The 144,179-nt window shown below is 43.8% G+C and overlaps 3 protein-coding genes and 1 long non-coding RNA gene across 8 annotated transcripts in view; 2 read left to right on the forward strand and 2 right to left on the reverse strand.

Annotated features, from left to right (window-relative positions):
- Positions 1 to 16,148: 16,148 nt before the first annotated feature.
- On the forward strand, positions 16,149 to 119,023 carry LOC146171734 (uncharacterized). 4 transcript variants are annotated; one of them, XR_014702788.1, is made up of 5 exons: positions 16,149 to 16,197; positions 16,319 to 16,592; positions 102,321 to 102,372; positions 108,544 to 108,621; positions 109,056 to 109,350. XR_014702788.1 is itself a non-coding variant. In XM_084586365.1 (2 exons), exon 2 carries the CDS (start codon positions 16,693 to 16,695, stop codon positions 17,593 to 17,595), a length of 903 nt encoding a protein of 300 aa, XP_084442491.1. In that variant the 5' UTR covers positions 16,149 to 16,197; positions 16,319 to 16,692; the 3' UTR covers positions 17,596 to 19,915. The 4 variants fall into 4 exon arrangements, 1 of the variants encoding a protein (XP_084442491.1); XR_014702787.1 differs by having other exon boundaries at positions 108,547 to 108,621; XR_014702789.1 differs by lacking the exons at positions 102,321 to 102,372; positions 108,544 to 108,621; positions 109,056 to 109,350 and adding exons at positions 118,130 to 118,237; positions 118,941 to 119,023.
- LOC146171735 (uncharacterized) lies at positions 37,869 to 74,583 on the reverse strand. 2 transcript variants are annotated; one of them, XR_014702752.1, is made up of 3 exons: positions 74,377 to 74,583; positions 73,924 to 74,033; positions 37,869 to 38,077 (listed from the first exon to the last, which is right to left on the reverse strand). It is a non-coding gene; the product is annotated as an uncharacterized LOC146171735 (long non-coding RNA). The 2 variants fall into 2 exon arrangements; XR_014702753.1 differs by lacking the exon at positions 37,869 to 38,077 and adding an exon at positions 67,060 to 67,171.
- An 18,162-nt stretch (positions 119,024 to 137,185) lies between the features above and the next one.
- LOC146171736 (uncharacterized) lies at positions 137,186 to 139,704 on the reverse strand. The gene is made up of 3 exons (XM_084586332.1): positions 139,569 to 139,704; positions 137,683 to 139,332; positions 137,186 to 137,226 (listed from the first exon to the last, which is right to left on the reverse strand). The coding sequence occupies exons 1-3, from the start codon at positions 139,702 to 139,704 to the stop codon at positions 137,186 to 137,188; spliced, it is 1,827 nt and encodes a 608-aa protein (XP_084442458.1).
- A 3,279-nt stretch (positions 139,705 to 142,983) lies between these two features.
- The window catches only part of LOC146171737 (uncharacterized), a 3,280-nt gene continuing 2,084 nt past the window's right edge, over positions 142,984 to 144,179 (forward strand). The window contains exon 1 of the mRNA XM_084586316.1: positions 142,984 to 143,488. Within this exon, the coding sequence (XP_084442442.1) occupies positions 143,076 to 143,488 (413 nt within the window). The 5' untranslated portion in view covers positions 142,984 to 143,075. The remainder of the gene's footprint in view (positions 143,489 to 144,179) is intronic.

Below are 144,179 nucleotides of genomic sequence, written 5' to 3' on the forward strand. Positions count from 1 at the left end.
CAGGGAATTCGCGAAATTTATGGAATTCTTCAGGAACTGCGGCTGGCCGAGAAAGTGATCCTCATTACTGTGTAATCTATAACTCTTCTGTAATCGTACAGATACTTAAATTATGATTAGTTTTCAGTAAAACACGCAGGTACACAATCATCGTTCCGTCTGTAGCCGTCGTCGACGCGGGCTCAGACCGTTGCTGGGCTGGACGTATCCACGGCTGGCTGTACATGCTTTGTGCCATTTGAACATTCGCAGTAAACACATCGCATCATTGCCTTGATCACAACAGTAATTAGTGTCTTGATAGGCAGCCAGTTCCTCCCTGCAGGTGCCCTGTCGTCTGCTCGAAAATGCACACCGAAGACGTACCAGACCTCGAGACATGCGCGCCGTGGCGCCCCACGCCAGCCGCGCCGGACTGTAGAAGCGGCTGTTTTTTGACGCGCCCGTCGTAGCCGACGTACCGTAGCCGACGTCGCCGGCTCTGCCAGTCGCGTCGAAAACGCCGGACTATATTGGGGCCTTTAGGATTCGCATGCTGTATCTGCCCCTTGCAAGGTTTCACATGACATGCAGTGATGAGGAGGCACCGAAAAAAACAAAGAAAGCTTTATTTCGAGAGAAGGCCTACAGAATTTCTCTAGATAAGTCCTAGAGCATATTCCATTATGTCCTCAGGCAGTAAATAATTGGCGTTATTAAAAATAATTCTCTGCGCGGCGAAGCGCCGTGCTTTCTTAGTCGCCCAGCAGTATAAATTACCGCTAAAAACACAGCATTATTTCGCGCACATAATAATAATCAGCGCAATTACACTGTTGTCTTGTAAACTGCGTACCTTAAAGAATGGGGAACAGCGAGCCCGTGAAAAGAGAGATGTGACATGGTCACTTGTAAAGACGCCTCACTTTAATTTCTTCCATTTACTTCCAGCTTGGCCTCAAGAAGCTGAACAACTCTAGCTATACACACACCCTGAACCCACAGTTGCTCTGCCTTTCCTACTTTTCGTTTCAAGTGACAGCTTTGATGCAATACTTGAAGCGCCAGTGCAAGCGGTCGCACACCAGGTGCACTGTAAAAAAATCCGTAAATCATACGTAGGAACCCTGGATAAAAGAGCATACAGCTGCTCTGTTCTACCTAAAACGGACAAAACGGCAATAATGCATCCGTGAAGGTGGTTGCTATGATGTCGACAAAATTCTCTTGAGACCAAAACGCTACAAACAAAGTGCTGGGTTATGTTGTGCTATCGTTTGCATTCACAAAATAATGTAGATCTGCTTTTCATAAGGCCCCAAATTCACAAATGCGATGCGTACGGGTCGTGGCGGCTCTGCCTACCTCCCTTAAGCGCTTATACGCAGCCGTATCGCGACATTCCGTTCCCAGCCCAGATGAGAGCAGACACTATCATCATCGTCGCCATCGCCAAGACGTCACAAAACTAGGGGTGTGCGAATATTCGAAATTTTCGAATATCGAATCAAATATCATAATATTCGATTCGTTAAACGAATCAAATAGTGGAAATTGAAAATTATTCGAAACTGATCGAATATCTTCGCAAATTTTCGAATAATTTTCGAATACTTTTCGAATAACTGGCATAAATTAACGTCTCGGTTACCTCCGACCATTCTCGCGAAGGCAGCGTCAGCTTCGCGCAGGCACAGCTTGCTGCCGCAATAAACCTACGCGAGAAGCAGAGATCACCGTTTTAGGGAGCCTATACATGCTTCAGCGTGGCCGCGAGACGGTCCATTCGCATGGAAACATTCTTAAAGATTGGACATATCACAAATCGCGGAGGCAACTTCTCGTAGTCGTGTCATAGTTCACACGTCTCTAATCTGCCGAGAAGTAACGCTACATGTTTATTCCCTGAAAATTTAATTCACTTTCATCATCAATAGTTGAGGTTAAGTTTATTATGCGAGTGGCGCATGACATGAGAGTTGCATGAATGTTGTCAGCTCATGCTCATACATCTCTCCACTATATATCTCAGGTCGCCTAGCGCCAGTTGTAATCGCCTAGCGCCAGCTAGAGGGGAGCACGCGAGCTAATTGAGAAAGAACGAAAGCAACGAAAGTCACTGAAAAGAAGAGGACGATGAGGAGATCGCGTGCTCGGCGATAACTAGTTTGAAGAGCCAACAGCAGGGGAAGCGCAACTCTATGGCCTCGGTATGGCGGGTTACGCGGACGCAAGTCGGACGAAAGCGTCGCTCAGCCATTCGTAATCTCTGATATATTGTATCATGCAATCTAGTTCACTAAATAAACTCGTTGAAACGTAATTGTTGCAGATAAAAACAACCAGCAACTGACAATGTGCGTAGAGATTAATAGTTGCGCCCCCTAGAGGAGATCAGCGTTTTCCCGTCAGATCTATTACTCCACGAGTTATAGCGCTCTACCGCAGCGCCGCCGCTACCACCACTACCGCTCCGCTGCTCCTGCGCGCACGCCACAAGTAAAACGGAACTATACTGCTGGTCTGTTTCTGCCTGCTGCTTTCTGCGCGCCGATTGACGCCGCTGCTCCGACGCCTCTTGCTGCCTCGTCATGAATGAAGGTGAAACAGCGACTTCGGCATGCCGAAAGAAACGCAGTGGTGTTTGGGCTTTTTACGAACGTGTAGAGGCAGGCTCGTCCAAGTGCGTCTTGTGCGGAGCGGTTCTCAAAACGCCAGCTAACACAACGACGCCTTTGATCAACCACCTCAGACGGCATCCGGGAGCCCGCAAAGAGTATGAGAGCGGAGCATCTGCTGCTCAGCAGCGTTCTACATCAAAGACAAGACAGGCAAGTGCTAGTTCGTTTTTCAAGCCACTGCTGAACCCTCAGGGCCCCCGCGCCAAGGCACTTACGGTGAAAATTGCTTCTTTCATTGTAAGTGGCCTGCATAGCTACTCTATTGTCGAAGAGCCAGGGTTTCAAGACCTGATGCGGTACACGGTCCCCGAATACAAGGTCCCCTGTCGCACGACATTCTCGAGGACCGTCGTGCCTGAAATGTACAACGCTGTCAAACGCTCCGTCCATGAGAAGCTGCACAGCGTCATCAGCACGGATGTAGGCTCTGTCGCCATCACAACTGACGGCTGGACGTCGCGAGCTGGATACAGTTACGTGTCTGTGACGTGCCACGTGTTGAGTGACGACTTCGTGCCGCACAGTTTTGTTCTTGCGTGCCGTCATCTGTGTGCAAACCATACTGCAGAGAACCTGCGTTCTTTACTCATGGACGTTTTGAAATAGTGGGACGTACCTGAGGACCTTCCTTGCTATGTAGTGACTGACAATGCTCGGAACTTTGTGTCCGCGATTGGGCCAACTCCCTGGGTGCACGTTGCTTGTTTCGCGCACACTGTGCAACTTTGTGTTCAGGACGCGAAGAAAGAAAGCAACGGATTCGCAAGCGTGTGTGGAAAAGCACGGGCTATCGTTGGGCTGTACAAACGAAGCAGCAGCGCGAGAACAAGGCTGCAAGAAATACAAAGGAGAATGGGCATAGAGGAGCCACTGGAGGTGATACAAGATGTTCCTACAAGATGGAATAGTGAATACGCCATGCTAGCGCGCTTGCATAAGCTGAAGTCAGCTGTGACAGTAGACTTGGCAGAAATATAGATTCTGTTCACAACCTGACCTCTCTTGAATGGCGTCAAGTAGCAGCGTTCGTGTCAGTGCTGCAACCGATTGAAGAAGCCACTACCTCTGCTTGTTCCCCCCAACATTGTCTCTTGTTATTCCCCTTGTTCACTGCATTCAGGTGCTGCTTTCTAAAGAGGCAAGTGGAGCTGAGGAGCTAGAGTTTTCAAAGAACCTCCTGAGGTCTGTGAAAGCAAGATTTCAAGGTATAAGCACACAGATGCCTCATGCTGTTGCCACTCTGCTTGACCCTCATTTCAAGGATGTCTGCAGCGACCAGCAAGAAAAGGGGCACATGCGGTCCCTCTTGTATTCAGTACTTCAGGAACAGGAAGAGTCAAGGCTGTCACAGTTGGGCTCGCAAGAAACTTCTGCACAGGAGCAGATGGATTGGAGAGGAGAGCAGTCATCCGTTTGGGGAGTGTTTAATACTTTGGTATCATCAAAACACAATGAAAAACCTTGCTCTTTGATGCAAGAAATGTCCAACTATCTTCAGGCCCCTGTGTTGCCTCGTGATAGCAGTCCATTTCAGTGGTGGCAAACAGAAGGAAAAATCAAGTATGGAGCTCTTGCAACCATTGCCAGAAAGTACCTTGCCATTCCGGCTATCAGGTGGCAAGCGAGAGACTCTTCTCAACTTGCTCCAACACAGTAACTTGTCGGCGGGAATCACTTTCATCGGACAGTGTGGAGCACCTTGTTTTCTTGCACGGCAACTCAGTGCGGTCGAAGCTTCCATAACATTTCCCAACAGACCTGTTGTGCAATTTTACAGTCCAGAACCATTTGTTGGTGAATATCCCTAGTTATATTATGATGCACAAGACTGCCTTTATTTTGTTCCCATAGTTAAAACACTTTTTTTACGTATAGTGCTGCCATTGCAACATGCCCAGTGTTCCATATACTCATTTACATCTTTGTGAAATGCGCTTTGTTTCACTGCATCTCCACTACTTCTAATGTTCCAGCTTTTGGGATATCAAATTTTATCTTTGTGAATGGTCGTTTCTCATAACTGTTGCAACAAGTTTCAGTCCTAGTCATTAAAGGCTCAAATAAAAACTGCAGATTAATCTAGACATGTATCTGCATTTTCTGTGTGATTTCCCCGCAGTGTTAGGGCCTTAATCTAGTCAAGCATGTTTAAAATTTTTGATGACTAGTCTGAGAAAGTCTTATCTTAGTTGATGTGATGTTGTTTGACTGATGCCATGTTGACAGTACTCAATTTCTAGTTGTGCATTCTAGTAGTGCCAGGCTGTACTTCTAGCCAAGTTGCATCTAGTAATTTTATTAACTCCTGCCAACTCCACTTGACTTTACTGAGTGCTATTTTCTTTTGCTTATGGCTCTGTGCAATCTTTTTGCTGTTAAATATTTAGACTTTATCTCGCCTGTAGTCAAGGTTGACGCAGCTGTACATTGTTGTGTACTATATATCAAACAGTATTTTGAATAAAATTGAATTTCAGACACTTTTTAATGTTTTGTAATCAACGTACAAATGATATGAACATAACTTCCAGAGTATTCGTATTCGATTTGCTGCTTTCACTATTCGATTCGTATTCAATTCGCTGCTTTCACTATTCGATTCGTATTCGATTCGCTTTTTAGGTACATTATTCGTATTCGATTCGATAGCAAGAGTGCACTATTCGTATTCGATTTGGTTTGGAAAAAGTACTATTCGCACACCCCTACACATTACGTCAGTTCTTTCGTCCTCGGTTGCCGCTGGTTGCCGTGGCAACAGCTACGCTCCAAACGCATATGGCGTCACGCATGTTCGCCGTCGCTACGTTGGTCGCTAGTCCAGCCACCATAGCTACAGTGTTCTGCCGTCGCGCTCACGGCATTGTTCCCGGTCGTGAGTCAGTTGCCTCGGCTGGAGGATGGGGCTCATTTGGCGTCGGCATGCCAGCAACGATGCGCGCATCAGAAACAGCATGCTAGCAACCCTCAGGGAGCCTCGTAATTGGTGAGAAGCAGTCACAAAACTGTTGCTAGAGATTTGAGAAATGCGAGTTTCTACTTCGACAACATAAATTTTGTGCGGGAATGACCACTATAGTGTACGTCAGAAGCTTCCGATAATTTCTGCAATAAACATTGCTTTCGATGCGCCTACAGCTCGTTATTCCGCTACGTACTTCGATTTTAATTAAGAGCATCATAAGAAACAGTTTGCTTCCCTTATGCCGCCATCGAGAGGGCAGACTCCCATGAGTTAGTCGGAATTGTGCATATTTAATTAAACTGCTTTGTGTGGCATCGTAAGAAATTTCCTGATGTCCTAGCCATGCTTCAGAGGATATACTGGGCGTTGCCGAGGACATGCATACAATATCGAGAAAGGCACTAAAATGAGCACAGTGGTATGTGTGCCACGCAGTATACTGCTGCAATAGTTCAGCATTGCTTTACCTTCGTATTTTATGTATTATCAATAGCTGCTGGCCAGGGGCATCGCAACAATTCTGCTTGTGCTGGTTGGGGCATCAAGGCATATTAATGAACAGCTTCGGTGCTGCAGAAACAGTGGTCAGTGTCGACTCTCATTCGGTCGCTTTGTATATGGTCACAGCTAAGGACGGGTAGATAGAGTTCGAGGTCGCGGCACTTGTATCGATTGCCGGTTTTTCTAACACGCATGTGAACGTTGTCAGTCTTAAACGTTAGTTGCTTTCTCCTGCAATGCTGCAAATGTTTTGCTACAGATAGTAATAATAAGCAGACCGCGGTTCTCAATGCACGCACTTTCTGTAGTCATTAATTATTGCATGCCATGGTATAGTGTGTGATGTGGTTTGCTGCTGTTCATGCTATGAAACCACCATGAATGACACATGCTACATCATTGCAGGAGACGGAGGGCACTTTGGTGGCAGTACTTAACCATTCATTCCATTGCATTTGATTGCACCATGGGGGTGTGGAGCGAATTGTAGGAAATAAAGGGTGCCGCATGTGTCTGATAGTGCAGTGCTATCTGAAGCTTATCATCTTGAGCATTCATATAAGCATGAACAGCCTTGCACTTCATCGAATCTGTGGAATACACGAAAATAACTTTGTGCTGGTATATAGCCTGCAGTGCCACTCTGCAGATACCACCAGAGTGCAGCTCTGCTGGTCAATCATACTGATGTAGGTGTATGGGTCATTGGATAAATTAGAAAGGCTGCTCAGTTCACAGCAGAAGCACACCTGCAGGGTGCCGCACTGACTTGCGCATTACTCAAAAGCGCTCCTAGGTACCACCATAATGCAAACATAAATACTCAGACTTCCAACATTTGGAAGCAACACAGTTGTGAAATGTACTCAGGAAAATGTAGTACACAATGAATGACATCACCACTCGTGCTCAGTTTCACTCCATGTTGTACTGCAAAGTAGTAGTTATCACAATAAACTAGATACAAGGAATCTCACTAGAGATGTTTGGCATGAGGATTTTTTTGGTTTGGTTTGGTTTTGGGGTTTAACGTCCTAAAGCGACTCAGGCTATGAGAGACGCCATAGTGGAGGACTCCGGAAACTTCGACCACCTGGGGTTCTTTCTGTGCCCTAATCCTTGCATATTGGAAACTTCGCATTATAAGTTTCTGTGATGTCATGTCCAAATGTTTCATTGACACTGGTATCTTCCTTGTTTCACTACTGTGCAAGTTGTGCAAGATTTTGTCTTATTTTGACTTCTAAAACAATTTGCAGATGGTCCACAATCCTTGTTGAAAATCTAATGTTTGGTTTGGTTAGGTTTGTGGGGTGTAACGTTCCAAAGAAGCTCAGGCTATGAGAGACGCTGTAGTGGAGGACTCCGCAAATTGTGACCGTGTGGGGTTCTTCTTCATTCACTGACATCGCACAGCACTCGGGCGCCTAGCTTTTCGCCTCGATCGAAAAGCGGCCGCCTAGGCCGGGATGTGATCCCGCATCCCTGGGCACAGTAGTCAAGTACCCTAACCACTTCACCACCCCAATGGGGTAAAAATTTAAGGTGGCAGTCATTCCCTTCATACTGTTTCTATTGCAATATGTCACACAGCCTATTTTTAAAGATCACTCTTTCCCACATGGATGCCACTTCACAATGCCAAAGTAGGGCTAGGTTTCCGTGCTGAAGTATTGACGATTTCAACTGTAGGAGGTATGTTTTGAAGTGCCCTTGTAATAAAGTAAGCTTCACAGATCAAATCTAGAGGCTGCCACTTTGCAGCCTCTACTGAGCCAGAGAAACCCTGAAGTTTGGCAACTGAAATTATACTGGTTGCATTGCTCTTGGAAGAAGGCAGCACAACACAAAACATAAGAAGCACACACAAACACAAGGACAACGCTGCACTGACAACTATATTGACCAGAACTGGCACATCTTCTCCCTTCACTTCACGTCTGCAGCCATCTTCTTCCTTGTTTTTAATGTCCTGCCGGTTTGCACAGAAATTCTAATTCCTTCTTCAGCAGTATCACTGAAGGCATACTGACACATTGGTCTCCCGAGTCACTGATTGCATATGCTTTATAAATTTTTCTTGCTAACTTATCCTTCATCCTTTTCATAACCTTAACATTGTGAAGGTCAGCTGGACATTTTTGGTCTCTACAAACAACGCAGTTTTTGTAGTGCACTGTGAGATTAGTGCCAGACTTGTCCGATACTGCCATAGCGTGTTCTCTAATCCTGTCATTGATACAGCTTCCTGTCTGTCCAATATATTTCTTTCAATATTGCAAGGAAATCTGATAAACAGTCCCCTAAATACACTTGGAGTACCTAGTCCGGTGTGAAGTTTTGCATCCAGAGTTGAAGTCCTGGTCGTTAACCCGCACACACGTCCCTTTAGCTCTGTTTGGTGCCGTTGAAGTGAACGGAGAAGATATGCAGGTTCTGGTCAATGTAGTTGTCAGTGCAACATTGTCCTCGTGTTTGTGTGTGCTTCTTATATTTTATGTTGTAACCTGCTCTGCTGCCTTCTTCCAAGAGATGTGTGACCAACTAGCTCAACGTTCAACTCTATTATGGTTGCATTGGTTCTGCCCATATAAAAAATTACCGACGATTACGTTACTTCCAATGCGAAATTTGAGCGCAGCAAATAAGCTGTTTCACCTTTTCGATAGATTGAGGCAAAGAAATCGAGCAACACATGTGTGCGCTATCACAGAATTTTTTCGTCTCGCTCATGGCTCAGAAAGAACTGGCAGATAATTTCGCAGTGGCAAACGGCAGCGGCAATTTCGGCTCGGGCGGTGCACATATACAGATCCGCCGCCACCGATCTGGCTCTCTGATTGCCACCGCACAGGGGTTGCATTGGAGGAGGAGCGAAGAAAGGAATTAAGTTCGAGCCGGCGCTTTGACAACCGGAGACTCGCAGGAAGAGGGGGGAGGGGGGCGGCGTGTACACCCAGCGGCAAACGATGGGGCAGAAGCGCGCGCAGCAAGCGGACAACGCGATAAAGGGAGGAGGGAAGAGATAGCAGCGCCTGACTGATGCTGCTGACGCCGATAGTGAGTCAACCCCAGCTGCGGAGTTGGTTTCAGGGACAACGCCGCCGATGCCGACGCAAACAATATGATACCCTCGCTTCCGCAGCGCCAAGAACCAGGTCCAGCCGTGGGAAGGTGGTCACGTATTCGTCGACGTGCCGGGGCCTACGTGAAATAACCGGCGCGTCGGCAACTGAAGAGCACCCTATCCGCCACACAGGAACAGGGGGGAGGGGGGGACCCTCCCCTCCTCTTTCTGCATGGCGGCGACGGTGTTCTATGCAGTCACGTTATCTTGACTCTCTAGCGGCGTCAGCGGCATCCAGCGGTATCAGTCGGTCGCTGCTAGCGCTGGGGGGATGAAAGGGGGCGGAGCTGGTTACGAGGCCGACGACGACACCGACGCGAGACCCAGGAACGGACGCCAAAGAGCTGCGCTCTAAAACTGTACTTACAGGATTGAAAAGCACAGGTTCAGTATGCTTGATACAGCGGGCAAAGCCTGGTATGTAGCGTAGTAAATGGCTGCCACGTATTTAATATATAAGCACAAGTTTTCAAACACAAGTCACTAACATGGTAGGTATTGGCCGTGGCTTGTCATTATATTTAAACTCACTGTATCCATTCTTGCCCCGCCGGGGTGGTGCAGTGGTAAGACGCCCGACCACTGTGCCGGAGTTCCCGGGATCGAATCCCGGCCTCGGCGGCTGCGTTTCGATGGAGGCGAAACGAAGTGGCGTCCGTGTGCTGTGCGATGTCAGCGCACGTTAAAGATCCCCAGGTGGTCGAAATTACTCCGTAGCCCTTCACTACGGCCCCCCTTTCTCTCTATCCACCTTCACTCCCACCTTCATCACTTCCCTTACGGCGCGGTTCAGGTGTCCACAGAGCAAATGTGACAGATACTGCGCCTTTCCCTTCCTATGAACCAACCAACCTGTATCCATTCTTAACGTTGCCTACTAAAAATGGATTAGCTGTAGTTGCCCAACCCACATACCCAGCTAGGTGAAATAGGGTACTTTAAGAAACTTGGTATATTTCATGGGATGCTGCACACCTAGCAGCAGTCTGCATTTTTGTCTTTTTGACTCTGGCAGTTTGTTCTGGACTATACAACACAATGATCTTTTTATGGACCATTCAGAATTCTGCTCCTCAGCACTGTCTAGTAGTTTAATCAACAGCATAGATAAGCAGTTCTTTGTTCCAGAGCCCCACATCGATGGATGCATATTCTCTTGGACAAGGGTTTTATAAGCGATAAAAATGTCTACAAATGATATACAGTTGTCACCATTACTGGCCATTCCTGTAAAAGCAAACTGAGGTGCATAGTGATGACCTAGTGGCTCAAGCATCTGCCTCACGTGCAGAGTTCCTCACGATAGTGGACAACTTTTCTCTTTCTTTTGGGAGGAAGGGGGGGGGGGGTGATATGACTGTGGAAGGGACCTCATACTCTCCCACTTTCAAATTTAAATCTGTATCATGCTATAAAGCCCATTTGCAGCCCTTTATTAGCAAAGCAGTGGCCTAGGTGGGCCACAAGAAGACAAAGTTATTCACACACCTTTGAGGCTAGGCTACGTGACTTTTCACTTTCATATGGTGATTGTGGAGTCATCCGTTTGGTGGCATAATCTTGAATTGAGTGTCAAGGAAATTTTCAAATCCAATTTATGAGTTTTATTGTGAAAGCAATACTACTCTAGGTTTCGAGCCTTCAACGTAGCGCGGCCGGTAGCCACGTCTTACCCACGTGACACTAGGGTGAGAGCTGGGCTACCAACTCAAGCGGTCGGCAGGAGCTGCCAACTGGGTCTCGTTTCACATGGGACGGTTATGTCAGAATCAGCCTGCTAGGACCCTGGCATTCACGTTATCCCTATAGGCCACTAAGGCATGTTCATACGGCTTAGCGGGGCTTTATATGTGGGCTGAGGAAGAAGAAAAAGAGAACGCTCGGTCACCCGCAGCTAATGCTTTCACTCAATATTTGATTCAGCAGCATTAAACCCTTGTAATTTTTTTTGTTTTCTCCTTTCTGATGCTGGCGAAACTTCATAGCCAGAAAGAGCCACAAATTCATTTCCAACTAAAAGCAAAATTTGGATGGAATTGTCTCTTGGCGCATTTTTCTAGAACAAATTTATCTCTGACACTGTGTAAATGGCAAATTCTGGGGACACTCAAGCTCTTCTTTTAAGCATATGACTATATAGCGTCTGCAGCTCCCCTTACAGTTCATTTGCATACATGTAGTCCTCGCTTATTTACCAGTCTCTTGGTCTGTACGTCTAATATACCGCACATTCTTATTAGCATACAGGACTAAACTATCACCTCATCCATTTACGGGATGTAGGCGACCATACAACATGTAAACCCCCGGTTAACCAAGCCGTATGAGCGCGCCTGACTTGGCATCCAAGAACAGTGGAAAGTTGATTCTTATTCCACCTTCCCACCCCAAATGAGCAACCAGAGTTGGCAGCGCCTCCCATCTTTCTGATAAGTGATCTTGTTAAGTTGCACTAACCATAGAAGTATCGGTGCTCGGCCATGTCTGCTGCCAGCTAGTACAACCTGCTAGCACCATGACCGTAACTTTTGTTCACAATACCGTCACAGGATTTTCTTGGTAACGAGGCCTTTAAATCTATCGCATCAAATGGTAAATGTTAGCATCTGCTGCATCACTTTCACTATATGAAGGTAGCCTGTTGAACGTCTGCATTTTTCATATTCCCATCTGCAAGCTAGCAAACTGCCACACCAAAAATTGGCATAGGTCAACTGCTAGAACTTCTCGAAAAAGTCCTAGAGCCAGTTCCACAAATTTGGACTTCTGAGCAAAGGAGAGCTACTGCTGTAAGCCTGAGGCCTTCACCTGTCACCAGCTGGACAAGAATGAAGCCAAGGAATGTGTGACGCCAGTTACCAGGAGCAACTGATCTGAAATCTTGAAATGTTTTCCACAAGAAATGGAGGACTTCTTTAGTCAATACACAGCATACAAAGCATGTGCTCTGTCTTACAAAAAAGCTGTTCTTCATTTTTTGAAATGATAAAAAATTATAGAGATTCTAAAGTCACCTTAAGAATAGAATGCGACAGCATTGGAGCAACATCGCTTGCTGTAGGTTTGTCATTTCAGCTTGACATGCTCATTGCTTTACTTTCAAAAATTTTTACCACTTATAGTAGGCTCTAGACAGGTACTTTGAATTGTTTTTCTGCTACAGTAGACATGGACAGCATTGAAGGTGATTCTATGAGCCAGCCACTGTTCTTGGCCATACGACTCGACCAGCACACCTGTAAATTTGGCCAGAGGGCTCCATTAGGTTGCGCTTTCTACACCAGTTGAGAGCATTCTCAAGTACAATTTGTCAGTGCGGTTTTGACCCATCTGCACTTCCGATTTGACGCCATGCTACACAAATTCATCTGCACCAGCCTCCCCGCAAGTCTCCTTCTCGTGTAAATATCTGCTTGACTTGTTCCATTGCAGACTACTCTGTAGTCAGGCTTTTTTCAGTAAAAGTGTTTAAAGTGTTTCCTGCCACACTTTCCATGTGCTAGATGACTATGGTGGTCACATGTAGCCAGTCAGTGTGAATGTGTAGCAGACGGGAGGGGCTATTATTATTTTTTTTATGATACAACATGCGGAGACCCATTTCTTTTTTGATAAGGTGTCCTCCGCATCAGCATTAGTGATACCTCCACTTAGAGTAGCGATTGGTTTTAAGAATGTTAGTCAGCCTATACCTTCGCCCGTTAGTCTGCCCATGCCTGCCAGTAAATGTCCGACAATCACTCTTCTACCATTGCCTGCCAACAGAAAGCCCAAGTTGTGGAGTTTAAAAGTTAACTCTTTTTAATTGACAGGCAACTGGTGACACATTTTGGATGGGAACAGCAACAGCCTTAATGCACACAAACTGCCTTGGATTCTGCTGCTATCTCTTCGAAGTACCCACTGACTCGGTGACAGTTTGCCTGCACCACTTTGCATAACGCATAAAAAAGGGCAGAGTCAAATACATAACTTTTAGAACCGCATGGAACTTTTGTGAATTAATGCAGATTGCACCCAATCTGGGGAGATCAAGACACATAGTCTTGTGAAATCACACACCTCGCCAACCAATCAGCGCTTGGTCATATACATGACTTGACCTCTCCACCAAGCAAGAAATTTCCTGCCAACACCACGTTTTCCTGTTCATATGGACTGTAAGCTATTGCATTAATAAATGAGTTTTCTTATCTTTGGCCTGTCTCTGCATCGGCAACCAGTGGCCTACCGTTTAGACTCCAGCAGTGAGCCTAGCGACACAATTACGATTAGGTGCCATCTGTAGGATCCCTAGAATATTGCTTAAAGCTAGTTGTTCTATGCTAATTAGTGTATTGTGAATGGAGGAATACACAGCACAGAAAAGACGTGTGAAATCTTTTTTTTTTTTGGGTCTTGTAATTCTTCATTCACATACGATACACTTTCAGTACATCCATCATAGCTGCCGTGGCGAGAATATCGCATGCCATTCTATGTAATCATTCTTGCAGTAGAACAGTGGTAGGGCTATGCCAACTCACCTGCAGCATTGCCATTGGCTGTAATATATAGTGTACAAACCAATATGGCTGGCACGTAAACCTGAACTTTGTAAAGCCACAATCACTCCTATGAAATTTTATATACAGCATCTTTTTGTGTAAGGCAACAAAAGCAACACATTATCTGAAAGCTGATCTGGCAGTGGAGGCACTATTCTGCTGTCCCTCCCTTTCACTTCAAGAAAACACCACAGTGAAAAACAGAGGACAAAGTAGGAGAATTTTGCTATGATTGCTAACTTTCAAATGAAAATTTATTCAAACTTTCATCAAGATAAGAAATGTGCATACACTGCCCTCTCTATTTAGACCAAGCCAGTTACCCACGTAGCAACACAAGTCATGGCCTGTCTCAAGGGAAAGCGAGCTTCTTACGGCCTCCCCAATGGGGTCGGTTTCCACATCTCGGTAGGGTCGCCACCACCTCATCGCTCCGCTTCAGCTAGTGCCGTTGACGAGCAAGGAAAGCACGCACACCCACTCCATGCCCCACCCGCATCATTTGCAACCTGCAAGTCCTTGCATTTCAATCTTTATAGTTAATACAAACACTGCGCAGCCAGTGTTGTGAGATTTGTGATCTATGAGATATAAAATGCTGATAAATCCTGTGCACGGGCGCTCCTCTCAGTGCGACTGCATGGTCGCATGAACCTCCTGATCTACTTTCATCACAGCTTTCTGCCTCTAAATTTTGAGCAAACACAAAATTTATCATGCAGTGTGTCGAATTACATCCGCAAAGCGTTTGCTTGGCTTCTGAAGTTCAAATAATATCCTGGAATCTCAGCCAATGCCGTTTTATTTAGCTAGCTAAGAAGCGGCATTAACAATCATTCCTGGCGCTTCACAGATTGAGGTTAAAGAGCAAAAATTTGTTCAGAGTTGAAAGTGCAGCTGTGCAATGCAGTGAACTTTTCACTAAGTTCCGAATACGTTACATTCAGAACAATATCAATCTGCTGAAAGAGTATGTAGTCTCGCGACTGACACAACAACTTTTGATCACGACGTCGGGCGTGAATATTTGTTCTGCCGAAGTAAGGAGAGCGGCGGAGAAGAGAAGATCATTCTCCTTTAAAGCCGACCATTATTTAAGAAAATTTGAGGAAGGAGAAAATTATATTCCCCTTCAAGAAACTGAACATTCCTTTATAGCATGATCTGTGGCAGGATTGCATGTGTGCACGTGTATGTGCATTTTGGGGAAAGGATTTCTTCTAGCGTTGTTGCAATCATAATTATTTACACAGTGTTTTGAAAGCAGCTCGCCTGCGGGGCGAGTCTCGGCACCGAGCACCTGACCGCGCTGGAGAGCTTTCAATGCGCCAATAGCATCTTCATATGGGCATAAGGGATTTATTGAACGTAAAACATCTAAATAAACACACCCGCCATGGGAGAAACCGCATTTCCAGTTCTAAACAGAAGACGCAGTCTCAGAGGCACTTTATTTTCTAGATTATTATTTGCTATTTCTACAGGTTATTCGAAAGAGCTATTTTTGAATGAGCTATGTGCAACTCGCAAAAAATGTGGTGTCCACGAAAATTAGGTCAATTTTGACAGCAATTGCCAGCATGCATATTAGAGAATATAAAGTTACGACTGTGTCAATAAAACCGAAATTTCGTTGCCGTAGTCGTCCTAGATGTTTTTACAGGGCGATATCTAGAGTGCAAGCTTGAAAAGCTTCGGTTTTTATTTCTCGGGTTCAATCCCAGCAGCGGCGGCCACATCTCAATGGAAGCAATATCGTCAAGGCATCCATCTTCTACACAACACAGTGCACATTAAAGAACACCAAGTGATTGAAAATTCCAGGACCTCCACTGCGGCGCCTCTCATAGCCAGAGTTTCTTTGCAGCGTTAAACCACATAGACATGCCACCAAGCTAACCTTGCATTAACAAGCTTACTTATAGTACTTGTCTGCCCAGTATGAATATTTGCAAAGAATGGATCAATACACCATCTTCTGCATTTAAGAGAGCAGTATCCGTCATACGTAAACCCTCGTTAACACGAACTCGCATATCTCGAAAAATCGGTCAAGTCGAAATTTTTCCACACCGCGCCTTCACCTCCCATAGGTGCTATGTATTAGCTCCCGTTTATCTCGAAGCATTTTTCGGGCGTAATGCGGATATCTCGAAATTTTTACTGGAAGGAACGAAGGTAAAGGTTATTACCGAAATGTGATACGGGCTCCGAGCGAGCGCTTTGTTCCTATACTAAGTGCCGAACGCGGTCACGTTCGAAGAGCGAGTACAAAATTCCCGCGGGCGCAGCGGCGCCTTGGGAGAAGTCACGTGAGCACCGCTTACGCGCGGGGGCTGATGGGTCTTATCAGGCAGTCGGTTCGGCGTGGTTGGGTCAGCTGTCCTTCGCATTCCGGTTAGTGATTGTGTGGTTTCTTCGCGCGATGTGCACGAAGAGTGACTGATTTTTGTTGTGTATGTGGTGTCCGGAACCGACGATGTCCCGCCCTAAGCAGTGCAAATCTCTGATTTCCCAGTTCGTGTTGCTGCCGCTTTCCTGGCCTCTGCATCTGTGTGCCCCTTGAACGTGCGCTGTTCTGGAGGCTGCTACTTCGGGACTGCCGTTTTGAAGTTGGCACCTTTCTTCACGCAACAAGAAGCTTCTTTACCATTCGTGGCATCCCTGGGCGACAGCGGCGACACATCTTTGCCTTATCGGCTTCGTCTACTGTGGGCGTTTTTTGCTCGCATTTGGCAGCAGCGGCAGCTCGTGTGACGCACCTCGCCTAACGCTCCTCTGTGATTTCCCAGGTTGGTCACTTTTCTTATACCTTCAGTCCAAACCTGCCGCTGCTGCCAAAAAAACAATTCTTGTTGATGCATTTCTGTTTTTACAGGTCTAGTTTTTGACATGTCCCGTTGTTGCGCGTGTAGAGGAGTGCTGTCTGAAGAGCACTCACAACTGACATGCTGCGCGTGCGACTTTTCCTTCCACTCGGGCGCTTGCTCGGGTGTGACTGATGAAACCCTCAAGGGGAAACGGGAATCGTTTAGAAAAACATGGAAGTGTGGGTCTTGCAGACCGAATACAAGTAATGGCGCTATCACAGGGAAAGCTGACCAGGCAGAAGTTAATATACCTACAATTCTGTTAGACGTAAATAGAAAGCTTAGCTCTCTCCTTTGCCTCCGTGAAAAAGTGGACGGAATCGAAAAGGCAATTGACTTGCTTTCGGGTGAGTTCGACAAGTTCAAAGAACGACTCGATGCCCAAGAGAAGGAAACAAAAGAGCTCAAAGTTCGAGTTACAGTGCTGGAAAGCAACTCTGCTGGGTCTGACTTGACCGAGATCAAGTCTAGTGTCAATGACCTGGAATGGCGTAGTTGGCGTTTAAACCTAGAATTTCATGGTGTTATTCAGAGCGAACAGGAAGACCTACTGGCTAAATTTAATGAAGTGGGGGCCGAGGTTTCTCTTGAACCACTACTGCAACAGGATGTCATGACCATGCATAGACTGCCCGCGAAAACGGACAGAACTCCCATCATTCTTGTCCGATTTTCTCGTCAGGAGCTAAGGGACAAATGGTTTGCCAAAAGGAGCGCCTTCCGTGATGTAGACAGCTCCGTCTTTGTCCAAGAGAACATGACCAAGCATTCGCGAGACCTCCTTGGAATCGTGAAAGAGCAGGCAAAACGATTTGGCTTCAAATTTGCTTGGCATGTCAATGGCAAAATATTGCTTAGAAGGAAGGAAGGGGACTCCGCTTTTGCCATTCGGTCAGAGAGTGACCTTGCTCTGCTAGCCCAATAACTCACCGTAAACTGAAAACTAAATATAGAGTATCACGAATTACTACTTCCCCTAAAGTAAACGGTTGCCTTGACCTAAATAATTTCTCTGCCTTACATATTAATGTCCGGTCTCTGCGTAACAAGCTTGATGACTTCTCATATTTTGTTGACAGTCTGCAGCACAATTTTGATGCAATTCTGCTAACTGAAACGTGGGCCGTATGCGATGCTGACCTGGTGAAACTCCCCGGCTATGATCCTTGTTTCCTGAATCGCCCTTCTCATGGAGGGGGTGTTGCCGTTTACGTAAAGAACAGTGGCCTTCATAGCGAAGTATTACCTGAGTTCTCTATAGTGTCTCCTGACTGTGAAATGCTCGCGCTGAAGACTGCGCACAAAATGGTTTCTGTCGTTTACAGGCCGCCGTCAGGTGACCCAGATAAGTTCTTAACACATCTCGACAAATTTCTTGATTTTGCCGCTGAAGTCCAATACTCTACTATTATTGGAGGTGACCTCAACATTAATACACTTGCACCTTCTAGTATATATCGCCATTTGAATCACTCAATTGCTTCCAATGGTTTTACAAATCTTATCACTACACCCACAAGGATAACGATGTCAATCAGTAAAATCGGCCTTTTTATAGTAGACATTGTCTCCCCCGTCATTTCTGCCGGTACTATTTGAAGGTTTGAAGATTTGAAGGTTTATTAAAACGAAATACAAGTCAATTATAAGTGCATAAAAAAGTTTGTACAGTAGGAGGTCCCGAAGTAAGACTGTCTGGGGGACCTCCCGCTTGTGACCTTAGTGACCACTGTGCCATTTTCGTATCCGTGCCACATGGCTGCTCACCAAGTTACGCACAACCAAATAGTTTTGCTTATCAATGTATAACTGATGTGACACTTGCCCGATTTCGCGAATCTGTACGCGTTGCAGATTGGAACTGTGTTTTTGCCTGTTCTTCCGTCGATGAATCTTATGAGCTCTTTTTAAGTACTTTGAAAGACATGTACAATAAGTGTTTTCCCTGGAAAACAAAGAAATCAAACACGAAACTCCGTAAACTTTGGGTGACTCCAGCACACGTCAAAGTGATGAATCATAAGTCTAGGCTCTTCAAAAGCTTTATGTCCACTCGGAACCCTGATCACCTTACAGCTTTCAAAATACGCCGCAGGAAGGTAACCAACGAACTGCGAAGATCTAAATATGTGTATCAATCGCGTATCCTCACTAGCAGGGAAGGTCCGAAAGCATTCTGAAAACTTTTAAATGAATCGTTTCTAAACAAGAATAAAAATACGCACTTAGGTCAGCTTGTGATCGATGGCTTGCCCTATTCCCGCTCTTTGCTGGCAGAAAAATTCAATGACTTCTTCACAAGCTTTAGACCGAGTGGTTCCGCGGTCGAAGCACTTCGGTATCTCCAAAATACAGGTTTAGACACTTTTGCTTTTCATTTAACGACCAGCGAGGAAGTTTTTAGCATTATAATGAACCTAAAAGCTACAAGTTGCACTGATTTTGATGGCTTCCAAATTAAACCAGTTAAATTTGTTTCGGATTTCTTAGCACCTTGCTTAAGTTACATCTTTAACTTGTCGCTCACATCAGGAATTTTTCCTACATGAATGAAATATGCAAACGTAACTGTTATTTTCAAAGGAGGCGATAGAAACAAGATGACAAACTATAGGCCAATTTCTATTCTCCCTGTTTTTTCAAAGGCTCTTGAAAAAGTAATGCTCGAGAGGATCGATGGGTTCTTTTCTAAACATGCCTTAATAAATGCCAGTCAGTTTGGATTTCGAAAGGGCAAGTCCACGGAATCTGCTTTACTCTTGCAAAAGGAAATTATTTTAAATAATGTCGAAGCTAAAAGTTTGACCCTTGGTATATTCATCGACTTTACCAAAGCTTTCGACCTTCTTAATCATGAAATACTACTCTGTAAACTTGAAAGCTATGGTGTCCATGGTCTTTCCCTCCAACTCTTTCGTTCTTATTTAAACATGCGTCAGCAGGTCGTTTCGGTCGATAATCATAAGTCTAGCTCCCTTCTCATTGAATGTGGTGTCCCGCAAGGTAGCCTTCTTGGACCGTTCCTCTTTAATGTATATGCTAAAGACCTTCCGAGCATAGCTTATCATACAAGTTGTATTCAGTACGCTGACAACACAAGTTTTTTTCTTAGGGGATCTTCTGCCGATTAACTAATCAATAGCATACCTGCCAACTCTCCCGAATTGTCCGGGAGTCTCCCGAATTTTGATTACATCTCCCGATTGTACAGATGCGACCTCAGATCTCCTGAAAAGTGGCCGCCACAGCCCAGCGGTGTTTTTTTTTTAAATTTTTTTGCACGCTATAGCTCAGCTTCTTGAAGACATAGCACAAAAAAGACAGGGACAACTACCATGTCTGCACGTGTTAGTTGTCCCCCCTCCCCCCTTTCACTGCAAGCACCAGGAGTTCAGGGGCTTTCATGAGCCTATAAATACAGATAATTTCAAAATAAACTCCTGCACCGAATTTTGTGTTCTTACGACAGCGGTAAGAAGTACGAAATAGATTTACTGGGTGCAGTCCACCTGATCGCTGAAGCCTGGCGACAAGTCCGGCCACTGCTGATTGCGAATTGCTTCGCGCACGCAGGCTTTTCGCTCGAACCCTCCATGCTCGAGATCGCTCGAACCCTCCATGCTCGAACCAGACAATGACGAGTTCAGTGATTGTGATAAACTTTGTGACGAAGTTCGCGAAGTGTACTGGTTGCGCCGGCGATACCGAAGTCATAACTTTTGAAGAATATGTGCTATATTAAGCGGACGTGCCTGTTACCGGAATGCTGTCTCATGCAGATATTGTTGCAATGACAGGCAATGAAGGTAGTGATCAGGTTGATGAAGAGCCTAGAGAACTGCCCACGACTGCAGAAACAAGGAACCTCCTACTCTTGCTCTGCAACAAAGTTGAATGCGGCGGCGGTGACCAACGGCTAATGCTATGCGTTTATCAGCTCGAAGACGCTTTTGTCGGGCGGAATGCCAACGCGAAGCAGACAAGCATTACCCAGTTTTTCCTGCAAAAATAATAAAGTTCAGTTTTTTCTTGAGAATTCTGCGCTTGTTATATAAAAGCTCCCTTTGTGCAGTGGAGTGTCGACGGGCGTGACGGGCCGAGGGCCACCAAAGAATTTCCGCTCGTCGCTGTCGCGCTCAGGTTCTGGGCATGGTTCTGGGTTTTTAGAAAATAGCTACCTACTCAATTTCTGTTGTTCTTTTTTTTTTGCGACCGAAGTTTGTTTTTCTAGTCTGGTTTGAGCGAAGAACGACAGGCATTGGCGGTAGCATCGCGTGACTGATCGCCAGTGACTGTAGCCAGATATGTTCGGAATTTTAACTCAAAACTCCGCTTATATCGAAATTTTTCCCGGATTTTACAACTTCCTGTTAACGAGGGTTTACTATGCATGTCATATTTTTGAAGAATGATTCGTCTTTTTGATAATTCTAACTGGCAGATTTTGTTATGAGGACTTCATTTACATGTGGAATATACTGGAAACGTGCAGCTAAAGCAACTACGCTATGCTTTCTTTTATTTCGGTATTGTGCATTCTACGAAACCAGTGGATGACAGTGCCAAATCAGGGAAAACCACCCGCTGCTACTGCAGCAGGTGCAAAGGAAATGGTGAGTTGGTGGGACAACTTACAGCGGCGGAGAGTAATTAAAAGAGAACCGCTCCAATTGCTTTTTAGGCGATTGAGAAGACCACAGGAAAGAGCGTCTGCTCTCGCTCGAGACCGGCTGTGCACAAGTATCGTACGTACCAAAAATTCCAAATGCACGGATTAACATGAATCTATTCAAGGAACCCCTTCATGGATCACTGCCTTGTCGTGGCGGAGGGGCTTGCGAAACTGGATGAAGTCGTGAGCTCTGCTGGGTAGGGCCACCCAAGATAGATAGGTCACGGCAGAGAGTTCTGACAAACTGTGATTCACTGAAGAAGGTAATGGCACCCCACTCCAGTATTTCCTGCCAAGAAAACCCTATGGCCGGTCACAATACCATTAATGATATGGCGCCGGAAGATGAGCCCCCCAGATCTATGACACAAGGCAAACTGGATGTCGTCAAGCGAGAAATGGACAGATTGAACATTGATATCTTGGGTATCAGCGAGCTCAAGTGGACCGGAATGGGAAAATTTAACTCCGGCGACCATTATGTCTTTTATTGTGGGTACCAATCCAAGAGAAGGAATGGGGTCGCTCTCATATAAACAGAAGAATGGGCAAAGCAGTGCTAGGGTACAACCCCATAAACGACCGAATGATTTCACTTCAGATCCAAGGTCACCCTTTCAGCATAACAGTTATCCAAGTCTATGCACCGACCACTACTGCTGAAGAAGCTGACGTCGAGAGATTTTATGCGGACCTACAATGCCTTTTAGACCGCATCCCATCATCAGACGTCATTTTTCTCATAGGAGACTGGAATGCTAAGGTCAGGAGTGAAGAAATATCCGGAATTACAGGCAAGTTCAGTCTTGGTGAGCCAAATGAAGCTGGGTAGAAGCTAGTAGATTATAAACCCTGACTGCTCATTGGAGGGTCAAATGCTAAAGTTAAAGCTCAGCTACTTTGGTCATCTGATGAGAAAAGAGGAGTTGCTGGAGAAAGATTTGATGTTGGGAAAGGTTGAGGGTCGCCGGAGAAGGGGTAGGCAGCGAACAAGATGGTTAGATGGCATCCTTGAGGCACTGCAGATGAAGTTATGTGATGTTAGGAAGATAGTGAGAGACCGGAAAGCGTGGTGTGACATGGTCCATAGGGTCACGAAGAGTCGGACACGACTGAACGACTGAACTGAATTCAAGGAAATGGCCCAAGTAAGGAATGATATGCATCAAGTGCACAACATGACAAAAAGGGGTCTGCACTACAGTAAAAAAATTAATACAATTCATATTGTTCCAAGCCATTTGAAATTAGTGAACATGAGATATTTTTTTAGGCGGATGTACCAAGACCATACTAATGCTTAAATCTGAATGCTCAACAAATGGTAGAAAGGTGCAGATTCGATACAGGCTCTGATAAATGGAGATGCCAGCTGGACTGAAGCCACTTTTTCTAAGAATCATGAATGCTCTGCACAAAATGTTAGAAAGTTGACTGCAGTGGTGCGAGTGCTATGCTAAACTGAGTCACAAAGCTTACCTTGCCCCATGCTGCCACATTATGAAATTTGAGCAATTTGGGCCAAGCCGGCACCAAAATTTTCTGAAAAGAAACAAACTTGTGTGCCATGTGTTGTATGATGTACGCTACTGTACAAAACACCATCATCATGGCTCACACATGCGCTAGCAGTCACAGCATAGTTAGCAATGCTGTTTTCTTAAGTTGCATCCTACTATGGCACGCTCTAATCTGCATACGCAGTTACAAAGTATACAGGCATGAGAGAGTGCCAAGTGAAGGCTCACTACAATCACCCTTTCAAATATCATGTCCCAGCTACGCAGATTGAAGGAGCAGTTTTAGATCGACAAACACTGCAAGTGGCTGCTCAAGTCTGGACTGAATGGTTCCACCGTTCTTAAAGATGCATAGCATTCATAGTAAGATTCACAAGCAGGATGAGTATCACTTTATTGGTTAGTCTCACTTATGGGGTTTAATGTCGACTCTGGCTGTGAGAGACGCCACAGTGGAGGGCTCTGGAAATTTCAGCCACCTAGGGTTTTTTTCCGTACACTGAAATCGCACAGAACAAGGGTGCCTTGCTTACTGCCACCACCGAAAAGCAGCTGCAGCGGCCAGGATTCGAGTCTGGGTCCTCTGGTTCAGCAGTCAAGTGTTTTAACCACGGAGCAACTGCGCCAGGACATCTCTTTATTGAAATCTTGCTGAAAACTGTATAAAAGTGCAGAGATAAACTTATTTATATGTGATGCTACTAAAAGCAGCCAGAATTGAAAATGTCTGCAGTCATGCATTCGGGTAAATGCAATGCTAGTGCAATGAAGTACCTTTGTAATGAAGTGGTTTCGACCTCGAAAATCATTCATAATACAGGTCACTTCATTGTAAAAGTCATGCACAGAGCACTGTATCACATGAAATAGAGCATGGTAAGCATGTCTTACAAAATAAAACCTTTATTTACTGTCAACTGAAGAACTATTTTATGAAACAATTTGTTAATTTTCTTCTAGCTGGGCATTTCTTCTAACAGTGTGCATCTGTAGCTGGTCCTTATCATATCCAGGTTCATGGCATGCTTCATGATGAAATCCAAGAGTAACACAAAAGTACAGCAAAAAAAAGCAGGGAGAAGGGAAATGCCAGCAAGTGCTCATTAAAGTGCCGTTTTGTCACCTTCGGACTCGATCGATGCAAAACGGCCGGCTACATCCACCGGCTCCATTGGCAAGTTTGCACTTGCTGTTCACAGTTTTCCAGTGCCCAGCAAGTGGGAGCATGAAGATTGCTTAGCCTAGTTTTACTTTTTCTGGTGGCGGGTAGTGCTAGTGTCATTCGTCAAGATTTTAGTTTTAATCTAAAGGTGAATAACTCCAACCAATGAACAAAGAACTTTGTTGGAGCCATTGACCTTTACCTCAAAACTAAAATTGAATTTCAAAACCAAGTCCCTATATGCAGCAACGCTCAGTGGGCAGCAGTCACAGTCCCATTATGTGAGTTCATTGTAAAGCAGTAACAGATGCCGACATTCATTCATTTGCAGTGCCATAGATATGAAAGAGGTTCAGCGGGGACATTAGAAAGCCTTGACTATACAGGTTGTTTCATTGCATAGGCGTTCATGTTAGTAATTTTAATTTAAGCAAGTGTTGACACCAAATTTTGAGCTATCATTCTTTCTTGTTTCAATGATTCAGGACCCTACAAAATAAGCATAGAATTGAGAAATTTCTGCCAAATAACACATAATTCAATTTCTACTATCAAGCCATCAGTTTCAGCAGTCGATCGGTGGCTATCATTCAAATGAACACGCAGCTATTACGTCACTCCTTTTGTATGCCTCATGTGACCCCAAATCTCAACTCAAATCTAAAAAAAAGGGGGGGGCCTCCATCTCAGCCTTTGGAGGTATGATGCGACAGCACTAATGATATAATGGCTCCCATTTGCCAGCTCCTCTTATTCGTTTGCGTCCATTCACTCTGCTACTTGCCTAATCAGTAGTCTTATTTGTGCACCTATTATCCCATGCAAACACATTGGCACAGAGTCGCTAAATATCCCATCACGTATATGCCAACTTGGAGAGACCAAAAATCAGATTTTTTATTTGCACTAAGATGGGATGGGGGACGGCACCTTCAGGACGCAGTGTCCAATGAGTGATAATCAAAACACAAGCAGCTACAGCATGCATGAAAGGTGAGTCCTAGAGACCTCTGCACGCCGCCACCGAGTGATCTCGCTACACCTCCGCAGCTGGTTGACGCAAACTGATCGGCGAGGCGCCATTGCCGTTTTCTCTCCGTATCATCGGCGCACCGTTTTAGTTTAATGTGAAACCATTATTAGTCCCTTCATACGCAATTCTGCCGCGACTGTTGTTGGTCGTGATGGTTCTGAAAGAAGAGCTACCATGCCATCGACGGGCATAGCGCAGCTCAGTAATATGAGACACGCGGCCGAGGGCAATATAGGAGGATCAGATGACCTCATGTTTGGGCAAAGATGCAGAAATAACCCTTCCCCGCCAAGTGTGCTGAGAGGACGCCTTTTAGCTTCGCCGAAATTGCTGTCTACAAGGACTTCGCCACGAGTCCAAACCAACACAGCCTGCTTAAGCAGGCAGAAACCACTTGTCGGAAGATTTAAAGCAGTGATCGTGTCATGAAAAGTCTTCTGCGCAAACCGGAAGGGTTGGAAGGTATGCCATCCTTTGACAGACCACCCGAAGTAGACATAAGCCCCCATTTTAAATAAGCCATACGAGCATGCCAGTGTGGTCTAAGGGGGTGCGTGCCTAACTTGGGATCAAAGAAACTTGGAAAACTAGTTCCTCCGACCTGCAAAAGCGAGAGTTGGCAGCACCTGACAATTCAGCCGTGTCATGTTGCCTCACACAACCCAACAACCAATCAGAGCAAGTCCTCCAGTTCAACAGCCTCTGGCACCATTGCATCTACACTGCGAAGTGCGTTCCATGCTTTGGTTAGTGGCTGCAGATCGTCACCGCTTGCTGCTTCCAGTTCTGCCAAGGCGTGCTGAACAGCTGCGAAACCGGCGTGCCTGAAGCAGTTCTGGACAAGCGTGGCCGAAGTAGCAATCCACGCGCCGGCAAGTATCTCCAGCGCCATGAAGAGGTCAATTTCCATCGGTCGCTTCATTTCGATGTTTAGCAACATCTGCTGGATGAGCCTTCTTTGGTACGCAGACTTCACACTTTTAATAACCCCCTGATCAAGAGGTTGGATAACATATGTGCAGTTCGCAGGGAAAAAAATCAAGCGGATGCTCGTCAGGGCAACGTCTTCAATGTGGTACGCACTGCAGTTGTCCAAAAAAAGGCAGACGGATCTGCCCTACTTTCGCATGTCCGTATCAAAGGCTTCCAGCCAGCTTGAGAATATTGCGCGTGTCATCCACACTTTTTGGTTTGCAGTGTACTGGACCAGAAGCTTTTCAGTTCAGTTCAGTTCAGGCGTTCAGTCGTGTCCGACTCTTCGTGACCCTATGGACCATGTCACGCCACGCTTTCCGGTCTCTCACTATCTTCTTAACATCACATAGCTTCATCTGCAATGCCTCGAGAATGCCATCTAACCATCGCGTTCGCTGCCTACCCCTTCTCCGGCGACCCTCAACCTTTCCCAACATCAAATCTTTCTCCAGCGACTCCTCTCTTCTCATCAGATGACCAAAGTAGCTGAGCTTTAACTTTAGAATTTGACCCTCCAATGAGCAGTCAGGGTTTATGGTCGACAATATCGACTGATTTGATCTTCTGGCAGTCCAAGGAACTCTTAAGAGTCTTCGCCAGCACCACAATTCAAACGCGTCAATTCTTCGGCGGTCAGCCTTTTTCACAGTCCAACTCTCGCATCCATACATCACAACTGGAAAGACCATAGCACGGGTTATACGGATCTTGGTTGGCAGACTAATGTCTCTGCTCTTTACTAGGCGGTCAAGGCTAACCATTGCTCTTTTTCCCAGAAGCAGGCGTCTCCTAATTTCATGGCTGCAGTCTCCTTCCGAGGTAATCTTGGCTCCCAAGAACAGAAAATCTGTCACAGCTTCCACTTCTTGTCCATTGATGCTCCAGGACTTGATAGGGCAAGACGCCATGATCTTCGTCTTTTTAATGTTCAGTTTAATGTACAGGGGTGTGCGTTTGGGAGAAGCTCCGTAAACCCCGCTGCGCGCCCCTCCTCCGCAGTGGGCCCAAACCCAGTTTCGAACCTCGCAGCCTGCAAAGGTGGTTCTGTTTGTCTTGCAAAGGTACTTCCTTTGACCCTCACCTGAAGTGCTCCCTTAGAGCCTCAGCTGCAGCAGTCCTAAAAAAAAACAAAACGAAGCTTTTGGTTACCTTTAAAACACCGTGGCATCTTGCTCTGGCCGATCACGAGGAGGGGATGCTTTTCAGATCCATCCATGTTTGAGCATAAAAGATTGGTGACCCGCTTTTTGCTCAGCTTGCCACCATGGCATTTTTTTCCTTTCAGGTCTAGCGTTTTTGAAGGCAACATTTCATAGAAGAAGCCAGTTTCGTCCGCATTATAAATTTTGGAGGGCTCGTACTTGTCCATTATGCCTTCGTAACTTTCCTGCATCCAGGACGATGCTGCTTCAGCATCGACGCTCGTACACTACCCCGACAACACTTTGGCGACGATGCAGTGCTGCGCTTTAAATCGACTTAGCCATCCGGCACTCGCCTTAAAGTTGTCGTGCCCCAAAATGCACACGTAGTCAATCGCCTTTTTGCTACAGAAGGCTTCCAGACAAAGGCACCTTGTTCGCTCTCTTGTTCAGGAACCACTGAAATACGGCTTTGTCCACGCCTTCATAGACCGGCGCTGCCTTGTCTTGTTCTGAGCGCGCGCGCCATTCTGGAGTGCTGCCATGATGCCATTTTTTGATTTCAGAATCGTAGAAAGTGAGCTGCACGGGATACTGAACTCCTCCGCAATGTTCGTCTTCTTTCTGCCTTTTCAGCTTCGGCAATGATTGAGCCTTTGCCTGCAGCGTCAAAAACTTGCACTTCTTTACAGGAGGTGGCATGTTTCTGACAGTCAAAAAAACAACAAAAAACACTGTACACAAGCAAGTAGCAGGCAAATTCGGCTTGCACAAGGCGAGATAGCGTGGTCGGCGCACTAGCGAAAAGAAAAAAAAAAAGGGTTCCTTGCTCTTCCCCGGTTGGCCGACGGTGTCGTCATGTGAAACGTCACCTGCGTGCGTAGTTGCCAACAAACGGGCTAGCAAAAAGCCGCTTTCAGCAGGCAAAAAAAAAATGCTTTGCTATCATCATTGCCGAACCAACTGAAAGCAAACAAAAATGGCTGCGCCGGTGCTTGTTGGCAGGTGAAATGAACGGGCCTGACTTGTCGGATGAGTGTGCTGCTGCAGTTTTGCCCATTCTATGTTCCCGACTGGCTGATGGGCCGAAAAAATGTTGCAAATCACTACCTCAAACGTTCGCTAATGCGGGACTGCTTTTTAAAAACCCTTCGCTGTTGAGAGGGGACAAATGCATTGAACCCTATAGGAGTTCGCCGGGGGTGCCAAAATTTTTCGTTGCCGCGAGAATTTCGTTCTTGAGGGCTTACGTTATAGAGGGGTTCAACTGTAGTTCACAACTCTTAATTGCCGCACCTGCTTTTTGGCCGCACAACGAAGAGCGCAATAGGAAACACCTGCATCTTGTGGACGTTTTGTTTTATATACTGTCGAGTCATAAGAAGTTTAATCTTAATCGAAGACAGCAAAACTGCTTGTGACAACCCATTCACCTGCAGTGCCCATGTGTTCGTACAGAACAGGACACAAAAGCTGCTGTGAAGGTAACTGCAGTTATCTTGAGCGGTCACTCCAGCCCGATATTACTGAAACAGGCCCGGTCTTCTGAAGTAGCTTTTTGAAGTAGCTTTTTTCTGTTTTCACTTTCACGAGTTTGAATGAGTGACTTCATAACCAGTCCTAGGAAGCAGTGAACATTGTTAGTATCCCGGCAAAGTTACGCAGTGTTATTTCTCAGATCAATAATATTTCTTTTGAAGGTCATCAGGAACCTGCAGAACAAATTAAATATTCACGTGAAAGCTAGCTTGATCAAGCAGTATATTTAAGCATGTTACATATGGTATATGGAGTTTAATGCCCCAATGTGAATTCGGCTATGAGGGGTGCAAAATAAGTAGTATAAGATGACGTGCATTTGAATAAAAATGTTCCGAGTATAATAAAAAAGAGCAAATTGCTCAAATTTCTCTGCAAGCGCTCATGGAGAACGTTGCAGTTGTGCTCATGCACCTCTCCTATAAAGTGAAGAGAACAAAATAAGAGCACTCCTAAAAGCCTTCAAGTGTATAATAACCTGTGAATGACATTGATGCATCTATATGAAGCAACAGGCACGAAACTTTTTTTATCAACCAGGATGAAAGTTTGGCAGCGCACTATAAGCGAATGTTACAAAGAACTATACGATGAAATTCTGTCTCTTAAGTTTCAGGTACATTGTGCTAGAAGTATGATTTCTAGTTCCCTATAGTTGCCGGCAATAGTTGTTCTTTAGAGTGAATTGGTGCTTGGAGCAGCGGAAAGTCCATCAAAAAGAGTTGTCATATGAAAAACACACTTCCAGTCATTCATATCGTTGTCCTCCTTTCATGCACTAGCAATAGACCCAGGAGTTTAATAGTGTTGACCTTTTTCTTATACATTGAGCGTTTTCGTATTCCTTTTACTTAATCTGTTACTACAGCTGAACATGTACCGTAGCCACGCACTGTTGAAGCCATGGAAAAGAATGCCAATGCAGCTCTTTGCCGGGTAATTCCAGCAGTAATCGGCTCCAGAAGTGCTGAACTACTGTCCAGGCATAAACCAAATCATTTCTAAGCAAAGTGGTAGTTGGTGCTTTTGAACTGAGCGATGCTTTCTTAATTGGTCTACTCATGAAACTACCTTTGTGAATACTAATCTGTCATAGTAAAAGAATGATATGGTTAACTTTGACGAAGCAATAATCGCAGAGCTAGTATAAGCAGGGCGGTTGAGCCCAATTTGCACATGCGGCAGCTGGCTTAGCTTGAGCAGAAACTTGCTTGTCGCGGTTATCACTCTTACCAGCAATTTGCCACTGGTCAGTGATTCTCAAGAGGACTCATTTTTGTAATCTACTCAGTATTTGAGACACCAACAAATTTCGCTCGCTTTATTTCTGACATTGGCACTAGCGATACACCGTTTTGTTTGCGTACGGTTTGCGGGAGGAGGGTCACCATGGTGATGTTTACGGTGGTCGAGGAGGTGCTGCCATCGTGTGGTGCTTGACGACGCTGTTGATGCCTCGTTCGACGACACTCTGGGAACCATTTATAAATTGAATATTTGTAAATACAGCTTCATTCCGCCTATAGCTGCCGTAACCGAGAATGGCGGTAAGCTGTGTAACAGCAGCGAACTGCGATTAGTGGTTAACCATGGTTAAGTTTGGTAACAGTGGTTAAGCCAGCCGAGTAACAAGGGTATAAGAGAAACTTATGGTTAGTTTGAGTAGTGGAGCAGTTTCAGAGAGGAGGAAATTATAAGCTGTGAATAGAAAAGAATTTGGTAGGGAGATATGGTTAGTATGCTCGAAGCAGGGTAGATGGCTGCAGGTAGAGCAAAACAGTGATAATTGAAAATCAGTGGGGCAGTATATATCCCTTAGTGAAAAACAGCCATACTAAAAATGTACATCTAATGCATTGTATTTATTTCATATTAATTTTGCATTTTTTTGTCCCCATGTAATACAAATACGTTATAAATACACTAGGAGTACAACACTGCATATCTTTATATAAATATGTTAAAAATATGCTTTTTGCCTGTTGAGTATATTTCTAACATGCTTAAAATGTACTTTCTTCAGCTTGGCAGGGTTCAAAAATCTTCCACCAATAGATTGACAATGTACTTTCAAAGCATTAGTAATATACTTCACCTATTTTTCATGCTGGCAGAAAGTACCCTTGGAATACATTAAAAATACATGAAAAATAAGATGCTCTCATATTTTTTGGAGCATTACAAATATGTTGCCGTCATATTTTCCAAACCAAGAAAAATATACTAATAATATACTAAAAGTATAAACTTATACCATTCTCGGAATGCACCACAAATACATGAAAAATGCGATGTGCTTATATTTTTGATGCATTACAATAATTTTACAAAAATGCACCAAAAATATAGCTGCCAAATGCTGAAAATACGTCCGACATTTTGAAAACTGGCTACTGAGAAACATAAATGAAGGGCTATACCAACAAACACCTCAATGCGACATTTGTGTCCATTGTTATGACCCTTTTTCATGCTCCTTGGTTGGCAGTTATCAAAAGTCAATGTTACTTGAGCTGACTTATCTTTATTTCCGTCCCTGTATTTTAGCCACCCAGTCTGAATATATGTGACACAACTTCCTTTACATCTTTATTTGAAGCATTTGAGTGCAATGTGCCGCCGTGATGGTGTAGTGGTTAGGGTGCAAGACTTCTGTGCTCGAGGATGTGAGATCGAATCCAGGCCGCAGCGGCAACTTTTCGATGGAGGTGGAAAGCAAGGCGCCCGTGTGCTGTGCAATGTCAGTGCACATTAAAGAACCCCAGGTGGTTGAAATTTCCAAAGCCCTCCACTATGGAGTCTGCTGCGAGTGCTGTGAGTACTATGAAAAATTTCTGGCATACCATATCGCACATCTTTAAATCACAATACAGTCCATGAAAAGGAAATACGCCTATGCCACTCAATATCTATTTACAGAGTTTAATTTTCAAGAAACAGTGCTATAATACACCAACATATAGAGCAACGGAACACTGATCTTGTGCTAAACGAAAGCAAGTAGAAAGTCCGGACCGCAGATCTGGATAGGTTTCAAACTTTGGACGCAACGTGGACTGAAAAGGAAGAAAACAAGACACAAATTAAAGAAGGCTTTTGAACATTCAAATTACAATCATATACTGCTACAAGAACTAGCTTTAGAAACCAGATGGTTCGTTTCTTCCTAGCATGGTTATGAATGACGACAAAACAAAAGTAAAAACAGCTGAGCTGGAGTTGGAAACCGCAATGTCTGAAACGCCGTATTTAAAATGTAGGCTATGGCAAAGCCACCAACCTGTAATAGAAACCACAATGGGGCATTTTGTTTTTTTATCTGATCCTGACATGAATATAATAGTTCCATTTTTCAGAATAAAGGAGTACGGGCTAGAATCTTGAAAGCACAATTTTTTTTTATCTGATAATGAGAAGTGAAACATACTTCCTCTTTATGTTTATGGCCCTGCCGGGGTGGCACAGTGGTTACGGTGCTTGACTACTGTTCCCATGGATGCGGAATCGAATCCCGGCCTCGGCGGCCGCTTTTTGATCGAGGCGAAAAGCAAGGTGCCCGTGTGCTGTGCGATGTCAGTGCACGTTACACAACCCCAGGTTGTCGAAATTTCCAGTCCTCCACTACGGTGTCTCTCATAGCCGGAGTTGCTTTGGGACGTTAAACCCCACAAACCAAACCAAACTTCCTGTTTATGCATGAGGTTCCATAGCACGCATCAAAGAAGGGACAGAACACGAGCGCTCGTGTTTTGTCCCTTCTTTAATGTGCGCTATGGAACCTCATGCAGATTACCCACTAGCCTGAACCCTGACCCTTCCTGTTTATGAATCTTTACTTGCTTTTTTCAATGCACTTGCCACATTGTTGCATTTGTGATGCAAAAAACTCTGGACCATAGAGTAAGGTAGGTGGAGAAATTTGGACATCGTATGAACTGAAGGGGAAGGAAACAAGACACAAAATAAAGAGGGCTTTTTAACATTTAAAACAATCAAATACTGTAACAAAATAATAAATACTGTAAGCTGTAACAAATATGGCAGCCCCTATTAACGAAAAACAAGTGAATAAAATTCTCAAATGCAGTCTGAATCTGGCCAGGTTAGATATAACAGTACCGCCCTTACATTGTGCTGTATGACTGAACATAGCATAGTCAAGCAAACTTATTATGAAGAATGTCAAATGAATTCCTTTTGTCACATGAGAAGTTCATAGTAAATGGACTTCTCTTACTACGCCACAAAAACATTTTGGACCAAAAAGGATATTTCCCCTTTAAACACTGTGTGCACGCAAAGTTTCTTCAAAGCTGACTATCAAGTCTTTTTCTAAGTTCTGAGCTGTTAGGGCCTGGTCCAGGCCCTTTCAGAGGACAAGCTCCTCTGGCATGACAAGTGATTGAGGTGTTTGCAAGAACCAGTTGTAAATATGCAACCCTGCCTCCAATCCTTCACAAAATTGCAAGGATGCAGTGACAAAGCTGCCCTACCACATTACCCTCTATGCAGAACATCCAGTATGCATCAGCTTTGTGAAAAGTGCATGCATTAGGCTCCAAATAAAGTGACACCTTGCCGCAGCTACTGGGTTACTGATCAACCTTTCCCCTTAAGTACAGTCACTTAAACCTAGAAATCAGGTGGGAATTAGCACTCCGAATGAAAACCATCCTCTATACTATCTGACTACATTCTTCATTGATTGGTGTGCACATCTGGGCCATTCTACACTAGAATAACGGAGACTGTTGTGATCTGATAGGGCATTTGATGTAATCAACATCATCACGTTGACCACCAAGGTGTATCTCTTGTGTGGTACTGAAAGCCTCGCACGTCTCTTTGAGACTGATCACCGTAGCACACCACAGTTTGTGTCAACGCTACCGTGGCTTGTGCTTAACACACTTGTTCCACTCTGGGTGCCTTACCAAGCTGGCACATAAGCACATGGCAATTGGTCTTAAAGCCAGTCAAATGCAGTTCCAATAAATATATTTCAATTCCTTCTCTCTTTTTGGAGGGGCGAGTGAGTTGTTTTCTTTGAGAGGTCATGAGAGCTAAATATTCTATTTTCGTGCTGGAATGTAAAGCATGCCTTTTTTGACTATGGCGACAAGTTCACAGTGTCTAGAGTACTGCAGTCATAGTTCATTATATTTGAGCTGGAATGCCATAGGCCGAATACATATTTTGATGATAGCTCCACCCACACTTTATAATAGCGAGCATTCATTATAATTGTGGCCATTATAAGTGGGTTTGAATACATACTTAACACACCCTGCATATGATTACATAACTGCATAAGAATGAAATACTCACTCAATTTGGAATAGGTGGGGGCAAGAGATCAGCTATGCTTTTCAATTTGTGACACACGTAACTGCATCAAGTGCTTCTATCTCGCGTGTGCTAAACATAGTCCTCAGTCAATATGCGGAGTACTATTTTAAGGAGTGCCCCTATATCATAGAGAGAATATGCTTAGTCGAATCCGGATATATCGAACTCAAAGGGGATCATGAAACAATTCGATAAATCGATAATTCGATATACAGAAATCTGCTTGAGACGCCGCTTGCGATCATGGAAAATGATACCATATTTGTCGCGTAATCAACTCACTTTCATAATAAACCCACCCTCCACTTTTACCCCTGATAATTAATAAAGAAAAAAAAAACGTGCTGGTGGAGTGTCTCTCCATTTCGGCCATCGCATCTGTAGCTCATTCATCGGTAGCGTGCCAAGATGCTGCACAGCAATAACGTCCCTGCAGGTTTACCTTCCGACTATACTTTCGATAGCTCCTGCGGTGGTGGGGAGTGAACTTGGCAGAGTGGCCTTGATGGTTTGATTGCTCAAGCCTGGTTTGATTTATCATGCCGCACTTGGGGCAGGCATAGTCCACTGCCACGGAATCATTGGAAAGCGTTATAGCTGCAAATGCCATTTGAGGCGAACAATGCTAAAAACCGGTGTCATGATCACAGCTGACCGCATGCTTTCGTTGATTCATAAATGCAAGAATGGACAACTCTCGCAAAAAAAAAAGATAAATATGCCGCTTCTTAACATTCGCATCTACCATAGCTTATGCTACTCCGCCCGTTCAGACGACAAGGATGGTCGACTCTGGCAAAAAATCAAGAAAAAAACTAAACAGATCTGCCGCTTCCTGACGTCCGCCCTGATCCATCCTAATTTACAACCCAATTTTATTTTTACACAGCAGTATTTATATAAAAAACACTGTTATATTATGAACTTCACTGCATGAACAGTTTGTCTTTTAGTGGTGTAGAAATTACAAAACCCAAATTTTTTAATCCTTCCCTTTCTGCCTAATTTTGAATGCATGCATTTGTGACAATATTACAAACGAATTTGGAAGAAACAGGAAACGAAACAAGTTAAGCTTTGGTAACATACAATTGCATACTTCAAAATATCAGTACAGTTGAAATTTTCTGTGGAGCCGAGCTGCTCCCAACAGGTGCTCAACAATAACTTTACCCACAAAAAACCTTTTCACAAAACTGGGGACATCTCAATTAAAATCCTGACTGATGGCTGGAGGTACAAACATTGCCATCAAAAATTATCATGAGCTTCGTGTGTTGATACAACTGCCATGAAATGGGTGCTCCCACTGAATGCGAACCAGGTGGCGCTGTGAACATTTTAATGGTGCCATGAAAGCCTGCAACTGCACTTGCAGGTATAATAGGAATAGGATGTGCAAACTGAAAGTCTCAGCAATATAGTTCAGCAAGTTCAGTTTGATTCTTGTACTGTAAGTTCTCAACGGTTTTCTCACATGAATGCCTACTAATGCCCATATTCACATGTGCCTCAACTCGACGCTCCACCACCAGCGCGTGGAGTGGAGAACACAGCCACTCCTCCACTGCAGGACCAATTTGGATTTATGAATCCAACTCGGCATTTCCTCCGACAAGTTCTCTCTCCACTCGAAGCAGTGCAAATGGCATATGGGGATGAGATTGAGGTGTACTTTTGGCCCGAGAACTGTGTGCTAAAGTAGCACACTTAGTTTTTCATGTTGAGTCTTCTAAACAACCTTCGCAAGCAAGTTCGATGGTAACAGCATAGTGCAACTTGTTTTGCGGGCTGGATGAAAAGGGTGGCTGTGAAAAATGGCCAAAAATGCTTTTGCGCCTGGCAACAGTCGCTACTGGTGACATAGAGTTTATGCAGAACATGACATAGACTTTGAGAAATGGTGTGAATACTTCGGTTTATTTGTTTGGTGTAAGATGTTCTCGCCCTTTGCCGCTATGCCTTTTTTTTATTATCATGCTTTGACAGACTTCAAAATACATTGGAAAAAAAAGTAAAAGCCGCCACCTTCTACGAACATTACTGGCCTTCAGAGGGCTCGGGGGCAAATGGTGAAAACCTGCATGCTGCTTCACGGTGAGTTTCAGTGCATGCACACTGAATTCAGAGCCCTATTTCAAAAAGTGCTTGAAGAGCATGTCGTCACTGGTAGCGAAAATCCTTCCATAGGACAAGCACACCAATGCGCTCCCTTGACAGTGCCACGCATCCGAAGTCGCACTACGTACCCTCAGGTGACAGGCAAGCCATTGATGCGTGGGGTGCAGCACTAATGTCCGCACAGCCCCACCGTGTCTTCGGTGCCCCCCAGCTTACTGCATGCGACATGTTGTTCCCCCACGACAAGTTCACTGCCGTTCATCAGAAAGGGCGAGCTATGGAAGGAGTGCGCCTCCACCACCGCTCGAGTCCGCCTGCAAGCGAGCTCACCATTAACCATGAAATGCGCGCCTACACTCTGCACTCAGTAGGCTTTGAAAAGTTGTTCACTTCATCGGCAACAACTTGAAATGTACCTGCACCACAGAAGCGTAATGCGATAATCAATTACAGTACTGGTACCGGTGGCTCATCACAGTTATAAAAGCTCGGCACGTGAGCGGCACGAGCAGCAGGAGGCCACAGCCACACCTGTAAAACAAAAGCGTGCCAGATGTCCCGGGTCACTGTCACTTTCAGCCAATGCTTTAGAGAAAGGTTTGGTGCAACCTCGTATCCACTTTCGTGAAACGTTCGGTATACCAGTAGAACAAAGTCCACACAGCGAGCAAACGATGTGATGTCCTCAGTGTTTACAAGTGGAGTGGTCGAGGAGCAGCCAAGGCAGCGTCGTTGCGGACTAGAGATTCTTGAGAAAACTCGACTTCTCTCTGCCACTGTGTGAGTTATTCGAGTGGAGGTTGTTTTCTGAAACGAAAAATGGGGGGGGGGGGCCTCGGGGCCACTTGGAGTAGAAGTTTGAGTGAAGGCGCAGTCATGAATATGGCGGTAAGACTAACTGCCATATTCACGAGCATGCCTTCACTGCAACTTCTACTCCAGGCTGCTTGGAGTGGCAGATCTGGGTTTTGTTTTTGCCAGAGTCGACCATCCTTGTCGTCTGAACGTGCGGCGTAGCATAAGCTTTGATAACTGATCAGCTGTCGGTACCAGTACTGTCATTGATCATCGCATTACACTTTTGTGGCATGGGCACACTCTAAGAACAGGAGTACTAGAACTCCATTTGGAGGAGTTTTCGCTTGTCCCATATACGACTCCTTTTTCCTGAGTAAAAGAACTCTCTCTAGCCATAGAGTAATCGGACTCCACTGATGGAGTACTGCGCTACTCCTGTGAATAGAGTAAAGGCACTCCTCCGAAAGGAGTAATACTACACACTGTAGTAGCGTTCTACAACTCTTCCAGGAAGAGTTCAAGGACTCCTGATAGGAGTGCCTGTACTCCTTGAAGGAGTTTTATTTTACTCCTTCTGATGAAATTTCATGGCCTGTTTTATATATCCTACCATTTTTTAAACCAGTTCCAGCTATATGTTTTGTAGGACTCACTTTGGCCATACCTTCCTCTGCAAAATGGTGCACAGTATTTCCACTACACACTGTTCAATGGTGAATGAACAAATTTTGCTTCACTGTACAAACTTCAATATTTGTGACCAAATTTTTTCCACATTTCTTGCACCATACACACAACAGTCTGTGATGTGAAATCGGTGCTTCAATAAATAGGGACGCAAAAGCATGCTGATGACAGCTTTTATTTTCTCAATTGCTGTGCATGCCAGCAATACATTTGGGATGTGCTCTGTGAGGTCTAGGCCCATCAGTGTTTTCGACACCACAGTCTACTTGGCATTAGATGCCCAGAACACTGTTACAAGCCAAGTGATCCTGTGAGCAAAGTTTTAATCAAGTGATCCTGCCGCTCGACCACATCGCAGCTTGCCGAGCCGAGTGAAGCCGCTCAAGATATCCTTGCATTTTCCAGGTGCCTGCATATAGAATAAAAACAATGCAAGGAAGGTTAAAGCAAACTATTATAAGCAACTAAACATACTCCTAATCTCAAGTTTTCATTTTAACCTACAGCTAATGCAACAAAACAAAACTTGGTGTGAAGGCCTGGGGTCGCCACCTAGGTATGCCCTAGCAGTGGCACATCATGACCAAGTGTAGACTTTTCATTCCAAATCATTAAACAAAGCTAGTGATCTAGAAATCCACATACCTCGTTTATTCTGACTGCCAATTTGCTATACCTCAATTGGGAATACCACTATGCTAGTCCCTCAGAGGCTAAACACAAGCCTGGCCTGCACTGGACTATTTGTTGCTTGAGCATTGGCTTTGAATGTAGAACACGTGCAGCTGTACTGGTGAACCTCCACTCCCTCTGGAGTTTACTGAGGCCGCTTCTGCAGAGTGGCATCCATCTACAACTAAAAAGAGCGCTGCAGAATCTCAATTGGAGTAATGCAAAAGCACAGAATCTGCTGTTGGTTGCTTAATTCGCTTATTGTTTACCCATTTTATTTGGTACTTTCAAATTGTGCACCAATCCCTTCCTATGCCCTTCTTCAGCTAGACTTCCGGTTGGTTGCGTGACGTCACAGCCTCTAGCTCACATTATCCACTTCTTGTTTATTCATTTTAGTCTTTGGTACTTTCAAATTGCACAATCCCTTCCTATGTCCTTTTTCAACTCTATTTCCAGTTGCGTGACGTCACACCTTTGACGCCACTCTAATTGACTGCCTTAACTACTTTAGTCCTTGGTACTTTGAAATTGCATGAAATTGCATGCTAATCCCTTCATATGCCCTTTTTTAGCTTGACTTCAGGTTGTGTGATGTCACATCCTTGAAGTCACCTTAGTTCACTGGTTTAATTATTTTAGTATTTGATACATTCAAATGTGGCGCCAAGCCATTAGCTAATGAGACCATTTTTGCCTTTACTGTTTCATTTTTTGCCTCTAATTAATTACCTAATTACCTTAATGGCCTAATAATTTTTTTGCACACATTACATCACCCTCTATCGATTAACACCACTCATTAACCTCTATGATTTCTCAATCACTCACAACTGCTATGGACATGATTTTGCATGTTTTGCCTCTAATAATTACCTAATTACCTTATTGGCCTAATTATTATTTCAACACAACACTACGTCACCCTCTATCAGTTGGACTACTCATTAACCTCTACCATCTCTCAATTACTCACAACTGCTACAGAGAACTTTTACATTTTTTGCCTGTAATTAATTACCTAACTAGCTTATTGGCCTATTTTTCGGCAGCAACATTATGTCAGCCTCTATCGATTGACACCACTCATTAACCTCTCAAGTTTCTTAATTACTCGCAACTGCTGCGGACACGATTTTGCGGGTGCGGTCTACGAACAGAAATCTGTGAACATAGCGAAGTGACGCTTTCGTGTTAATAACTTGAATGAATCCTTGAGTTTAGTTATATTCAGAATCCAGGTGAAGAAGGCTTTTGTGTCAAATATCAGGAAGGTCATAAAGGCACGTTCGGTGTGATGACTGTTCCTGAACCAGGCAAGCTTCAGCGATATAGTGAATAAAATCATGAAGCAGATATTGCAGTTTCTTGTTTTTCATGCCTTCCATGACCTATACTGATTTCTGACACAGCCATTGCTATGGCGTTGAAATTGAAACAGATGATGGGAGAGATTGTATTATTTAGCAGCCATAAACAAATACTATGTGGTAATCCATGTATAGTCATGCCCACTGTTACAAAGACAACACACAAAAAAATCGGGGGCACTTTAAACTCTACCTTAAGTGTATGATGGAGCACATTGGGGCTTCCGTGTGGATTCTCATTCATGTGCAGACACTTCACTACAGGCTAAATGGGTAACTCCACAATTTATTCTATTATGTTGTGCATACTCATTAACACAGTTGTAAGCCATCACATTATGTTAGACCACATAAAGATATAGAGACCTGCTTTAACCAAGCCATCTGAACCTGCCTGAGTCACCTGGGGATGCCTGGTTGACTGGATCCAAAGAGCCTTGGATCCAGACAAAGACATGCCACCCCTAGGTCACTCGGGCACATTTAATGGCTTGATTAAAGCCAGAATTCCTATCTGCCAACTTAGCCGTGTCATGTAGACTCGTGACGTGCACAACCACTGAGCAGTGTCCAGCCATGTCACCAGCCAACCACCACCTGCTAGAGATATGCCCATGATTTTTGCTCAAAATGCCTATATCAGACTATATTCAGAATAAAGCCATGAATGCTGTGGCATTATTATGGTGTCTATGCAATTTTAAGTTAATACTGCCACTCAAGCAAGACCATGACAACGTAAATTTTGAAGTGACGCTGCTTTTGTAGTAATGAAATCTATCAAATGACAAATTACATAAGGGAAGCCAGCAGCCAGCGAAAGCATAAAGCAACGCTTCAAATTTTTATTCATATTTGTCTTGTTTGTACCTACTGGCAGCCAGACATGCCAGGATTATTTTATGCTGGCTGCAGCCCTCCAACTAGCAGACAATGGAGAGGTGATATGGAAGTGAAAAATTTATGCACTATTTTTAAACTGACTAGAAGGACAGGGGAGTATCATGCGACATTTCTTTTATCCGAGGGCATCATAGGTGCTCTTAGCTGATCCATGGTGCCCACCTATGGTATCTTTTTCAGCTGTCGCTGCTTATATACGTATAATATGCATGTGGCACTCTTTCCCACCAGGCAACTGACAATTGCAGATTTCTATTTCATAATGAACTCGCTGAACTCTGATTCCCTATATATCTTTCATCTGTCAAGTGCATAGCCTCGGCTTATTTTATGGTACCATTTAATGACCTTCTCGAGTGTGACAGCAGATCATAGGCCTCAGTACATGTTCAGGCATGCACATTCATGCAAGCATATCGTCAATGTGTAAAGCACAATCTGAGTGTATGGTATTTTATTTTTCGATGCAGTGGAAATGAGGGCATGCTCTGGTAATAGCTCAGATATATTTGAGATGTACCACATGCATGCACTATCATGTTTCACTTCAGTCATCAGAAAGCAATGCTTCTCATATGGGAGTCACGATTTTAGGAGTCCACAAAACCTATGTTAAAAAAAAATTGAAAGGTCATGCAATAGCTTTGACCCAGCTAGACACAGCTTTAAATGGCTAAAAGGGCACAGGTTTAAAGCTGATTTTAGTTTCTCAAAGCTCAACATAAAAGGAGTGCGGAAACAGGGAGCATGAGAGAGAGAGCATCAATGGGATTTGTCGATGCCAGCATCGGTGAAGCTCGAACTTTGGCTCCATTGCTGGATGGGAATGCAGTGCAGTCTTAGGAATCAATCTGGGGAAGAGGACACTATGTGGTAGAGCTGACACGAAAGTGTGTCTGTTGCATGCAGTCATCCATGCATAACGTCGATAACAATGTTTTTAATATGCAAGCACCTCTACCATAAATAAAAGTTAAGCTGCACACCGCAGGTTTGAATTCTTTATGCAATTGGGGCTGGTACAAAAGCAGCCAATGGTGTGTGCTGTGCCGTCACTGTGGAGAAACCGCTAGCATGACCAACGTGACAGTCCTTGCATGTTGGTGTCCATGCATGATGGCTCACATGGGGAAGACTGGGAACGAGAAAAGTGATAGATAGTGCATGCATTGGTCATTTCTCAAATATTTGAGTGTTTTCCAAAACACGTCCTTTTTCCACTTTGCAGAAAAATGAAGTGAAGATGTGAAAAATGAGTGCACTCATGATACTGATGTGCATGTACGAATTAATATGCCTCCTGACTAAGCACGGGGAGCTGCAATCTGCGCTAAAGCTCGAGAAAGCCCTAAAATAGCAAGCTATGTAAAATAAACCGAGTATGGACTTGAGAGATGAAACACATTTTACAAATCAATCGGCTTAATGCGCATAGTATGACGCAAACATATGCACTTTTAAATGGTGAGAAGAGATATGTTGCCCCACATACACAAAATAAGTAAACAATGGCAATGGAAAGACACACATGATGTCCACCACGAGTGGCAGAAATAAGCACTATCCTTGAGATTGTACGATATGTCGTGTTCAATGAAGTACCGCACATGCTCACCACTTCCATATCACCTCTGTCGTCTGCTAGCTACCCAAGCGCAGCCCGCACTAAATCGTCCTTGTGAGAGTCTGGCATCCAGCAGCATATCGTCGAGAAAAAATGAACTCATTCTGGAGCAACCAAAAGTAGCCCCCCCCCCCCCTACACACAGAAAAATGCAAGAGCTGGCTTCACGCTCGGGCGCCCCTTAGGCTAATGAGATAACTTAAGTGCAGTGAAAAGGCAGCACGTATGCGGAAACTAACAATAAAAAAGAAGAGTAAGTGTGACAAATGTCTCTTAAACGTAATTTATATTTATTACTTTATCCGTTCTTGATGTGCTTCTGGTCATTTATTTTTAATGTGACAGTATTGAAGGCCCCATTCTCCCCAAAATCTTGCATTATTATTGACAATGTCGTGAGCAAATAGTCATAAGCAGGGTTCTAGCATTTGGTAATAAGCAGGTGACATTTTTGTGGGTCAGGCATTGATTTTTGGTGTTAGTTGTGTGGCATCATGAGGCCGCATGAGATGCCGAATTGCTAGGAGCTCCTTACGATTGAAGGGTGAGATGGCAATCAAGCCCCTCCGAGTCGCACTTTTGTACAATGTTGTTAAAGCAAGTATATATATCTATGTCAGGTTGTCTTTCAGATAATGTGGTAGCTTATCACTGTATGCTAATAAATGTTTGAAATAAATGGATCAGTGATGAAGCAACTAGCAGCATACCCTTAAAGGCAGACTTTAGGTATCCCTGCAGGTTTTAAAATTAGGTTTAATTTATTTTTCTGAGATTTCTTAACACCTGCTTTCCTTCCGGACTTGGTTTCCATTTGTAGCACCACGTCGATTTAAGGTGGTCTCTGTTCCTGCAAGGGTGGAAAAGTGAGCTAGCTGGTAGTTCATCTAGGGGGGAAAAAAAAACCACACTCTTGAGACAAGGACAAAGCGCTGTGTTGTCATCTCTTTCTTTGTCGATGTCTTAGGAGTGCAGTTTATTTTTTTCCCAAGCTCTCTGTTCTTACTGAGTTTTTTCATTCCACCCCAGATGCATTACCTACAGCAATCAAGAAGATGAATTTGTTTATGCATTATCGCCTACTGTTGTTTTTATTTTTTTAAACCTAATTTAACAGCTGCCACATGTGTGTGTATTCGATATGTCAGACTAAAGAGAAAATCCTCGGCAGCTTGGTACCAGTGAGTACCTATGGAACTTGTTGGTACTGGTTTCACTACTTTTTTGTAGCTCTGAAGTAGAGCCCGCCTATATTGGCCTCAGCTATAACAAATGCTTATTGTGAACGAGGGTGGAGCTACTGTCAAAATATGTGTTTATAGCCTTGAGTTTGAGACAAAAAAAACTACTGAGGTTACCCTGCTTTGTTACAATGAACAACAATGCACCATAAAGTCACCCTACTGTCAAAACATGCATGAAGATCAGAGTACATCCTAACTCTCATTATCATCCTCAAAGAAAGTGTCGAGCATGCAAAAAACAGTGCAAGAAACTATAAATCAGAAGCACTAGTAAAGTTAACCACTGCCCGAGCACATGCTTACAGGCTACAAGGTCAATCAGTCGGTCCGTTAGTGTGCCGGCTAGGCAAAACTTCTGAAGTGTGAGCAGAATCAGGGTAGCAGCAGCTTCACTCATGCTATTCTACACTGGCAGTGATCAACCACTAACAGGGCTTTGAGAAGTTTGAATACGAGCCACGGAGTATGCTTTGTTAGCCGAACTGGTCACATGACAATGTGTCACCTGCCCAACTGGATCTGCACCTTCTCCATTACTGGAGTGTGCAGATAGCACACAGACCAAATAATCGGCACCTCTCCTTTGTAGGTAGAGCAGTGCACACTCATCAATTGAAACTAGACAGCAGCCGATGGTGTTATGCTAAAGAGCCACTTCCTACCAGGCTTGTTGGTATGTGCAGATCTACTTGTGCAGAAAGGTTGCTTCAAAAGTAGAGCAACGGCGACTGGGTATCAGTTTATTTAAAGCTCGATGTGCAGCTAGAATGCTTTAAACAAAAACTATGCGTACAATTGATGTTCTGCATGCACATGTGCTTGGTTAGCCTTTAACTGTTGAGGGTTGATGACAAAAACGCCGACCCACCTTACCACCAGCTGCCGTGAACACCTCAACTGCTTTATTATTGCATTCCTAAAGCGGCACACCCACAACCAATGACTGCGTCAGGCACCTGAATGCTTGAATATCTGACTTTATTCATATTTAACAGTAAACAAAGACAATGTGAAGGTGTATGTATCTATAGATAGCTCTGTTGCTGACTTTCAGTGGTCAGTTTAAGGAATGTGTAAAGGCCAGCGCTTTTCCACTTGCGTATGTCCATAAAATTTAGTAAGGGTTACATTTTTCATTCAGAACTGATACTGGTGTCTTTCTAATGCACTGTTAATGTGTGGTAAAAACTGCAGATTCAGTTCTTACAAAATTAATGCAGTCATGTGATTTATTTCCCAGCAGATGGCTGCGGTTTCACCCCCAGAGCACATATATGGCAATTTTGCAGTGATCTTAACTGGAGGTGTAAGGAAATAGCATCATGAAAAGACAAGCAATTAGCTGAAAGAGCATAAACAAGACCACTGTAAAGGCAAATTGCTTTACGTTGCTAGTGGGGTCGCAATAAGTATGCTTATTACGGTTGCCTGTGCATAGTGTCACTTTCCCTAGTAGCCTGAAATAACAGACGGATGCATTGCTACAGGCAGACAACAGATATCTTTCAGCAGGGTGGCAAGAAGGGAGAGGTAGACTGCAGACTATCTTTGCATAATGCAGTCTAGCACTTTGCCGAGTGTAAATACTGAGAAAAGGCAGCCCTTTTATGCAATACATTTTCTCAAAAAGCCTAAACGACCTGATCATACATACCAAGGAAATATAGAGTGCCTTTTACACTCGACTAAGGGCTACATTTATATATGAGCCACTTCTTGTAAATTTGGAACCTATTATCTGGAAGGAAATGGAATCTGCTTAATACAGTGACACCACATACACCCCGAGGTACTGGCCCTACCTGTTGCCATCATTATCAACGTCTAGCTCTGTGGCATATAAAGAACAATTCAGACATATCTGTACTTTGCGCATGGCAGCAGTCAACCACGTAATGACACCATGAGGTTAGCTTGGAGTGTCACTTTAGCCTGTCTGTTTGCGTATTTTCAAATCTTTGCATGTGATGTCCCCAGATGCTGTTGTTGTTCAAAGGTTCAAATATATGGGTATTTGGGATGCAAGAGCCTGTAATTGATTACTTCATATACCAGGGAGATGAGCCAGGTTTTAGTACTGCAGACAACAATAGCAAGAAACAAGAATAAGAGCTGGGGCAGCCCTTACCCCATCGGTAACATGCCGATGGGAATCTCAAGAAGACATCGGACCCGCCACACGCCCGAAGTGTTCCACACCAGCTGCAGAAGTGGATGTTCGCCACCTGCTGTGCCCTTGTGCAGGGACCATCAAGGTCAGATTCTGCAGGAAGTAGGACTAACTGCAACAAGGAAAGAGGACTTCTCCAAATGGCTCACCGACAACGATAAGAGCTAGAGCCTTCTTCGGTTACATATGGAAAACAATTTAGATGGGTTTTTATAATATGCCTTATGGCGAGCTTCCGGAATAAAAAAAAAAACTAAATGTATGTGCAACTAGCCAGATATAGCATCATACTGTATTGCACAGCTGATTTCACCGAATATATTTGCAAAATTGACTGATAATTGCTATTTTCATGCAAGATCCACACACTGCCAAATATTGAAAAAAAAAGTTATATCTAGCAGAGTGTAAAAGTTTTAGGACTGCCACCACTTCCTTTTTTGCACGGTGCTTGCCATACCAAATTCACTAAGCACCCTGACCCTGTCGCGTATATCCGATCCCAACAAATGGATGCGGCGCGAGGGGGAAAACGAAAATGGAGAGGGAGAAGAGGCCGTCGGCTGGCTGTTACGAGCTGCGGCCGACACCCCCATTCCACGCTAGCGACCCGTGGGCCTCGGCCAACACCTTCTCGACGCCCGTGTTGTGGTGGCAGCAGTGGCAGTGCGCGATGCGCGTTGTTGCGTGGATGTGTGTGCGCGCTCTTGTGCTATACTTGTGCCGCGAGTTTTCTCCAAAGACCGCATGAGGCTAGTCATCTTGTCTTGCCCCGGATGAACTAAATGCGATTTGTGCATTGATTCAATCGCTGGCGCAAGGCCGCTCCACGAAGCCCTTCGTGGCTCAGACGCAGGTTTGTTACATACCGCTTACATGCAAATCGGCCCCGAAATGCGATCTATTTTATGAGGTAACCCAAGCCTTGTATTTCGGCAAGATCCCCACTAAGGTACGACTGTATTACTTACGCCCTCCGGTGAAGAAAAGACCTGCATTTAAAAAAAAGCAAACCGTCCGCAGCTGTGCTTTCTGACCGCCTCTACTGCGTGCAGACACGTTCCGCCGTGCATGCAGTGAGAGTGATTTGTGCATTTCGCAAGGCGACAATGAAATGAAAGTGCGGAGACCAAAAGCATTTGGCTGCTTTCGGGATGACGTGTTTTGTTCTACTGACAGTAATGTGCGGCTTCTGCAAGCTCTAAATGAAACAGCTGTGATTGAAGTTTGGTTATGTGTAAAGCACAAAGTTCGTTACTCGTCCGCTTTCATGAATGACATGCACGCCCTTTTTTATTTGATCTTGGAAACCAATTCCAAATTTGGAGATCGCCCGCATTATCATCAGAGGAAGTGACCTTTACAGTATGAAACATTGTTTTTGTATGCTACTTTTTCGATAAATGACAGCCATGTGGCACATTTCAGAACAATCTTGTTTGCGTTATGCCCCGTCGCCACCTGCTGCCTCTGACTGCACTCGCGAGTTTTGTTTCGTTAATTTGCATGGCTACTAAACAGCTTTTTGTTGCTCTTTTGGTGTGGTATAAGGGGTTCAACTTCTACAAGCAAGTTTCTTTTTTTTGCAAAGTAAGTGATGACAATTTGTTGCTACAATATATTAATCCATTTCTCTCTGCCACCAGCCCAAAGTGCCATGTCCGGTGAAGGTATATGTCTATACTGATCAGTTAAGCGAGACAAAATGCATGAAACAAAGTCAGTGACTGTTTTCACATAGAGGAATAGAGAAGAAGTAATTCATTTGTAGCCAATGTGCATGAAGCAAAAAAGGTACTATCATTGGCATGTTTTAACCTTTGCAGCATATCTGCGCTCTTGCTGCCCATGCAGCCACTAGTTGCTACTGTTACGATATGGACAAACTGTCGCGATGAACTAGAATTCTGGCAGGATTATCCACAATCACTATAATATTTGGCTTCTGCTGTGCCTTGGTTGTACAGTCCTTCCCCCTAGCAATAGCAACACACTTTCACCACTAGTACAAGAAGTGAAAGTTGCTGGTTTGCATCATGCACCTTGCAGCAGCAACCTTGTGCCACTCTTAGGATAAATTAAATTTGAAGGGAATAAACACTGCATGTGATGAATAAGACACCAGTGGAGTGCACATCAATAGAGTGCCCAGATGTACAGGCGCCCAAATCTTTAACTGGCGTGCGCGAGCGGCGACTTTTCTGTGCGTCAGCGCCCTATGACAGAGCGAAGTTGGAAACAGGATGAGGCTAAGCGCATGCTCACAAAGCACGCTCAGCTGGATGCGTCGTCTGCCAGACTGTTCCGTCCAGCTGAGCGTGCTTTGTGAGCATGCGCTTAGCCTCATCCTGTTTCCAACTTCGCTCCGTAATATGGCGCTGACGCACAAAAAAGTCGCCGCTCGCACACGCCAGTTAAAGATTTGGGCGCCTGTACCATTCACAGTAGCATACTGCACCAGTGAAAACTGTCAAAAAGTGTGAGAAGCTCATAGCCAACTTTATTATAAGCGGAACATATTTCAGCTCCATCATGTAATGAGTTGCAAGACGAGAAGCGAAACTTTTCCATAGACGTATCATCAATAGTGGTATTTAGTTAGAAATGTTGCAGTAAGGTGTTCACTTGGCACAAATGGTCTGAGGCTAAGGTTGATGGAAATTGCCTAGCCGGTGTCATCGTCCAGAAGAGCCAGACTTTTTCCATGGCCACAGTGGAAAATGTGAAGTGCTTCCGAGCTTCTCCTTTCCTACTTTTTTTACCCTCCGTCTTTGTTTATACATAACTTATTTTTCATTTTCAATTCAGTTTCATTGCTTCATTAACATAAACTTGTATTTTTCACATTGAGAAAAACATCCATGAGCAATTTCATTGCCTTAAAATATGGACCTCTGTTAAGAACTTATTCCTGCTTCATTTCTTCACATGCACCAAGCAAAAGCCATTAAGCTCTGGTGTCGTAATTTCTGGATGCATAAACAATACTGCCCTACACTGTCACTATCTGCAAAAAAATCTGTTATTGTGTCCTGTAAAGCTGGAAAAAAGGTACAAAATTCTTGTGATGCTCAAGTTGGCAGACAATCCCTGCATATTGTCGATTTCAGTCGTACTCCATGTCTGTCATCTTAAAGTAGAAGGGTATGAAAAGTGAACCAGATATGATTAACGCAGCCTTTTTGATATATTTTGTTCTCAGTGACTTATGAATACACAGCTTTCTAAATATATTTTCTGTCACATATGGCCCCTATAGCCAACATGATTAAATGGTTTAGAAGAATGTCAGTTTGGGCTAAATAGTGCATACTGTTCGAGACTGAAAATAATAGTGCTAAGAAGTGACACAAGAGAGAATGAGAATTCATCTGGCCTTTATTCACTGCCAAGGCAGCAAATATATAGAAATTTTAAGGCATGCGCATGAACAACAACACAACACATTAAACAAACCGTTCAAGATATGTCATCTCGGTCTTGAAAAGGTGAACCGATGTACCACTCACACGCTTTCCGTCTCTTTCTTATGTGAAACGCCTCCAAGACCTCGCGTGCCTTCAAATCTCTACTTCTGCCCAGAATCTTTATCTCATGAAGCTGTGGTTCACATATCTTTCAGTGCACGCATATTTTTTCCCCCGGTGCATGTTTTGCCGCTCGGTTGCACACGAAGCAATTTGCACAATGCTGTGAAAGATGTGCACCTCCTGGTTCTTTTTGTGATAGTGCATGCTCAGCTGCACGGTCATTCACACGGCGCCTCGATTGGCCCACATAGGCTTTTCCGCAGGCCAGTGGTATCTCATATACTACTCCTATGCAGCACTTCACGTACTGCTTGCCATGTTTTTTGCTGCAAGCGCCCTGCTTTTTATTGCTCGCAATGCGCGCGCATAATTGTGCAAGCTTTCGTGGAACCTTTTTCACAATGTGCAGAACCCTGTGAACATAGGGTACCACTTCTGGTTTCACGCTTGACTTTCTTGTCTCGCACGACTTTTTGAACATTACACGTTTGGTTTTCCTTAGGAAGGCTTCAGCATCACCAGTGATTACCGAGCTTGGGAACCCCGCCATAGCAAATCAATCCACTTGCTTTTCAAAGCTCGCCTGCATAGTATGTTCACACGACTTCACAAGAGCAGACCCAAGGCAGAGGTTAGCAATAGCGCGTTTCAAAGTCTTTGAATGAGCCGAGGAATAAGGCAGCAGCTCCTTCCGTGCTCGAGGCGAGTATTGCCAACACACATGATGCTCGCCCAAGGTAATACTTAAATCTATACTTAAACTGAAAATATCCTCGCAAAGGGAGTTCACGGGTAAAACACAATCCCTGCCCCTCTTCTTGAAAGTTGGCTAAAACTGGGCTTACAGCATCTGTGTAGGCCAAATCTTTCTGTTCTTTAACAACTATTAGAAAATCATCAACATACCTGAAAACGTTTAGTACTTCCTGCTCAGTCAAACTGAGTTCTAGGGTGCGGTCATTAAAGGCTAAAAAAATGTTAGCACAGGGGCTACGCAGGATCTCATGCAAATCCTTCGTCTTTGTCGGTAAAAGCTGTTATCAAAAGATACAAACATCACACTGAGATGAAATTATACCAGCTTCATAAAATTACTAATTGACACACCCGAGGAGTTCTGAAATCAACTGTGCCGCTACTCTCTATGGCATCCCTTACAGAAGTGAACAAGGAAGGCATCGTGGGGCTGTCACATGAATATGCATTCATGCACTTTGAACTCGGGTGACTACAGTTTCTGGACCAAAAAGGTACATTTAACCTAGCAGCAATGAACATTTGTCAGTATCCTTCCTTTAACTGTGCTTTGTAGGCCATATCTGTTAGCAGCTTCCTAGCACCCTCTACAGACAAAAGCTTGTGGATGTGTGTTATCAAACAGCCTGGTAGGCACCATAGGTTTTGATGGAACCAATAAGCTTGAAATGGTTGTGAAAATGTTATGAACTCTGGGGACTATGGTTTCTGGGCCAAAAAGGTACATTTAACCTAGCAGCAACAAACAATTGTCAGCATCCTTCCTTGAACTATGCTTTGTAGGCCATATCCTACCTGCAACTCAAGTCTGAAGAGTTCTGTACCCACATTATGGCAGTTGTTCAGCTGTCCCCTTTCTTAGCAACCGAACTCTCGTCTTCATTCATGCTGCATATACATTTAGTATGTTTCCTTTTTGTTGTGGCATGAAAGGATTGGATAACCACAATATTTAAGATGACTACTGGCAGAGCACTCCAGTATTAAATTTAACAAGGACTTTATGACGTCTTAAATTACACAGCAGAAGTCAAACTGATTGAAGCACTATTGATTTTCTAATGTACCGGTGAAAAACACAAGAACACACAATTTCAACAAAGACAGGCAATTTCCTTCAATTTGTTTACTGCACGGCAATGACATCTGAACAGCACGCACGAGCTGTTATAATTTGGTTAAAAAAAAAAGTTGCATGCATCTGCTCTGGTGTATGTATGTAGGGTATGCTGTATTGATATTTCTAAAGAAAAAAAAAACACTGACCAAAATGTGGCTTCCCTGGCTTAGGGAGAGCGAACCACTTTGCGGCTCTTCATCTATTTACAAAAACACTCTATTACCATCAAGCAAAAAGCCAGGCTTGCTAACCAAGTGTACATATGTTTTACAAAGCTAGAATTTGCATGTTTCGATTGTAGTTTGTACTGCCTTGCAGTGGATATCTAATGGGGGAGGCAGTAAGTTACAACTGGTCGGCCCCACAGCTACAAATAAATATAGCAACGACATACCAAACCCCCACAAAAATACTTATCATCGATGTGTGACCGCTTACAGAGTAAAGGATAAAAAATAATCATTTAGGCAACCAGCGCCAAGGCAACGACGAAATTGAGTCGTGTGTGTTGTCCGTTTTGGCCTTGAAGTCGAACCAACTTGCCCGACAGCACAAGTCTCAATCGAACAGTTTGAAGCATGAGCGCTCAAATCTCGAAGCAGTAGTACAAGTATAACAGTAGAAACTTCAATTAATGACGCACATTTCGTGGCACCACCAAAGAACTATATGGATCTAGCGCCAGTGCAGTCAAACCAGACAGGCAGATGCTTTAAAACTCGGATCAACATTATGCTACTAGCCAGAGCCAAGTACTTGCGGGCAACACATGCGGCAACAGCCGTAGACACCCTATGGTAACAGCGGACCGCGTCCGTGAAAACCGCATACATTCAGAACATAAATATCTTTAGTGCATTTCCGTAAGCACAAGACAATTCACGAAAGCCAATAGTTTAAAATCCGGCTTAACGTGGAAGCAGACGGTGCCTGAAGTGGTCATCAGAAAACCAACATCGCTTCAGCACTATTGCTGGGAAAAAATGTGAACTTGCAGCGCAACTGTTTCCACACTCGTTTAAGGTTAATTTCAAAAGAAATGCTTTGAAAACCGGGAGGAGCAAAACAAACCTCTGAGATATTCTGAGGAGATAGCGAGCTCGCTATACTGGGCGCAGCCATCTTGCAAAATAACATCAATGACACTAAGAGAAAAAACAAAATCTGTCAAATATAGCCACATTTAACTGTTCCAAAACATGCACGCAAAGGAGTGAATTATATTGTATTTTGTGTTATGACGAGTAAACAAAATAATTTGTAATGTGTCTAAAGGCACATGATTGTATGTGAACAGTAGTCAGGCAGTCAATAGGTAGCAGCGTAGCAACACAACGCAACCACAGCGACATTAGCAGCATGGCGCATTGTGGCGCAGCACCATGCGCAGCACGGGAAGAAACTTGTACACGGTGGTTTTGAATTCGGACATCATCAAAGTGGAGCCATAGAGCTTTCATCATCAGGAACATTGTAAACTTCGGCAGTGGATCATGGTTCGGACCAGCGGACGGAGACCCGAGGACGACGAGCAGCGTAGGCGCGGTGTGTTCCATGCAGTGATAACTAAAAGATGACCCTTCGTTTAGGACTCCATACGGGTGTTGTAGCTAGAACGCAGCTCAGGGCTTATTCCGAAGCACACGTCTCTGGCAAGGCTGTAAACAACCTAATATTTGAGACGGGGCCTGCTGTTCTAAAACGACTAGCGTACTGCAGCTTTTTTCAGATGCCTGCGGCTGTTTCGTTGGTGATACTCTGACGATGCGCGAGTGCTGCCATGGCTTTGTGAAAACTTTCAAAAGCTGCGTTTCAAAATGCGCAAAATAAGAGAGCTAGATAATGCAACCATAGTACATGCTCTCTAGGTAAGTATGAACTTCATGCTGCAAACTGAATTATAGCTCAATTATTCAGCAATCTTGATTCAAAGGTAATTGCGTGAAATGTAGGGACAAGGAAGAAATAATTAAGATCTTCCACAACTGCACAAATGTAACGAGCGCTCATATTTTGCACAGTTTTGCATAAAGTTCTCACGAGCAAACTTCTTTCACCTCCAAGTTATGAGCATAAATTGTGTGCCCGTTATTGCTTCCAAAGCATTTTATAACACCAGTACAATTAGTAATACCTTGCTAACAGGTACACATTGATTCTAGACTCAAACTGCCTCATAAAAAGTTTCCTGTTATCAGAAATCTTGATGAAACAAAGATTAAATGCAGTGTCAAGCCAAGTTTGTAGCAGTCAATTGTTCAGTTCTTTCATGTGCAATATCGTGGTTGACATTTCATGCAAATGATTTAACACCTTGACGTGCCTAGTGAGTTATGACAAAACATGGTATAGGCTACATTCATATCTTTACAGTGGAACTGTGTTAAATAAGTGTCTCGTCTCGCACATAATTGCTGTAGAATTGTTACTGAAAGGGCCCACGAAAAGCCATTTATTAAAACAAGAAAACGCGTGCAAGCAATCAGTACCTCTGCAATGCAAACATTTTCAAGCTACCTGCATTAGCACTGATCGTATCGGTGCAAAAAATTACTCTTGTCCCCATCAACTCAGCGCATGCCACCATGCCCTGTCCCGCCTGCCTGCCTGCATCACCTGGGAGTGTCCAGTTATTTTGTGCACCCAGCAGACCCCAATAACATCATTGAAGAGTGAGCGCACGAGAGGCGTCACCTTATTTGATTGCGAGCAGTTGCCTGGAGCACTTTTTAAACATTATCTGCAAAGCTTTGAAATTTGACTTGAGTGCTCAGAAAGACCACCTCCGTGAACTTCTTGCATTAGAATATTACCATTGAAGCACTCATCAGCTCAGCATGTTTATCAGCTTCAAGCAGGTAGGACAACTTTATAGACTGTGACTGTACTAGCTTAATCAAGCAATTCTTGAAGCTTTGTGAGGGGTGTGACGATACCTCTGAGCATGTCCATCTGCTTCATTCTTTTGCTTGCCTGTGCCCGCAATGAACATGAATTCTTTCCTACTGAATGATAGTCATAAAGGACCTATGAAAATGCCTTTCTGGGCTGTGCTAAATGCTTCACAAATTTTCCTGATTGTCGTTGCGTTTGCCACATGTCAAAACCTACTTTCTCAAGCACTGACGCACATTTACCCCCATTTTTCAATGATATGCTAGGTCTCCTAGGGCACCACTCACATCAGACTTGTGTTCAACAGCACCACTTCCACACAGTATTAACATTACAGCGGGCCTGACATAACGGAGACAATGTTTAGTTCGGGGTCATTTCCTTCTTGCATTAACTGGAATAGTCCTTTCCGCTTGCAAAGGTAACAATTTCTTTTTCCAACGGATGCCAAGTGTTGCCCTTAAGTGGACTGATGAAGCTAAGACATTTGCAGGGGTCAAGTGGATTCAACTAGTGCAGGACCTGGTTAATTCGAGAAATATGGGAGAGACCTTTGTCCTACCTGGGCCCAGAAGCAGTGTGTCCTACTCAAGATCCAAGGGTCTTGGAGGGCTGGATTCCGATCTCACCCTCTTATCTCAAAGGCAAAGTCTGAGTTTGCAGCACTTGCCAAAGTGGCCATGCCGTATAGTCTTCTGCCATAAAGACAACCTGATACCCAGTAAGCGCCCGGCCATGACAGCTGCCAACTACTTTCTGACAAAGTTAAAGTGGAAAGACGGGCTAGTTGGTATTAGTATGATGACTGCGGGTACAAAAACACAGGATGAAGGAAGGAGACAGGTGCAGGATGAACGCTTCGTCCTGCATCCTTTGAAGCATTTGCCCTGCGTCTGTCTCCTTTCTTCTTCCTGTGTCTATTGCACTGAGATGCATATTTTTTTCTGGCAATGGCATGTGATTTTTCACTCATGATGCTGACACATTCCATAATGCTGACAGCAAATTTTCTGCAAAACACTGCAAAAATTTTGTTTTTAAAATTAAATTTTAAATTTTAAAAGTTTTACAGGCTTCCCACGCGAATTCAGTTGAGTGGTACCTTCTCGTGAGTGCAGAATAAAGCTCGCTCGATGGCCGATTGGCTGCTGTTGCCTTTTTGTCCTACCAAAATGTTTGCTCACCTATGCCAATGTCAAAATGACATTGTGGCAAAGCGAGCCAGTTCCAAATCAAACAGTTTCATGGTGTAGCGCCTTCCCCTGGCTGCGCAAAGACTGCGGCCAAAGCATGGCCGCTGGAAAAATGAAAAAGGACGCCGGCTGGCAGTGGCACTTGAAACCACAGTTGGCTGGTCTGTTCTAGTCTAGATCCTTATCAGCTGTCTCGTCCTTCGCTCCTGAGGTCTTCAGCCTACAATGTATTCGGCCCCTGTTCCTTTTTGCATAATGCCAGCCTTGCCTCGAGCCCAAGTAGCATTTAGCTTCTGCGGCATTGTTTTGATATGATAGCTTAAAGACTTCGTTTTCCAGAAAATCCAGCAACAGCAGCAATATTGATGTGAGCGAAAAATCATGGGCATGCCTCTGGCAGGTAGCAGTTGGCAGGTGAGAAGCCGTGCACTGACTGGTCAGCAGGTTGTCTGTCGCCACGAAGCCACAAGACATGGCCGACTTGGAACTCCTGACTCAAGCAGCTTCTTTGAGATGGAGGGGGAAATGAGAATCGGACACACCGGAAGCCTTCTATACTGTAACAAGAATCTTCCATTGATAACGCAAGCTACAACACCGATGCATCGTATCCTCATCGATCGTAGCAGCCAGCTGGGAGCCCCAACCGAGTGCCGTGCGCCGAGTGGAGTGGTTGGCAGCCATTGTCTCCCTCCTCACACAGAGCAGACAACTGATGTTACATGGCATCTCTTCTCTAGCTGCAATACAGCAGGCCCACACCTGTGTAGTCTAGACTAGTTGAACCTGTTATGCCCATTTAGAAACTGCTCGAGTAATTCATCCGTACTAAACAGGCATGAAACAGATAACGAGTCAAGCACATTACTCCTATGCCATGCAGGCACGTTCTTGGTTGAAGCAGGTCTTTTTAGCTATGGCTGTTGGTGTTTCACGTAATGTGGTAGCTCACGAGTATAAGCTAATGAGTAGGTGTGGGATGATAGTGTCACAAATTCAGGAATTGGTGATTCAGCGAGTTGTAAAGTAATGAGGATCTGCAGGGGAAGCCATTAAAACTATCGCATTAGGGCTGATGTCTTCCAGTTTTTTTCTCTTTTCATGCGTTTTTTTTAAGGTTTGATTTTTTTTTTATTTTTGAGGAAATATGCTAAAAGGAACCTATAAAGGTAATTATTGCCATTGTAATGCAGTACACTTCTAGGATTTTTTTTGTTGGTATTCAAGTCAAATTTTAAATGTCTCTGCATACCCCCTTTAATTTACAAATTTCTCAAAATTGCTTTTCGCAGTCTATTTGGACATCATCTCACGGCCTACTCTTAGCTGCCCCCTACTGACATAAACTTGGCCATCTGGGACCAAATGATGCAGGCAAAATGGGCCACAGTGGGGAATGGTTGTGACATTTTCTTTACTTTTCTCATCGGCATGTGTCGAGTTGAAGGGAAAGGAGGGGCATTATTTTTTACCTCCATCTGTGTTAGTAAAACCAGCTTAAAAATTTGTGTCGTGGAAATGAGTGATGAAATACTAATCGTTAGTGCACCTTTTCTAGCCACAGCAAATACCTTTTCATTGTTCCTTTAATCGAGCTGAACTAGTTCGTTCATTATCACAAAAATGTATGCAGCTTTGCTTTCATCTATTTGTTCCTTCTTTGTTGTGGTTTCCATGCAGCAGTTTTATAACAACTTCATTCCTTTTGTGCACAGACAAGGGTAGGAAAATGAATGGCTCGTGACGACATGCATATGAAAAAAGCCAAAAGTGATTGAAATCAAGTAAAGCATATGGAAATTTTTATTGTTGTTGTTTCACAGGATATTCAATGGAAAATTATTACTTTAATCGTTTTTTACCTGAAAGATTACGGTGGAAGTAGGAGAGACGGCAACTATATGTAAATAGAGAGATCCAAAGCTACAGCAGTGGCTGTTAAACCTTGTTCGTCCGAGTATACTAATTCGGTTGTGCATAGCCGAATATTGAGATTGCCCACAAGGGTCACCCCCAACCAATGCGGCAATAGGTCTAATACCACAAGTGCCACTTGGAATGCGATTGAGTGGTGAGAGTAGCAGCTGTACCAAAACCCTTTAGTCCTCCTCTAGGAACACCAAAGGGTTCTAGCCAGAGCCACTGTTAAAGGTATACTGCAGGGAATTTGCAACTTTCTCTGAAATCGCTGAAATTGCATTCAGGAGATGCAGTTATCAAAAGCTGTTTTGTGCACTGCTTTGAGATTATTCTACTGGCAAGTTATATTTTGTAGAAGATGGCTGTAAAAGTGTGAACTTTCCTTAGAACTAGTGCTAGGTAGTTTTTAATGAGGAATTATATACAACTCTGAAAAGTTTTGTTAAGCAAAAGCTGTAAAGAACTGCATTAACACGATAAGTACAAACCATCTTCTCTTGGTCACGTGTCAGTGTATGTTGTGCCTCGAGGCTCCTGTATTGTGCTCTTTCTGTGATGGGTTCCTTGCAACATAGGCAAGTGGCTTTGCCTTATGAGTGACCTTAAAGCAACTCGCACTTCCTTTAGTTTTGCACTTGTACAATCAAGCACAAGAGACGAATTATAGGGTCATTCAGCACTACACATCTTGCATCTACAGTACACCTAATGTGGAAAGCCTGGGAGTGTTGCCAGCAATCTCTCTGTTATGCTTTTCTCACTCCGAATTTTTTTTTATACTGTCCTCAACAGTTGAAAACGCAGCTGAGTTGATGCAGATAATTTTCGGATAATGATTGGGTTTGCCCGCACATTCACGAAGCATGCTTGGGTAGAAATACAGAAAAATACCGAGTTCTCACTATACACTAACTATCTTAAACGCAGTGGCGAACTGATTGTAATCTTCATTTATCGGAATTTGTTTTTGGCAGAATCACAAAGTGGCGGAAATATGTGTAGGTGGTTTCTTCACATTCACATTCAAGAGACTAACAGACCAAAATGTGTCATAAATTATGATGGAAATGGCAAGCTCTTGCCTTGCAATTGAGGACAGCAGTACAGGAAGCAAAAGGATTTATTTATCACTGAAAATCTTATCAAATGAGCTAGAGTGTTACATTGCTGTGAAACCTTGCCGTTACCGGTGCATCCCACCATATGGCCACATCTCGGTGAAGTATTAGAGCGCACATGATTTTTTCTTTTTCTTTCACGAGTGTTCATGTTCTATTTTAGTTTATGCACTCTCTGGCCATCACTCTGCTGATTATAAATGCTCCCTTCACTTCGCCAGTGAAGTGCGTCTAGCTTCTGTCACTCAGTGGAACCACAATGTTTTGCATTTCTTGGCTGCAATGGCGACCACGGTCATTTAATGCTTGCATAGACTTAGGCGTTTGTCAAAGTGCCATAACGGCTGGGTGCGGGAACTCATATATATATTATTCTCTTCTGTAAAAAAAAATGAATGTCTGGCAGCAGAGCTTTCTTTTTATATTAGCTTTCAATACATCCTTTTTGCCCGCCTGTGATTGACATTTTGCTCATTTATCATGGTTTCCAGCTTCTTCATACAAACAAAAGACATCAGTAACATCAACTGATGAAAATATTCTTGGTAAAAACTTTTCTACAGCATTTCTAACAAAAATTTCATGGAATGATTACCTTAGAAGTATGTTTTTCATTGTGCCGAAAAGATTAGGTGTTTAAACTTTTGTAAGGTGTGAGAAATGTACTCATTTTGCAAAGCCATTGTTGTTGCACGTTGCAGCCATAAAAAGTTTGCAATCTGCAGTTCTCGTAGGACGTAAATTCACTAAGGTGTAAACAAAAAAAATGAGAGATATAATTAGCTGAGGAGGAAAAACTCGAAAGCCCATCATATTCTCCACTGTAGCCATAGAAAAAAGTCTAGCTCTTCCGCACGATGACACAGCTAGGCAGCTCCGAATGGCTTTATTAACCACTGGCTGTTTGTGTCACAGGAACACTTTTGTTCCTAATACAGTGTGCATTAAGAAACGTTTTGTTTTTTGTCCTGTAACCCATTACATGATGGAACTGAAAGAATTTACATTTAAAATAACGCTTAGAAATGAGCTCAGTCCTACTTCACACATTTTGATTCAGTTTTCACTGGTGGCAGCACGCTAACTGTGACTGGTGCATCTGTTGACTAAACTATCAGTGAACAGCAGTTGATGATTTTTTTTATTCTAGGAAGCAGCTAGAAGTTCAATAGCACAAGGTTGGTACTGTGGGGGGCACGAGGTAAACCAGCAACTTTTGATGTACAGACTGATGTACAGACGTCAGCAAGTCTGCCCGGAGTGCTCGAACACCAACCTGTCGCACAAAGAAAATGAAATTTTCGAGCAGGGGCCCAATTCTAGGAACAATGATGGCGCTATACTGAAGGTGCATAGGCATACTACTTGCACTGACAGCTACACTTTACCACTAATAGAGCAATAGGAAGAGCAATGTTACTATCAACAGGCTGGAAATGACTGTGCGATAAATCACTAGACTGATACACAGAGTAACGGCAAGAAAGAGGCTGACATTTGTCGTCTTATCCATGCCTTTGTACTAAGTCGATTCACATACTCTGTCCCTTATCTCCGCCTCATTCAATCTGACAAGGAGAAATTAGACACTCATTAGAAGCACCTACAAGGCTGGGCTAGGTCTACCCAGAAACACTGCAACCGAAAAACTTCTCTCACTTGGGATACACAACAATGTAGAGGAGCTGATTGCAGCTACAAAGACTAACAAACTCTAAAGCAGGCAGACAAATTCTCAACCGCATGAGAATTAATGCCGAACCACTAGCCAACCACTAGGACCACTACCAAGAGGAGCTGGCGACAAAATTATCTCCAAACCTGTGCCCAAAAACATGCATCCCTCCTTCCATGAAGGCAGGAGGAAAGCTAGAGCTAGGGCCCTAAACAGAAAATACCGAAATCACGATGGGGTGGTGTATACCAACGCCTTGGATTACTATATGGCTGACGGTGCCGTTGCTATCTTTGTAATTAAGCAGTACAGTAAGTAAATGCGTATCAGCTGCTTCGGTCAAAGTCCGCTACTCGGACCAGGAGGAAGAAGCCGCAATCGCTTTAGCCATCACTACAGCAGATGCGGACATAATTGTCACTGATTCAAAAACTGCCATACGTAACTTCTCGCGTAGCAGAATATCAAATACTGCCAGAAACAACCTCGCGGATATCAGACTCGACAGAGAGATAGAACTCGTATGGACACCTGCCCACTCAGGATACCGAGGCAATGAGGCTGCTCATCAACACGCTCGAGGTTTTGTCGGCCGAGCGGTGAGACCTAATGCCGAGGAACTTGAAATGGAAGAATTGCTCACATACAGCGACCTACAGCGACATACCCCTGCCAGCATTTTAGTTCATCGGGACAGTTTGCCCATATGATAACAGTAGCAACTAGTGCAGCTCCCTCATGACTGCATGGGCAGCAAGAGCGCAAGTATGCTGCAAGGGAATACACTGTCAAGGTTAAAACATGCCAAAGTTAATACTTTTCTTGCTTCGTGCACACTGACTACAAATGAATTACTTCTCCTCTATGTGAAAACAGTAATAAACTTTGTTTCATGCATTTTGCCTCGCTTAACTGATCAGTATTAGACACATACCTTCACCAGACATTGCACTTCGGGCTGGTAGCAGAAATAAATGGATTAATATATTGTACCAATAAATTATTATTAAACATTTACCACTTTGTTCGCAAGAAAAAAAAAAACATTTTTGCAAATGTGTGTAACATGCAAGGCTGATTTTGTTAATGCCCACATCACATTGACACAGATAAAGTAACATAGTGTGTACCAGTGAAAAAAGTGATTTCTAGTCTCTGTTTGTGCTAGGCTTTGTTTCTGCTGCTGTCTGCAATCAACAAACTACATTTCTAAGGATTGCATTTGCAAAAGAAAATAGTACTCATATTAAGACATGCTAGGCCGAGGACCTGGGTTCAGTTCCAGCCATAGTGGTCGTTACATATCAATGAAGGTGAAATGCAAGACACACTTGCAATGTCAGTGCACACGAAGAACCTCAAATCAATGGCATTAATGCAGAGCTGTCCACTATGATATCTCTTATAGGCAGTTTTTCTATATCACTTATGGAAGTTAAACACCATATCCCACACCGAAGGAGGAACAACACTTTCTTTACTGACCAAATAAGTGAAAAAGAAACGAAACTTGCGATTGCCCTGGCCTTTAACCCTGATGTTGAAGGAAAGAAAGTGTATTCAGAGGCAGCAGCTGGTGGTGGCAATTTCCACCTGAGCATGGATATTCAATGAATGCTTGTTTTAATCTGAAAGTAAATCTCTAGAAGGAAAATTGTTGAAGGGCGACATCTGCAGGTTTTGTTGATGCTATATTGCCATTTATGACACTGTGAGCACCCTTTCACTCTTATCTACTACCCTGCGAAACTAAGAAGCAAACAAGATAGCTTTGAACAGTGCCACATTGCTGCAATACCTAAGCAACAGCTGCACGAGCTGTTTAAAGCCACTTGCAAAATACACAAATCATTTTCACTACATGCACGGCGGAAGGTGTTTGCACGCAGTAGAGGCACTCAGAAAAGTAATGTATCAGCTTTTGGGGTTGAAGCACAGCTACGGACGGTCGCCTTTTTTTTTTTTTCTTTTTAAGCAGGCCTTTGCTTCACCGGACGGTTTAGGTGGGGTTCTCACCGAAATACAGATCGTGCGATAGCATTTCGGAGCCGATTTGCATGTTAACGATATGTAACACAAACCTGCACTGAGAGCCACGACGGGTTTCATGACGCGGCCGTGCACCAGCGATCGAAAACGTGCACAAATAAACCGCATTTAATTGATTCGTGGCAAGACTAGCCACTAGAGCACTAGCCTCATGCAGTCTTTGGGGTAGTCTCGCGGCACATCACGCACGCACATCCAACGGCTAGCAGCAACGTTACTAGAACAAACTCTAGCAGTCAGCACAAGGGATCTTGCGGAAATACAAGGCTTGCGTTCCCTCATAAAATAGATCGCATTTCGGGGCCGATTTGCATGTAAGCGGTATGTAACAAACCTGCGTCTGAGCCACGAAGGGCTTCGTGGAGCGACCGAGCGCCAGCGATTGAATCAATGCACAAATCGCATTTAGTTCATCCGGGGCAAGACAAGACGACTAGCCTCATGCGGTCTTTGGAGAAGACTCGCGGCACAATTATAGCACAAGAGCGCGCACACACATCCACGCGACAACGCGCATCGCACGCTGCCACAACACGAGCGCCGAGGCCCATGCCTTGAGTCGCTAGCGTGGAATGGGGGTGCTGGCCGCAGCTCGTAACAGCCAGCCGAAGGCCTCTTCTCCCTCTCCATCTTCGTTTTCCCCCTCGCGCCGCATCCGTTTGTTGGGATCGGATATACGCGACCCTGTCAAGCTAACGTCTAAGCTCTCTGGAGTGCTTATGTTCTTTTGACTGAGCCACTGGTTGTGGATAAGCTGCTGTAGCAACACAATAATATAGTAATCGAGGTGTTCACAACAGCTGGTGGTAGGTAGGCTGGCATTCTTGTCATCGATCCTGAATAGTGAAAGATACTGTGGCAATGCTACCAAGCACATGTGCATGCAGAACATACATTATACATGTAATCTTTGTGTGATGCACTCCACCAGCCCAACAACCTTTAAGAAAGGTGATATCGGATCGCTGTTGCTTGAACCACAAAGCAACCTTTCCGCTCAATTACGTCTGCACAGACTAATAACACACTGCTCTACCTACATAAGAAAGGTGCACACTATTTGCTATGTACTACCTACACTCTGCAGTAGTGGAGAAGGCAGAGATCCAACTAAGAAAGTGATGCATTGCAATGTGACCAGTTGAACCAACACAGCATACTGCGTGACAAGTATTAAAACTAATCAAAACCCTGTCAGTGGTTCATTTCCTGGCAGTGTAGAGAAGCTGCTGCTAGCCTAATTCTGCTCACACATCAGCCCTTACACACATACACACTGAGTGGCTGACCTCATAGCCTGTGGGCATGTGGTCGGGCAGCACTTAACTTCACTAGCAATGCCTACCGCCTTATTGTTTCTGCATACTAGACACTTTCTTTGAGAGTGATAACGGAATTAGGATATGCTCTGATGTTCATGCATGTTTTGACAGCGGGATGACTTTACGGTGCATTGTTGTTCAATATAACAAAGCAGGGCAACCTCGGTCGTTCTTTTTATCTAAAACACAGGGCTATAGACATAAAAAAAAATATAATACCACAACATTAAGTGATAAGGCGTAAACAAAGAGGCATGTCCTTCTTCATTACTGTAGGTCATGCATCTGAAGTGAAATGAAAAAGCTCAAAAATAACAGATAGCTTGAGAAAAAATAACAGCGCATTTTTGAGACATGAACAAAAAATGACAACACAGCACTTTGTCGAGTGTGCAATCATTTTTTCCTTTCCCAATATGAACCAGCAACTAGCCCGTTCTTCCACCCTTGCGAGAAAGGAGACTACCTTAAATCCACACGATTATAAATGAAAACCAAATCCGGAAGGAAAACAGGTGCTAAAAACAGCCCTCGGATAAATAAATTAAAATTAAGACCAGGAGGGATACTTAAAGTCTGCCTTTAAGGGTATAATGTGGTAGTGTGACTGTCTCCAGTCTGCATTTCTACAAGGTGACCCTCCTTTTCCTACCTGCATACTGCTATTTGCTTCGTCACTGATCCATTTATCTCAAACATTCATTAGCATATTGATAAGCTACCACATTACCTGAAAGACAACTGACATAGATATATATATACCTGCTTTAGCAACATTGTACAAAAGTGCGACTCGGAAGGGCTTGATTGCCATCTCACCCTTCAATCGTAAGGAGCTCCAGGCAATTCGGCATCTCATGCGGCCTCATGATGCCACACAAACTAACACCAAAAATCAATGCCTGACCCACAAAAATGCCACCTGCTTATTACCAAGTGCTAGAACCCTGCTCATGACTTTTTGCTCAGGACGTTGCCAACAACAATGCAAGATTTTGGGAAACGGGGCCTTCAATACTGTCACATTAAAAATAAATGACCAAAAACACAGCAAACACAGGTAAAATAATGAACATAAATTATGTTTAAGAGACATTTGTCACGCTTACTCTTTTTTATCGTTAGTTTCCGCATACGCGCCGCCTTGTCACTGGGCTTAAATTATTAGCCTAAGGGGCGCCCGAGCGTGGAGCCAGCTCTTACATTTTTATGTGTGTATGGGGGGGGGGGGGTTCATTTTTTCTCTGATGATATGCCGCTGGATGCCACACTCTCACAAGAACGATTTAGTGTGGGTTGCGCTTGGGCAGCTAGCAGACGACAGAGGTTATATGGAAGTGGTGAGCATGTGCGGTACTTCAGTGAACACGACATTTCGTACAATCTCAAGGATAGTGCTTATTTCTGCCAGTCGTGGTGGACATCTTGTGTGTCTTTCCATTGCCATTGCTTACTTATTTTGTGTATGTGGGGCAACATATCTCTTCTCACTATTTACAAGTGCAGATGTTTGCATCATACTATGCTCATTAAATCGATTTATTTGCAAAATACGTTTCATCTCTCAAGTCCGTACCCAGCTTATTTTACTTGACTTGCTGTTTGAGGACCTTCTCGAGCATTGCTGTGGGTTGCAGCTCCCAGTACGTACTCGAGAAGGCACATTAATAAGTGCATGTACCGTGTTTGCCAAAAGTAACCAGGCTGCATGGTTTGCTTCTTGCTTGTATTCTGAAGCTAACATGGATCCCCTGAGGATCATAACTTTTTGGTAAGTGAAGACAGGAGCTCTCATTTATTTTGCACCAATTTACAGCAGCAGAAGTTTTATGAATTCTCTGCTAACCGACTGAGAAGCGGAACACGCAGCCTGGTTACTTCTGGCAAAGACAGTACATCAGTATCATGAGTGCATTAATTTTTCAAGTCTTCATTTCATTTTTCTGCACAGTGAAAAAAGGAAGTGTTTTCGGAAACACTCAGAAATATTTGAGAAATGCCAAATGCATGCACTATCTATCACCTTATTTTTTCCCAATCTTCCCCGTGTGAGCCATCATGCATGGAAAACAACATGCAAGGCCATACTGCCACGCTGGTCATGCTAGCAGTTGTTCCCCACAGTGAAGGCACAGCACACACCATTGGCTACTTTTGTACCAGCCCCAATTGCATAATGAATTCAAATCAGAGGTGTGCTGCTAAAGTTTTATTAAAGTAGAGGCGCTTTGATATTAAAAACATTCTTATTACCGCGGACAGAAGACTATGCATGGGGGAGCGTCGTCTGAAATGCAGGCTGCAATATCAAAGGACACATTTTTTTTTTCTTTGCAGGGAGGGGGGGAGGGAGTTGATTGACTCAGTGGCCAACCCTCAGACGAAAGCGCTTGATGAAGATGCTACTGCACAAAAGCAATATAGAATAAGGCATGTTTTCTTCAGCATAAGGCACGGTCAAAGTCAGCTTATCAGCTTATCAGCTTTAGCTTATCGACGCATGATTTTTCGCATTACACTGGCGACGACGCCAGCACGACCAGCGGTCACCTATCACCGTAGTGTGAGGTTTTCGGCCCTGCGACACCGACGGAACTGAACAACGGAAGGTCGTCAAGAGGTACTGCTTTGTTCAAAAGTTTTGTCTGCTCCTTTAATGTTGCAAGGTATGCTCTCGCCTCAAGGTAATGCTTGCTTACTCTTAGTTTTTGGACCGAAAGAGCAACGGCAATACCTCAGCAATCGGGAACATAATGCAACCCCTCCCCACTTTCGTGGCGCGGGTACACGGCGGGAAGAAACGGACAAGTACCTTTTTATATGCGTGAGCGCTTGTTGCTAAAACAAGCTAAATCTCATAGCGTAAGAATAATATGCTTCTGATTGTATGCTGAACTATACAGCATGAGCCCGTCCATTTCAGCCTCCTCGGCAATCTCTAGACGAAGCCCAAAACAAGTCCGAGGATCACTAAAGTCGCATATTATAGTAAAGGCTTTGCAAAGAAAAGAGAATATGCGAATAAAATATTTTTTGCTGAAAAAAAAAAATCTGTGACCACCATCCAAGCATGAATGCAAAAGTGCAGCCTACATAGCCTACATCGCAAATAGCAGACGACATGGGAATGATATCTCATGACGTCAGCAGCCAATGGTTGCCAGACCAGAAAGCCAATTTCAATAATAATAAAAATTATTTTTAAAACTATCTGCTGCACCGAATGAGCTCAAATTTTGAGGATTTATAATTTAACGTGTGAGGAGTGAAATGCAACAACTTATTTATGCTCAGTTGTTAGCTGACGTGACCACCTTAATGAATCAAGTGAAACGTGATAGTGCATGCATGCGTTACATCTTAAAATATTTCTGAGCAATTACCAAAGTATGTCCTTTCCACTGCGCTACAAAAGTAAATACCGAACACTCGGACCGTGTGTCGCATGCTGACGATATACTTGCATGAATGCGCATGCCTGAGTGCACAGGGAATTGAGGTCTGCTCTCACGCTCGAGAAGGTCCTCTAACAATGCTGTAAAATAAGTTGATGCTAGAACTTGACAGATCAAATATAATTTGCAAATCCGAACTCATTAAGCTCAATATGGAACGAACATTTGATCTTGTAAATTATGTGATGGGAGACAATGTCACACACATAGAAAGTATGTATGCGGCGACAGTTAAAGATGTAATTGATGAGCACTGCAGATCAGCTGAAATGAGCACCTGCCTGCACATTATTAAAGACGCCCTAAAAACAAAAGAAAATTTCACCCGAAGCTCTGCGGTCCTAGCCAATAAAAACAGCCGCAGACATTCCTCACCTCCCCATCACCTCTACATTGTTTGCTAGTTGGATGCGAGCAGCCAACATAAAATCATCCTGGCAAGTCTAGCAGCCAGCAGGTAGCCCGGAACTGTCCACCTGGAGAAAGACTAACGCCAGAGCAACCCTAGTAAACAAATGGCTGGGCTGTACTCAGGCGACCTGCGGACAGTGGATAATCTAAGAGGCCCACTGATATACACAATGACAGTCAAGGAAAGAATACATATCAAATATAAAGCAAAGTCAACTAGTGTATTACAAAAAAAAACAGCATTGAACTGTGACTGAGTCCCCTTGAGTACAATTACCTGTTTGGGAACAGAACAGATACAGTGACTTATAAACAAGAATTACTGATTCTCATGTGCTGCCAAGCAGAAGCACACCTGCTGGAAGGGCACAAGATCAACCAGTTCACTAATTATTGCCATTACTTAACAACACAAGACAATGACAACAAAATTATTAAACCGAGCATTGGCTGGAAGGAAGTGCTTGAGAACTCTACACTCAATCAGTGTCACATGCTGCATGGCAGCAATAGCAATAAATCAGTTGTCGAAATAAGGTAGTGATCAATTTTATGCAATTACCTACACAGATCATTCTCTCAAGATTAAATAAGGAGTGCAACATTAACACACACATAGCATGGAAGGTAATAGTAGGCCTGTAGTAACTGCACTTAGCCACAAAGTGATTGGTCAAGAGGTTGTACATGGTTTGAATAGCATGCCCACATCTGCTACACTGTTCTTTAAGGATGTTACTCCACATTAGCACACTTCAGATGAACAGGCAGCATGAGTAGACAAACGGCCTTGCTCATTTTATGTTCTGAAGACTTTCCTATACAGCAAACAATTGAAGAAATGCAATTTAAACACTGGCCAAACACACCCATTTATGGATCGTTCATTTCTCACTTTCTGATGTGAATGCTTTTTCAATCTGTAAAATGGACAGTTATCAACATGCTTTGCTTAGAGCTTCAGCATGGCTACGGACCTATAAGGCTGCCGCGATACCTCAAGCGACAAGATTCTGAATTAGAGGGACGTCACTGGACAGCGCACTACAGAAAAGCAACTGGAGTGGCTGAGGCTTCAGAGGGCATAATCATACATACTTACCGGGATGAAGTCCAAATCAAAGATGCTTCCCACTATCTCACCAAAAAGCAACCAAAAAGAATTTACAAATTGTTGCCTCTGTTAGTGACAGCCTGTTCATAACAGGGGGTGAGATAAGGGCTGCCCTGAGCCTTAATGTGTCAGATAAACTTATTAGGCAAAGGCGTGACAACGCAGGATTCAGATAGGATGGCTACACAAAAGCCCTAACTTTAAGGCAGTACTGGGTGGGCCTAGAAACAAAAAGAGTGCTGCATAGTTGCTAAAAAGTAAATTATTATACTTTTGTCTTTTGACCTGTGGCTTGCTTTCTTATATACCATGTTTGTTTTGCTGCCAAGGCTGTAACTTTCATTAAATACTGCTATTTTAAGGTATGATCCCCTTTATGTCAATGGCCTCAGGCCAAGCACTCAAAAATCCTTAAACATGTGAGGGGGGGGGGGGGGAGGTTACCACAAAGACAGCCTCTCACCTCTTCCCTGCATTGATGGTCAGCAGAGCTCCCAAGCTTATTTTGTAATCATTGCCACCAGATCCTTTCTCACCTGCTAGAAGGACCTTGCAAGGATAGAAAAAGTTGTCGGGCTAATGGTGTTGATTCATGATTGACAGTGCTTAATTAACCACACGGACAGAGTAAACACATAAAAGACGAACACAGGCTCTGAACTTTAACCTTATTCTGGAACCACCGATACTCTGCTTATATACCCATAAAGGCACCGACTAGTGGTGATTTTCGACACTTGTGACAAATAAAAACAAAAAGAAGTACCATAAAAGCAAACCCGAACAAGGGGAGAACAAAATAGGCAAATCATTTTTTAAGCCGCCAACACGTGGAACAACGGACTAATAACAGCAAAAAAAATAAATAAATAAAAACAAAAACAAAAATGCAGTGGTAACAGAAAATGGGTAACAGAGGTAAGCTAATAATTAACACAGCAAAACGCACGAGATGAAGTACACTAAAACTGAAAGAAAAGGTGCATGACAAGAAAGATGAAGCCAACAATTGACCGCTAAATGCAGAAGATGAGCATTAAATAGCTAAAACAAAGCAAATGAAGGAAATGATCATGAGCAACAAAGGTGAAGTCCACAATTACATTGCGAAAGGATGAAGATGAGGTGCATAAAACGAAACAATAAAGATAAAATGTCAAGAAATGAATTCAACAAATGTTATAAAGCTAAAACCAGGCTAGATTAGAGAAGTCCATAAAGAAAAGCAATCTTGTTTTCCAAGAGTGAAATGGAGGGGGTGCTAACACAATCATCCTTGAGCCTCAAAATCTTAGCAGCTTTAACTATTTCATGTGTCAGCTTATACCGATGTGTTTTTAACACAGTTTTTTTTTCGAAGATTGGGTGGCATGGCTTCTTTGAGTCAGTTCCTGCAGTGAACGGGCAGATTCCTGGGGGATATACCTGATAAGTCATTTTAATGCTCCATTAGCCTTCATCGGCCAGTTTGGTCCATGTATGGCTTACGGCAAGTGAAAGGCTTAGAGTGAGCGCCTTCCGCACGTACTGCTAAGGGTTTTCTGTGCTTCTTAGTGCGGCCTCTTTTTTATTTATTTTTTTGCTTTTCTTTTTCATTAACGATTCACCAAAGCTGCAATAGTTGCTCGGGGGCAGAAAACAACGACAACTCCTGCTTTCTTTTCACTCGTCGTAAAGTTGTGGGAAATTTGGTGCATTTTAGGAATCCCTGCAACATTATCGCGTTGCCTATGTGCTTCAGCCAAGTGGTTCAGTTTTTGGCACTTGGTGTTTTTCAGCACTTTTTCTGCGACAGTGGAAAGGGCTTCTAACGGGTACCCTGATTGCATGAGCCTGTATACCTTTTTCAAGAAGCTTTCTTGCAATTTGTGCTCGCATGACTAGTTCAAGGCATTGACAAGGGCAGACTGGATGATATTTCTTCTAACCAGCTTTGAACGAGCAGTTGTCATATGATAGAAAGGGCTTGTTGCCCCTTGGTTCAAATGCCCAGCTCACGTGACTGGGTGTAAAGATGGTTAGTTCCAGGAAGCACATGGAATCATTGTCTGGCATTTCTTGCTTTAATTCAAGGGGAGCCAGGATACTCTTAAAGACGCTCAAAACTTCAGGTACTTCATGAAAAAAGGTTTCTACTTCACGGTCTAAATTAACTAAGTCGTCCCCAAAGCAGAAAATGTTTTGAATTCGAGAGTTTTCAAAGTGATTCCTGAGACTACTGTCATGCATAACTAAGAACAGATCACTGAGCAAGGGAGTAAGTAACACATGATATGATGCAGATCCCGTGCTTTTGGATAAGGTGTGAATCATTCCTTTCTGCAAATGTTTATTTTAGATACACAGAAAGCAATTCTAAGAGACCATCTACAGAGACACCACACTCACTGGGAGAATATGGTTCCATGTCTGTCAATAGCTTTGCGAACGCATTTCATGAGGTCCATCTTGAGGTATAGAATAAAACAAGCCTTTTCATTTATAGAAAAGGCATAATAGGCTTTGTTTCTTTTCCCGTTCAAAAACCTAATGACTACATCTGGATTCTTTACTAGAAAGGGATCATCGATAGAAAGCAATTTCAGGTTGCCATGCAAATACATAGTGACGTCTTTCTGCCAGATATACCTCTCGTGCCCTCTGTGCATTATTGTTTCGGAGGATACCTGGCAGAAAGACGTCGCTATGTATTTGCAAGGCGACCAGAAATTGCTTTCTATCGATGATACCTTTCTGGTAAAGAATGCAGATGAAATCATTAGGCCTTTGAACTGGAATAGAAAGAAAGCCTACTGTGTTTTTTCTACACATGTTAAAATTATTTTATTGTATACCTCAAGATGGGGAACCTCATGAAATGCGTTCGTGAAGCTATCGACAAACCTGGAGCCGTATCCTTCCAGAATGAGTGTGGTGTCTCTGTAGATGGTTTCTTGGTTATGCTTTGTGTGTACCTAAAATCAATATTTGTAGAATGGAATGGTTTACATTTTATCCAAAGTCACAGGATCTGCATTGGATCATGTATTGCTCCGTTATCAGTGATCTGTTCTTAGCTATGCATGACAGAAGTCTCAGGAACCACTTCAAACACTAACAAGTTAAAAATATTTTCTGCTTTGTGGATGATTTCTTAGTTCTTTTTGACTGTGACAAGGAAGCCTTTTTTTCATGAAGTACCTGAAATTTTTAGTGTCCTTAAGAGTGCCCTGGCTCCCCTTAAATTTATGCACGAAATGTCGGACAATGATTCCATGCACATCCTGGAACTAAGAATCTTTACACCCAGGTATGTGTTCCGGGCATTTGGACCAAGGGGAAACAATCCCTTCCTAACATGCAACTCCGCTCGTTCCAAAGCTGGTCAAAAGAAATATCATCCAGTCTGCCCTTGTCAACGCCTTGAACAAGTCATGCGAGCACAAATTGCAAGAAAGCTTCTTGAAAAAGGTATGCAGGCTCACGCAATCGGGGTACCCATTACAAGTCCTCTCCACTGTCGCAGAAAAAGTGCTGAAAAACACCAAGTGCAAAAACACAACCACTGGCTGAAGTGCACAGGCCACGCAAAAAGGTTGAAGTGATTCGTTGCATGCACCAAATTTCCCACAACCTTACGATGCGTGAAAATAAAGCAGGAGTTGACGTTCTTTTCTGCCCCTGAGCAACTATTGCAGCTTTCGTGGATCGTTACTGAAAAAGAAAAAATGCCGCACCAAGAAGCACAGAAAACCCTTAGCAGCATGTGCAGAAGGCGCTCACTCTAAGCCTTTCACTTGCCGTAAGGTATACATGGACAAACAAGCCGATGCATCAGTGAAAGGCTAATGGAGTATTAAAATGACTTCCCAGGCATATCCCCCAGGAATCTGCCCGTCCACTGCAGGAACTGACTCAAAGAAGCCATGACACCCAATGTTTGAAAAAAAAACACAGTGTTAAAAACACATTGGTAAAGCTGACACATGAAATAGTCGAAGCTGCCAAGATTTTGAGGCTCAAGGATGATTGTGTTAGCAGCCCCTCCATTTCACTTTTGGAAAAAGAGATTGCCTTTCTTTATGGACTTCTCTAATCTAGGCTGTTTTTAGCTTTGTTACATTTGTTGAATTCATTTCTTGACATTTTATCTTTCTTGTTTGGTTTTATGCACCTCATCTTCATCCTTTCGCTATGTTGACTTCACCCTTGTTGATCATGCGTGTTTCGTTCATTTGCTATGGTTTAGCTATTTAGTACTGCTTGTGTTCTGCATTTGGCAATGTCAATTGTTGGCTTCATTGTCGTTGTTCATGACGCTTTTTTTTTTTTCAGTTTTAGTGCACTTCATCTTATGCATTTTGCTGTGCTAATTGTTAGCTTTACCTCTGCTACCCATTTTCTGCTCCCCTTCCCCATTTGTACTTTTTTTTGTACTTATTAGTCCACTTTCCATGTGTTGGCGGCTTAAAAGATAACTTGCCTATTTCGTTCTCACCTCGCTCGGGTTTGCCCTTTCAGTACTTCTTTTGGTTTTTATTTGTCACATTAGTTTTTGTTGCCACAGGTGTCAAAAATCGCCACTTGTCTGTGCCTTTATGGGTATATAAGCAGAGTATTAGTGGTAACGGAATAAAATTGAAGTTCAGCACCTGTGTTCGTCATTTATGTCTTCTTTATTCTGGCTGTGTGGTTAAGCGCTGTCAATCATGGCTTACAAGAATGGGCATTTTCTGCCGCAGCATTCTTCCCTATCCTCACGGCGCACATTGTGAAAGTGCACCTTGAAAAGCTTTGTAGCCCATTACACTAGCTTGGCTTCCTAAGGTCGCTGATATGAAAGCCACTGAAAACATTTCAGGCATTAAAAGTCAATTTGCAAAAAATGGTCCTGCACATTGCAAATTCTGATGAGTTATGGAAGGCCATCAAAAGTGCGTGGAAAGAGCTGAAACCGATGCAACACTGTCGTGCCAGTGATCTGTGACTCCTTGCCATGCCAAGTCTGCTGTCATAGAGCTCGGCGATGACTTCCTCAGCTACTCAACTTCCTGTGTGCACTCAACTTTGGTCCCCACCCTCATTTTCTTTTTTGTGTGTGTGTGTGTTTCAGCAAGCATGCAGCAGGTCACTGAAATGTTTCCCGATTTTTTTTTTAGATGTAGGACATTTTGCATTATTTTGCACAGCAACAAAGAATATTCGTTATGACTCGACAATTAATTCGTGAGCCATTCTTAGCAGCTTCTCTTTCTTATGAGCATGACCTAAATAGCAACTTTACTATTTTGAGGTTTCAAAGTGGCTTTATAACAGCATGTCCATGCTGCAGCTATAATAAAAGTATGCATACTGTTTATAAGTGACTTTTCTGCAGAAGAAAAAAAGTATGCCAGGAAGTGAAAAATGAACAATTCCTTTTCTTTGGATTAACTCACGATTACTTCCTTGATTGGCTACTACACACGACACTAATCTTCAGAACATAAAGTGCAAGCAAACACATTCACATACTCAAGCTGCTTGCCCATCTGAAGTGCCCTAATATGCAATGACATCCGTAGAGAGAACAGCCTAGGAGACCATGGCAACAGCTGACCGCATTTTGTGGGCATGTGCTTAGCCTAAGGCCGCGGTTCCTCCGCTTGTACAGCATAGGTAGGCAAATAAAGCATTTATCACCATTAATCATGGTAGTGCCTTTTGAGAATCATGTGACAGAAGAACACACTTACGAGCTTAATGCTGTTCACGGGACGCCTTTAGCAACCAAGCAAGCATCCACCCTGAGCAAGCAGCTGTCTTCCAGGAGAACATTTTCAAAAACGTCTATGTCAGTGTACACCTGGAAGTGCAAGGAACAAAACTGTAATGCCTCACTCAACCGGACGTAAACGTGACTGCCAATGCATATTTGTGATGATAAAAAATGGAAGTTATTAAAGTATGTATGCACAAGAACACATACTTCTGTGTCTAGGATTAGCGGTTACAGCACTGCCAAAACAAATAGGGCCTACGCGTCTCCCATATTCGAACAAGCGACAATGCCACTGCTCCCAGTACAAGCAAATAGCGCTTGGTAAAACTGAGGCTTCAAAATATGTGCTAATTAACAGAAATCTACACGCTTTTGCACGTATTTTAAGCTTGCAGTTGCGGGAAAAAAAAATAGAAGCGAACCTTACCTGAATGACTCCATTATTGTCGGGAGACCGTTGATGCCATTGGCGAGCGAGCATTGAAAACAAGTTGCAGGTCATATCCTGTGTGCGTGCTGCAAATGGTGAACACGGCGAAGGCTTGAGGCTTGCGATGCATTTCATAATGATATAACAGGGTAGTTTAAGAGGTCAAGCCGGCGGTAATAAAGGATTGCTAAGCGAAATATGATGTAACTGACAGGCCGCAAGAACAAACAACGCACAGCTAACGCAGCGCTTGAACTGAACAAGGAGAGCAACAGTTGCGCAACGCAAAAAAAAAAAAAGAAGAGGGAGCGTGAGTTTGATAACTATCAAGTATTTGTAAATGCATAAATTATTTTCAAATAATAAAGTTCATTTGTGAAGTTAGATGGTCGTAGGTTATTCATTTCTTCAGGTAGCTTTGGTATGAGAAGTGGACAGTTTCGTAGTTGAAAACAGTAGCAGACGACACGCCTGGAAGCCTTTACTCTTGATAGCTGATTACTACTATTTAATGCATTATCACGCAGACAGGAGGAAAAAATGAAAAAGAAGCCTGCTTCAATGTCCAATACGGACACTTGTGCTGCCCGAGCAACAATCGAAGCGTGTGGTACGGAAAGTTATAATTTCTTTATCGCAGGAGTAAAACAACCTTTAACGCTATCTAAATCTGCAGGAGTAGAATGTTCACTTTACTCATTTTTTCTTGGAAGATTGAAAGGCCATTTCACTCTTCCTCTCATATGGCAGGAGTAAAGTGAGGTCTGCAGGAGTAATTAGGCTGTTTGACTCTTGAAATAAGAGTTCCAGTTCTTAGAGTGCACATTTCAAGTAGTCACTGGTAAGTGAAAGTCTCATGGCTTGCCCTGCGCGATGGCTTCCCCAGACGACGGCGAACTTGTGGGGGAACAGTGTGTTGCATGCAGTAAATTGGGGGAACTGGAGATGCGGAGAAGCTGTGCAGACATCTGGGCTGCACCCCACGCATCGGTGTCTTGCCCATCGCAGTCGAAGAAGCACATTCATTTGCTCATCCTACAGAGGGATATTTGCAGTCATCAAATGGCATGGCTTTTCAAGCAGGTTTTCAATTATGGCTCCAAACTTGTTCGGAAACCACAAGTAGCATTTGCTTCTGGGAGAGTCGAATTGAGTGTGCATACGCTACAGTGCGCTGCGAAGCAGCATGCATGTTTTCACTGCCTGCTCTTAAGTGCTCTGAAGGTAAAGGGCATGGAGATTTCACGACAAATTGGAATATAATAAACCCAAGAATTCGCATCCTTTCTCAAAGCTTACATCATGTTCTACGTAAACTCTGCGTCACCTGTGCGGACTGTTGCCAGAGGCAAGACTGTTTTCGGTCATTTTTCTCAGTCATGTTTTTTATGCAGCCCGCAACACAAGTTTTACTATACTTTAAACGTTGAGGTTGCTTACAAAGGTTATTTTGAAGACTCGACATTAAAAAATTAACGTTACACACTGCAGCATGCAGTTTTCAAGCCAAATTTTGGCCTTAATCTTATCTCCATGCACCTCTTGCACTGCTGCGAGTCGAGGAGGTATTCTCGAGGAGACCTTGTCGAAGGAAACGCTGCCTAGGCGAGTTCACGAATCCGAATCGGCCCTGGAGTGTAGAAGCTTTTCTCCACCCCGCGGAGTGGAGGTGGAGTGTTCAGCCGAAGCACGTTTGTGAATACAGGCTTAAGAGCATGAGCACCAAAACCATATTCGCACAGGCATTCCTCTCGTGCATTAGCTGCAATTTTGCATTCTTTCGAGAATGTAGCAAGCATCTGGCTCAACTGTAGTTCAAGGAAGTAGAGCTGGAGTGCATATTTTAACAAAATCTTGTCAGGAACATGCTCAAACACAGCCAAAAAAAAGAAAGGACGCTTGTGTTCGCCTTGCCCTCCAAACTGCTCTTGCCTCGATGTTATTTGCTCCGCTGAGAGAACACATCACCATTCCAGTCTTGATACCACCAGGCCCGCCTCTTTGGCTTTTCCTTCAACGCTTCTGCTGTACCCCCTCCTCTGCTCTCCATCTTATATTGCCGTTGTACCTCCTGCCTTTGCTTTAGTCCTCTCCTTCACTACTGTTGCACTTTCACCTTCCTCTCATTTGTTCCATAGTTACCATAGCACCACCAGAGTTGCACTTTAAAGCTGTGCAGTGCAGAATATTTGTCCTTTTTTAAAATATCTTGTGCAGAATTTTTTACATTACCTGCAAGACTACAGATTGAGCAACAGAAAATATAGCAATGGGACAAGTAAGATGTTTAAGTTCATCAGTTCTGTTATTAATTTTAGTTTCATGAATTTACATGCAGTCAAAGGTCGTTATTCAGACCAGTAATTTGAATTATCCCATAACTCAAGCTGTAAGACTTGTTCCAGTCTAGCTCCACACGAGTCCATGCATAAAAAGATTTTATTCAAGTGTGAGTGGGTTCTGCCATTGATAATTCAAACTATTCAATTCCAGACTGTGCACTTGGAAAGAAAAGAAAAAAAAAAACAGTAACAACAAATAATAGTAAACCATACCTGCCAAGAAAGGGATTCAAGGGGGATCACAGTAAAAGGGGGGGTTATATTGGAGAGACAGGGCAATCAAGGAACAAAAGGATAAATGACCACGGGCAGACAGAGGCAAAAACCTCCCAAAAGCAGTTTTCCAGCATTTCAATCAGATGGGTCATAAGGTTGATGAAATTAATTTATTTATTCTCCATGTTGGGCTTTAAATATTCAAGGAACACAAAATATAGGGTGGCATATCTGATCCATAAATTTAGGACATTAGAACCAACAGGAGTAAATATTGTTATGTGGAAACTCGATGTATTTACAGTATATTTACGACAGCCTCAACTAGCATAGCAGCGAGCAGCAACACAGAACCAGGCCCACTTTGTCGTCATCTTCTTGTCCCTTCCACGAGGCAAGAGAAGGAAACACTTTGTCGTCGTTATCTTGCAACAATATCTTGAAAGAAGCATCAGAATTCCTTAAATATACTTCCTCTCTGCCACAACTAGTCATGAAAACAATCCCATAAAGTGTAAATAGTACAGTTTACTCATAGCATATGTGTATACTCTGAACCCCCGCCCCCCTCCTGTAATAGCATAAGCTTCAAGTGTTTTTTCAAACATGTTCGTTTCTCATTACTTCTTACTTTGGTTCCCCCTTGAATCGTTTCAGATAATGCCATGCTTGGCAGGTATAGTATACTCTGATTTGTTGTTATTCTGATTTTGTTTTGTCCTTCCTCCGTTCCCAAACCTCTTGATAACGGTTCCCATGCAGCTGTATTGCTCAGATCCCTTTGGAATGCTTGTCCCCTTTGAATGTATGAAGGAGCACTGAACAAGGGTAAAAGGGGTATGCCTCAGTTCGCAGGTCGAGCCAACGTTTTGACAAGTGGACTTTTCTTTGTCTGCGCAAAGTGATCATCACTGGCAAGGGTTTAAATATGCTTTTGCTTTCAAAGAAAAGCTGTGGAGGAGAAAGTGGGTGAGAATAAAGCAGGTGAAGGAGTGGGGAGGGGTGAATGGGCGAGAAGAAAGTAGGTCATGGAGTGAACAAAAAGAAATCTTCAGTACGTATTTTTCAGCCTAGAACCAGGGATCCTGTGGCCTGCAAAAGAAGTAAAACCAGCAGTACCAAGAAGAACTAAAATACTGGGTAGATGATTAGTCACCACTTAAGCGGGTTTGGTGCAGATACACCTTACAAAAGGAGGGGCTTTGCAAAGGGCCCTGATAAGGAATATATCTAAGGGGGACAATTCTTGAAACTTTCTTCAAGGGTGGGGAGGAGAGAAGTACAAAATCAAAGGATTATAACCGCACAGTGAACCACAAATGACATGCAAGAAAAAAGAAGTTTGAGGACAAAGTCGAGCAACAAGGGATAAGGAGGAAATGTGTTTGGAGAAACGTGTACTGCTTATGCTATTGCAGAAGGGAATAGAGTGTACATGGATTGTGAATGAACTGTACAATTAACGCTACGTGGGATTGTTTTCCCGAATAGCTATGTTGCAGAGGGAATATACTTAAGGGATTCCAACGTTCCTTTAGATATATTTATTCCCGCTGGTTCCGATTTCCTAAATTTATGAATTAGATTTGCCTATCAATATTTTCTGTCCCTTGTAGATTTAAAGCCTGACTAAAGAATATAATTTCATTTCTTTGAACCTATGGTCTTTCTTATTGAAATGCTGGGAAACTTCTTTCAGGAGGATTTTGCTGTGTTAGCCCTATGTCCATTAAGCCTTATGTTCATTGGTTGCCCTGTCTCTCCGATGTATTGTTTATGACAGAAGGAGCATTTTAAAAGGTAGAAAACGTTTGAAGATGTGCAGTTAAAGCCTGATTTTATGTGAAAAGTGCAATCGCTTGCATTACTTTTAACCGTAATGTCTTTTTGTATATGACTGCACGTCTTACATCTAGGTCGAGAGCAAGGGTGTGGTTGTGTTGGATGCTTGTTGTCGAGTTTAGAATGTACTAGAATATCTGTGAGGTTCGAATTACGTTTATACGTAACCCTTGGTGCCTGCGGCCAAAAAGATCAACACTGAACGTCAGCCTTCTTTTGTAACTAAATACTCCAATGTCCTTCCAAACATAAACAATATTCTGCAGAAATATCATTCTGTGCTAACCTATAATGAACGCCTGAAGGAAATATTTCCAGAGGCACCAAGGGCAACATACAAATGTAATGCAAACCTCAGAGAATTTAGAACTGATTCCTAGCTTTTAACAAGCAGCAGTCATTCACAAATAAGAGGCCTGAAGGAATGCAAGAGACTAATGGTATAATAAAGAATGCAATTTGAAAATTATTTTCAATAGCAAGCTGTGGTACTTAAGAGAATAGTGAAAGCGTAGCATCGACACTAAGGCAACAGGTGAAGCCACAAAGCTGCCCATTAAGGCCCAGAAAAATATTTTCTTTTGCCGATGTACTGCATGTCAAACTCGCTGAAATTGGTGTGCCAGACTTACTGAATAACATAAAAAGCTTCCTGCTGAATAATTTGACAACCTACCCGCTCCAAGATGCTGTGGAGCTGGCAGATGCACAAGGGGTTCACGACCATCCTGTACAGGATTTCTGGCTCAAACAGGCTTTTGCTGCACAATGCTAACTCGAATAGGGAAGTGGTTACATGCATGATGATCTTAAAACATATTGTGAGCCCTCCACGGATCTTCTTTCATTTGTACATACCATGAACTACTTCTTCCTCTTGTACATACCATCATCATCGTCCCGCGGCATCAGCTCCGGCGCGCTTGGGTTTTTTCCATCAGATTAAACGCTGACACGGCATAACTTGCCTTGCCTTCCCGACCTTGCCGTCTGGACCTGGCCTTTCACAGGTGGTGGAGGGGAAATTTGATCCCCTTGCTGCCTTGTGCCCTGCCTCTCGCTGGAGCTACGTTCCGGTCGCCTTTTAACAACTACCATTGTGACGTCAACCGACAGCAGTCCCGATCCGGCCGGACCCTCTACCTCGGCTACACCGCCACCTCCGATGGTGCCCACATGACAACGCGACCTGCTGCTGTTCGCTGGTCATTGCGACGAAGACGTCGATGACTGGCTTGACACTTATGTGCAGTGCCTACTGCCGGTGGGATGATGCTTTAAAATTCCTGAACGTATCTTTCTACCTTATTGAGGTCGCCAGAAATTGGTTTATTAACCGCGAGCCCCACACCACAAACTGGCCCACCTTCAAGCAGCAGTTCCGACAGTACTTCGCCGACCCGGCTGTTCGGACGGAGATCGCAAGGAACAAGCTCGCTACTCGCCGTCAAGGTCCCGATGAGTCCTATGCATCATACATAGAGGCCGTGCTTGCACTTTGTTGGCGTATCAGTCCCACCATGCCAGAATCTGAACGTGTACACCATGTCTTGAAGGGAATCAATACAATGGCTTATAACACCCTAGTTGCCCAGAATCCATCCAGTGTTAATTCCATTATAACGACCTGCCAACGCCTCGACCAGCTACAGTCCTCCCGATTGCAGCCCGGCTTCACTACTGCCCTGACCTCTACTGACCTTGATCTACGAGCCATGATTCGAGCGATAATCCGTGAGGAGCTCCAAGCCCTCAGCCCTTTCTGCCAGCATGGGTGCGATCATTCGTCTCCTCCTTCTAACGACACCGGCCTCCGCCACATCATTAAAGAAGAGTTGGCCATTATCAACCACCCTGTCACACCTGATCCTCCTGCACCTCGCCCAGCACCGACTTACGCTCATGTCGCTGCATCCCCTCCTCCTTTTGTTCTCCCACCCCAAGCACCACCCTACAACCACATCAATGTCATGACGACGGCTCAACCAACGCCACCCTGTTACGCACCTTGGCGCCCCTCTTGCCCAGTGTGCTATTATTGTGGAATTCGAGGACATATATCACGCTTTTGTCGCCGACGCATTCAGAACGAGCGACGTGGTTATGACGCCTTAGAAAGTGACATACCTGCATATTATCAGCGACGACCAATTCCCAGCCAACCTCGTCGATTCTCTCCACTGCTGGTATCCTCGTCTGAACCAAGTGGAGCTCATGGCGTGCGCTTGGGTTTTCTCCATCAGATTAAATGCTGACACGGCATACCTTGCCTTGTCTTCATGACCTTGCCGTCTGGACCTGGCCTTCTTTCACAATATCTTAATAGCCTGCAGATCTATTTAATTTCTGACTCTTTCTCTGGGATTAGATTGCAAATGTAAGTATTTTATGCTGCTGTCAAAAAAAGGAAAACAATACATTTTTACAGAAACCTAAAAAGCAATACAAAACATTTTCTTATTATGGCCTATATCACATGAATAGAAGGTACAGAAGACAGAAACCTTGCTGGTCTTTGGTCGATGGGCATCACCATATCCCTCCTCTTCCTCAAGCATTGCATTCAGTAATTTTTTTGGCTTGCTGCACACAGCTAGGAAGAAGAAAACCTATTAGTGGACACTCTCATACCTGTCTGCTTCACTCTATATTATGGCTTGTGAATGACATCACTTGCTTTAACATACAAATGCCACAGTTCAAAATTGAGCTCCTGCTCTGAAAAAGCAATGACTACATACATTTTCGTTTTTACATATCGAATGCTCTGGGCGGGGACACTTATATTTCCGCCCACGGTGTCCGATATGCAAGAACAAAAATGTTGAAGCCAACATTCACCACTTGCTGTGGGACTGCCCAGCACTGAAATCGACACGAATCCGGCACTTGGCGATAGCTAGCCTATCAGCAAGCAATCCTGCCTCATATATCACCTGGACGCAGGGACATCATTGCTCACTCCTAGACTTCATAAAATCACCCAACATTTTCCATTCATTTAACATTTCTTCATTCTTCATCTCATACCATACTGATGCCCTTAGACAATAAATATTGTTACAAAAAAAACAAGACAGCACAAGTAGGCAATGTACTTTCCGGTTCTAACCAAAAAACATTGATAAACCTTGACCGGTAAAAAAATTGCGACATCTGAAAAACCCAATAACGCTGGTTTTTGGTATCTTGGACCAATTCTTGACGAAAAAATTTCCTCTTCCGTCTCTTCAGAGTACAGAAACAAGCACAAAGTATTTTAACCATGGCTCCACTTGTTTACATCATTGCAAAATCCACACACAGCGATAGGTGCCAAAGGTCTTTCCATGGCGTGACATCGTATTTTTTTCTCCCTTAATACCAACGTTGGGGAAAAAACTGCACTGTCGACATTTTGAGTGCTATGTGCTTGCCCCTTCTCCCCCAAGGAGGGCCATAAATATAAATAACGAAATAACCCTGGAGACTCTGCACAGCTCTGACCCCAAGACCCAGCTTTCCACGATCAACCTGGTCAAAGAACAACACATACCAGCCAGCATCCGAGGCAAAGCACCAGATGTGGGTGGAGGAGATACGTGAAGTCTCTTCCTCCTCCTTGATAAACATGTATGCATATTGCCACAGCGAAATAACAGCACTATCTGGCTCAATGCAAGGGCGCCAGTTTTACATCTCCAAAAAATACAATAATAGTCTGTATACTTGCGGCTGAACATGACAGCTTGCGCGACGAGCAGCTTTGATGAGCCAGTTGCCCACTGTTTGTTATCCTCTCGGGCCAGGCAACGTTTACCCAATTGACCTTCTGTGAAGGGCCGCTGAACGTCAGCAAGGTTTTTCAGTTATGTTTGACGACTGAGTCGTGCCCCTGGATTACATTAACATACTCTACAGCAAAAGACTCATCGAGAAATTGGAACTTGTACAAGCACCGAACAAGATGTCACATGTCACCAATAAATCACAAAATGGCCTCGCATGGGTGCGACGCCCGCCACCTATAAGGAGTAAACAATGTTCTTTCTTCTTTTTTTAGTAGTAAGTTATGCATTTAGCCCCAAATCTAGCCCTTGTTATTCTATTTTAACAATCTTTTCCCTTTTATATTTTTTTCACTTATGACATCTTTTTACCATGTATATAAGCATGGCCTCTGAGATCACCTCCACGCGCACGTTTGGTGATCTCGGAGGCCATAATACAAGTAACTTTCTTTATACTTATTTTTCAAATTTTATAGGCCTGCACGTCTAATTTTAACGCGGTAGCGTTAAGGAGCTCATGTCGCAGAAAAGCCGGTGTCATTGGCGGCGTTGGCCGTGAGCGATAAATCCCGGCATGCACTTCATAAATAAAAAGCAACTTCCATGTGCGGCGCTGCCCCGACACGTGGCGCGCCACTTGCCCCTGACGTTTCGCCGTGCACCTTCACGGGTTGTAAAATCAAGCGTCTTTCCTTTCTTTAGATCACTATCTTCGCTCACCCGCTTCTCCCCTTCGGGCCGCGCGGGTACCGGTGCGAGGATGCCCCAATACCCTTGCGTTTAATAAGTTTTCTCGCTCTCTCCCCTTCCAACATCCAGCGTGCGTCACTCGACCAGCGGTGTTTAGGCGACGCGGCTCCTCTTTCCACTCACAGCGCGATTGCTAGTTGCAGCGTCTGATGCCGGACGCCTCTGACGTGATTGCTGCGCTGTAGCGCTTCTGCTGGGAAAGCGTCCCCTGCGATGTAATAACGCTGTCGCATTCCACTCTTGAAGTTAAGCGTCCTCCAAATTTTTTGTCTCGCTTTTATGATTGACACGCACTGAATGTTCTTACACAGCTCCTTCTGCATCTACTTTTGTGTCTGCTTACGTTTTGTAATGCACCATAATGTGCACAGCTTCATATACAAAGGCGTAGCAATTTCATTATCAACTCCATTCTTTTTTTTTGTCAAATAGCAGTCGGCGTCATCAGACCAGTCATACTGCATGTTGCTCCTTTTACCCAGAAGTCAACGAAAAACTCGTCCGCAACGTTACGAGGACGATTGTTCGAAAGCTTAACATTTCGGAGTTCTCGCTGTCTCGGCATCATTTCACAAGAACTAAGCCAGCTGAGAGGCGCACACGACCACAAAACAACATCAGTCATGATGTATGTGCACCCCTCGAATCTATTCAGGAAAACAAGAGACGCAGGAGCTAGGTTTAGGAAGTATGATCTAGTCCTGAAAGTTACACGTGTGTCCCTTTTAATAACTTGAGTAAGAGACAGAGAGGGTCAGCATTGTGGCCATCGTGGCCACGGACGTTCCGCCATGCTACGCTCTGTGGCCATTTCAATGTGTTAGCAAACACATCGCAAGACATCGTCGCTGCCGTATTCAGCTGCTTGTACATATGTGAAAGAGCATATGTGTGATATCCATACTAAGCTCGCCATACGTGTTTGACACGGCGTCCCATATATTTGCTTGTGTTATATACGTGATCGGGATTGGGGCATGGGGTCGGTGGTAGAACACTGCACGAGAACGGGCCACGGGCTGGGGCTCTATATACAGCTTCTTTCGGAAATGAAGGAATCCTGCCGCTGAATTCGGTCCAGTGATTTATTTCATGCTGAATAAGAGAAAGTGTATTGTAGACAGAGTTTAATCAGTGCCACTGTGCATTTTTCCAAGTAACCTTATTCAGACGCGCATGCCTGGTGTTGTTCAACAACACAAGACAAAAGAAGTTAAAAGAAAAAACGGGAAATCCACCAGCGCGCTCGAGTGCATGACACACGGCGCGTTTGCACGATCACGTGCCTGGTAAAGTACCGTCTGTTGCAGAAGTTTGCGGCCCAACGCGCCGGGCAGAGGAGCAGTATCGCTCCCGAGAGGCGGCGCTGCGCCCGCCGGCGCTTCCTGGTGACGTAGCTATAAAGAGTGAGGAGGCTTGTCCTCTTCCCCTCATCCCGCGGTTGATATCGCACATCTTTCGCGGGATGAGGGGAAGAGGACAAGCCTCCTCACTCTTTATAGCTACGTCACCAGGCAGCGCCGGCGGGCGCAGCGCCGCCTCTCGGGAGCGATACTGCTCCTCTGCCCGGCGCGTTGGGCCGCAAACTGCTGCAACAGACGGTACATATACACCAGTGATCGAGCACTGTCGGAAGCTTTGTATATCGCTATTGATTGATTGAAAACATCTTTATTTACAGTCTTGTAGACCATGTTGGTAGGCAGTCCACTTGATATTGCTCCCGCGAAGAATTGGACATATCAAGCCTCACAAGAGCCGCGCTAGAGGCCTTTTAATCGATTGCTCGGCAGGCATGCTGTCTGTCCACCCACCCCCCACCCCAAAAAAATCGCTATTCTGTAAGAAATGGCATTGGATAAGAGCATAAATATTGCTTTAGGAATATGTGTGCTTAGCAAAGAATTAACTTGGCCATAATGCTAATAAGGATATTATATATGTGCACGATAACTGAGTAAAATGTCTTCCCAAAACTTTGACGAAACCTTTGCTTCTACAGATACTAAAAGTGCCTTTAATTCTCTGTTAAGAAGAATATTATTGTAAGGTTTTTTTTTGTCCCATCTTGGTTTATTTTTGTGTACTGGCGGTAAGCAATAGGCATCTGCGCATGCAGACTTTGCTGGGCCTGGGGCAAACCTAGTCGTGGAAACGCGGGCCAGGTACGGGCCTGGTCCATGTGTTCATGGGCCAGGGCCAGTACCAGGCTGGGCTCGACCTTCAAACGGTGGGCATGGGCCGGGCCCGGACCGGAAAATTACGTGCAGTGCTCTAGTCATGGGGTCGAGCATGTGTCAATGCTGGAAGCACATAGAGCATGAAAGCTTGCAGCGCGAACCCAAGACCAACTTTTTGCAAGAAATTTCTATAAGCCAGCCCCATATATCAACTGGGAATAATTGTTCTATAAACAATTAGACCATGCAGTTTACCAGGGGCAGTATCAAATAACTATATATGGTCCTTGAAGAAAAAAAAAACTATTGCAATTAGACCCTAATAATTCAGCGGTTCAATTGTGCATGTGTGTTGCTGCAGGAAAGCCAAATTCTTTCGAGCGACCCGAGAATTAATCTTGTGCCCTGAACGTCTATTTCAACTTGGATACCGCGGCCGCGTTCATGCACCCATGCATGTTCAACGGACAGTCCTTCATGCTCTTCAGCATCTGAATTTTTATCCCGAGACTGAAAACGAGTGAAATAAAACAATGTAGGCCAAGGATTCTGTGGCTTAAAGGGCCCATGAAAAGCTTGAAGCTGTGCTTAAGAAAGGCGCACGAGCGGTCGGTGTGCCTTCACTAGTCAGCAAATCGCAAAAAATTTTAGGGCTAACATCTTTATTAACGCAGATATTCCATATTAAAAATGACGCTCCTCCTCTCCCGTCGCTGTAATCCTCAACTCATACACGGTGATGCGCCGGTCAAAAAAAAAAAATGTCCGGGCCGACGCCCCGCAAATAATGCGTCACGACGTAACGCCACTGACTCTCGGTTTGTTTACTTCCGGTAGTGCTCCGATTTCTTCCCCTTCGTGTTTGTGGTTCGCGTGTTGGTCGCCATGGATCGCATGGATCCCGAGCTCGAAGCGAGGCTGCGTAAAGCCGCCGCCGAGCTGGACTTTAATCCATATGATTATACTCCGTTTCATAATCCGCTAGACAGCGACGACAGCAGTGGCAGCAGCACGCCATCGACTGGTCCGTCTGAACCAACCGCTGGCGACGGAGACGACGGCCTACCATAGTGCGCTCCGTGGCGCGTGCGCGCCACTGCACATAAGTTATTACAAGTTTCTTATTTCACGAAATGCGGTTTCGTGTTTGCTTCGGGCCTTTTCACGTTTTACTTATGCACAAGTGCCGCTGCGGCCGCTGCGAAAGCATGCCCACACCTGTAGAAGATGTGTGCCGCCGCAGCATGGCTGAGGGGCTGGTGGTTTGACAGCAGGACGGTAGCTGCATTACGATCCACCCAGTGTTCCAAAGCGTGTGCCTAACGCCTGAAGTCCTTCGGGCTGTGCACATTGCACTAGAGGAGAAGGGGGCGAACATCGATGGAGACGGAGATGTGAAACAGTAGGTAGTGCGGAAGCGTCGGGTGACAGGTCGGGTGTGTGTGTGTGTGTGTGTGTGTGTGTGTGTGTGTGTGTGTGTGTGTGTGTGTGTGTGTGTGTGTGTGTGTGTGTGTGTGTGTGTGTGTGTGTGTGTGAGAGAGATCCGTTCACTGTAAAACGTGGTATTTTCAGGCAGCACCGCTTCATAGCCTACAGCTTGTTTACCAAGTGGATTTGGGGCAGGCTGGTAGAAGGCAACAGAGGGGTGCTGCCGCCTGCATCGTTTGCCGGGTTCGGAGTGAATTTCCGTCGGCGAGCTACGTGGGATTCAGGCACCCTCCCCTTTAACCTCATGTGATTGCCGCTTCACTGCATGCTGGCTTCTAAACTTTATCACGTGTGCCAGGTGCACTGCTTCGAGTGGTGCATAAAAGTGCGTTTATTTTTGAGGTGGAAAAATAGAGAATGTTGTTTTATGAACGCCAAGTTATGCACTTTGTCGAGTGTCTGTTTTATGGCACTGTTTAAGAACGGATATCTCATTCCTCTGAAGTGCCAGAACTTGTAGATTTGTAAGCAAGAAAGGTGTAGAACTGTTAGCTAGTGAAAAATAAAGCCTGGGAAGAAAGTTCAAATCCTAGTAAAAAAAGATCCAAAAAGGAGCCAGAATGGAGGACAATGCTGAGCATTGACAAGTCTGCTTGAGCATATGCTTCCAAGCATCTACCATAAACATTCATTTATTTGGAATGGAATTTTATAGAAAAAAATATTAAAATCAAAACAGAGAATGCTTGTGTCGAGGCAGCACAAGCATTCTATGTTTTGATTGATACCGAGTGTGTGAGGGCTCAATAATGACACAATAAAATGAGTGCTTGAAGGTTTGTTTATTATTCCTCCTAGCCGTGAATACATGACAATAGATCACAGAATGCATCCATTCCAGCAGTGGAGTAATACAGGTGAAGCACAGATCAAACCACAACTCTTGTTCCTGCATTTGGTGATCTGAATTATTAATTTAATTTATTTACAGTCTAATACACTTGTAGTGTCACATTTCTTATCTCCAAGCTGCAGTAATAGCTGGTCCCTTTCAGGTGTGTTTGCCAAAGTGTAGGGGCAGCACTGCATATTTTCAAAAAGTTGTGCAGGTTCAACCCTCCTTGAACCAAATTTCATGAGCATTAGCCATTGGCCTTAGTCACAGTTGCTGCTGCCGCTTCGATCTTGGCTCACTTGCACTCTTGCTCAGCTTTTTGGCAATGGGCTAGTCTGGCTTCTCTTTGTTCAATGGTCTCGGCAGGCTGTGTGGCACAGTTGCAGCCTCCGTCTTTAGTGAGGTGCCGTATGTCCATGCTGTATTTCCGTAAGTTTAATGAAGGAGGAGGGGATGAAACATTAGGACGATGATCATTGTAGTGCACGAAAATGTCTTGCAGTTAGAAATTGATGGAGGCGATGTTTACTGTACAGTGCAAGAGTGTGTTTTAGTTTTACTACGAGGTGTGATAGGTTGTGGCGATAGCATACTGCTCTCATGTCTGAGCTATAAAGATGACATTGTTTGCTGCACAGCGTGAGAGTTCAAAGTCGACATTGCATTCACTTTGAGGTTTATGCATGAGAGCAGTAGAGCGAATGCTCTAAAAGCCTTACTTTAGCTGTCTCGGCTATCACCAGCTGTCATGCCTGGACATAATCCCCTATTCCTTGATTATCAGCTGTATGTAACTGTGCATTACATTGCTCTCTTTTCACAGTGAATATATGTATACCAATTCTGCCAGCTACGGTAGCCACTGCTTCTCATTTTGGTGCCTGTACCGCAGCAATCACCTAGTCGGGCTTGGAGACCTTGTCATTGCCTGTTCTAATATTTATCCCTCTGGCATTTTATAGAGCAAAGAGCTTCTTTCATAATTCATTCATTTGGCACTGTTGATAAGGATGTTTTTAAATTGTTCGCTTGCAATTTCTGGAGCCTGAGGCCTGAACTTTGTCAACAGCTTGGCTTGTTATCTTACTTCTTTGAGACCTGTTAATATGTTTCTAGTTTTTTCCGTCGCTTTTCTATCCGCATATCTCCTCTTCTGTGACTTCTTCTCATGGTCGCTTTTTCCAGTGTTGGTGTTTACATTTTATTCATCTATGCAGGATAGTCAAAGGAAAACGAAAGGCAGTATAGAACAGAGCACCGGGAAGAAGGAACAGAACTGAAGAATTCACAGCTTTACAGAAAAAGACCACGATGAAATTTGCAATGAGAGAAGGGAGCACTTATACAAGGAGAAAAGGTCACCTGCCTTGGGGCAGAGCATTTTGACCAGCTACGTGGGTATGTGATGGTGGGCTGTCGGCTTTGACGGTTCCAAGCGGCCTCCACAGGCTTCTGCTTTGGTTATGTGGGCTGAGGCATTCCCTGTCTACGGTAAAAGCAATGCACTTTGCAACACACTCTCATGCTGTTCAGTGAGCATCGTTCTCTTCATCAAGTTCAAACTACAACATACTGTTCAGCTGTGCGGCGAATATTGTCATCTTCATGAAGTTCCATCTGCACTACTCCTTCATTTAACCCGGGTAAATATGGCATACATGTACGCCATCTGGACAAGTGCAGCCAAAGTTTGCTAGCGTAATGTCGGGCCAATTTAAGCAGTGTGACATAATTCGCGGTGCTTTCTCATTACTGCACCTAAGCAGAATTCAGTGCACTCGTGCAATTTCTTTTGAGGGGGGGGGGGCAGTTTTTTTCAGTGCTCTTGAGTATACAGGTTGTGCCACGAATTTTTCTAAAAGTTGGCAAATCCCATGAATCCTTGCAGCTCATTGACCTTTTTGTAATTTTTGTCATTTTTTAGCATATGTAATACCTTTCCTGCAGTTTTGGTCTGTTCTATACTGTCACAAACCCCGCCTTAATGATTAACAGAGGTGCAGGATCCCCTTTACGGTTACCCGTTGTCCCCCTATGAGGTTTGAGAACACAGTTAAAAGTTAGGCTGGTCAACCAGTGAGGTGGTGTGTTGGTGTGGAATCAAGGAATAAATTTATGTGTCACTTTTTCTAACACACAATGGGAACATTTATAGGTAGTAGTCTAAATTACACTGCATAAAAAAATAATTAAAACTCCAGGACATGATAGTAATAAAAAACGAGTCGGTAAATGACAAGAGAAAAACTGGCAGTGAACAAACACTGCAATAAAGAAGACTAAAATAACAAAGCAAGTATTTCACAGATATTAAGTAACGGCGAGAGTTACACAAAACCACAGCGTAAAATACTAAGCCAGATCAAGGTTTAAACAAAGGCGAAAAGAATATGCAAATAACCGACAGTCTGTAGCAAAAGGTATTCTCACAGCCTTCTTATCTAATGAGGTATCGTAGCCGCACAGTTGGTTGGTAGCGGCGGCCGTACAGGGAGGAGGGACGACAAGTTGGTCGCGGGCTCGGTGAAAAAAACAAGACACTTTCCCGGAGCCACGAGAGAGGCCCAGAAGGCTGAATCTTCCCAGGGCACACTGCTGCGGCATACTCCGGCCTGCCTTTTTATACTATGCTGGTTGCATTGCAGCCCATCCGGCAAGGATGTGCTCTTGCCGGTCGCTGCCCCAAAGCGTCTTCTCGAAGCATGCTCTCCCATTAGTTCTGCTCTATATGTGAGGCAAGAGATCCTGTAATTTCGCTTTATATGTGAGGCAGCTTGTGACATATCCTTGCTATATTCAGTAATGTTTTCTGAAACATTGCTTGCTTCTTCTCACTACTTGACCGCTTGCCTGTCTTCGTGTTGCATGAAGTACTCCCACAGACATTTGAGCCTTTGTTGTCTCAATGTCTGCTTAAGGTTATGCCCCAAAGAGCTTGTTGAAAGTTCCTGCTATTGATACCACAGAACTTGGTCCGGTTGCTTGAACCATTGGCGTTGGGTATCGATCTTCGGATGGCTTTGTTGGGTTGCCTCAAGTTCATGCAGAGCTGGAGGCTATCATTTCTGTTGGGATCCAAGGTATTGGTCCTCGCACTGGTTCTGTGGCATCGGGTGGTGCACTTGTTCAGTTTCTGCTTCCCCTTTGTTTCGTAGGTGTAGGAGGGCCTGTGCCATTGGTTGCACGTTGTTGATCCACAGTTTCCTTTAGAAGTCGTGCTGTTTTCACCATCAAATGAAGAATTCATCGAGTTTTGGAGAGTGCTTCATGTATTTTAGAGATTGCATTGCTGTGCTCCGCCTGATTTCGTATGGTGTGCAGGAAACCTAGGTAGCTGGACGTGTGTCATGCTAGCAGTGGGGATGCGTGTTGCCAACTGTTGATAATGGTGGTGTCTGTTGCTTAGATCCAGAAATAGTTTCATTCATGAACTGTTATCATTTTTTCAGTGGTGTTTTAGAGCTGATATAATAAACTTCTTTACACAGAAAATATTTTCTGTTAAGACAGCTCTGCAGTGTTTGTCTGAAACCTCCCTATTTTTCACTGCTGGCTGTTTGTACTGTGGCACTAAAGTGAGTGATCAATCTCGTTGGCTCACCCTTGAGCTTCCAGATCGAACTGATCATCTTGTGTTATCATCAATATGCAAGAAGTTTGCATGTGTCTTTCAGTCCTAACTAGACACGTTCTGTGCCACCTGACTGGCCTGTTATGCAACGAAATATCCTTTTTCTGTGCAAGAAGTCCAAGAAAGCTTTCCTTCGAGGCTAGGTTCTAGCCGAGGAGAGATATTTGACGGCTTCCCATTTTGAAAAAAAGCACAGCTTGTCTAATGTGTAACCTCCGAACACCGTTTTTTACAGCCAGTCATTGGCTACATTTAGCATTTTGTAGCACTAAACTCCTAGACCTATTTTAAAGCTGGCTGCGCTATGGTGGTTGTGAAACTGCCTGGTGAACTTTTAACGATGGTTGAAGAAGCTTTTCTTCATGATCATGCTGTACCCACAGTGAGATTTCTGAAGTCAGTTGTTGGAAAGGTACTTTTGTGGTTGTGCAGGGCTTTCCTTCGTGCAACCGCTTGTGATGTGCCAAAAGGAGAGGAAGAAAAAGGGGCACATAATGTGGGAAGCTGGGAGTAATTGGCGTTCGAGCATTGAAGAGGTGGCAGACATGACCCAAGCGCTAATTGCCAGTTATCTCCTAGATAAGGTACTGCCAGTGACGTAGAGGGCCCACTGACATTATTGACGAGGTTTGCATGTGCTGCCCAAGTCGGTTTCAAGTGTTGCCCGGAGCACTTTTTAAAATTTATTGGTAAAGGATAGGCTCCACAAGCTTTTAATTTAACTCGAATACTCGTAAAGACCACCTCTACAGATTTCTTGCATTACAACATAAATAGCATTTGTGGAGCCCTCTAATTGAGTATCTATTACCAACTGTCTCCAGCAAGACGTGGTTGCATTTCCTTTGTTAGCTTTCCTGATGTTTTGTATTCTGTTTACTTTCCTACCAATGTTCTTTCTTTCACCATGTTCACTGGGGACCCACTGGACAGATGATGTCTCGGGCATTGCCTGCAGTCAAGTTTTGGGGATCATATCGTGCAAGACAATTTCTCTCTGAGTCCAGGCTGAATTAGCGAAAAGTCATGAAGCAGGCTGGCAGATTCTGGTGGTCAAATTATTGAGCACCTGCCTTGCATGCAGCAGGAGCTGTACTGTCATTGATGCTACTGGATTCTCACTCATGAAACACCAGGTACACACCTTCCCAATTTTGTGCTCCGGTTACACGGGTAAAATAGCTGGGGAATTGGTCTCTGACTGCACTTTGAGCAGGTGAAAATATCTTGAGGTTGGAGACTGCATCAGGACAAAAGAATCTATCATTGTCGCACCAGACAGCTGATTGCAAGCAAACAGCTGCATGTGAACAAGGAGCAGAGATAGTGTTTCCTCCTTCATCAGTCAAAGTTCCTACAAACATTCCACCTGGCTTACAGACGTCATAACACTCTTGACGTCTCTACGTAACGGAACATTTCCGAGACCAAGAAATGGTGCACACAAAACAGGCGACACTTTCTCACACTCCCTTCTTCGTCCACCTACTCCCGAGCTCCTCATATTCATTATTCATCTGGCCTGTAACATTTGCCTCCATTCGCAAACAAAGCCCATCGGGCAAGTCAGGTGTTGTCACGAGAGTGGCACTTCTTCAAACGGCCGATGTGTCACCTCCGTTTTTGCCGAACATCGTCCACTGGCCATAAGGATTGCAATCCGGTAGTCAAGTTCGTCAAGTCGTTCCAAGATCACATGGGCCAGTGTAGCGTGCCAGCATTTTCTAGTGTAAGCTGCGCTTTCTCATTGGTTTCCAAAGCCAGACTAGGTCACCGGGGAAGTAGATGATCTGGCGATGGAGGTCATCATAACGAGCTTTTGATCGCTCTTGTGACGCCAATGTCCTCAGTCGGGCTATTCGCCGTGCTTCAGCCAAGCAAAGAGTTTTGGCTAAGCACGGGTCGTCTTGAGTGGAAAATGGGAGGATGGTGTCGAGGTCTGTCGAGGGGAGCGGGCGAACAGGAGGAAGAATGGACTGTATCCTGTGGTCTCGTGCCTGGCAGCGTTGAAGGTGTATGTTATGAACGGAAGAACACAGTCTCAATTTTTATGGTCCGATGCGACGTACATTGCAAGCATATTCGTGAGAGTTCTATTGGTGCGTTCAGTTCAACCATTTGTCTCAGGATGGTAAGGGGTCGAATGTCTGAAATCAGATGCACATAAATGGAGTTCTTCAATTACACCGGCAGTAAACTGACGACTTCCGTCACTTATAACAACTCTCGGGGGACCATGTCGCAAGATGACTGAATGCAACTTAAACAGGGAAACTTGGTATGCTGTAGCTGCGGGAAGAGCGGCCGTCTCACAGTAGCGACTAAGATGGTCCACACATACAACAATCCAACGATTGCCTCCATGCGGCTCTGGAAAATGGCCCAAAAGCTCCACTCCAACTTTCTCAAAACGAGCCTTGGGCGGCACCACATTCCGGGTGCAACACCAGTAGGACCTATGCGACTGGTACTGAAGACAGCTTGCAATATACTGGTCATTCGGATGGTGCATCCGTGGCCAGTAGAATCACTCTTGAGTGCAGTACAAAGTTCTTGAAGATCCCAGGTGTCCCAAAGCTGGATCATCATGCATGATGCTTAAAACAGAGACTGAGGATTTCAGGTATTACCAGCAGGAACCGAAGGCCAGTGTCTGAGTAAACTTTCTTGTATAGCAGGCCATCACATAGGCAAAAGCTGCTGTTCGAGGTTGGGTCCTGAGCAGCATTTAAGAATGACTCCAGATGCTGGTCGGTCTGTTCTTCTGTTCGAAAGGTATGAGTATCTGGAAATCTCGGAGATAAAGCAGCAACGTAATGATCAAAGTTGTCCGTGTCGCATTCTGTCGTGGCAAGTGGCAACTGGGAGAGGCAGTCTCCATCTGTGCCGTCGGCCACTTTTGTATGAAATGCTGTAGTCGTATTCTTGCAAGTGAAGTTCCCAGCGGGCTAGGCGACTAGATGGATCACGTAGATTGAGTAGCCAGTATAGGGAATGGTGTTCGGTTACTACTAAGAAAGGCTCTCTGTACAGGTAGCAGCGAAACCGCCGCACGGCAAAAACAACCGCGAGACATTCCTGCTCGGTGATGGTGTAGTTCCATTCAGTCTTGCTTAGAGTCCGACTGGCTTAAGCAATCACATATTCGCAGTCGTCACAGCGCTGAACGAGGACAGCACTGAGGCCTATGCCGCTTGCGTTCGTGTGCACTGAAGTTGGAGCAGAAGGGTTGAAATGCCGTAAAATAGGATGTGATGTTAGGAGGAACTTCAGTTGTCAGAAAAGATGAGTCGCATTCAAATGTCCACTGGAATGGAGAGTCTTCATGTAGTAAGGCACATGAGCGGGTAGGCAACATCTGCAAAACGAGGGTTGAAGCGTCAAAAATATGAGCATAGCCCAAGAAAACTGCGGAGCTTCTTCACATTGTGAGGTTGCTGAAACGCGGCAACGGCGCCGGCCTCCTGAGGATCAGCCTGGATGCCATCAGCTTTGACGAGGTGACCAAGCACCAACGCCTGTCACTCACCAAAACGGCACTTTGAATTGAGAACAAGACCAGCTTGGTGCAAGCGGTCCAGCACGAGGACTAGGCAGTCATGCTTTTTGAATGTCCGGCCAGATATGACTATTTCGTCCAGATAGCACATACAGACCTCCCATTTCAGACCACCCAGTATAGAATCCATGAATCTTGCAAATGTTGCTGGTGCATTGCACAAGCCGAAAGGCAGAGTCCATCGGGAGTGATGAAGGCCATTTTCTCTTTGTCTGCTGGGTGCATTGGCATTTGCCAGTATCCTGAGCGTAGGTCTACAGATGAAAAGTATGATACAGAATACAAGCAGTTGATGGCGTCATCAATGTGGGGAAGCGGATATATGTCCTTTTTAGTGACTGAATTCAAGTGGCGATAATCTACACAAAATTACCGTGTGTCACCTTTCTGTGCCACATGCACCACCATGTACCACATTTCACGTACTTGCTCATTGGCGACCTTGCAATGCCTCCGCTATTGCATATATGCTGCATTTTATATGTTTTATATGTTGAATTGTAGCTTCAAGTTGTCATGAAAGGATGCAACATCTAGTTATCGAGTTAATGACGTATACTTTGACTTGAATGTTGTATGAGATATCCTTATTGTCAAACATCATTTATGGCAGGTAGCAAGTATGCCCATTGGTAGTTGTAGCGGGTCCTCTCTGTGATGCCTTGCACCCGGATGGATTGCAGAAACCGAAGAACTGAAGCTATACCGCAGCCAGAGAACAAGATGCCTGCAGCCAGGAGGACATTTCCTGCTGCCTTTCCTTAATTCAGTGGTTGGCTTTTCCAGAGGAAAGAATGCTGCAGTGAGCATGTCCCCTTCACAGTCACAAAGCTTCCCACTATGCTAAAGTAAAGGGTTCTTGTTTGCCCGCACATTGTGCTGGTCTCAAGAAGCTGCTGTAGGCAACCCTCAAAGACAAGGAATTTCCGCTCTTTGTAGAGGGGTTCCTCAATCGCTGACTGAGCCATTTCATCATGATGGTCGCTGAAAAAGAAGTGCAGTGACATCAGCGATTGGTGCATGTGATTGCTAATATTATGAATTAATATGTAGCAGCCATGGATGTTCTTCTCGAAATGTCTTGGCTGTAAAATTTGCTAAATAAAGCGGCTGTCAAAGTTTGTAGTAGGTATGCAGTTGTTGTTTTTTTCATTCTATGAACAGGGAACAGAAAAATGCCATGGCAAATTAGGTACAATTTAGGGCTACGCAACATATATTTTTTTCACAACAGAATCAAATATCCTTTTGCATCTTAGTGACTTGTTCAAATATTTGTGCAAAATTAAACAGCAAAGTGCATGTGATGGCTCCGTAGTAGCTCTAAAGACAGTACTAATGTACACTAGGCAGACACATGACCATATTATGTAAGGAAAAATTGCCCTTTTGCTACCTGAAGCAACTGTGAATATCCTAACACTACGTTCGAGATTAGGGGTGTGCAAGTATGTATGAGGCATGGTCTCTATAGACTCATCAAGGCAATATTTGTTGACCCATTGTGAGTATTACCACATCCTTAATCATGTCAAGCCATGCATGAGAGTTATGAATGCTACCACTCAAATGGACTGTGTCACGGGGAGGGTGTATTTGCAGGTTTGAATGAGTGAACATGTGACACATAGGTGACGTAGCATACATGTCATGTCTATGTATTTCATCACGTTTTCTTCTTTTTTTGCCTAATGAACAGTGCTGAAATGACAAATTTCCTTGCCTGTCATAGTCAGCAAATGCACAAAAGTGGCTGAAAGAAGTTCTGTTCTAACATTCAGCCAGTGATAGCAGTAACTACCAGACCACAGGAAAGGGTACCAAGCACTTCCTAATGAAGCTACCGTAGCCCGGTATAGGCCCCTTTCTAATCAAGCTCCCAGCTTTGCATTTTGTTCACTTAATTACATTATTAGTATGGAATGCCATAATTCAGATATATTTCAACTCCCTTTTCTGCTTCTTGGCCCCACTATGAACGTTCCGCACACTACAGGGAAGCAGACTAATGGCTCCTGACATCCTGCATTTATTCTTCACATCCCAACATGCACACTCCTAAGAACACGGAAGGAGGCTATGATATAGATGCTATGTCACCACTGCGTTAAGTGCTTGTTTATGCACGACTTGCAAAACTACATTTCTCATATTGCAGCCAAGCCCTCCATCCCATGCACTGTGGGCATTGCAGTCTTGATCCTGTCTTGAAACACTTCAAGAATGAAGCTAGCAAGGACTTTAGATGAACTTTGCAACATTATTTGTTGAACTGCATGGTATTTGAAAGTTCAAGTCTGCATCTGATTTGGCTGAAATAATTGTGAACATGCACTACTTTGCCCTACTGCAGTAGATGAAAAGTTAGGTGACATCCATTTCAATGGAAAAACAGCACGAACAGAGAGAAGAAAATTTAAGCACAGACTAAAAATGTAGTGTGCTTCTATATCTTCGTCATATGCAATATAATACAAAGATGTTCTGTACTGTTGAAAATTAAGCATGTACATATGTCAAGACTTGCATCATCCACTGGACAAAATGAACTATCCAAAATATTCTCACCTCTACAGGAAGAGCTGCGGTATTTGGATCACCTCCTGTAGATGCCTGAAGCAATAGTTGAACACATAACTGCATGAAAGCATAAAGACTTAGCAACAGTTGTACTAGTTTCTATAGCTTCTAGCAGTAGAGCCATCTTGTTTGTGTGCAACATATTCCAAAGTTATATATGTAGCCTAAATATACATAAATATAAATATAAAAGTATATATACATTGCTATTAATACCGTGATCACAGTGCTAACCTGTCCGGAGGAAACCTGTGTAGTGCTGAGGTCTTTTGGGCTTCCTGGCGATGGCGGTTAGCCATGCTCAGAAAACAAAGGAAGTTTGTGCGTAATCAACTTTGTGTTAATGGCAATTTTATTATTCAGCACATGAGTGAGAATGAAAGGAGCCAACAATCTGCAAGTGCAAGGTAAACATGGGGGATACTTTTTTTTATCTATATACCGCATTTATTTTTCCTTCCACTTTGTATTTAATTATCTTTCTCACTAAAATCGTTACAGGACTAATTCTGATCAATATCAACCACAAATGTATTAAAAAAAACTACATTTACCTTGGACTTGACTGTTGCTCCTTTCATTAATTGTATCATAACGAGCCAATTTCCCCTTCAACTTTCTGCTTCATGAATGAGAAAGACATGCATATCAGGTGTTAAAAGGCAAAGATCAAGAGTAGACTGGACGCACTGTAAAATAAGCATTTCTTTAGGTGGATGAGGGGGGGGGGGGTGCAGTTGGTCTGTATTGTTATAAGTGTGCTGGTATTTTTTTATTACAAGGTTTGGTTTATGGGGTGCAATGCCCCTAATTCGACTCAGACAAGACGCCACACAGCACTGAGTGACACCGCACAGCACATGTACTGGTGCGGACGCAAGTAAACGGAGTAATTAGGCTTTTTCAGTCAAATTAAAATGATGCCTTCCGCACTGGAGATCAGGAAATATTTGTCCGGGAAAGGGCACTTGTTACTACTACCTGTCCACACATACCACGACTACCAGTTTCAAATATGCACCGAGTGAAAAATGATAGAAGAAAAAGCGTGCTCCGTTTACTTTTGTCCGCATTGGTACGCGGGCACCTTGCTTGCGCTTCCGTCGAAAAGCGGCCGCTGTGCCTTGGGCACAGCAGTCGACCACCCTAACCCACTGCACCACCCAGGCAAACTATACTGCGATTGTTGGGATCGTTTACACGTTAATGTATGTTAATTCATGGTTCCATGTGCGCAGCTCGCCTTATCTTTATTTCTTTTTATTCCTTATCCCCGCGCCGCAGGGCGAGAGCTCCCTTTCATACATTTTCAGCGCCTTAACTTGTTGTGGTCCTCTCGCAAGAGTGGTTTGTGTGGAAGGAATCTGCGCCTGCAAAACTTGCGTTAGGCTTCATGCACTTCCATGCGAGACTCCGAGCCATGCCCCCCTACGCGTTTTTCCACAATAACTCGCAACCCAGAAAACTTAACATTCTAGGGAGAAACTGCGTCAGCAAAGTGTCAAACTTGAGGCGTTGTCGTCTCGCGTTGAGGCAAGTTTGCTGCGCCTAACTGGGATTGTACTGGTATGCGTCAGGGGAAAAGTGGCGGCCACAAACTCTGAGCTCCTGGCGCTTGTCCGACAATGACAGCCCGATGCGTTGGAGCCAGCTTTCCCACGTGACACCTTGCTTTGTAGGGACACGATGTCGCATTATAACATCTTTCCTGTCCTCGACTTTACAGCCCACTACACAGCAATGGTGGTCTATTGCAGACCAGAAAAAAAGCAGCAGTAGTTGGGATCGCGAGATTTCAAGACTGACAACTGAACAATACGTGCTTTTGCGAGCAGACGGATCTCTCTCGGCCGGAAGTGTTCCGTTTCCATCAAGTTGCGTGCAGAATTCTTACCTTTCTTTAATATACAATGATAACTAACGAATAAAATACTTCTTTCAGGAAGAATAGTGCTAATTTTAAAATCTATAATTGCAAAAATTACATGTGACGTCATATGGCCAATGTCAATGATAACGCTAACCCCAATGATGTCGTATGGGCTGGGCGGCTGAAAACGCACGGTGGTGAGTCACCCACATCGGCTGCAAGCGGCAATTTTCAAAAATTATTTGTAAATTATAGCTAACACGCAGAGCTTTTTGAATATGATCTCGATGCTCACTAAGACCACCTCTAAACACATGTAGCATCAAAATACGGCTGTAAATGGCATTTCAGGGGCCCTTGCCATGGTAGTTTTCACAAAATACAAAAAGTAGCTGGCGCATAGTACCACTTAATTTCAGTGGTATGTACGTTTACGTTCATGGTCTACACTATTTGCCAGGTATGTGGCAGCTATCTATTTAATCACCACAACAAACCATAGATCCATAGAGTTTACCGACAGATACACACCACTGTGCCAAGGGAAGGCCTAGGCCTAGCTGTTTCAGGTTCAAATTTCCTCGATAATGTGGAAAGGCAGGACGAATTCTGGCCGAGTTTTATTGGACGTGTGCTCTGTGACAAAAGGGGGACTGTGGACCTGTGGAACAACGTGCGCTATGCCTTTAAGGTGCAAATGCCACCTTGAGCAAGATATGTGGTCATGCACAGAAAAACGAAAAAACGGCGGTTCAGAATTAATGCACATGGCTGCCAAGATCTCTCGTGCCTCTTCGAGCGGTGGAACTTCTGACGTCGTCCCTGCAGTTTGGCGAGATCTCAGACGACGACAGTTCCACCGACAACTCTGCAGTAGTACAAGCTGGCGGGAGAGGTAAATATATACGTTTGAATTCGGTTGGCTAAGGACGTGCAGACAGAATCCTCAGATCTGGGCTTACTGTTCAGTCTAACCAGTGAAGATGATGGTGTTATTTTATTTCATTTGAAAACATAGAGCCGAGTCTAATAATAGTTCTGGGGTCGGAAAGCGCGGTCTTCGAATAGCGTCTCATTTGCATAAGTGTGTGCACAGTGGAGATCGTAAAAGAAAAAAAAAGATGGAGGGGGGTCTTTATAAGTGCGCCAAATATTCTGGAAGTTGTTACTTTGAATCTCTCACTGCCTGGGTGCTGGACTTTACACTGACGCCATGTTTATTAACCTTTTACAGTAATTGGCACAGTACTAGTATTCCATACAATACCTTCATAGGCTAAGTGTCATCTTAAATAAGCTCTCTGCTCCTAGTGGGCTGCAACTTATGAGGGTAGGAGGGAGGGTTTTGTTTAAGCTGCATCATATATGAAATCACAAATAATGGAACTTCCAGCAACAGGCACTTAGAAAGAAAACCAGAACGAGGAGATGGGGTCCCCGAATAATATTGTTACGGATGACAAGGAAGAAGAAGCGGGCAGTGGCGCGGGCAGGAGCGCTCGCGCTAGGCCCGCGAACATTCATTAAACGTCATCTACCATCGTCATCGGTCATGTTCTGTCTCCTGTCTTCATCGGCTTGCCGCTTCGTAACATTTGGTTGGAGGTGCGGCGTATGGCATACCCATCCTCGCCTTGGAGCATCGACGCCATCTTCAAGCCGGGACCATCACCGAGGGCCCAGGGACATCGCCGAGCAGCTTCGCCCCAGCCCTTCAAGCCCAGACCTGAACAACTACCACCACCCAGCCCCCAGCCCGGACCGGAAGACAAGGAGAAGAGACATACCGATCAGAACCGAGATGAAGGACCCGAATGACCCGAAGGAACCGATCGACACGAACACGCAACCCCCGCCCAAGCTGCCCGACGTGACCTCGAGCCATCGGTCCCATGGACTCTGGTGACGGATGGTTGACAGCTCCAAGGGAGGCGGATCACCCACGCATCAGACATCGTACCGGCAAGCCGTTCTATTCTTCCTCTTCTTCGAGCATCCAGACACGCCCATCATCATGCCATAAAATCATTAACATCACTAAACTTCCTCGTCCACGATCGGGACGATCGCTCGGTGGCCCCGGGTCATGTTACGGACGACAAAGAAGAAGAAGCGGGCAGTGGCACGGGCAGGAGCGCTCGCGCTAGGCCCGCGAACATTGATTAAACGTCATCTACCATCGTCATCGGTCATGTTCTGTCTCCTGTCTTCACCGGCTTGCCGCTTCGTAACAATATCTTTGTTTAGCTGTTGAGAGACCTTGTCGAGATGCAAAAACGATTTCTAGGAGGTCCCTTTTTGTGAGGTGATCTGCACTTGCTTAGTGACTGGAGAAATGATTTTAATGGTTTAATGTCAATCTCACAGTCCTGTGGTGGTGGACAACATCGAAAAAATGGAACTGCACAATAAATGAGATAATGTGGAAAATATTTTTCTGCCACCACCATCACTATCACCCTATGTCTCTCAAATAGTTCCATCAATGTTTCTCTGCCGCTTTGGGGGAGGAAAATGGGCCATATCAGTGTGAGTCCTGGACTAGTCTTATGCATTACCTCCACGTCTGATAAAGGTTGTGTTTGGGTTCTGTGCGCTGCAAAAGTAATTCATCATCCTTGCACTAACACATACTTTTTTAGTTCCATGCAGTTAACATTAAGCAGGATATATTGTTTACATTATTAGATATATAGCATAGTAGGAAGGACCACTGTGTGTGTGTGAGAGAGGAAAGGGAGGGGAGGTTACATGCACTTTAGCGTGTTGCTTAGACCTCTGCATTCTAAGCTTTACTTGAATGTATGTTAATGGCATGCCTGATGTTTCATGAAAGTCGGCTGATGTACTGTCTAACATCTATGCTCTTTGTCACCAGGTTACACAGAGCATTGATGAAGACGAGGACGGAGAGGCTGGATTGATGCCAGGTATGAAAAAGGCTTTTGGCAGAGAAAGGAAATGCTCATGGCACAAAGTTGTCAGTGTTGTTTAATTACATATTTTTTTCATTTGCCCCCACTACAAGGAACTTGATATTCGTACAGTACGGAGTTTCTCGATTCATATAATCCAGTATCTAATTTTCAGCATGGTTCACACTAAGTTAGCATAGTTTACACATGATATCTCACACTGCATTCTTTTCTTGATGGTCTTTATTTTGAGATGTTTCAAAATACCTTTTATTTCTCTGTTGAGAAGCTTGGTGTCCTATTAGAGCTGCCACTAAAAAGTGTGAACTTGATAACCGATAACCCTTCTTTCTTACACCAAGCAAAAGCAAGATATTGCTTGCCAGTAGGCACAGATGTGCACGACACTCTCCTGGAAAAGCTGGCAACAGTGCAGGTAAAATTGTAATATTTTAGTTTGGCCTGTCTCAGAATTTGTTGTGGAAGTGTTATAGTAGCTCTTGTGCTTGTTTTCTTTTGTAACCTATTGTGCTGTAAGTAGAAAGCAAACATTGAGGTTTAAAGATGTAAACTAAAACTGCAAGCAGGGTCCAAGATTTCAATTTTTTTTTCAAGTGTCAAGTTTATTGTGCACATACGATAGTATTACATACATGATAAATACAAAAGGAGTCCCATATAGTCAAATGTACTGTACTGGGACCTCTTCAGCTAATTAGAACGTGTTATGAAAGGGAGCAGTAGTAACAGCAAATGTACAAAGTAGAAATATAGTGTGTTATAACAAATATAATGTGAGAGGCAATAGAAAAAATTTATGCTTAAATTATAGAATACCCCACTAGATGTAACCGTAGGCAGAACAAGTATTATCATATCATAAGAAAATCAAAGGAAGAACAGTAGCATAGTGTAAAATAATACAAGAGAGTACAAGTATCTATTATTCAAATATTAATACAAACAAGTAAACGTGCAAAAAACAAGTTAAAAACGTAACTTTTTACAGAGTGTGTATGAAGTATTTCATTAGTGGATGGCACTGAATGATTGAAGAATAGAAGAACAATATGAGTGCCAGTAAACAAATGTAGCGAAGGGCTTGATTTGATGTCCAGAGGTGTGTTATTCCATGCTTTGACTGATGTGAATCCAACTACGGTAATTAGTGCGCACTCTTGACAGGGAAAATTAGTTCTTGATGAAAATCCCGTGGTATTGGGGTCAGTAAGATCTTGACGATATATAAACTAGAGAAGATTGTTGTAACTAACAAAACAATATGTGAAAGTGCCTAAGTTATACATAAGGCAGAGATGGGAACAATGTTAAGTTTCTGAAAAAACTCTGGAATATTGGCACGGTATGGGTTGCATGTAATTATACGTAAAGCTTGGTTTTGTATGTGTTGTAGTGGTGTGATGTCACGTGTGAAGGATATGCGAAATCCTAAGTCGTAATGCAGTAATCAAGATGACTATGTATGAAAGCGTAGTATTATGTTCACATTCATGGAGAAAGGACTGTGCAGGTTTGAAATCCATTTCTCGCTCTGAATACTGACAGTCTCAGCGCCACTTCGCTGTCTGCAAGAAACAGCAATTAGTGGCTGAGTTGCTGCTAAAGCAAGGAAATGGCTTGACAAAAGCTGAAAAATGAAAGTACCTGTAGGGGGACAGGGTTTCCAATGTTGCCAAGTTGCAGTTTCTAAAATACACAGTGTTATCAAGTGTGTTTACCATGCTTAGTGGACATCCTATCAGAGGTTGGCCATCAATAAATATAAGACACTCACTAAAGCTTGTTAGTTTGCTTCTGTCAAGCTTAATTGATGACTTTGAAATCACAATAATAATGCCAATGACACCTATAGTTGTATGGATTTACTGAAATTCAATGGCTCTTCATATACTTCTTATTTTTTTTTTCTTTCCCACCTTTTACTACCTGACCCATATCACAAAACAGCACTTTAAGCCCTTGTCACATTGTTGCATGAATAGCGATGTGGCTCTGAGATGCACCATGCTGAAGGTTTCTTAGTTTTCTTTCAGCTTGAGTGTCACTCGTGCTACCGAGAGTGACATTTTGTGATCAGTAATGCCTGCAATAATTATGCAAAAAGCAGTTCAGTGACTTAGAGAGGTATGTCACTGTGATTTTGGAGGGAAGTGGATAAACAAAAATATGCTTCAAGGTTTAGTCAGGGCTTTTTCACCTTCTATGCATCAAGATTGGTGGGGCCTGAATTGCTCTTTTCTCTAATTTAGCAGCTGCATAAGGTGAAAGCAAAAAATATATTGTTTAGCAGAATCATATATAATTAAATATTGTTCAGCAGAATCAGATCTGTGTAAGTATATAGCTTCACCATTAGGAGGAGCCATGTGTGGCTCTGGGAGAAGCAATATCATGATCAGTCAGTGCTACCACATGCATCTTCACGTTTTTGCTGAAACAAGAGCATGCCATAATTGCCTCCCGCTGCACACAATTGCTCGTGTCTGCCATAGGATGCTATGTTAGGAGACTCAGGTTATCATAAAAGACATAAAAGATGAGTGCTTGACCACGGCCGCTCAATGGAGGCACACTTGGTGCGGCCCGTCGCGTCGCGCCTCAATGCCTGGGGAAGCGCGTATTGGGAGAAGTTACAGTTTCCGCCGTGATTCTCCGCGGGGGCGCCACCACTCCGTGACAAGGCGCCGCCGGCACGGACGAGCAGACAACGCGGAAGGAGCGCGCTGGCTATGTTGGCGCGTGTTATCGTTTTGACAACTCAGCATAACCGCGTGGTTCTGATAGTTCTGCATGCGTGTCATCGGTGCCTGTGTCAACAGCGTCCTAAGCGTATGCCAGGCAACTGCTGTGTGCCGCTGTGCACCACGAAAGCAAGAAAAGATCGGTTATCATGAGTTCCCGTGCGATTCACAACGTCGAGCAACATGGCTGAAAAAACATATTTTGGGAGGGCTAGGATGGAAAAGGAAGCCGGTGGGAGCCGAGTGACAAGTCACTAGTATACTCACTGCACTTCACAGATGACGATTGCAGGAAGAACATAAAGCTGAAGATCCTGCTTCCTTCAGCTGTCCCCTCCGTGTTTCCGAACTGTCCACATTACAAGTTAAGTTACTCACGCGGGCTCATGTTGAGCTAAACAACCTTGAAAAAATTAATGTGCGCAGGTTAATAGCTTTATTTTCCCCACTTGTAATAGCTACACTTCATTTTCTCCTGGACCCCCCCCCCCCCCCCCCCCCTGTGTCATCCTGAAGCGTGTGTGTTTCAAGATAGCTCCGCCACGATTACTTTTATGACTATGATATCAAAATGGTATGCCTTGCCCAATATCGCATAAGTGAAGCCATGGAGACACCAAGAGGAGCCGCTCTATTTGTCAGATGACGAGCGACTCTCTTGGTTAGAGTTGGACTTTGCCATATCGAAGACATTCAGGTCCAAGGAGGCACGTCGAAGCAAAGGCTAACCAAACAAACGTACGAAGCAACAATCATGACAACCAGATCCACAGTGGTGCAAATTAAGTACCTTCTTGATCACATCAAGTATCTTACAACAATCTCTTCTGTGTGCCTTACCAGTGCGTTGCATTTAACCGAATCTTATTTTCAGCTTCCGATACGCCCTATAGCAGGCTCTGAAAGCGGGTCTATAGTATCGCTTTTTAGCAGCCTAGGGCAATTCAAAGGCGGGAACGACAAAGTTGACGCAAGGGCTGCAGTTTTCACCTCGGAGAAAATACTGAAGGATGCACTAGCGAAAAAAATATATATATATCGACTGAAATTGTACACATTTTGCCATGCTTTGTGCAGGCTGGCATATTGCAAGCACCAAAGTCTGCAAATGAACCTATCAACAATTACGCAGCTATAAAACTTGGTATTCGTGATTATTAAACTCCAACCTTGCCAACTGCCATATCACGTCTGCTGCGAGAGAGTTTTCGAGTCAGCTTGTTTTCATTCATTTGTGGTGTGAACCAGCAGCTGAGATAGAGTTAGCACCGACTGCATTCTTGGCTGGTTACCTTGCACGTCCATTTGAAGAGAAAGTACGAATAATTTTACAGAATGTCATGAAACATTTTTATTCATTCTGTTTTCAGTGCCTGCCCGTGTTTCCAATATTTATATATTACCAAAGTTTAAATAACTTGTAGTGCTTACTTTAGATTGTCAATAATTTTATTTTATTAGTCCCCATCCATTTATTAACTGTGCCTTGCGATTAATGCAAAACCTTGGACTTATCAAAATTCTTGATGATGGACGCCTAAGCTATCTGAAAATCACCATGCACCTTTGTTAGCAAGGTGATGAAGTGCCCGCGGGTCATAAGAAGCAGCAAGCTACGCAGAATGTTAGTTTCATCCCTTCTTCCCTATTTTGTGCAGTTTACGGAGTTGATTTGCGAGAGAGAAGACCGCAGTCACACTAAGGACCTAACCACACTAATGCGACCACTGCTGACCTACTGGACAGGCAACATCAATCAGACAGTGGAAAAAATCACGCTTGCATATAAATCTTTTTTGAGGAAAGTTCTTCGCTTGTAAAATAAGCTTGCATGTCTTCTGTGCATCACGCGGCTTCATAATCAAACGAGAAAAAAAAAATGCCTGAGCCTGCGGGCGTGTCGTTGAACTGGCTGTCTTGTGTTGTTTCTTTTGCAACAGTTTGTGTTAGTATGTTTTGGTGGTGGTACCAACTTGAATATTATTTCCAGTGAAAACGGAGGAACAGGCTGAACAGTAATGTTGAACGCTACGTCCTGAATTGTAAGTTTCCAGAAAAGTGCACGCTGAATAAATGGCCCCAAACCGTGTCGAGATTTCAAAATTGTAATATCTAATACGTTATTACAGTGGTTGAAACGCAACTAAATGGGTGCGCAATCAGCGAAGCACACGACTGCCTCGTTCTTGTTGTAAACGGAAGACCACGAATCACTTGGAAAAGCCTAGTGATGATGACTTGCCGCTATCACCTTATCAATAGCAAACTTGCACGTAGCATCGCATAATGTGTGAAATGCCGCTCATAATCCTAAATTGAGCAAACGCCGACCGCGCGGACACGAAAGCACAGCCACGGCCGCTGCGCGTTGCTCTCCGCCCGGAGTCGTCCCGGAGCGGTGGCGCCGCAGCGGTGGCGATGAGAACTAGGCGCAATACGGCTCTTTTGGGCGACGCGACGGGCCGCACCCAAGTGCGCCTCCATTGAGCGGCCGTGGCTTGACCTATGGCAATGTAGTCACTTAAGATCTACATTCTTCTAATGTACATTTAGTTATTTAAATGCTTAGTTTTGGAGAACTGCTGATTTTAACTCTAATGCCGCCAAGACTACTAAAAAAGGTGCTCTTCCTGGCTGAATATCATTCCAGATACTGAGATTATGAACACTTTTTTGCTTGCAGTTGGCAAGCGGCCATCTAGCAAACTTGGCCTTCCAATGTACACCACATAGCATTTGGCCTTTTCCTTCCATTGATTCCCCTTAACATCTGAAGTGTGTACATATATGGCTTTAGGTGGGCGTTTCAATCAGTTTCAGTTATAACAGTTGATTTAAAATTATAACTGCCATATGAGCACTTAAGCCTGTTTCACATGCAAGTGAAAAGCCCAGCAATTTCTGCCGGAGTAACTAAAAGACTTTTGAGCTGTCACGGCAGCTTGAGCTATCCATTTCCAACCTGTTGGAAATTTTTTGCTATGTCCATGCTGCTGACCACTGAGTTCACTCAATTGCTTGCATGTGAACCAGCCTTTATGTGAAGATTTAAAAAGTAACTGAACAAATTTTAGTTAAATAGGAAACTAGCAAGGATAGCTATTGTGTCTTTACATGTTTATCAAGCCTTATAGACTGATTATAAAAAGGAATTGCATGTAGTGGCCATCCTCTCCTTTTTTAAAAAAATTGGATCTCTTGTGTCCACTTTTCTGCTCCCCCTCCTTGGTTTAATGGAACTACAATGCAACGTTTATTAATATGCTAGTCTTTTAATAGTTGTAAGTGGCGTGCTGTGCTGTTCATGAAGCTTACTATGATATAAACATTTAGGCTTCAAAAATTTCAGAAAGGAAAGCTGGGCTAAGTTCTTATTGATTGAGGCAAGATTTTCTCCTCTGGACTCACATTTTTTTTATCAAAGCAGAAAGAAGTGCCAGTACCTTCCCCTGTGCCAAATGATGTAGACAGCTCAGGTTCTGAAGAAGACTGAGGTTCTCAAGTAAGCATGTTTATTTCTGAAATGCTGAATGTTTAAATGCTATATAGAACACAAATTAGAAGGATGCAACTTTTAGTATACAGTAATTGTAGTTCAAAATTGAGTTATGATTATATAGCTGCAAAGGATAATTTCATCTTGACACCAAAAGCTTTGAATGAAGGGCAAATGTTAAGCATTTTGGGCAGATAACCTTTCTTTAGCTTGCATGTTCAGTACATGCTCACCTTTATGCTGACCCTAACAAATGTAAAAAGATGGAATTTATCATAGAAGGAACCATATCCCACTGTTAGTCAGTAAAATACACCTGTCATTGTATCAGTCAGGCTCTGCTATTTGACATTTATATGTATAAGTGGACTGTAGGGAAATTTGGTGTGAACTAACATTTTCCCCCAATTAATATTTGTGGAATATCTCATTTATTTTAGGATGCTGACTGCAGAGCTCAACAAAGTACTTTGCAAGTTGCTGATGAGAGGACACAAGTTGCAGCCCTTCTCGTGTGCTATGTGATGCGCCATAAAATCAGCAACCAGAGGAATCACAGACCCGCTGGACCTGCTGAATATCATCTACCCAGGAAAAGCTTCAAAAACTGAAATATACTTGCTTTTCAAAGCTTTGGGTGCACACATTCCTGAAGCTGAGAACCGCTTCTATTGTCTTGATTGTACCAGGTACTTGGGAGTTCAGCTCAGATTGAGATTCACTGCGAGAATTCTGAATGGGATATTGACATAACCTTTTGTTCTTCCTTCCTTGTAATTCCTTTGAAAGAGCAGCTTCAACGAATCCTTGGGCAGCAACACTTGAAGTTGCTTCTGCAAAGAAGCAGAGGAAGTGTGATTAGTGATGTAGTAGATGGCATAGAACATGCCAAGCTGTCGGCTGATTTTTCAACTCACAATATTTCACTATAGTGGAATACAGATAGGATTAGAGTGTTTTAAAAATTTACTTTTGACATCTGGCCAGTTCAGTGTGATATTCTTGAGCTGGACCTTGCAGTGTGAAAGCAGAACATGCTTATGCCTGCTCTTTGTTTTGGTTTTTCAAAGCCAAACATGACCACTCTTTTTACACCCTTTGCAAAGGAGCTATAGGAGCTTTCCTTAGGATTTCCAATAAGTTAAACATGGAGAACAGGTCCAAATAAGGGTATTTGCAGGTGCGTGTTCAGTGGATTCCATTCATTCAGCAGTCAGAAATTATAAACAGTTATTTATTATTTATTTATTTATTTTCAGTACACCCTGCAGCGCCGAAGCATTATAGCAGGGGAGTGGGTACAACATTAAAGTGACGAGCAGATAAACAACAAAAGAAATCACACGAGAGAAAGAACAAAAAAAGCAGGGGGGGGGGGTAGACAAAGGAGTAATGAATTAAAAAAAAATAAAAGAGGAACAACAATGCATTCGGTCAACAATAATAGTTTGAAGGAACAACAGTAAAATCACAAATCATTGATTAGCCATAAAAATACATCTCAGTCTACACTCACATCAGCTGGCAACTTCTTCCATTCAGAAATAGTACGTGGAAAAAATGAGTACTTTTTGTAGTTCGTTTTACACGCCATTTCCCGAATTTTAAAAGTGTGGTCTGTCCTGTTAGAAATATAGTGGGCTGTTTTTAGGTACTTTTCCTTATCAATGCCTGTTGTGTCGGTGTATATTGAGTGCAGAAGTTTGAGCCTTTGCTTCTGGCGCCTTATCTGTAGCGGTTCGAGTTCTATGTGTTTCTTTTTCTGTGTTATGCTGGCATGTCTGGAATACTGCCTTGATATAAATCTGGCTGCGCGGTTTTGTATAGCTTCTAATTTATCAATCGGGTACCGCTGATGCGGATCCCATACTGCAGACGCATATTCCAGTTGAGGCCTTACCAGTGACTTGTAGGCAGTACTTTTAAGAGTTTAATGGTTTATATGGGTGTGGCTGGTGTCACTACCCCGGGGGCTCGAAGGAAAGAAGCCAACAGTTTGAGGCCAAAGAAAGTATTGGGGATTGCACTTTGTCTTTTTTTTAATTTTTACTTCGGTAATCACATAAATTAGTAATGTAATCTGTTTAGGGGAAAGATAAACAAAGTAGAAGGAAAAACAACGCGCCCATGGTGGGAACCAAACCCACGACCTCCGAATATCGCATCTGGTGCTCTTCCAACTGAGTTGCATCGGCCACTGTCCCACCTGCTACTTTCTTCGGTATTAATGTTGCCTCTATCCGAACCTTGAGAGTGTTCTTCTTAGGAATATTTAGATCCTGCTGCAGAGTGCAGGACTGTTGTGAAGCATGTGGAAGTGGCTAGAAAAGGCACACCTTAGGTGCCTGTTTATTAGTAGCGTCAAGGGACCTTGCCTTGCCATGACCTCACTTTGATGTGGTGGATGGTTTTATTCCCGATTACCAACATTGTGCCTGCTTTGGTGTCATGTGACAGTTACTCAAACTGTGGCTAGAAAGCGAGTATGACTGCCCTAGGTAGAAAACAATTGACTCAGCTAAATAGTCTGGTGTTGACCATCTCACCTCCGATAAAGATCACCTGCACCCCAAAGAGGTTTGAAGACAGAGCTAGGTAATGGGAAGGTGTCAGACCCCTTGCAGACCCCTACCATGCTCTGTACAGAGGAGGGCTCCTGCTTCTTTGTCTAGCAAATAGTTACTTTGGACATACCACTTTTCTTTTTATTATTATTTCTTTTATTTTCTATTATTATTTATTTTTTTGCTGGTGGTGCTGCGATGTGCAGGTCTGAGTTACTCCTTTAGACTGAACCAGCTCTGCTAGATGCTTTAACAATAGTTACACGAGTTGTGTCGATTCATTTCATAACTCCTCTGTGGTGCACTGTTATTCACTGAGGCTTAAGCTCCAGAAGCCTGCAGGATTGATGCAATAGGCTCCCAAAACATCGCTGGGCAGCGCTGTGGCTCCTGATGGGCAACGCCATCTGTGGCAGAAAAACACACACTGGGACGCCGCCGGCTCTGCTCGCTGCCTTCGCGACTTGCGCCGCGCGCTTTCTCTCGAACGAGCACGCACCCTAATGCACCACCGCAGGCGCATCGCAACATGCCGCCTGCCTTCCGTCTTGATTATTGGGCAACCTGCAGCGTATTTCCATGGAGGAAACGTAATTATAGGCGAGAAAATTTTTATTCACGTCAGCACTGTAGAGCAGACGACAGACTGCGATGAGTAAATATTGATTGTGAATGCGTTTCCCACGTTAGCGAAAACGTAGGAAGTTTATCTCGAGGTAAGTCAGCTATTCAACTATATTGTCGTATATAATATGTTTAAAAACTGCGGAAGTATTGACAGTACTCTCGAGATAAAGTTGTTCGCTTGTTGATTATTGTTTTGGCCTGTAGCAATGAGATCTATATACAGTTTTGTATTTATTATTACGATGTTACTAAAGCAAATCTTGCAGTAGAAGAATAAGCTATAGTCCGAAGGAGATGTTTCTTCAAAGGCACGAACGCTAGCAGTCTCAAAAGCACATGCGTGCTCCGCGCGCTGCACGCGACATAACCGGCTCGCTGGCTCGGAAGGAAGGTGAAATCCAAGCTTGTACTACAATCGTGCTTTATTTCGGTTCTTACTAAATGGTTGTGCTTCATTTATATTGGGTTTGCATTTACGAAACCTGTGACGCGAATAGGGTCCTCCGTGCGAGTAGTGTCAATCGAGCTATAACTAGGATCGCTTTTGTATTGCACTTCCAACATATTTTGGTTATGAATAATAATAATGTTGGTTCATTTATTGGCCAATTTGCGGAAATCTGTAAAAGTGGCTCAGTCAAGCATGTTTTCCACCCCCACCCTCCAAAAAAAAGCCTCGTTCCTAGATATTTTCTTGGTTGTAGGACACATTCACACATCATTATCGATCGCGGAACATCTGTTGATTTGGTTGCTTTCAGAGCACTCGCAAAGCAGGGAGAGAGCACAGAAAATCGGCAAAGCAAGACACGCGCGGAGAGAAGAGCAGGATAATCCTCTACCCGCTTCACTTCGTATGGATGGTGTTAAACCATTGTACTCTTTTGATGCCTCTCTAAGACGTCTTTGTCAACTGTCGAACATTTCCGAGTTTATGGAGAAGGGGAAAATTGGCCCTTTTCGTTTCCACAAAGAACGCGAGACTTCTCGGAATGCTGTCATGCGGTTGGAAAACAGGTCTTGTGGAAACGCTTCCAATGAAATCTGCAAAGTTCCACACGTGAGTCTTTTGGCGCTTCGCTTACTATTGTGGCTACCCATGACACAATGCTACTTAGTACCTCCGTTTCGCATCAGCGGAAGCATTTTTGTATCACCAAATAACCGTCAGGCGCAACTCGATCGCCGCACGTGCACAGGAAGCTAGCGGAGTGTCTGCTCCGGCGACGTCCCATCATTTCACATTTCGCCACCATTGCAGGAATGCGACGCTGCCATCGCGCGGCGAAATTTGAGCTTGGGTTCCCTATAGGCATTGCCTTTAGTAAGTGTCGGTTTCCTCTTTCACTCCTTGTTTCCACTTGAGCAGCTTTATGCATTTTGAAAGTTTTCCAGTCATTGATGCTTACTGAGTTTTTTAATGCCTTTACTTTTACATTTGTCATTTTTGCTCATTCTTTTTCTAACAGTATGCATACATATATATGTACATTTTCCTTCTCCCTGCTAAGTTTGTCATTGTTACAAGTGAGCTTGTTTTTTTTTTCTGTCAAGTGGCTCAATCCTATGAGGTATGTATTCATAGTTGTGCTTCATTTACCCTTTCTTACATCTTTCCCAATTTTGCCTGCTTGGCGAGTATTTGGGTACAGTTTAAATCTTATGTAGTGATGGATGCGTTCTCTGTGCATCTTCTTTTTCCCATTATTTTTTCTCTGTTTTTTTTTCGCACTTTCTGGCCATTTTTGCTTTCTTTTTTTTGCACCTCTTACAATTGTAGTCTAATAGGCCTGGAGGAAAGTGGTGGCACATGGAGCACTGAACACAGGGCTCCACTTGGGAAGAAAGGGATAAATGAAAAATGTTCCTCCTCCTAAATCTGCTACTAATATATCTTCCTCAGTTAATGAGAGTGGGCACGTTCCAGATATCTTGTCTTTGGTGAAGTGAATTCCTCGCTGCTGGCTTACTCAGACACATTGACAAGATCTTGCCTTTATAAGGAATAGTTGCTTGCCGAACTGCACTATACGCACTTGCTTCCACTCTGATCAGCTTTTGAAATGGTAATGAAGGCTTGGAGCATCATGCTTTGAAAGGGTGATATAAAACTGAAGGGAGGGGGGCAAGTGATCTGAAAAGGCAAGCTGTTGGGTATACTTATGATCATCTTGACATCTATTCATTAATAACTTTCTTTTGCCATTGAAAGTCACAATCAAGGAGTCCAGCATGGTCATATAACATTCACTGCACTTGTGAATGCTTGAGGCAGCGGGGCTTGCCGATTTTGAAAATCCAGAGTTGGAACTTGCATGTTCTGTGCAGGGTTGCTGCCGAAGTTGGCTAGCGCTGTTGTATCAGTGACAGAGTGGCAGGGTCAGTTGGCGGCAATTTTAGCAAGAATATTGTAGATGATTTCGTCTCCATAACAAAATTTGTCAGCGATTTCCAAGCCAGCAGCTTCCTCCCATTTGTTGAGTGTTATGGCAGAAGTAACAGGGCAAAGGTGGCAGGTGGGCATCAGCTGCTTAGGCTTTGACTGTCTTGGCTTTTGGCAAATATGGCAAGCTACAAATGGGCAGGATGCTTTGAAGTTAGTGTCTTTTATTGTGCCATATGTGAACATGAATACATTTGTTAGGGTGAAAGCTAATCCAGCGGTTCAGGGCCTAGCCAAATTGTCTAATGCTTGTGTGTCTGCTCGTAGTGCTTTCACACTAAAAAGAAACAATGGGGCAGAGTGGACTCAAACCCAGGAATTACTCATGGGAACCAAGTATGAAGTGCCGTAGCTATAACTGCAGTGGATCCTCCCATGTGCAGACTGCAACACACTCTTGCACTGTGCACTGGATAAGCCTCGTCTCCAACTGCCACCTGTGCACAAAACCTTTTGCACCTCCTACTCGATTTAACTGTTTTAAATTTTTATCTTTGATGCTCAAACAACTGGGTTACAGGCAACTACACAGGATGGCTAAAACAAAGGCTCATAACACAAGATGAAGCCGTGGTTGTCTCTGGCTTCATGAATGGGCTAAGCTTATTGTTTTGACTTCATTGCTCTTCGGGTGTCATTTGGCTGATTCTAATGGGTGGCTCGTATTCTTACTCATTTCAATTTGTAAAACAGGTGCTGTTTTATTTTGATTCTATTATTTTCTTTGTGCAGTCACTATTCTTTGTTGATTTAAAATGTGTAATAAATTTTTGAATGTCTTGCAACCTTCACGATTATTGTCCCACAATGATACATATGTCACTGAGCAGCTCATTAGTGGCAGAGGGACACACGAGTCATGATTCCCACTTTTTCTGTGGTTCTATTTATTCGTAAAGTTTCAACACTTTGTTTATATATAATTTCAGCCATGCCTGCTTGATGAAGCAGCGAGTCTGGAGCTTGAAACTCCATAGCTTTTTTCAGATGCATTAAGATAAAGATGCCAGATAAGAAATTCCTTTTTTTTATGTGCAGGAAGGAACAACTATAGATAGCAACAAACACTTGTTGGGAAGGTTAGAGGGCATAAAGAAAAGCTGTTCTCTTTTACCATGATGAATATAACTGCACAATTCGCTCAGCCTGACTGAGTTTCGAACGCTAATTTTTTAATGTCTTTTGCAGAGTTACTTTTTTTTGGTGCAGGGCCGGATTAAGGAGAATGGCCCTGGGTAAAGCACTTACATAAACACCTCCCCCCCCTTTTTTTTGTCCTTAATCACTTTTATCCTACACTTCTGCAGTATGCCCCATTTTATTCTATCTATATTAAACTAAAGAAAGAAAATATGTGATCATTGCGATTAGTGCGAGAGTGATGCATTAGTTTGGCACCACACAGAACAGAAGCAATGCCATTAACAGTCAGGCATGAAAGTAACACATAAGAAACTAGTCCGGCACTCACTCTGACAGCCCATTTTCCTCCCCTAAAGCAGCAGAAAAGAGCAGATGGAACTATTTGAGAGATAAGGGCAATAGTGATAGGGATGAAGGTGGCAGTGGAAAAAAAATCACTTTCATCAGTTCCTTCAATTACGTTTTTTCCATGTAGTCCACAGTAACAGGATGGAGGGGAAACTATTAAAACTTCTGTGATAATATAAGCAGGTGCAGATCACCTCACATGAAAGGGGCCTTCGAGAATGGTGGGGAATTCCTGTTTTGCAGTTCGACAAGGTCTCCCCTGTTGCTAAACAAATAAGTGAATTAGCAGGGACCCTGTCTTGTTCTGTTTTCCTTTTCATACCTGTTTTTCATAAGTTGCGTTATTTGCCATTCCATATTTAAGCATGTTAGAATAAATTGGACCCCTCCTCCTACCTTCGGAGATAAGACCCTGGGCCGCAGCCTCCTTAGCCCACAACTTAATCCAGCACTGCTTGGCCACCAGCTCATTAATGGCCAGAGATTCAGACTCGCAGTAGCAAGAAATCCCTTTTAAGCGAAAAATATTGGGAAAGATTGTCAGTTTAATGTATGTAGCTCAGTTTGATCATTATCAGTATTTAAAACCATGCAAAATTTGGAAAGAAACTGTCAATGTTGTTGGTGTTCCAGAATGAGTAAATAAGTGCAAAATAGTTATTTTATGCGAGACTGACCTACTCACTTTGTGCAAGAACGTTTTGGTAGTTTCTTGAAACAGGAGCTTGTGGGTGAATGCAACAATATGCATTTTGCTTGTCACCATACAGTGCATTAGCACATATGTGTGTCATTTTTTTCTGCTGGATTAAAATTTCAAAAATTGTTGAACACTGTTTCTGTGAACATATCTTTGTTGCACATGCAACAAAAATATATTTCATTAGAATTAAAGGTTGAGCAATCAATATGGATTGTGCACACTAGTTGAAACACTGCTTTATGTGTTTAAAAAAGCACCCAGGACTAGGTAGTGTAATGTCTATGATATTTTTAGTGGCCCTAGGTCCACCAGGAGCCACAGACAGCGTGAACACACATGGCAAGGATGTAGTGGACACACGGACGGCAACAAAAATGACAGGAAAAAATAAAACAAAAAGAGCATCCTACATGAACGGCATTGTAATGCCAATGGCTGGCAGTGAGGTGTGGGACGGCAGCGTGCATCGCCTGCATGTGGCTTGGAGCACTGAGCGCTTGCGTCAGATAACGTACGGGCTGGTGGCTGGCAGGGTACCATGATGCGTTGCCGAATGCCAGTCTCACGCGGCCACGTTACCCGACCGTTCCAGCTAACAACCGCATCACTGGTCAGATGCGCACGTGTGGCCAGTCCACATGGCATTGTTACAATGCATTTTTTTGCACAAGGTTTAATGATCATTAAATGTAGCCCCCCAGTTTCCATTTATTAGAATTGTACTTTTGAGAAATTAACTGCATATTTGCAGAAATACATTTTTAGGTCATTGCCAATATGCTACCCCAAATATGATTTCGAGCACTGATCTATGAAGGCAGCTTAAGTGTGCTTCGAATATATTTTCAAGGACTATTCATTTTCATAATAGAAGTATACTTTAGGCACATTGCTTTCCTATTAACAAAAGTACATTTTAAATATTTTTCAAGATGCTGCCCCGAATATGAATTTAAGCATGGTTTTTCTAAGGATGCTTGAAGTGTGCTGCAAATATATTTTCAAGGGCCCCCCATTTACTATACCTGAAGTGTACTTCAGACAAATTTATTTCATATTTGCATGAGTACATATTTAATTTATTTTAAGTATGTAAAAAAAGCCTATGTATTTTTTACGTATTTCAACTATACTCAAAATGAACTTTCATATATGATATTTTTGACACATTTTAAAACTGCATTTTGAATATTCACCAAAGAATTTGATGAACATATTTCAAACATAATTTGAGTGCATTCGTGGATACAAATTACATTTAAAATGCATAAAAAATATGCCACTGTGTATTCCAAACGCACTTTTTGCTAAGGGATGTACCTTGTCCTACAGTGGAAGTAACCAGCCTTATGATGTCGATAATTGATGCAAAGTTACCCTGCAGTGCTTATTGCACTAGGTTCTGTAGTATATAGTGCGAACAGTATCACAATTTCTAATTGCATTAAATTTTTTGTCATCCACATGGTTATAATTCCCCATCTTACAGTAATTGCACAAATAGTCTAGTTGTATCGGTCATTGATGCTGCATACATTGTTCTTGCTTTCATTTTGTGCTTATGTTGCTTTGCAGGTTGTATCTGCACTGTAGTGTTATGGATGTGTGTTTGTAGCTTTGTACCAAGTCAGATTGCAATATTGATATTAAGCACACTGATAATACCTATTATACCTAATTTTGCAGATTCCCTGTGGCATTACCTCAAGGTGAAGGCCTGCCCTGCCCATGAGTTGCAGAAGCACCACAAAAAGGTGGCAAGGTACCTGGCGAGAAGGGCTGTGACCTGCGGTGGTAAATATCTTCTCATGGTCACGTTTGATTCCTCTGTCCAGTTTAGGCAGAATTAAGTGGTTGGCTGTTATAATTTGTTCAGCATCACAGTAGCAGGCAATGATTGTCATCATGGGTGGGGTGATTGTCTTCCTTGTCGAGCTCTTCTGATATGTTGCCAGTGAGAGGCGAGCAAAAGGAACATCGCCTGTTGCAATGCAGTCAGCAAACTACAAGCCAGTAGGCAGGAAAAAACTCCTAACGCCTCTCATCCATCTCGTGCACCACTGATCTACCGAGCATTGCATAGCTCATATATGTGACTTGCGAACGCCTGAGGTCTGTATTATTGGTGCACAAATAAGTGCCTCCGACCAACAAGCACTGGACACCATTGGAGCTATGCACATTTTTGCTAGGACCGTACAGAGTTCAAGTTCACCAAGTTGCTAAGTTCACAAGATCAGGATAGGTGAGGGTTTATTATTTGTTATCAAGGAAGCATATTATTATAAAAATGATGTAGTTTTCTTTATAATTGGTCATTCGAGCTATGCAGTGCATGCAAAATGTGTTGTCACAGTCAACAGATGTCTCCCAAATTCTGCAGTGGTCTGCACAGCTAGGTGACATTTTGTTGACACATTGCATACTTATGAGTTCTGCAAAGTTTGCGTGTATTTCTTATGGGCATGCAGTCTCACAGTCTTCTCATTTTCTTCAGCTAGGGCATGCTGAACTTGCACAAGCAGAAGAAAAGGAATGTCATCAGCTGGGGGTATTGTGCTAATAAATTGTTTTGCCCCAAGTAAGGTGTTTTTGATGTGTATGGCCATACTTAAGAATACATGGAATGCAGAGCTGGACTGCTTCTCTGCAGCTGCATGTTAATTTATTAATCGCAGCTGCTTAACAAGGCAGACTACAGAAATGCGCTGCACTACACAAATACTACACACCAGGGGACAGACTACAGAAGGATAGTACTACAAAAGACAGACTGTAGACATGCAACACACTACAAAAGACAGACTACAAACATGTGACACACTACATAAGACAGATAGACAACATAATGATGGCATGCCAATAATATGACAAAATACAAACTACAGGTATTTTTTCTGTAGTATTTCTGTAGTATGTTTTGACTGGGGTTGGAGGGCAAACTCAAGTAGCAAGAGATAAGGAGGAAATGTGTTTGGAGAAACGTGCAGCTTATGTTATTGCCGAGGGGAATAGAGTGTACATGTGCTTGTGAATAAACTGTACAATTAGCACTAAGTGGGATTGTTTTCCCGAATAGTTCAGGAAAACAAACGGGAAACAAAAAAATCGAGAAAACAATCCCACAGTGTTATTTGTACAGTTTATTCACAAGCACATGTACACTCTATTCCCCTCGGCAATAACATAAGCTGCACATGTTTCTCCAAACACATTTCCTCCTTACTCTTGCTACTTGAGTTTGCCCTCAAACCTTTTTTTGCATGTCAGTAGGTCAGTTGTGGTTCACTGTGTATTTACTATTCTGTTACTTTGTCTCTACATCTCCCTTTGCAGAAAGTTTTAAGAATTGTTCCCCTTAGGCATATTCCTTATCGGGGCTCTTTGCAAAGCCTGTCCCTTTGTAAGAAGGTGTATCTGCACTAAACTGCTTAAGGGGTGACTATACTCCTTCACTGGATGTTGTAGTTTTTCCTGGTTCTGTGGCATTTATTTCTTTTGCCGGACACAGGATCCCTGGTTTCAGGTTGAGAAATACCTACTGAAGGAAAAGATTTTTTTTCACTCTGTGGCCTACTTCTCACTTACACTCTCCCTCCACACTCCTTGACCTACTTTTTTTCACCCACTTTCCACTTCCCCAGCTCTTATTCAGAAGCAAAAGCATATTTAAACCCCTGCAGTTATGATCCCTTTGCCCTCACAAAGACAAGTCCACTTGTCAAAACATTGGCTCGACCTGAGAACTGTGGTGTCCCGCCTTTACCCTTGATCAGTGCTCCTTCATACCGTGTAAGCCACCTCCTTCCACTCGTTCTACCTAAAACAGTATTAGAGATATGTAACTCAGTATTTCTACAAACTTCTCTCTACTCATCAATACATCTCCATAGCTGTCAGGTTTGGACAAGTATTTGCAGTGTATAAGTCATCACCATCAGCCTGAATGCAAAGTGCAGAAGGCAAAATGTTAGGAACCCTGTGAAAAGCAACTTCCGCCATTTAAGATCATATGCACTATAATAAGAAATAGTGCTCATACATGCCTCACCTCCCCCATTGGTGGGGTCAACAGTAGGAGCACACATATCTGGTATAGTGTGCAGCGGTGAGAGGTGCCAGGATTGGGCCAGGTCGCCCTGCACTTGGCAGTGCTGCGAACAGCTTCGAGATGAAGTATAGGAATTAGTGGAACATAAAGGAAGAATGCACACTGTTCACGTATCCAGATGTGACTGGCAGGTGTGCAAGGAGCGCAGCATCCTTTTCATACATATTCATGCATATTTTATCAGCAGTTGCCAGAAAGAATGTACAAAGTTATAGATATGAAAAAGCCAGCAGTTACTGAAACCAAGGAAAGAATAAGAGAGTATTTATACTTTCTAATTTGTAGCTTTGATCCACGAGGAAACTATTATTTTATGGCTGAAACTTCATTAATTAGAAGGCAAAAAACGGAAAAAATAAACATGTTGCTAGTAGGATCCAAACGCACAGCCTCATAAAATTTAGCATATGTAGCTGGAAGAGCAAGCCTATATATTTTCACAATTCATAATTCATAAGCAACAAAATATTTCTTGAAGTGCAATATAGGTTTGGTCTGGTTTATAGGGTTTAACATTCCAAACGGACTCGGGCTATCACCATAGTAGAAGTCTCAAAAAATTTCAACCTGCTGGGGTTCTTTACCATGCACTGACATTGCACAATACATGGCCACCTTGCTTTCTGACTATAAAAAAGCAACCATCATAGTCGGAATTCGATCTTGCATACTAAAGTTCAGCAGCCGAGCACCCTAACCATTGCACCACTGCGACAAGACTGAAATCCAATATATTTGTTTTCCAGACACACTATAAGCACAGACCTTTGTGTAAAAAGTCTACATTATGCAACACAGACACTATAGATATGACCACTCTGAGAGCCTAATAAAAAGTGAGTGCCACACAGTTGCAAGTAATGTGTGACACAGTGCCTTGGTACTAGGTACAGTACTCACGGATTGAAATAGGACATTCATAGCGCGTGGCCGTCGCTGCATGCAAGGCAGCGTGGTAAACAACAGGCCGGCTTATTGACGACCGGAAGGAGCAGTTCTGCTTTTTAGATGTTCTCCCCCTCGAGCTATACCACAATGCAGCACCTTGGTTCCATGAGCATCTACGGGCGGCGCTGCATGCAGCGACGGCCACGCGCTCCGAGTGTCCTATTTCAATCCGTGAGTACTGTACAAGTACACTGTATAGCAGGACATTCCTCCGACTGCATACTGCAGAATGCAAAAACAAACTGCTGATTACACTTTGATCTTAGCCAAAAGGCCGCAACGATTGTCCTTCCACTCAGCTCTCCCGTCAATCCCTTTGCTCTCCCACTCGGCAGATTGTTGCAGTAAAAATTTTCCCCCCTGGCCCAAAGCCTTTTGTTGTGGCAACGGCATATTTCCGGCCAAGTAAGGTCATGGCAGAACCCTGTACCTGGCTCCCTGACTTTGAAAACGCAGCACACCCTTATCCTATTCATAATGGCGGAAATTTCAATGCACATCACGCAGCCTGGAGCTCATCTCAACCAATCAACGTGGTAAACATCTATATGACACCCTCTTCTTTCGCTGTGCAATGAACCTAACACGTCGATCCGTATCGGTCTCCATCCCTCTCAAGCAGACACTACACTGGACCTTACGTTCTCATCGTACCGCGTCTTCTTTGGCGCTGGGAAGTCCTTTCTAATTCTTGGGGTAGGGATCACTTGCCCATCTTGCTCACTCTCAATCGTAAACGTCTTCGCGTTCGGACAACACGTTCGTTTTTCAACTGGGACAAGTTTCGGGCCAACACTATGACCTCTTTCTTGGATATTGACTCCTTCCTGTCTGTACTCCGAGATTCCCGCACCCAAGCTCTCGAATATATCCCCTGTGACGATTTCACAGTTGGCATGGATGCTCACCTGGCTAACCTTTGGCGTCGCGCAGATCACCTCACTTAACGTTTTCGGACTCGCGTAAAACGTCACAAAGATCTCGTACTTCTTCGGCGACAATTCAAGCTTATCCGGGCATACCAGCTTCACCTGCAAAGTGAGGCTTGGCACTCTACATGCGACCGTCTTGGACGAGTACCGAGCCTATCACAACTTTGGCGCATCTTTCGTGGCCTAAATGGCAAGGCACGCGGGGCTCCACCTCTCACCGAGCTCCTTCTCAATGGCAACCCTGCTGATGTTGTAGGTGAAGTTATAGGCACCTTTTTCCCACACGCCAGCCTAACGCCTCCACCAGCAGTTTCTATTTTCCCAGTCAGAAACCGTGATCCAGACCTGGATCGCCCATTCTCTAATGGAGAACTGCAAGCAGCCCTCGGAAGATGCTGAGCTCGCGCCACACCCGGGAATGACCGAGTCAGTTGGCAGGAGTTTCGCAATCTCGACTCGGCAGCCCAGGATGCCCTTCTCGACCTCATTAATTCTTACTGGGAGACCGGAACGGTACCGGATGATCTCAAGTATTCTCTTATTCTTCCTATCCCTAAACCTAGCAAAAACCCTCCACTTCCTAGTAATTTGCGTCCAATCGCCCTGATGTCACATTTCTGTAAACTCATCGAGCGCCTGCTGCATACCCGAATTAGTCACTACATTGAATACGTCAGTCGTGGATTTCATCCAGCTCAAGCCAGCTTCCGCCCTAACTTTGGAACTCATGACTGCCTTTGGCTTTTGCGAAGAGTTCTGAATGGAGGTCATTGTAAAGCGCTACCTGACTATCTCCTGGCTGTCAATATACACAAAGCCTTTGACAATGTTCGCCATGAGATCCTGAAGGAACTCGCCAAACGCTTTCCTAGTACTCTTGCCCAAATCTGGATCCGCAATATTTTGACATCTAGACCCATTCAGCTATATGGCAAATTTCCGGGATGGGCGCCCAAAATATATTACTTGGATAGGGGTGTACCTCAGGGCTCCACTCTCGGACCCATATTGTTCAACTTGGCCATGACACGCGTCGCCGAAAATCTGGAACTCGGAACAAGCACAAGATTCACTATATATATGCCGATGATATTACCGTCTGGACTCAGGCAGCAAATTACGTAGACAAATATTCTATGCAGACTGAACTTCAGGTGGCCTTTCTTTGTCTTGAAGATGCACTAACCAAAATTGGCCTCGAACACGCTCCACATAAAACCGAATTGTTTAGTATCGACGGAAAACAAAACTAAACCCCAGTATGCAAATCTATCTTCACAGCGGAGGCAACACCATCACCTCCTCAAATGGGCAAATCCGCATTTCTTGGCCTGCCCATCTCAAGCTGCAACAGTCCCGGGCCAGAAATGGGTTCATCAGCTACGCCTTTGGCCAGCACTGCTACACATTATTCATCGCCTGTCCAACCGGCACGGCGGTGCGCGGCAACATGCCTGTCGTGCGATGGCCCGAGCAGCGGCGGTCGGAATAATATTCTATGGCACACCCGTCCTCCAACTTTCGAAGACTGACTTCGCTAAGGTCGAACGCCTTCATCGTGCAACACTACGCACTATTACCGGTCTACCTAAGCACACTCCCATAGCTGAACTTGAACGTTTGGCCGCGCTTCCACCGCTCGATCGCTACCATCGTTTCCGAGTCACAGACGCGTCATCGAATACGTCTAGAGAACACTGTCCAAGGGTGTCGCCTGCTGGCCTGGAATGAACAGCGTAACAACAAAACACCAGCCTATATGCCTCTCTTCCACCTTGGGAGATGCCAGTAGTCACACGCCTCCATCGCCGACCTATAAAGCGCGATTTTGTTATTCCCCGGGAGCCCCTCGCTGCCCTTCACCGACAAGAGCAAATCCCTGATACGACTGACATATACACCAACGCTTCGATTACAGGCGAAATTGCATCTATGGGATGGGTATGCAATGACAACTTTTCCCTTTCAGGCGCTTATGCCTGCCATCTACCTCAAGGTACCCCTCTTCATGCTGAACTCCTCGCGATTTGGGGAGCCTTGTCAGGAGTGCCTTGCACCGGAACTGGTTCAATACGTATTCTTACTGATTGCTATCGAAGCTTACAAGGAAATCACTACTCTGGATTCACAAGAGGCAACTGCTACGTCCATACAGTGCCTCCCTAAACGCCACCAACGTGCGACCAGAATTGTCGTTATTCAGTGGATCCCAGGTCACTCGGACAAATCGGGGGGCAATGCCGCAGCTGCCTTGGCAGATGGGATGTCCACATTTACTTCCCCACCTCCCTTGCTTCATCCTTACTCGACCTTGCGCTGGCAACACACCCCTTCTCTTGCCCTTATGCACTATACTTGGACCAGTCTTCGTAGCCTCAGTCAGCATCGCATGCAGGTGGCCACACCAGATCCACCTTTTACACGAAGAACCCACCTCATCCGTATTCGTACGTCCGTCGGAGGTACAGATTACGTCCGTTTTTGTATATCCGCATGAGAGACGAGGTGTACGTCCGATGTACGTACGGACGAGTGTGTTTCCAGGACATATATTTCCTCGCTGACAAAATTCTGTTTCAACATTCACACTTGTCTTCAATGCTCGAGATGTGTCCTGCCTGGTCAAAAAAAAAACAAAAACATTGGGGCCAATTGGGACCTGCAAATGGTTACATCTGGACCCAATATTGGACACCACATCTCCAATGGATTAGTCCAGTTGGATTAACCAAATGGTTCTGCAAATACCAATTGGGCATTCCAAATAGTTCCAATTGCATGTAAAATTCCATTCGGATTTTCTAAATGGTACTCAAAATTCTAATAGGAAATCCAATTAGGTTTGCAACTTCCGTTCGGCCCCTGAGATAGCGAATTGTATTATATACCAAATGATTAGCTGGTTGGACTAAAAAACTCTGGCACATACACAGTATGTGGCGATTGTCATTAATTTCTCAGCTTTCATGCCGCAATTCGTTGTATCCGTTGGTAGCGGCGGTCGTGATCTTCAATTGTTACTCTAGTTGAGCCTTAACGTATGTACTACATGTACCACCTGCGCGGCTTCGCCATCCACGATGGTCCACGACCACGTCTTGGCGAACGAAAGCGCCAGATTACCTTGCACTGTTGGTCTTTACAAAAATAGTTTTTTTGCTGTTTGAAATCCCCGCCAGTCCCCGCCGGCCGGCCGCCGTACTGTTTGGTTGAAAGTTGCGTATTCCATCGCAGTGTGTGTGTGGCAGGGGGGGTGGGGGGTAGGTTTCGCTTGAATATCCTCACAAGAAAGGGTACCTATTTAAAGAAACTAACAATATTCAGTGAAAATATAGTGTTAACTTATTACGGCCAATTCATTTCTGCTCATGAATGCTTCTGCCGTAGTTTCGTACCACGTGTTTCTGTGCCGCCATTGCCGGCTGCCGTCTTGCCGCCGTGGCTCGCGGCAGCAGTTTCTTTTTCGTTCTGTGCGGGTGCACGCAACTATGCTCTAATGCCTTCACCCATCTGTGTGCGCTGCAAGGACAACGATTGCGCAGTTGTGCCAGTTCCTAGTGTGAAAGGATTACCCCCTTGGAGCAACAGTGGTTCACGACGATAACACATCAGGACGGACGACTCCGGCGAAAGCGACCGCGTCTGAAAGTGAGTACTGCGATCGAGCTTCGTGAAAATCTGCGCAGCGAAAATTGTATGAATATGCAACAGCGCAGTGAACCTTCTGACACATTTCAACGCGAGAACATTAAGGAGCTAGTTACACCGAAAACCAGGCGTAATCGGCGCTGTGGCGTCCGTGTATGTCGAGTGAGTTGTCTCTCCCTCTCCTCTACGCAAACTAGGAAATTGCTGGAGGTGCTATCGCGTTCCACTCATGCAATCTTGCGAAGCTTATAACCAACCTCCTTGTTTTCATCAACCAAGGCGCTGGGTAAACAGTCGGTCGTCAAAGATTTTTTTTTTTAATATGCTTGTCTTCGCAAGTGGCATGCTCTGCATTTTTCAATGCAAGTTGCAGGTTGCGAGGGCACAGTCTGCGCTGCAGTGCATTACAGTGATAAAATGCATAACTGCTCCTGTACAATGCGCGAGCTTGAAAGTTGTGCACCACTGCAAAAAAAAACCATTTCAGATAGCGAGTGGCCTTTTCTGTGCTTGAAATTATTGAAGCGCGTTATCAGTTTATTTTAATTTAGGTATGGCCTGTATGATACTGCCTTCTGAACTGTTTAGCTTATTTAGCTTTATCCTTGAAGCATTGCAGATGAATCTATGTGATATTCGAAAGATAGCGGGTGCGATATAACTGGCGTGAACTAAGGGAAAGGAGGGCAGAACCAACGTTGGGCAGAACCTCGCTGATATTTGAGACTGCTTGTAACAAGTGTTGTAGGGCAGGTACAATATGAGAAATACTCAATTTTCTTGTTATTGGCCTCCAGAAAACCTAGAGTCAAGGATTATGTTGTGCATGAGCTACAGACTATTTACTAACCTGTTTTTTTTCTTTTTGCAGAAAGCTGGTTGCTTCCACTTCATCATGGAAGATGTGCGCTTCAAGTTTTACGTCATATTGATGAATTAGACATTTTACAATAAAATATGCCTGTTGTACTTTAAGCTGCTTTTCTATTTTATTGCCTCGTGGGAGCGAAAAAAGCATGCATGCAGCATATACGCGAATATGCGAGAAAGATCCGGGAACGGACGTCCGAAATGGACGTCCATTGGCCAGACAAACATGTCCATTTGGACGCCCATCGGACGGCCGACGGACGTCCACTGGCTGTTCGCGGACGTCCATCGGCCATCCGGAACATCCGAAACGGATGGCCATTGGCCGTCCGATGGATGTCTGTGGTTGCTTGGAATGATTACGTGCCCCTACTGTGCGACTAACGCGCGGCGACATGTCTCATCTACTCTGGGATTGCACTGGTTTTTCTACTGGACGCTCCGAGATCAAACCCTACCGCCTGAACTACCGTTCCCTTCTAGAAACTGATGCTACAGACATAATATTTTGGCTCCCTTAGTGGCCTGGTTAGAGCAATAGAATTTGAGTGACGACCTAAAAAATTAAGATTCTGTCTACTCCCCTTTACCCCCATCCATGGCCATAAGCTTATGGCCATGGATGGGAAGGCTTTATTGAATGGGAAGGCTAGCCTTCCCATTTAATAAAGGACATTCAATCAATTAAGTGCTGATTATGTGAGAGGAAGACACCTGCACTACAGTTCAAACTTAACTACACCCTGCTGCTGAAAACAGGTATTATACTGTCAAAAGTCCAGGTCAGTCACCTCCACAGCACATGGCCAAGGAATGAAGAGTCAGAGAGCAACTTATGTAACACACACATGCAGCATGCCAGCTGATGTCATTATGCAGCCAAACATGGCTTTTGTCAGAATTACTCGGTATTACTCGGTATGAAAAGTTCATTGATGACCGGATTGAGGTCGTTGGTTTTCAGTCAGTTTCAGCAGCACATAGCAGGATGAGAAAAGAGCATGGAGAAGCATGCTTGATACACAAGCACTGAACCAAGCTTAAAAGACAAACAGGTATCTATGAAATGAAAGCATGTAAAGGGTGCAAATAAAATAAGCGATAAAATCAGAAAAAAAAACACAGATGAATGCAACCTATGTGCTTTAGAGAAACACAGGCTGTGCTGGCACATTCATCCTTGAGGTTTACGATCATGATTGCTTCCACTAAATTTCGTGCCAGCTTATTATGGCATTTGTTCTGAATGGTGTTTGTTCAAAAACTGGGGAAAATTTTTCATTGCTGTCAATTTGTGACAGTGCCCTGGAAGGTTTCTGGGCTGTGAAACTTTAATAAAGTAACACTCTAGTCTCTATGTAATCAACCTTTGTGAGCCCAAGAAATCATCATCATCAGCCTGATTATACCCACTGCAGAGCGAAGGCCTCTCCCATATTTCTCCACTTAACCCGGTTCTGTGCTAGCTGCATCCACTTGACCCCTGCGAACTTCTTAATCTCATCCGCCCACCTAACTTTCTGCCGCCCCCTGCTACGCTTTCCTTCTCTTGGAATCCAGTTTGTTACCCTCAGCGACCATCGGTTATCCTCTCTTCGCACTACATGTCCTGCCCATGTCCATTTCTTCTTAATTTCCACTAGAATGTTGGTAACTTGAGTTATTTCTCTGACCCACTCTGCATGCTTTCTATCTCTTAATGTAACCCCTACCATTTTTCGTTCCATGGCCCTCTGGATTGTCCTCAACTTAAGTAGAACTCTCTTGGTTAGCCTCCACGTTTCAGCCCCATAGCTGAGTACAGTCAAGATGCAACTGTTGTATACTTTCCTCTTGAGCGATACCGGTAAGCTGCTAGTCATAATCTGCGAGTGCTTGCCAAATGCGCTCCATCCCAATCTTATTCTTCTTGTTATTTCCTTTTCATGGTCCGGATCTGCGGTTACTACCTGTCCTAAGTAGACATATTCGCCTACTACTTCCAGTATTTCGCTACCTAATGTAAACTGCTGTTCCTTCCCGAGGCTGTTGAACATTACCTCAGTCTTCTGCATATTGATTTTCAATCCTACCTTTCTACTTTTTCTGTCTAGGTCATCAATCATTATTTGCAGTTCATCCCCCGAGTTGCTTAGCAAGGCAATGTCATCAGCAAATCGCAGATTACTAAGGTATTCTCCATCTACCCTTATCCCTAACTGCTCCCATTCCAAGTCTCTGAATACTTCCTCTAAACAAGCTGTGAATAGTACTGGGGAGATTGTCTCCTTGCCTAACACCTTTCTTTATGGGAATTTTGTTACTTTATGCTTCGTGTGCCCAAGAAATGGTGCACACGAAACAGGTGGCACTTCCACTCTCACTCCCATCTTCTTCGTCCAACCACTACCAAGTTCCTCATCTTCATTTCTCATATGGACTGTAACAATATCATTGCTGCACTCTATAAATCAGTCTTCTATTGATAGTTTGGCGAGTTTGGCCAATGTATGCTTGCCAGAAGATAGTGCTATGGAGTATATGATGATTTCTATGCATGCTATAACTGGATCCTTGTGTCATATAGTACAATTAGTGTTTCTCTTTGCCGTATCTATCAATAAAAGACTAACAAAGCACAGCATTGACATTAAATGCTCCCTGTTCAGAAATCTGCATTGAATATTGCAAATGTGACAGCGATGCAAAATGTACCTCTGCTTTTGAATAAACAACCATTATGAAAAAGTGTCAAAAAAAGCTCACACGTGGAATAGTGGAAGCCACCACTAGCAAACCTCGAGGATGAATGCATGAGCACAGCCTCTGTTTTCCTTTCGCGCAGGGAGGTTGCTCTCATCTCTGATTTTATCATTGATTTTATTTGCACACTTTACACATTCTCAATTTACACAATTTTTTCCTTTTAATAGTTCCGTTCAACTAATCAACGCTGAAATTTTTACTGTCCTGAAAATGAAAAAATACCAGATGGCTTAGCCAAGCAGTGTCTACCCAAAGAAACAAAGCCAAAAGAACACAGCAAAAGCACACCTAAACACAAAGCAAAACAGAGCCGCCACACAACCCTCACAACAATACAGAAAATTCCATCAAGATATTTCATTTCTGTGCATAGCTATTGAATGTGTCACTGACGCGTAATTCTGTTTCATCAACAGTAGGGTACCACAGCTTCTCTCTCTCCACTGGTTGTCTCTCATCGAGTTAAATGGCCATTGTTGCTAAGAGCTGTCTCTGAACGGAACCTAAAGGTAACATACACCTAATGAAGGCAGGAAATGATTACGGAGAAGGTAAGTGTAGAGTGTAACCATTGTCATACCATCACCTCCTGGCTTCGTTCACGGGTGGTTTTGCGGCTATTAAGGATAAAAAACATCACCACATAAATCAATCTAAAAGGGAACAGAGCCCAGGAAATATGTTGGTGGCTTATTTTAATATTGGAAATTAAAAACAATTGCACTCGGACCAGTGCTCAGGTAAGTAATGTTAGGCCATTATGCCACAGAAGCTTTTTTTTTGAAGCAATGGGAACGGTAGGCTTCAAATGTTCTATCGCTAACATCGTGCCTAGATAGGCTGATGGAGCATGTAATACTAAACCGACTTCAGGAGTATGCAGAGGAAATGGAGGTATTTTCTGAAACAATGCTAGGTTTCAGGAGCAAGCTGTCCACACAGGATGTAATGATTCAACTCAAAGCAGGAATAATTGACGCACCCAATAAAGGGGGCACAAAAACTGTACTTGGCCTTGATCTATAGAAAGCCTTTGATAATGTCAAACACGAAGCCATAATAAATAATCTGGAGGAAATTGCGCCTGGCAAGAGGACTTAAGATTACGTTAGGGATTTTCTAACCGAAAGAACACCAGAAATAAGCCTTGGAGACATCAAGTCTGAAACAATTAAGCTACAAGACAAGGGCACACCACAGGGCTCTGTTCTTTCCCCTGTCTTCAACCTAGCATTAAAGAACCTCCCACCATTACTGAAAACTGAAAGGGGTCAAACATACGCTATATGCTGATGATGTTACGGTATGGACATGCACAGGCAACGATGGGGAAATAGGAAATTTCAACAGGCAATCGACATTGTTGAAGAATATGCAGAATGGGCAGGGCTGAAATGTTCACCAAGCAAATCGGAACTTCTGGTAATCCGAGGAACAAAAAAACGCAATATCAATGCTGAAGACATTTTGGTGGAATTAAATGGCACACCGATAACCAGAGTGGACAAAATCAGGGTCCTGGGACTAATAATCCAAGGCAATGGAAAGAATACAGAAACAATAAATCGACTTAAGTCAACAATTAACATCACAACCAGGTTGATAAGGCAAATAGCCAACAAAAGACGTGGGGTCAAAAAGAAAGATTTGTGCCGAATTGTTCAGGCTTTTGTGATAAGCAGATTAGTGTACACCATCCCCTACCTCAAGCTAGGGGTGGCAGAAAGGAACAAAATTGAAACGATCATAAGGCAGACATATAAAGCAGCACTGGGGCTACCCCGCTGCACCCCTACGGAAAGACTTCTTAAATTGGGGGTGTCCAATAACACCATGGAACTATGCGGGCCACATATAATAACACAGCTAAAGAGGCTCGCCACCACATCCACGGGTTGGAAAATCCTGGGTAAATTAGGACTACAAGATACTATCCCGGAAAGAAAGGCACAAGTAAAACTGCCAACTGAAGTAAGGAACGCACTTACTATTAAACCGCTAATAAAAAAACATGCATCCTGCTTTTCATGAAGGCAGAAGAAAAGCACGAGCAAAGGCCCTTGAGCCCAAGTTAGAAGGCTCTGAATACACTGTTTATGTAGATGCGGCGGAATACAAAGGATGCAACTCTTTTGCTATCATGGGCGTGAACGACTCGGGTAAAACATTAACGGCAGGTTCAATAAAAACAAACTACTCAGGGACAGCGGAGGAGGCGGCTATCGCCATGGCGATGGTCAGCACCAAAGCGGTTACCATAATTAGTGACTCCAAATCTGCTATAAACAATTTTGCGAGGGGCATGATCTCCAAAGAGACAGAGCGAATTTTAAGATATAAAGACTGGAACCAAAAAGAAGTGGAATTAATATGGGTGCCGGTACACTCGGGGAACAAAAAAAAAGAGTTGGCTCACAGTATAGCTCGAGGTACGTTATGTCAGCCGAGCAGTGAGCCAGGCTGATTCCCCTAATTTTTCGAGAGATGCACTTATCTCATTTCATAACTACACTAATCACCTTAAACTAGAAAGGCGGATATATCCTCCACCAGACAAGAAACTAGACAAAAGGCAGGAAGTGATCTGGCGTCGGCTCCAGACGCGTGCCTTCTTCAGCCCTTCTAAATTAGCGCACATGTACCCAGCACAATACAATCCAAATTGTAAACACTGCAGCGAAATAGCAGGATACGATCACATAATATGGAGCTGCAAAAAAGCGCCGCCACCAGCGGACCTACTACCAGTCCCTTCTTTTGAGCATTGGGAGGCTATACTGGCCAGCTGAGACCTGTTAACGCAAGTTCGGGCTACTGAGTTGGCTCAAAAGGTCGCCGAGAGCAACGGACTTGAGGTATGTCACCACCTTTTTGAATTTTTTTTTAAATTTTGACCTTTAAATTTTCATTTCACACTAACCTTATAAAGCATCGTTTTATATGATATTCAAAAGGAAAAAAGAGTTTAAAAAATGATGCTAGAATTTGTTATTGACAAAAAATGGTCCAAACATGGCTGTTACGCAAACATTCATAACTAGCCAATGGAGTGCAGAAATTCTAAACTTTTCGGCACAGAGTTAGCCAAATAACCAGGCTGTGCAACTAACTAGGATCTTTGCCATCCGATAATTGGGAATCATGTTATACAAAAAATGCCAAAGAAAACAAACAAATGCGTCATTTTTGTTTGCATTCCTTGGCATAAAACATGATTACATCAAAACTTACCATTCGATGTCATTCATCCTAGTTCATTGCACAGGTTAGTAATAGAGAAACGAGCGTGCAAAGTTTCATTGAAAAATGTTCATTCAGTTCAAAGTTACAACTGTTTGCACAACAAGAAAGTGCAAGAAATCAAGTTTTGTGAAAAACACGATTAAAAACAGAGACGTTAGTAGCGTCATGCACCCCCCTTGCGGAAATTTAAAGAAATATAAAAAAATACAAAGCCTTACAAATTGCCTTTAAAAATCTTTTACATATGAGACTAAAACATAACAGAAAAGTTTCAATATGTGCCGTATATTATCGTTGAGTTACCAGTTTCTGTTACCAAACCACATCAGTTTCGGTTTCGGAAATGTTCATCATCTGTTGGAAAGTTAGCTATAACTTTTGAACTAAATAAGATACGAACATGATCCTTGCTGCAAAACCTTCTTGAACGTTTGGGGACTCTCTAAATCTAAAAAAGAAAAAAATGTTATTTTTACAAAAAAAATGCCTTTTCAAAGGCGGTGACCTACCTTGAGGCCATCTGAGTGTAGCGCCCACAAATCGCTCATTGCTGACAATAAACGTTTTCCAATCCAATCTCTATTCATTTTGACAATATTCCCGCTGTTTGTCGCCAGGTGACACTGCTTAGAGGACCCTACTAGAGTTACTACCCGACCTTTCAGACAACCGGGTCATGCATCCCTGATACATCTTCTATCTTTCTTTTCTTTTTGTTAAAAAAGCCGCTACGGTTTTACACGCCATTTCATGAGTGTTGGGCAGACACTGCTTTGGCTTATTTGGCAATTTTTTATTTCTTGGAAAGGAAACATCTCATTGTTTAATAGCCTTATGTATGGGTGATAGAAGGGTTTTGCGAGATAGTGATGTGTCATCTGCTTAGGTGTGAAGGAAGAGTTTCGCTCCTTGTTTTCATAAAGATTGCTGATAGTGTACATGTGCTTGCGGGTTTTCTCTTTGTGCTACTGTTGTTGCGCTGTTGTTCCTGTGGTTATTGACAAATCATACAGCAGGGCATTGACATCATATCTGAAAAACCAGGGCTTCAAAGGAGCAAGGAAGAGTGGTCTGCTCACAATTCAAGGCCCTGTAGCGCCATGGGTGCCGTAAAGCCCTCATATCTGGCTCAGCATTGAGCTCTGTGAGCCATAACATGTTTGTGAAGGCTGTACCAATGCATGGCATGATCTCACTATGATCCATGCACAAAAATAAGGATTTAAGTAGAGAATATGAGTGAAGCCAGAAAATCTAACAGGACCTTTAAACTTTGTGGTACACTTCTACTGCACAGTGCAATATACTGTGCAATACATGTTTAATCATTTTGTAAGCCAAAGGAAACGAGTCAATATTACGCAAAAGTAATATTGCATTTCAGCCCACCTGTTCTTTCTATGACCTGGCATTATTTCGGCATGAATCCGCTACGTGGGCAGGTTAAATATAAAAAAAAGAATTAAAAAGATGGAAAAGTCACGCACCACTGCAAAACTCTAGTAGTTCTGGCATTATGCTTTAATCGCATTTCGTTTAACCACAACTACGAACCTAAATATCATTCACGACTCACACCTAAACAGTAATGTTTTCTTTAACCACGAAATCTGTGAGCTTTTTTTTGGCGGCTGAGCACGGGTGAACGTAATAATTACTCCCTCATTCCGAAACTCCACTCTGCCTTGAGAGTTTCCTCTAAAATGTTGCCACACACTCATAATAAAAAACGCAGATAGAAGAGAGGTGCGAGGCACCCGTTTCCGGAACTTTGCGGTATGTTCCTCAACGCGAATAAACGTGTCTCGTGGCAGGTATCGCCTCACACTTGTAACCACTCCGTGCTTGAAACTTCATGCCAGGGTAAACAGTGTGCGCAGTAGGTGTTATAGCACTTCACCCATCTAGCAATAGCATCCGAAAAGTAATGTTCACGCACTGTACCTTACATTTGGGAGTGAACAGCCGCTCCCCAGCAAACCATATCATACCCAGCCAACCATTAATATTCAGAGGATGTCCACAAATGGTCCAAACATCCAATGTCACCTGTGAACATTATGTGGATATTGAGTGGACCACTAGATGGAGATATCAGTTAGGGGACATTCAGGGGATATTATCTGGAGGATATTCTGTGAATGTTTGAAAGTTTCCTGAACAGCTTGACAAATGCAGTATTTAAGTACCAATGTAGTATTTCTACTTCAGATCTATCCCACTGAAATGATTCAATATGTGGGTTTTTCTTAACTAACTTTGTCTGAATGTTCTGTGGATGCAGTTCTCATGCCTTTAGCAATTGACAACCTATGTCAACACAAGTTTTGCATTGATGACATATATAGCAAGGCTTGCTGTGCTCAACTGCTCTATGGATCATTCCTGCTCTCCCCTGCTAATCTGGGTTCAGATTGAGGCAGTTTTTACGCTGGTGGTTTTGATGTAAGCAGTGAAAAAATGTGCAATAGAACTGAAGAAAGCAATGTGGTATTTCGATGCAAGTTATAAAAAACAACACTTGTGTGCTGGTGCACATTAAATGGCCTCCATATCGACAAATATTAATTTTCAGCTCACTGTTACGCCACATTTTTACCCCAAGTGCAGCTTTGAGACATGAAACCCTGGATGCCATTGAAAACTATTCCTCCTGAATATGTCTTCATACGGTGCACTTAGGCACAACAAGATGCTACAGGACTATGCCTGTTGCAATGTCTTGTTCACAGCAGTAAAATAATGCAAGGTGCACATATATTTATTTCTATTCGTATACCTTGCAGACTGCATGAAATTATGGCATGGCATGGCAGTCTGGGAGAGGGTATTGCAATCAAACAAGCGAACAAAAAATGGTTAACATGCACTGATCGATTAAACATATAAAGTGAACAATCAGACAAGACTTCAACAAAACGAAAAATACAGTTGAAAGCTATTCATAGAACTGCCGCATACAAAATAAATGTAAGAAACAAGCAAACAAGTACAACAAACGCAGCACCGTAGCTGTACAAAGAAGTAAACTAAAACTACATGCCAACTGCTTCTTGGTCCCACTACTGCCCTATCACATCCTCCTCCCCCTCGTCAGGCCTTCCTTCTCAAGGTGACAGCCGTATATAAAATGCCGCCAATGACGAATGCTTTGCCCAAAGACAAGTCCTCTTGTCGAAACACTGGCTAGTGCCTGAGGACCTTTGTTCATTTTCTCTGCACTCTTCCAATACATACAGCAAGTTAGGCTTCTCAACAAAATACAAAAAAATACACACATGGACAAAACACCTGATTACATGAGCATATCAAAGAAAACACAACTCATGGCTGCTCTTCTGGACCAGTTATCTTTGTTGCACTTAGATAATTTCTGAAACTGCAGCACATGTCCACTTCTTTAAATGCATCAATTGAAATATATTTCTGTACAATAACAAAACAGAAAGCTAAGGGTACTGGCACAAGCTGCATATTTCTTGCTAAACTGCCTTTCTAGATCATTCGCACATTGGTGACACCTGTTGTAGGTTCTCAAAACTTGAGCTTTGATGCAGTAAATGAGGTAGAGGAGCACTGATCTGGATGGACAAATAGCTAGTAAATGCTTATGTTGTGTTCACATTGAAGTCGAAAGATGAGTTGCATGCATTTGTGTCCACTTTGTTCGTGTAGTCATCTTTTTTGGTTTTCATAAAATTGTCACACCAAATGGCCCACGCCAGTAGGCTCGTACACAGAGTGCCTGGTGTACACCTGCCTGCCTCAGACAATGCTATCTTTTCGACATAGCACCTGGGCGCCTGTAATGTGATAAATAACTCTTGCCTTTGCCCAGCAGACAGAAATAAGAGATACTGAAATAACTCAAGTTACCGAGGTCAGAGAAATAACTCAAGTTACCGACATTCTAGTAGAAATTAAGAAGAAATGGACATGGGCAGGACATGTAGTGCGAAGAGAGGATAACCGATGGTCGCTGAGGGTAACAAACTGGATTCCAAGGGAAGGAAAGCGTAGCAGGGGGCGGCAGAAAGTTAGGTGGGCGGATGAGATTAAAAAGTTCGCAGTGGTCAAGTGGATGCAGCTAGCACAGAACCGGGTTAAGTGGAGAAATATGGGAGAGGCCTTCGCCCTGCAGTGGGTATAATCAGGCTGATGATGATGATGATGGCTCAGAAGAATATGTATCAAACAGGCCAACAGTCTTTGCAACTATGAAAGCGTCAGAAATATCTGCCCTCTTTAGATGAGGCAGTTGAGTATTTCGACAGCTGAAAACTGAACTAAGTAAAAGAAAGAATTACACACCACTAGTGGAAGCCAAAGCCATGAGCTTGTCATGTTGTATGCAGCACTAACCCAGGGCTGTGGCCGTCGATTTTCCGTTTGAAAGAAACAATCTTTACTTGACAGGAAAATTAGCTGAATAATGCTCACTAGCAACGCACTCAACCATGAAGCAGCAGTGGCAAGTAGAAAGGTGACTGCTGTTGTTTTATCACGTTAAAGCTCCAGGTGATCGAAATTACCCAAAGACCTCTACTACAGTGTCCCTCGTAGCCAGAGTCACTTTGGGACGTTAAGCCCATTGAAGTAAACCAAACTATAAGTGTTTGCCCTGTAAATGTTTTTCTGAAAATGAAAAAAAAAGCTGACACTAGTATCATTCCAAAAAGCCTTGACTGCTGACTTCCCTCATGTATTTTATGTGTGCAGTAAGGGAAAAACTACCGATTTACTTCCAAATGGTAGTAAGACTGCCTTCCTGACGTTCTTAAATGGCCAGAATTTTAACTCCGACAGTTTGGAGACCACGGCAACACCAATTCGGCTTGATTCGAATGGCTCTGTGTAAAGATTCTCTTTAGATTTGTACTCGTGGCCTATAACACAAGAGGAAGACACGCCCTCCACAAATGCGAAGTTCTTTACTTCGACAATGTGGCCATCAACAATGCAACAATTGTCCGGCCTGCTGCAAGTGATCTTGAAGCTATCGGTCTTCGCAACAGAATACTCAGGGGGCTTACAGCCTTCAGGAAGCAGCCCTCTGTTATGAGCTCCATCGAAACTGAGTTCACTCAATGTACTTTTGCTTTTTCGCAACTTCACTTGGACATGTTCCTTTTCGATCATTCGGTTGTACAGTTGCTGAAGCAATACCCCTGGCTTCCGAAGCTCCTTTTTAATTTGCTGGAGGCAATTCTCGAAAGGGAATGCACTGTAATTGTCCAAGGGACCGAAAGCACTCACATCATCCGCAAGGTGCAAGAGGCAGTGCACATTAAATGAAACATGCTCTTTACCATACAATCTAGCAAACTCAGAAACAAAGTGCTGCAACAGAAGGCGTGCATAGGAGCACTGTTGAATGCAGAGGTCTTTGCTCACCAGTACTGATATAGCACAGTGGAGAACAAGGAAGTTCGAATATAATGCTGGTGGCAAGATATCTACAAGAACACGAGGCCCTGTATACAATAGAAAAAGCCGGAGCTCAGTAGCCTTCCACCGGTCGAAGTCAGTTATAGGCCTCCCTTTGCGTACAAACTCCGCAGGGATGTTGCAGCTAGCATCTAAAATTTCTTGAGAGAGCTGTGTCCGGCAAGTAGGCCCAATACGAACTGCCAGTGGCCCAGAAAGCCACAGATGTATTAACTTTCTCGTTACACCCAAACAAACCAGATGCATGTAATCAAATGGTACATCTCTCACACAATCAATGGGTAGTCTCAGTAGAACCGATGTACCATGGTGGTGCCCCTCGTCCATTTGTTCTCTAAACGAAGAATCTGTTCTCGGAGTTCCAGCTGTTGAAGGAAGAGCAACTCTGCTATTCAAATAATCGCCTTCTGCGTCACAGCGTGGACAACTTGAGTACCCCGTATGTGACTTTGTCATTAGCACAAATGATCTTGCAGGAGCATCACAAACAAAGCTGTGTATTTGCACTGCATAGTGAGAATTCTGGGTAGCTAGGCCATTTTCCAACAAGTGAAGTAGCTCATCAACAAATGCTGCAAGGTATTCATTTGCATCAGGTGGTTTTGATGTCCCGGCAAAAACACCAACAGGAAATGGGGCCAGTCCTTTGCAGTTGGTTACCAAACATAATATAGGCCAAATTTGTGTGCGGGAGCTTTTAGCCACCGGAAGACCATCAATGTTGAAAGACAGAGACAGAGTTGATGGCACACTGTCCACTGTTTTCAGAGCTTCAAGTAGGCCTCGGAACAATCCAAAGTGGCAGTACTGCCCCAGCCCCATGTTAACAATGTTAACTCCAGGCTGTCTAGGAGTTTTAAGAAGAGCACGGGCGTCGCTCGGCAAACCTTTGAAACAGTGGTGGTTCTTCAGTACCTTTAGCAATGAATTGTAACTGCTGTTTGCTTAACCTTATGGGTCACAGCCCAGGCCTGAAGTTCTTCGGCAAAGCTGTTATAAGAGCTGCCCACTCTGGTTCCTTGCACATAGTCAATCATTCCCACAACACTATTGTCATTGGCATCTGTGAAATCTGGAACAAGGTTGGATTCCCAATCGGCTGTCGGCGCACTTGTATTTATAACGGTACACTCAGCTACACCAGGACGAGTCGGTACCTCGCCAGACGTGCCAGACGTACTTGAAGCATCGGCCACCTCTGAAGTTTCGTTCGATCCAATCTGAGGAGCCTGCGTGTCACACAATGCTGTAGCGACACGTCTTACTTGATACCAAGCTTTTTTCTCTACTGCGGATTTGTGCTTGGCCTTCGGCATAGTTCCTGCGTTAAGGGGCTTCTTGCCTTTCCTCAGCACGTTCTAGTGGTTACCACAGTATTTATGCAACTGTAATACACAGAGCCGCGCTCACACTTTTTGGTCACACTACCTTGAGTCAACGATGCAAATCATTTTTATCACCTGCCACACTGCTGGCCGCAAAGTACACTTCTGCACCGCACTATGGTAACCGCACTAGCAACCGGGCTGCCGCCTCCGCCACTATAGTGCCTAGAGTATACTGGCTAGTGTGCCGAGGGCGCGCGCTGGCGTGTCCGCCGCGGTGATGCCTTCCCGCCGCCACCGCGGGGCGGCACTACCAATAGCTAAGGTGCTATCGCAACGCGTTCGCGGCCTCGGCAGCATAGGCGGCATATAGGTCCGGATAGCGTGCTGCGCTTTTCACTGCGAAACCTGTCTCTTGACGGTTTAAGCGCACTTTGTGTCTAAAAACAGTCTTGGTGGAAGACATTCATACCGTCCTAGTACTGTGCGGAGAAAATCATACGCTCAAATAGCGCTCGAGGAAGCGTTTAACAAATACTATCTGGTCCATGTCTGCTATATATCTGTTTTATTTATTCAGCTGAACCGGATAAGGTCTTAAGCAGAACACATATTGACTTCCTGATATCCAGCGAGAGAAGAAATTTGAGAAAACCACCTAAAGTTGACACGTTGGTTGCAATAGTTTGTCAATCTTTGATTAAACGATCGAATCCGGGCCGGATTCAATATATGAAATATTCCGATGACGATTTTATTTGATCTAGAGCCACTCGATTGCGATCCACGAATTGCGATTGCGGATGTAAGGTATCGTATGCATCTTCCTTCTGAGTGAGCGCTCAGTCAGCCCAGGTGGTTGTCCCGAATTATGGGAACTATATTTTCAATCGCGATCTAACCCGGAACGGATCGACGACGACTGTTATTGTCCGTGTGACACAGGTATCCGAAAATACCCTTAATATTTTACACTGTTCATTAATCCAACTTTGAATTTTATTTACTCTTCGGTCTTTTCTTATGGTCCATGGTATATCGCGATGCCGCAGTCAAGTGCTACGAACGTCAATACGTATACGGGCCTCATGCTTTCGGATAGGTTACGTCGACGTTTCTGCAATTCAGTCATGCTTATTGCTAAGGTGATATATATCAGGTTAGTGACGTTTTATAGCGTCACATTTATGCTACAGAAAAGAAGGGCGATCTTGCTTTTTCGTAACATATATTGCACGCGCGCATGTTTTCAAAGATCGCATATGCGACAATAAACACAAGCAGTCTGAATCTGACTTCAGTTTTTGTTCTTACTCTTTATTCATTTGTTTTATTAGGAAGTCACTTAATTGTTGCTTCATACATAAATGATTATTATGCGGTGTGCTTTCTTTTGTAACAGAAGGAAAGGCAAGAAACAAAAGTGGTGATTGTATCACTGATTCTTTTTTTTTGCAAAGTCTACAATATAGTAAAATTTGAGCAAAAAGGCGCAGCAACAATAAACAAGTAAAAATATAGAAATGCACCGCTAAAGGTTTTGGAGAAAGGCCGCACATATGACACCGCAATAATTTTAAAGTAGTCTGATACCAATTTTTGGTGGTATTTTTTTTTTTTCACTTGCTAATGATGCGCTAGATATTCCTGTATAATTCTCCACGTGGTTTCTCGCTTACCAGCGCTAAGTAATTTATAAATTATTTTACTTTCTTCACCAGTTTCGGCTTCGCGGTTTTAGCAGCCGAGCGGTTGTTGTACGGTCACAATTGCATAGGTCACGCGCGGGATTAAAAAAAAAAAAAAAAAAGCTTCAACCGCAGACTCACTTATTAGCTCCTCATTTTGCGCTTTCAATAGAGCCACTTGTTCTGCGCTCCATGCCAATTTTCTCTTAGCTCTTCTCAGAGCGCGAGAAATGTTGCAGCATTTATTTGGCTAGTTGCATGCTTTTTCCTTCTTTCTGCGCATCTTAGCCTCCGCTGGTATTTGCATTAAGCGCAGCTAACCCCTTCAGAGTTGACGGTCAAGCGACACTTTTTCTGGAAAATATATTCCCATGAATGATATGTGCTTCCTGAATAAGCTGGTTTGCAGGCCACATTCGGAACAAAGACCCTCCAGTGCACTCCTATATAGCTCTATCTTCAGCTTTAGATATTGTTGTATTGTACGCGCTTGTTTTTTTCTTTTCCGAGAATATACACTATTGTGTCCACAGAACTGCGTTCAGGCTTCCAATTTTTTTCTTTTCCGAGAATATACACTATTGTGTCCACAGAACTGCGTTCAGGCTTCCAAAAGTTCTTTTTGGAAGTGACAAAGTGACAAAGTTCTTATATATATATATATATATATATATATATATATATATATATATATATATAGGCTCGATAACGCGCGTAGGCACAGATCCAGCAGGTGCTTCGGTTAATTTGGTCCAAGTTGCAGGTATGTAAATTGAGTCAAATGGATCCCGAGGCTCAAAGCTGCACGTCTGCTGCTGCGGGCATGTGTTCTCGCTTGGCTCTTCTGCTGCCAGCTCCTTGGAAGCATTGTCAAACATCCTTGACGGTGCGTGCATGGCTGTCGTCTGCACCACTGGCATTACGGCACTGCGTTTTTGTCGTTTAGCGGCCGGTTGGTCACAGAGGTTCCTCAACTTTCTTTTCGATGTCTTCTTAGGCAGAAGATGGTTCGGATAATGGTCGAATAGCGTTGGCACGGTTTCGGGCTTAATTCGTGGTCTATCTCTAGCGAGCTCGTTGACGATGCCATTTACTGTCACTTTGAACGTTCTCTCGATGTAGCTCTCCTCAAAATATTTTTCGCAGACAACACACGTTGAAGTCAACTTGCGGTCCTGTCTTTTAATCAGCCGCTTCCACTAGGCAAGCTGCGCAGGGTCCGATGGCACACCGAACATAGAAGCCTAGTCCTGAGCGGTAGCCACTCCGACAGAGCGACACGAAACATGTCTTTTCCCTGCCCTGATGCTTTATTTTTAGCATCATTAGTCGTTGAAAATTTAATTATCTCATATGAATGCAAGAAACAGAACGACTAAAACAAAAGAACAGCGTAGACGCGTCAAAGCGCTCGAACCCACTGATGGCTCGGCCAGCGCAGCTGCGGCAAATCAAGGGCGCGCCGGCGGCCGACGGCGTCGACGGCACCTTTACGATGAGCAGCGCCCCTGGCGGCCAAAGTTGGAAGGCATCGCCGGCGCAGACACCTCCTCCCATAGACCTCCCATAGACCTCTCCCTGTTTGCAAACAATGTGACGTCAGAGGGCGTGGTGGGCGTGGCCTGGTGGGCAAAACATATCTTTCCCGGTCAGGCCTACAGCGGTGTGGGCGCTATGGAGCTGTCGGATTATGTGCGCTCACTGCCGGAAAATGCTCGCCAACGCTACTTAGAGAAATTACAGGTGCGTGGCACACAGTATCCGGACCCCTACGCATTAGGGAACTGGAAGAACGATCCAAAGTGCTGGCCAAACGTGCGCTTCGGAGACGTTTATGTATACCTTGTTAACACTCCCGGCCCGTACAGTGTGGATGCGTTGAAGTCGTACAAGTCTCTCAAAGCCTACGGCCTTGCGATGGAAGGACATGTTCGCACGGTTCTCATTTCTGACCTGGACACCGAGTGCTGCTTCGTAAAGGCCATGGTGACACCGTCCCAAAGGACCACCGCCGAGCCCTACGAGGCATGGGCGCTTGTGGACCAAGACTGCAGCGTTCGCACGGCGCACTGCACCTGCATGGCGGGGTGAGTTCATATTTACATATCAAGTGCAGCAATGAGCAGCTGTTGTTACCGAAGCGGGCTCGTTCATTTTTTTTTTCTCTTTAGTTCGTATCCCACTTCTGCGATGAATGCGTCCGTGCGTCCAGGACCAAGAGAAAGCATCGCTTTGAGACGCGTTGTGTCCTCTTCTCTCCAATGTCGACGCGCTTCTTTCTTGTGTTCTAGAATTTGCACTAGTACACACTGTTGTCAGATAAGGCCAGATGTTGGCGCAGTAGAATGGGTTACCGATACGGGCAACGTTTGTCGCAGAAGCGAAGCATACTGCGATTCCGTTCTGGAGCGTTAGTGCACTTGAGCAAAGGTGTTGCTTGAGTGCATTTTCACGGTGTTGCGTGACGTAGGCCACCTCGTTGAATGCGATTGTTTGACCATAGGGCTGGAGGGTACTTCGAGGAATCAGTGTCGTCCTAGCACGTGAACGCGCAGAATTACGAATAATGTAACCACGCGTAACGAAATGTCCAAACCCGCCCTGTCTGTAGTAAAAAAAAAAAAAACGAGTCTTCAATGTTCGTCGCATAAAGTTCCTGTTGTTTGTTCTTATGTACTAGTAAGTGCCTCTGTAGCGCGAGTATCTAACAAATGCTGTTGTGCCATTTATATAAACTTGTAGCACTTGCCATCGCTGTAAAACTGTACTGGCGAGCGG

This window comes from Amblyomma maculatum, unplaced genomic scaffold (genome assembly GCF_055883805.1).
Source record: "Amblyomma maculatum isolate TAMU_Amacu unplaced genomic scaffold, ASM5588380v1 scaffold_18, whole genome shotgun sequence".
Taxonomy (NCBI): domain Eukaryota; kingdom Metazoa; phylum Arthropoda; class Arachnida; order Ixodida; family Ixodidae; genus Amblyomma; species Amblyomma maculatum.

Coding starts and splice junctions, on each gene's coding strand:
- LOC146171734 (XM_084586365.1), top strand. CDS start 16,693: ATGTCCCGTTGTTGCGCGTGTAGAGGAGTGCTGTCTGAAGAGCACTCA.
- LOC146171736 (XM_084586332.1), bottom strand. CDS start 139,704: ATGCCGAAGGCCAAGCACAAATCCGCAGTAGAGAAAAAAGCTTGGTAT. Junction 139,333..139,568: donor AGAGGTGGCCGATGCTTCAA/GTACGTCTGGCA, acceptor CATAAGGTTAAG/CAAACAGCAGTTACAATTCA. Junction 137,227..137,682: donor AGTCTTACTACCATTTGGAA/GTAAATCGGTAG, acceptor TCTTTTACTTAG/TTCAGTTTTCAGCTGTCGAA.